This window comes from Plecotus auritus, assembly GCF_963455305.1.
Source record: "Plecotus auritus genome assembly, chromosome: 3".
Classification (NCBI taxonomy): Eukaryota; Metazoa; Chordata; class Mammalia; order Chiroptera; family Vespertilionidae; genus Plecotus; species Plecotus auritus.
Window position 1 is genome coordinate 28,305,237 of NC_137772.1, and position 121,896 is coordinate 28,427,132.

A 121,896-nucleotide genomic window follows, 5' to 3' on the forward strand; every position below is an offset into this window, starting at 1 on the left:
ACTAACCATGTTATGAAAAGGGTAGTAGAAATAAAGATTACTGAAATATAATCAAATTAAACATTTTTATTAGCCTAAATACTTATTATAATGATGATGATGAGTAACATTATTATATTGACTATGGCTCAATGCAGGTTTGAAGTTTAGTCATCTGCTCTACATTAGTAAATGTAAGGGTATGGACAAGACTGGTTATATAAGCATGTGGAATAATTATTTTAAGATTATTTGAATATTGATGTGACTTGTGTATATGTGTAGATGATGTAGGAAAAGTGATCAGACCTATTACTATTAAAGTATTCAATATATTGATACTTTTTTTTTCTTTAACTTATAATTTGGTAACATTAAAAAAAATTCTTGCCCAGCTGGTTTGGCTCAGTGGATAGAGCGTTGGCCTGTGGACTGAAGGGTCCCGGATTTGATTCCGGTCAAGGGCACATGCCTGGGCTGTGGGCTTGATCCCCAGTGAGGGGCGTGCAGGAGGCAGCCAATTAATGATTCTCTCTCATCATTGATGTTTCTGTCTCTCACTCTCCCTTCCTTTCTCTGAAATCAATCCTATAGAATAAAGAGCTAATATGCAAATGGTCATCACGCCCTCATGCTGTCACACCTTAACAGCTCAGACATTCAACATTGGGTAGAAAGGAATGGGGACCAGCCAGGTACAAATGAGCTCAAGAGAGAGGAATGGGGACCAGCCAGGCTGTGGCCTGGGAGAGGGACAAGTAGCCTGTCCCGCAGTACCGGGCACCAGCAGCTGTGCCTGTGGCCCAGAAGAGGGACAAGCCATCCACCGCATGGTCCCAGGTGCCTGTGGCTGTGGCCAAGGTGAAGCCACACCACCCATGGTTCCCTGCAGCTGCAGCCAGACTGGGTGAAGCCGACCCAGGTCCTGGGTGCCTGCGACCTGCCAGAAGAAGGAATCCTGGGTCCTGGGTGTGGGGCAAGGCAGAGGCAATTAGGGGCAATCAGGCCAGCAGGGGAGCAGTTAGGGGCAATCAGGCAGGCAGGCAGAGGTGGTTAGGAGCAATCAGGCAGGCAGGCAAGCAGTTAGGAGCCAGTGGTCCTGGATTGTGAGAGGCAGTCAGACATCCCTCGAGGGGTCCTGGATTGGAGAGGGTGCAGGCCGGGCTGAGGGGCCCCCCCCATGCACAAATTTTATGCACCGGGCCTCTAGTAAAAATATATTTTAAAAAATTTTTTACCCTACGAGATTTTATATATATATATATATATATATATATATATATATATATATATATATAAATTTTTTTTTTTAGAGAGAGGAAGGGGGTGAGAGAGAGAGCGAGAGAGAGAGAAACATTGATGTAACAGAGAAGCATTGATTGATTATCTCCCCTTCCTGTGGTTGGGATAAAGATTCTAGCATTGAAAAGGATTAAGACTTTGAATAGATATTGTGGATGTTAGGTGCTATTATTAGCAAGCTTCATCTTATAACAGCACTGTGCACTGAAAATAATAGAAAAATTAGAGCTATTAAGGTAGATATTGTCAAGTAGGTATATACTAGTGAAGGAAGTAGGGCCCCTATTAGAAATAATGGGTACAATGAAAACTATCTATGTGGTTTGTAAATTAATTGTAGCTATGTTCTGTAGGGGGTAGGGAAGCACTCTGGTTCGTGCTGTTTTCTGCCACATTCTACAAAGATGCCAACCCATTCTGCCTGGTCACTGGCCATTGCCCTCACTTCCTGCTGCATTTGCTGCTGCGGCCCACAGTCCTTCCATGGCCGCTGGCTTACAAAGCCAGTGCCACTTCTGCTGACGGTGTCCCCCCATCCTTGCTGAGAGGTTCCTCCTGGTTCTCAGAGCCTCTGCCAGTCACTGGTGTTCTTCAGGAGGGCTGAGGTACACTGGGGACTGGGCAACCCCAGTCGCCATGTCCCTGTGCCTGCTATGGGCTTGCTGACAGCAAGCAGGTCACTCGGATGTAAGCACAGACCTTCTCAGAGGCCCAAAACACCTCTGAGGCTTTTACGTTCCACCATTCCCCTGAATTGTGGTTAGGATTAATATAATAATAACTACTAATTGACATATAGATAGCAGAATGATAACCAGCATAACTTCATATAAAATTGTGCTACTGCTTATGCTGGTAGCACTGCGTGAGGCTACTTTGGCTCAAGCCTGAGTCCAATCAAAGGGCTGGGTTTAAGTGAGACAGACAGGAACCTGAAGTTTGTAGCCCCAAGTGATTACGGTGATGGACTGGTGTTCTGAACATTAAAATAAGAACCAACTGTCCTGGTTCCTTGGTTAATAATTTTAAGGGCATCTGTAGTTGGACACATAATATTTGAGCTTTTAGAATTGCATGTGATACAGGACTTTGTTCAAACTGGAAAAATTAGGATATAGAAAGAAAGTGGGATGAACTCAGATGATGCATTTTAATCACTGAGCATATTTGACTTTATTAACAGTTTACCCCCAAGAGGCTGTACACCCTATTGTCTATAACTTCTGGGTTATTTCTGGTAATCAGGTTTTGGTTACATTAAGGATATATGAACACTTTTCATAAAATTATTTATTATTTTATTTGGGAGTTTTATCATGCTTTGAGGTCATCCAACCAAAATGTGCAAATCCAGTCCTATGCATTAGTCACATCAGTGGGGTAATTTTATTTGAAAGGATTAATTACTAAAGCTTCAGCATCTTCTAATCTGACCCTACTCGACACCAGCTGGTTAATTATTCTGGTTAGGAGAAGATAGTAAAACAGTCTATTCTGTTTCCTGTTTAGAAAATAAGGAGGATGTGTCCTGGGCAGTCCCAGAGCTGTGGTTGTTGGACATGTAACCGGACAGGGAGTGCCTGTAACATATGATGTCACAGATTGTGTTTTTTCTTTTTTTTCACAGATTGTGTTTTGAGCAAACAGGCCTGATTTAAGTGTGCCAAGTTCCTTATGCTTCTTTTAATCTTCTTTACTGTATTCCTGTGGATTAACAATGATTAAAAAAACTAATTTGTAATTAATTTTATATGGTAAATTGTCAACTATCAGTGGATTATCCAGTCACACTGAGCTGCTCCATGTAATTGGTCAGGAATTGGAAGGCAGTACCAGTCACTGGACATCTGAAAAGCCTGACCTAACCCTTTGTTTAGAAATCACTCTTTCTATAATTCTACATGTGTTAGGAACACCTGTCTTTAAACCCCCTCAGTACCCCCAAAGAAGCGAGGGCACTGTGATTGGATGACACCCTGGGTCTCCAACTTCCTATGTAAGGAAAGCAACAAAATGGGTTAAGACACCGCAGTGCCGCAGACTATGTTCACAAAGGTTCAGGGACAGGTCGCCAGCCATTTGTCAGCAGTGCCCAGGGAGAGAAGCCCTTGGGTGATTGAGAATCACACAGGCAAGCAGAATAGTGTGAACTTTATCTGGACACCACTTGGCATGCATTTAACAGCAAAAGAAAGGGAGAGTGAGACACTGTCTCTACGAACCCATAGTTTCATCTTCTTGTGATCACAAGAAAATCGAGGACTCTCAGGCTCAGAGAGGAAAGGCAGCCTTTAGTTTCTCAGACTCAAGAGCCCTTACCCAGAAAAGGCCTATAAAACATAAACACTACAGAGAGCAATTTGGCAATAACTATTACAATATTTACATTCTACTTTTTGAACTCATAATTCCACTTCTAAAATTTTCTATGAAATTCTTGACATGTGTGCAAAGAGACACATAACAAAGATGTGTATTACAGCACTGCTGTCATAGCCCAGATTTGGAATAATTAAACAGGGGTCCTCAAACTACGGCCCGCGGGCCACATGCGGCCCGCCGAGGACATTTATCCGGCCGACCGGGTGCTGCTGCCTGTCCTGCTTAACAGCCGACTCGTCCCGGGCCCGCAGTGCGCATAGGAATTTGTTCATAGTTTTTTTTTAAACTATAGTCCGGCCCTCCAACGGTCTGAGGGACAGTGAACTGGCCCCCTGTTTAAAAAGTTTGAGGACCCCTGAATTAAGAAGTGAAACATCCATCCAATGAGATAGAAACTGCTATGAAAAATAAGTGGAAACATTACAGAAGAGTTTATCTCTGTGAGTGGCCTTGTGGAAGCTTTCGCTTTCCGTATTATACATTTCTGTATTATACATTTCTGTATTAGACATTTCTGTATTGCTCTGTTTTTTTCCCTCTGAGATATATTGTTTTTCATTTAAAAATGCATTAAAATAGGAAATGTATATATAATAAAAAGTATAAATGAGGATCCAAAGAGATTTACAAAGTCCCTAGCACAGATGAGGCATGGAGTGACACGAAATCTTAGCTCTGCAATACCAGTAAACATCTAGATACCTTCTTGGACTTGTTGCAGAAAACCACAGCAGCTCAGTGAGGAGAGCCAGTGGAAAAGTTCCTCAGCAGCTTTTCCGCCCTCTGACTGTCCCTACACAGCAATTTTTAGTTTCCTGTTTAGGGAAGATGAACTGTTGATGCTATCGTTTGTCTTGCTGGCCATCATGTCAGACAGCTGTCCCGTGAATGCCAGGTGCTGGGGAAGTAAGATGAAGGATGTTCTCCAGGAAGCACTGCTCTTTCCCCTACAGCCCAACCTTACTGCTCCGTTCACAGATAACTCGGGTCTTCAGGCCCCCATGCATATGTGATAGGACTCTAGTAGCGTGGGTATGCCTCTTTTTAAGAAACTCAGATACCCTCTCCAAATACGAATCATGAGTCAGGGAAGGGAAGGAGCACATTTTACAATTGCAGAAGGACTCTGCTTTACTAGTTCTCTAGGTTCCCTTCAACAGAGACTCTCTGGTTGGTTTACAAAAGAATTCACTTTATAAAAATTGGGAAACTGATAATAAAGCCAGATATGCCCAGCCTTTCAGAAACATCTATCACATAGAGCAGGAACTATTTCTACTAACTGGAATGATCTAAGATTAACGAGACTAATAAACGGCAAGCCCTTCAATTGTCTCAGGAAAACCTGGTGACTCTTCTGAGTCCTGGTAAGACATCAGGACTTCCTTAGCCCTGCTGTAAGGCCATGCATTGATGAAAGTTGAGGGAGATGGAGAGGTTGGTGCTGGTCCCAGTATTCTACTCACTCCTCTACAACCGGGTATAAGTTGCTTCACCTCTTTTCCATTTTTTTTTATTAGCAATGATGGAAAATACTTTTCTCCCTGAATTATTTTGAGGTTCAAATGAGATCATGTATCATCTTCCAGATCTTAAAACATATGATGAAACTACAATCATTAAAATGATGTTCTTTTCATGGAGAAGAAAAGAAAGCTTAATTAAACAAAATAGAATCCAGACATAAATTCAAAACAAATGAGAATAAAGTTTCTAATAAAGGTGGCATTTCAGTGCAGTGAAAAAGAAGATGAATTTTTAAATAAATGGCTTTAACAATAAGCTAGCCTGTTTGTGTATGTGTGTGTGTGTGTTGGGGGGGGGGGGCGGGAAGTGCTGAATTCTTACCTCATTACTCTTACAAAAGCAATGCTAAATGGATCATTAAACCTAAAAAAAGAAAACACATAATTACAAAGTGAAAATGTGACTGAAATTTATTTATAATCTTGTAGGGAAGGCTTGTCTAATCAGAATATAAAGCCTGAAGCCACAAAACATCAAATGAATGTTTAAATTTTTTTCACCACAATCCCGACCAGCGTGGCTTGGAGGTTGAGCATCGACCTATGGACCAGGAGTCATGATTGGATTCCCAATCTGTCAGGGCATATGCCCGGGTTTCAGGCTTGATCCCCAGTGTGGGAAGAGCAGAAGGCAGCCAATCAATGATTCTCTCTCATCATTGCTGTTTCTATCTTTCTCTCCTTCTTCCTTCCTCTCTGAAATCAATAAAAATATTTTAAAAAAATTTTATGACATAAAGCCCCACACTAAGCAGTGTCAGAAAATAAATTGGGAAGCTTTTTGTCAAAAGGCTAATTTTCTTAATTAACAAGGGAAACACACACACACACACACATACACACACATACGAATAAAGAGAATGTATGTTTATGAGAAAAATATTTGATCAGACAGTATGAAATACAAGTGTTCATAACCAACGAAAGAGATTCAACATCACTTGTAACACAAGAAATGTGTTTATAACCATAATCAAGTTGACAAGAAATTTAAAATTCTGATAGTATTTAGAGTTAGCAAGATTTGGGTTAAAAGACACTCCCATACATCCCTGATGGGAATATATGTGAATAACAACTATTTTCTAATCTTTTCAAGGGAGAATTGGAAACATCTATCACATTTTTAAATGCATAAACCTGATCCAGCACTTCACTGCTGGAAATTTGCTAGATATCATCTAAATGTTAGCTGAGATATATGTGCAAGAATATTCACAGCAGCACATTTTGTGATAACACTCCAAATGTTCACTAACTGGTGGTTATATAAATCATGTTACATACATATAATAGAATAATACTCCGTTGATAAATCAACTAGGTGAAAATGTATGTGCTTGGTTTCCAAATACCATTCTCCACTCAAAGGAACCAGGACTCCTTCACGTGCCATATGAGATAGGACTCTAGTAGTGTGGGTATGCCTCTTTTTAAGAAACTCAAGAGAGAGGAGAGAAACCAAGATGGCGGCATAGGTAAGCACCTAAACTGCTGCCTCGCACAACAATTTCAAAACTACAACTAAACGACAGAACGGACACCATCCAGAACCACAGGAAAGCTGGCTGAGTGGAAATTCTACAACTAGAAGGAAAGAGAAAATCTCACAGAGAATTGGAGGTACGGCAAAGGGGCTTTGTGTATGCAGAGAGGAAGGGCGGCTGAGAGCCTGGCTGACTTTCTCTGGAGGAAGGGGGAAGGAAGCCCCGACTGCACTGAACCCCAGTTCCGGGCGAAACCCCGTGGACCCAGGCTCATACAGGGGGAGTCTGGACTGTCAGGTAGAGAGAAAGGCACCCGGAGACTCGGAGACCTGGGGGAGCCCCGGCGGGCAGGGGTCTGGAGGCACACGGGCCAGTGTGCACAAAGACTGGGGAGGTTGCCACAGGCTTTCCCTAGCAGAAGGGAGTTGGAAGCTCCTGACTGCACTGAACCCCAGTTCTGACTGCACTGAACCCCAGTTCCAGGCGAGCCCCTGGGAACCCACGCTCTTGTGGGGAGAATCTGGACTCTCGGGAGGAGACTCGGGAGCTGGGGAAGGCAGAGGTCTGGAGGCGCGTGTGCAAGAGCAAGGCTGACAGGAAGCCAAGACTGTCTGCTCCGCCCTGAGACTCCACCCCATCCAAGCTGAGCACAGAGGCTTTTTGCAATTTGGCAAGTCTAATCCTATAAGGCTGTCTCCAGCACCAAACTTCTCCCAGCGTAGACACAGCTGATCCTCACAGCCAACTGACCTGGAGGTCAATTCCTCCCAGTGATACCAACAACAATCAAGACTTAACTACAACAAGGCTGTACACACAGTCCACAAAGGGGTGCACCAAGAGTATCCACCTCAGGTTAACTGGGGAGGCCGACCCACTGGGCCATATAGGAAACCTAGCACACAAAGCCACCCTACCAACTCAGGGAAGCAGTGAAAATGTGGCGACAAAGAAACAGATCACAAACGAAAGAAATGGAGGAAAACAAACGACTGGATATAGAATTCAAAACCACGGTTATAAGGCTTTTCAAGAATATCCTAGAAAAGGCCGATAAATATAATGAGACCCTTGAAGATATGAAAAAGGACCAACTAGCCGAAGCCGGTTTGGCTCAGTGGATAGAGCGTTGGCCTGCGGACTGAAGGGTCCCGGGTTCGATTCCGGTCAAGGGCACGTACCTTGGTTGCGGGCACATCCCCAGTAGGGGGTGTGCAGGAGGCAGCTGATCGATGTTTCTCTCTCATCGATGTTTCTAGCTCTCTGTCCCTCTCCTCTCTCTTCCTCTCTGTAAAAAATTAATAAAAAATATATTTAAAAAAAAAAAAAAGAAAAAGGACCAACTAGAAATTAAACATACATTGACTGAAATAAAAAATATTATACAGAGACCCAACAACAGACTAGAGGAACACAAGAATCAAGTCAAAGAATTGAAATACAAAGAAGCAAAAAACACTCAACCGAAAAAGCAAAAAAAAAAAAAAAAAAAAAAAAAAAATCCAAAAAGTTGAAGATAGTGTCAGAAGCCTCTGGGACAACTTCAAGCGTACCAACATCAGAATTATGGGGGTGCCAGAAGAAGAGAGAGAGCAAGATACTGAAAACCTACTTGAAGAAATAATGACTGAAAACTTCCCCCACCTGGTGAAAGAAATAGACTTACAAGTCCAGGAAGTGCACAGAACCCCAAACAAAAGGAATCCAAAGAGGACCACACCAAGACACATCATAATTAAAATGCCAGGAGCAAAAGACAAAGAGAGAATATTAAAAGCAGCAAGAGAAAAACAGTTAATTACCTACAAGGGAGCACCCATATGACTGTCAGCTGTTTTCTCAACAGAAACTATGCAGGCCAGACGGGAGTGGCAAGAAATTTTCAAAGTGATGAATAGCAAGAACCTACAACCAAGATTACTCTACCCAGCAAAGCTATTATTCAGAATTGAAGGGTAGATAAAGAGCTTCACAGATAAGAAAAAGCTAAAGGAGTTCATCACCACCAAACCAGTATTATATGAAATGCTGAAAGGTATTCTGTAAGAAGAGGAAGAAGAAGCAAAAGGTAAAGATAAAAATTATGAACAACAAATACATATCTATCAACAAGTGAACCTAAAAATCAAGTGAATTAAAAACCTGAGAACAGAATAATCTGGTGAATATAATAGAATCAGGGCATAGAAAGGGAGTGGACTGTTAATTCTCAGGGGGAAATGGGTATGGGGAGGTTTAGGAAGAGACTGGACAAAAATCATACACCTATGGATGAGGACAGTGCGGGGGAGGTAAGGGCAGAAGGTGGGTGGGAACCAGGTGGAGGGGAGCAATGGGGGGAAAAAGGAGAAACAATTGTAATAATCTGAATAAAGATTTATTTTAAAAAAAAAAAAAAGAAAGAAACTCAAGAGAAAAGTGTAAGATGATCCTGGAACATCTTGTTGTACCAGAACTTAAGGAAGTACTCAAAGAATCATGGGGACATGCCAAAAGGACTCAGGCGTGAGCTTGCAGTGACTTTCACTGAAACAATTTGAGCATCAAAATAAAAAAAATAACAGCATTGGATTTAACTCATTGAATAAAATAAGAATTAAGAGTTTATATTAATATAACAAACATATAAAATAGCAGAGAAGGGAAAGTTATTCTTTATAATTTATTTTATTGATTGATTTTAGAGAGAGAGGTTGGAGGGAGAGAGAGAGAGAGAGAGAGATTTGTTGTTCCACTTACCTATGCATTTATTGGTTGATTCCTATATGTGACCTAACCGGGGGTCAAACCTTCAACCTTGGTGTAGCAGGATGACACTCTAACCAGCTGAGCCAGGGCAGGGAAGTTATTCTTTACAGAAGAATACCAGCTGAAAAAACCACTTCTTTACAGTAAAATACCAATTATAAGAAATGATAGAGTTAGAAAATCATCAGTGGATAAAAAGTGGCTAAAAGTTTGATGAGGAACTGGTTGTTTATACAATTACAAAGGGAACATAGTTATTTTACAAGGGGAGAAATCTGGCAGACATCACCTTAACCAAGGGATCAACGTTAATGGCATCAGGAATGGGTAAGAGAAAATGAACATGTGCCTCCTGAGATGATGTGCTGAGAAAGATACAACATCCCGTCAGACAAACTGAGGTACATATTGAGGTACATTCCACAAAACAACTGGCGTGTGCTCTTTAAAAATGTCAAGGTCAAGGAAGACAAAGAAAGGCTGAGGAATTTTTCTAGATTAAAGGAGACTAAGGAGACAGGACAATTAAGTGCAGTACAGTATGTGATGCTGGATTGGGTCCTGGACTGGGGAAATAGCTATAAAGGATAGTGCTGGAACAACTTTAAGTGTGGACTGTGAGTCAGGTAATAGCTTTGTATCAATGTTAAATCTCCTGATTTTAATAATTGAAATGTAATAGAAAATCCTATTCTTAGTAAACGCACACTGTAGTAATGAGGGGTAGAGGGTACCTCTAAAGTTTCTAATGTACTCTAAAATGGTTCAGAAAAAATAATATGTAGATGGGTAGATAACAGAGAAAATGACCAAACAAAAGGGGTGAGCTAGAAATAATTAGTGAATCTGGGTCATAGGTGTACAAGAGTTCCTTATATTATTCTTGCAACTTTTCTGTAGGTTTGAAATTAATATTATCCGCTGGCATTGAAAGAGCTCCAAGATGGATTATGCAGTGACAAAGGGAAGGTGCAGAGCCATGCGCATATTATGTCACTTTAAAGCAATATCTCCTCTTTGCCCCTGCAAAGGACATACAGGAAATGGTTGACAATGTTGCCTCTGAAGGGACAGACTAGAAGAGAGACTTTTTAGTTTTCATTTTGTGTCATTCTTAACTGTTTGAATTTTTCCTCCCTTCTGGTCGAAGACATTCAATACATGTTCATTTACTTTCTACCTCCAATTAAAATTCAAATGCTCCTGCAAGGGTTCCCAGAGACAGGGGCATGAACTTGGAGACAGAGGCCCAGGAGAGAAAGGAGCTGGGTGTGATGCTCCCAGATACAGCCCCAACCCCTGAGGGCAGAAAGGGGTGGCTCAGAGATAGGGACCCAGTTTTGGTGATCTGGCAGCGCTAACAGTCACTCTGCAAAAAGGAGAAGTTGGGACTAGCAGGTAGGTGGGACAGACACTCCTGACAAGGGGAAGTGCTGAGAGCAGCCTGGGCTCAGGATGGATTTGGGTCTGACAGTTGAATTGCAACACAGCTCTGGGCCCTTAAGTGAAGTTCCCATCTCCGCTGGCTGTGTGGCCTTTCCCGCCCCTCCTCCCTCTAGACTGCGCACTGGCTTTTCCCCTTCCTCTCTGTTCCTCTTTCTTGGTATGGCCTCTGGAGGCTCATGATTAGCAGTCCTTCCCGCCTGGGCTAGCTCAGCCTCAGCCTGCGTTATTCTAGAAAAACTGACCTGGGAGGTCCCAGTCTGGTCATCTCTGGTCTCTGACTCCTCTGACGCCTCAGCATGAAAAATCCAGCCCAGCCCAGCCCAGCAGTCTGGCCACACCTTTGGCATTCTCTAGAAATGCTGGCTAAGAAGTTAAATTAGAATGAGCCAAGCTACAAAACTATAGTGACTGTGGGTCAGTGGTTGCCAGGGGCTGCAGGTTCGGGATTTGGGGGAGAAAGGAGGAAGCCGGGAAGGACTGTGTCAGAAGGTGGGGGAAGGGGGTTGATGACAAGGGGACTAACTGGAGGGCATCTTTTGGAGTGATACAACCTATATGCAATTGTAAAATAACTCATTAAACTGTACATTTGGAATTGGTAAATTTTATTTTGTGTAAGTTACACCTCTATAAACCTGATTTTTAAAAAACGACCAAAATGAAGTGGAGACATTACCTATGAATGTAAACCATCTGACATCCTCCGGGAATAAAATGAGTAGGGGTCTACAGTTTTTCCCAAAAATCTCCCCTCCCATTTTGCCATATTTTGCCCACTTTTTGGACCACCCACTCAGTCAGTGTCAACTGACTCAGATGGGCAGTTTATAGCAGTATAGAAGTAGCAGAGAAGAAAAACATAGTTATCTAGGAACAAAACTAGTCTGATGCTTTTTTCTAAAAAGGGAGGCATACATAATTCATATCAAATCGCTATGGGTCCCTTCCTACCGAGAGTGGTGGCTGGGCAGGGACAGAGGAAGAAATTAGACAGCATAGAGAGCCTGTTCAGCTCAGAGCTTGCTTACACAAAGGGGATGCCCTAAAGGGGTCACAGAGCCAGAAGGAGGTCACTCAGCCTGAGAAGAGCAGAGTAAGAGCGGTGGGAGGGGCCATCAGCAGGAAAATGGGTCTCAGCCTAAGGCACTGGGAATCAGAATGGGAGTTAGACTGCTGTGCTGGCCATCTCAGAGCCCCTGGCTGCAGGGTCCTACTGTGCAGCCATAACAATAATGATATCAATAACAATTATTATTATTATGTTGTGGCCTGCACACATGTAGGTGATGCATGGACACTGGGGGATAGAATAGGCAGACAGGAAGCTACCAGTAGTGGGAGGGGCAACTAATAAACAATAAACTAACATTATATTAAAATTAGTGAGGGCCTCTTTTCAGAGCTGCCATTAAGGTGCTCGGTAGCTTCCAAGGGAAGGTATGGCCGCTTTGGGGTGAGGCCCTCTCTTCATCCAGCAACTAGCACCAGGCCTGGTAGCCACCAGCCCAGCACTCGCCTGTATCAGGGCATTCATCTTTGAAGCAGTTTGTATCTTCTGGTCCTCAAACGGCAGGACAATGAGGTGACAGTCACAGATGGTAAGATCAATGCCCTCATTACAGCAGCTGGTGTGAATGTTGAACCTTTCTGCCCAGGGTTGTTGCAAACGCCCGCCCTGGTCATCATCAACATTGGGAGCCTCGTCTACAACTTAAGGGCTGGCGGCCCTGCCAGCACGAGACCCTGCCCCCTCCATATACTGAGGCCCCTCAGTGGGGGAGAAGAGAGTGGAAGCAAAGAAAGAAGACTCTGAGGGGTTCGATGATGACAAGGGCTTTGGTCTTTTTAACTAAATCTTTTTGGTAACATGTTCAATAAAAAACTGAACTCTTTAAAAAAAATTAGTAATAAGTGCCCTGAAGGACTAGAATAGAGTGTGGTGACAAAATAGCAGTTGTGGTGGAGAGGAGGACCTATTTAGAAAGGACGGTTAAGAAACATACCACCCACCTTTTACATCAAATTCCTGGAAACATGGAAGTTCACTGTAAGGAGGTAGGGTTTGAGCCCACTTCACTGGAGTCACAAAGGACTCAGCTGAGTTCTGTATTATTGCAATTAAAAAATAATAGCATAATAACTACTATTCAAAGAGGGCTTAATAAGTATGAGGCTCTGTACTAGGCACTTTATATATATAATCTCACTTAAACCATATAACCACGAGGAATGGGTTTTATTAGCTCCCATTCTACAGACAAAAAAACTGACACTCAGTAAGGTTCAGTAAATTGAGTTCACAAAGCCAAGAAAATGCAGAGCCGGGATTAGAACCCACATCTCTCAGACTCCAGAGACGACATATAACCAAAAGCTAAAGAGTCCAGTTATCACCAATCTTTACATTGGCCAATCCACTCAGGACATTTTTATTGAGCGCCTATGATACACCAGGCGCTGGGAGCCCAGCAGTGAACAAGAACTCTGCTACCGTGGAACAAAAGTAGCAGCTCAAAACTGAGGTGAGTGGAGAAATGTACCGGCCAGTGTATAAACATATAAACCTAGTCCATATCCACGGTCTCCCTGCCACCACCACCAAGGAAGGGTGTGTGTGTGTGTGTGTGTGTGTGTGTGTGTGTGTGTGTGTGTGGTGGGGGGGGGGCAGCTGCCCTTTAGTAACTTCTTCCTCTTTAATTTGAATTTACTGGAATAAAACCATGTGTATGTAAACACAAAGGAAGAGTTCAAGCTATCATTCCTCCCCCAATCTATCATTGCTCCAGGGAGGGTGACTCAGGGGCCCAAATCCTCAGCTTTCAGTGTTTCACCCAAGGTTTGAGGCATGATGGCCTGGCTGACCCTCTAAAAGTTTCCTGATTCCTCTAAAGTTTCACCATTGGTCCAGGTCTCCTTCACAGAGACTTTTCTCCCTTCCTCTTTTGCAGCCAGCGATGCGCTGAGCCCTGAAGGGTCTGGACCAAAGTTTATTCTCACCATAAGCCTCCGCAAGCCCACCCCCACGTCCCTAGAAGAAAGGAGGATTTCTTCAGCTCTTCCAACTTATAGGAGTTTTCCAACGTTTATGGCAGAAGGATTTTCATTTGTTGAAGGAGCAGTTTGACTTGCAAAGTCTTCTCCCTGCAGGGGTGGGATAAAGGAAACTCGGGAGGATCATGAAAAAGTTGCTGAAGTCGCTGAACCAGAGCTGACTCTGGGGGCTGGGGGATGAAGAAATCCTCCCTATCACGAGTGGTTTGTTTTATTGCCTTTCTGTCTTTTAAGCTGGCTTCTCCTATTATGACTCATTTCAGAAAACAATCCTCTCCTCCCTCCCAGGAGCTCAGTGCCGCTTTGCCTGGATGCTATCAGTGAGAGAGCAGTTTTCTCAAATGATGGCACAAACAAAGACTAAGAGGAGAGATATCTTTGACTTACTCTGGGAAGAAGATTATATTTTAAAAAGAACCGCTTAGAAACCATATCTTTATCACAAATACCATGCTGCCTCTGTGGTAGAACTAATTAGCACAGGGTTTTTATTGCCTGGTCCTTATCTGGAATTCTTTGATGGCCCTCTGTGAGTCTTATGGCCCCAGTAAGGTTCCAGGTGTCTCTGATGAGAGTTACATTGCTTGAATTCCTTGGGACGGAGGTGCCCAGGGCTGTGTGAGGCACTCTGGTGCTCAGTATTTCTTGATTATCCACTAGTCACTGCTAAATAGCATTCACTGCCTCAAAACAGGAAGAAAAAGAGGTACTATTCTGCCCACATTTCTAGAGCAGTATAGAGACCAGATATAGACAGTGGACATGTGTTATCTGGAGGGAAAACAGGGCGTAAGCTGATAAATATCTGGGACATGATGAAACCCAGAAGCACCTTCCTGGGCCGTCATTAATTAAAAAAAAAATCTAGTAATATATGACTTATCGGAGAGATTTATGTTCTGTTGAAAATCAAGTTATTTTGAGCTGAGCAATGAGAACTCCTAAATTACAGTGGTGCAGAGTACACCTTCAGCTTATCCGTTATCAGCGGATGTCTCTCTAAGTTTCAGGGACAGTGATTTTCAGAGGTGACAGGATGTCATACAGGAAGTAGACTCTATAGAGGGCCTAGCTCCTGTACATATAGGAGCTCAATAAATGTTTTATTTTTAAAAACTTATTTATTAAACAAACACTTATATTGCTTTACAACTACTTACTCATGCTCCTTTCTCTTCCTGCTTTGAGTGTTCTACGTATTTAGCAGAGACCGAAGGGCAAATTGAGAAATTCTGAGCAGCCCAGAGTGCCTGGTGTGCCTGGGCACTGCTGACCCCTCTGTTTGGGTTGACATCGTTCCTAAGAATTAACTAACTTCAGCCTCTGGACTCTGTTCAGGCCGGAGTGTCCTCTACCTTGACCTCATCTCTCCCTCACAACAACCCTGCTGGCGCCTGCTTTTCTGACTTGTGTGCCCTCCTATCTATCTTCCTGCTGCTCTTGGGCTGAAGCAGATGACACGGCTGATCTTTGTTGCTGATGTTTCAAGTGCTTTTGACTTATAAAAAGGACAACTGCATGCAATTCAACCTAATACTGCCTACATTTTAAAGAAGAGAAATGGATGCTTGCACTGGTTAAGTAATTGGTCCTGGATCCTCCAAGGTAGTCAGTCAACAGCAGTAGCTGCTGCGAAATTCAGTTGACCTTCTGAACTTCTCAGTATGGTACTACGAACCAAATATTAAGATTTTTTTTCCCACTTAAAAAAAGTTTTTTTTAAAGAGGGAAATGCGGGCTGTCACTTTTAAGGAGTAGGCTGTGATTTATCATTCTTGATAAGGAGCCAAAGAACCTCCAGACCAGGGGAGCGCAGCAGGAGCCCAGCAGGCCGGCGGCAATTCTTGTAAACTGGCCCTAAATCAATGCCGCGGGGGCGCGGGAAATTCCACCTGGTGAAAAGTCTGGGAAGCGGGGCCAAGCTCACTCAGGAGGGCAGGGGTGAGGAAATCCCCATCAACCTTGTCCTTGAAACCGCTTCAGTTCGAAGTCACTTGTCTAATGAGAACTCTGGCATTTTAGGGCTTGTGTTAGCGCCGTTCTCTCTCTCCGGGAGCACAGCCTGTACAATCTGGGTTAAAATTGTCTAGAAGCCACACGCATCTATCCCGGAGCCACCGGAGCGCGAGGCCCCTAGGGTACCGCCCGGGTGGCGCAGCCGCCTGCGGGCACCAGCGGTGGCCGGGCCAGAGCCCCCTGCGGCCCCTTTAAGGGCGGGCGGCGACCCACGTGATCCGTGACGCCAGAGCAGGAAGTGTTTGAGGAAGTGGCGCTCGGCGGGCCGATGTAAATTCCCACATTTTAATGTCTTCGGGGTGGTACCAGAGCCCCCAGTTTTTCCGCCCCAGCCCCCGCAGCCCCCGCCCCGTGTCCCCGCCGACAGGTGAGTCCTCGGGCGGGCGTGGGCCGCGGGGTGCTGGGGCCCCGTGACACCTGCCGACCCTTGGTCCCCTCTGCTCTGCTTGCACCTCCCGCCTCACTTGAGGCCCCTGAAGAAACTTGTGTGGAGTTTAAAAGTCGGGGTTCCGGGCGTGGAAGCCTGTCTCTGGTGCAGTTGGAGTTGGGAAGCCCGGAGAACAGCCCTTGCCGGGCGGTTCCAGGTGGCTGCTTCCAGGTGGGTGGCTGTGGGACTGTGTGAAGACTCACGTGACCGTGGGGAAACCCAGATTCTGCCCCTGCCACCTGGGGCCGAAGGGCAGGGCAGGGCGCCCCTCGCTGAAGTCCAGGCTGGGGATCCCTTTTGGAGGTCATCGTCTCCTTTGCATGACTTGCCTCCCTGCTTGCTGACCCCTCAGCTGAGGTGCGGGTGGGGGAAAGTGAGAAAGACAAAACTTTGTTACCCAAACCAAAATGCACACCAAACTTTCATACAGATTGAAAACCAGCTCAGTTTTTTCTTCTCTTACATTGAAAGGCTATGGTTATCTCTTACCTTCTCCATTTCCTTGAGTTCCATTTTTTTCTGAACCATAACCTTTTGTCCCCCACCCCAAATTGCTTACAGAGTTAGCACGGCATCAGTATGAGCTGGTCACCTTCCCTGCCAACCCAGACATGTGGGGCCTGGGAAATGAAAGAACGACTTGGGACAGGGGGATTTGGAAACGTCATCCGATGGCACAATCAGGTAGGGGTTCTGTGCAGCCGGGAAGGGCCATGGGCAGGCAGGGGTGGGGGCTGTGGAAGACAGGCCCCCCTCTCACTGCCTGTACCCCACAGTGTGCCAGGTGGGTGAATGCTGCTCACCTTTGCCGTGGGCTTCTTGGGAGAGAGTGAGAAAGGGGGCCTGAGAAAGGGGGTTTCAGGACCGCTAAGCTGACTCTAGGTTAGTGGTCTCCAAGCTTACTGACTATGCCACCTAAATAAATAGTAAAAAAATTTTAAGCTTTCAGCCTCAATTATGTTTTAAACTATATATCTGTGCTAACAGACTATCATGTATTAAATATATTTTGTTCTAATAAAACATACAAATAGAAAAATGTAAAAGATGAGAATAATGAAATATTTTTAAGTGTCTTATCAGTGTTTCCAGTACTTCACAGCACAGCATACGCAGAGGCTCACGAAAGTGAGAATTATTGTTAAGGATCTTGGGATGAAAATCCATATTTCAAATAATTTTTATAATTTTGAATTATTTGGACTGATTTCTTTTTAGATCTGATTAAAATTCATTGTTTTTGCTCCTTATACGTCTGACCTGAGTTTCCCACACTTAGAAGTGTTAGTTCTTTCATTTTTCTATTCGCTTGTGCAGGTGTTACACTACTGAAATTCTCTGTAGGATCCTTTTTAAGCCCCTCAACCATTTTATGAGAGTTATTAAAAATTAAAGAATACAACTCGTAATTATAACTAAGCGGAGCACATGTAACCTGCAACTTTCCCCCTTAGGCCCCTGTCCACCCCTGCCTGTGAAATGCCCTTCTCCCCAGGACGCCTCGAGTACCAGAAGTGGCAGATGACCTTTTGACAAAGGTCTGAGGAGAGTGCCAGATAGTTAATATCAGAAAAGCTTAATTTCATTTTTATTCTTTTTGGAATCCAGTTTTGGGTAACCCCTGCAGTGCATATACCCAATTTGGAGACCACTGCTCTAGGGAACTCTCACTCACCAAAAAGCTAAATTAGCTTCTTGATCCAAAATTTAGACATAGCGAAGCCCTTGAAGGCACCTGCTGTTTAGTCAAGGGCTGCTGAACACTTTTTAAAAAATCTTCACCCAAGGATATTTTTTCCAATGATTTCTAGAGAGAGAGTGGAAGGGAGGGAGGAGGGGGAGAGAGAGAGAAACATCAAGGTGAGAGAGACACATTGATTGGTTGCCTCCCGCATGCACCCCTACCTGGGCTGGGGAACCTGCAACCAAGGTTTGTGCCTTTAACCAGGAATCGAACCCTTCAGTCCACTGGCTGACGCTCCCAGGGGTGGGCAAACTTTTTGACTCGAGGGCCACAATGGGTTCTTAAACTGGACCGGAGGGCCGGAACAAAAGCATGGATGGAGTGTTTGTGTGAACTAATATAAATTCAAAGTAAAGGAGCGGAGGGGAGAGCAAGAGAACCCTCTGCTCTTTCGGCTCCGCGGGCCGGATAGAACAGCCGAACGGGCCGGATCCGGCCCGCGGGCCGTAGTTTGCCCACGGCTGCTAACCACTGAGAAAAACTGGCCAGACCATGAGCACCCTTTTGGACTGAAGGGATGGCAAATTGCATACCACTTGCCAGGAGCCTGGCTGCAGCAAGTAGGGAGAGTCGAGTCTGCTGGCTAGACAGTAACATTCTTATACCCAACTGGTAAACCAGGGTTCTAGCAAAGCTTACCCCTGGCTGAGGGGGCCTCAGTAACACCACTGGCTCAAATTTATTCTGGTCAGAGTGTAGCCAGGGGTCTAGCATTACAGCAGAAGAACCTGCTCATTCTATAGCACCGTGTACCTGGCCTGGGCTGCCTTTAGACATGCTAGGGCTTTTAGAGTCTTGACTATGGCAAACATCTTGCTGCAGCTGAACTAGAGACATCTTGGTTCCCTTCAAAAGAGTTTTGTCCAAATGTACCACTTGTCTGTTATCTCCAGCTCAAAATGCCCTCCATCTGCTCCCTGGGTTTGGAAAGCTATTGTGAGATTAAATTTTCTTTCTGGCTTCATATATATGGGCCTAAGAATGTGTGTGTGTGTGTGTGTGTGTGTGTGTGTGTGTGTGTGTATTACTCTTCTAGAATAACTATTTTCAAGTTCCTTCCCTTGTTAAAAAAACACACACCTTAACTTGTTTTTTCTTTTAAAAAGCCAACAGCCAAACTCCTCCTCATCCTGCTGTTTGAGGCCCCTCCGCAGTCTGGCCTCCCTCTGTCTTTCTAGCATTACAGGCCTTTGTTGGTTTCCAACAGGTTTGTCAGCTGAGCCCCTTCTGGGACGTCTCCCTCTCCCGGACAGCTTTATATAAATTCTACCCAATCCTCCAGGGCCAGCCCTAGACCATCTCCTCCATAAACCCATCATAGACTCCTTCATTCTGCGGGAATTTGAATTCCTTCAGCTCTACTCATTTGGCATGCTTCATATAATGCCTTTTTGTCTGTGCGTAGGAGTTTGTCTTTGAAGGCTCTAAGTTCCTGGTCAGCCAGGGCTCTTTGTGGCTTTGGGTTTCTTTCACTTCCCCATTCCAACTATCTTTATGTTATATATGTGTCAGGTACACAAAATCATTCATTCAGTCTGTCCACAGATAGTGTCTATTATGGATACAATGGTGATTAAAACCCGTTTGGTTTTTGATAAAGACCTTTTTGGAAACGAGAACAAACCATTAATCAAAAATTATAAGTGTAAGCGCCCAACTATGATAATTATATCATGGGACAGGGGCCCTGTGCAGTGAGTCCTTATACTAGGTATCAGGGAAGACTTTCCCAAGGAAGTGGCACCCAGCAGAGACCTGAGGGGTTGACGAAGTTATTTGGGTCGAGAATGTGGGAAGAGAGTTCCAGGCAGAGGGAGCAGTCTGTTCAGAGCCCCTGTGGAGGGGTGGGTCATGGCAAGTAGGTGGGACTTAAAGGCCAGCGTGACTAGAAAGAAGGATGACATAGAAACAGGTGCCGGGGAGGCTGAAGTGCAGAAGGTGAGAGTCAGACACCGCTGAGGAGGTTTTGCTGTGATTCAAAAAGCAACAGGAAGCTGTTGAAGGTGGTCCACTCTGACTGCAGGGACAGGTTGGAAGGGGCCCACGCAGTGGTGTGCTGGGAAATCAGCTGTCCAAAAAAAAGCCCTGATTTCTGCAGGGTAACTAGTCCCATCATGGCTTATTTCAAGCCACTGACAGTTTGACAACCAGTTCTCACTGAATTCCTAAATATTTAGCAATCAGCTCTGAGGAACTGGTACCAGGACCCCACTGGCTCTACTCTGTCATGTGGGGATACCAGTTATGAGGTTTTTTGAGTAGTCCAGATGAGAGATTGGACAGGGCTGATGGTGGTGGAGATGGAGAGAAGGGGGCAGATTTAAGATCTATTTTAGGAGTAAAATTGATAAGACTTGGTGGTGGAATAGAAAGTGGAGGGGCTGAGGGAGTGGGAGGTGTTGAGTGTTCACAAATTCTTAGTGATTGCTTGCTTTTGAGCCTGGCTCAGTCCAGGAACTTCTACACCATCCTCCTGGGTTCTTCCTCAGTTGGAGAAATCTGTAGAGCTGCTTTAGGTGCTTGGGGCGGGAGGAGGAGGGTGTGCGGTTCTTGAATCAATGTTTAGGATCAGAACATGAGCATGTGTTGTCTGCTGGATACCCCTCTGTTCAGGACCTCTTAAAGAATTCAGCTGGGCTAGGGTAGTGTCGATTTGCTTAACTATAGTCAAGTATAATTATTATACTTAACATAATCATGCACATTTTCCTAATACTCTGTGTGCTTTATCTTGTCTACAAAAGAGAGACTATTATTTTTTTTTTAGCACGAGACTGCATAAAAAAACTTAAGCATTGGTATCCTCAGTCAGATAAGTGATGCCTAATAATAGACCCATCATTTATTGAGAACCAACTACATGCCAGCATTGGGCAAGGTATTTTATTTTATTTTAGGTTTTTAAAATATATTTTTATTAATTTCAGAGGGGAACGGAGAGAGATAGAAACATCAACCATGAGCGAGAATCATTGATTGGCTGCCTCCTACATGCCCCCTCCTGGGGACTGAGCCCACAACCTTAGCATGTGCCCTGACCAGGAATCAAACTGACCTCCTATTTCATAGGTTGACGCTCAACCACTGAGTCACATTGGCAGGCCTGGGCTAGGTATTTTACATGCTTTATCTCCAGTCTGCACAGTAAACCTAGAAGGAAGTACTATTGTCTTTAATTCCATTTTATAGTGGAGAAAATGGAACTATAGCTGAGAGGCTAAGCCACTTACCCAAAGAGGCTAAGCTAGTAAGTGAAGGATTTGGAATCTGAACCTACAACTGTTTGAGTCCCAGCCTCATGCTTTCTCCACTGTGGCTGCTCTATGGTGGGGGAATCCAAGGTAGGGAAACCCCTAGGACATTACCAGTTCTCCACAATCAGTCTAAACCATTTCAAAGCACTAAGGGAGAAAGGGAGGACAAAATAGATGTCTTCCTCGTTTAACAAAGAACTATAAAAGATTATTTCCCAGTGAGGAAGGGCAGTGTAACAATGACCGCAGCCCTGTGTCCTTGAGGTTTTTTTTAATTCTCTTACCAAGCATGGGCCTTGACAATCCTTGCTGCCTTGGTACTCCCTTACATCTTCTGCCCAAGGGTCAGTACAGCCTAGATAGGCTGATAGTTTCAATAAGATCTTTGTTAAAAACAAAAGAAGAGGAAAAGGAGATGACCTGAGTGGCCTCAGCCTGCAGCACTGTGTGGGGAAAAAGGGGGAAAAAATACATGACTCATAGTCACACAACGTTGGGTTCAAATCCTGACTCTTACTGATAGCTTCATGACTTAGGGCCACAACTTCCTCTATGGATTTTTTTTTTTTTTAGTACATTTTATTTTCCCCATCACCATTTGTCTCCTCTATGCCCTCTTTACCCATGGATTTTGAGGATGCTAAGATATTGATCCCCTTGGCTCTGGGCCAGACATGGGCAGTTCTCTGGAAGCACCTGGAAAAGTCCTAGGATGCCATCCTATCTAATAAAAGAGTAATATACAGATTGACCATCACTCCAACACCCAAGATGGCTGCCCCCATGTGGTCAGAGATGGCTGCCCACATGTGGACACAAGATGGCCACCACAAGATGGCCAGCAGGGGAGGGCAGTTAGGAGGGACCAGGCCTGCAAGGGAGGGCAGTTGTGGGCGGTCAGGCCAGCAGGGGAGGGCAGTTGGGAGGGACCAGGCCTGCAAGGGAGGGCAGTTGGGGGCGATCAAGCCTGCAGGGGAGGGCAGTTAGGGGTGACCAGGCCAGCAGAGGAGGGAAGTTGGGGGTGACCGGGCCTGCAGGGGAGGGCAGTTGGGGGGGACCCAGGCCTGCAGGGGAGAGCAGTTGGAGGGGACCAAGCCTGCAGGGGAGGGCAGTTAGGGGTGACCAGGCCTGCAGGGGAGGGCAGTTAGGGGCAAACAGGCTGGCAGGGGAGCAGTTAGGCATCAATCAGGCTGGCAGGGGAGTGGTTAAGGGGTGATCAGGCTGGCAGGCAGAAGCGGTTAGGGGCAATCAGGAAGGCAGGCAGGCGAGCAGTTGGGAGCCAGCAGTCCTGGATTGTGAGAGGGATGTCCGACTGCCCGTTTAGGCCCGATCCTACCGGGATCGGGCCTAAACGGGCAGTCAGACATCCCTCGAGGGGTCCCAGATTGGAAAGGGTGCAGGCTGGGTTGAGGGACACCCCCCTGCCCCGTGCACGAATTTCATGCACCGAGCCTCTAGTATAAATATATTCTTTGTGTACTTTGATGTGAAAGGGTCTGTGTCTGGGGTCCCAAATGATGCTTGTGTGAGGATAAAATGAGATCATATATGCATTGCCTGTTATAAAGATAAAGATATAAAAGGTAAGTTATTATTAAATATCCCTTCTTTGAATTAGTACTGACTTTTACTTGTCCCCTCACTGGATAAGACTAAGCTCATTTCAGCTTATCTGTGTGTTTTGAAGTCTTAAAGACTTTAGTCAGTCAGTTCATTTAGAATTTATTGAGCACTGACCTCAGCTCCATCACAAATCTATCAAGGGAAAAAAGGACATGACCTTGTCCTTAATGTGCTTATGCTTTATTTGAGGAGGGAAAACGAATACTTAGGAATTTATCCAGTATATTGAAATTTAAGCACCCAGTTGTGTGGAAATGATACTGGCTACTATTGATCAAGAGTGTCGTGTGCCAGCTGGTCTAGGTGCTCCATCTATATTGTTTTCTTGAATGCTCAGAGGGGAGCTAAGGCTTCTTGAGGACATGGAACTTGAGCAGGATCTTGAAAGGAAGTAGACTGTCGATAGTCTGATGGGAGAAGACAGGGCACTTCAGATGGGTAGAGCAACATGTACAAAGGGCTAGAGAAAGGAAATGATACCAGTCATTTACTCAAGGCTCACTGTGTATCAGACACTCCATCTAATTTTAACTGCCAACACCGGAAGGGGTAGAGTCATCTCCATCTTGTGGCTTAAGATCCAGAAGCTTAAGAAATAGGCTCAATGCCACACATTTACCAGGTGAAGGATGAGGGAGTTCCACCCTGACCTACTTCACCCCTGAGCCCCGTGGGCGAGTGTGGAGGCTACTATGTCCATTGGGTGTTTACACTGAATGGAGTGGGTTGAAGTCAGAGCTCTCTCAGCATAGACTGTTCAACACTGTTGAGTCAGGGGTAAAGCTGCAGTCAGACCCTGGACCTTTTGACTGTCGGGCCTGGGTTCTGTCACTAGGATGTCTCAGGGCCCAGCTTTGCACCTCCTTTCTGAAACATTCATTTTAGAGGGCAGGGCCTGAGAAGGAATGAGAAGGTTATTACTAATTGCCCCCTTATACCATAATGGCCTGTTGGTGGCCATGGTAACAAGAGTCTGGGCTTTCTGTGCTAACTAAGGGTTGAATGTACTTTTTGGCTTCCTGTGAGTTTTCCCTGGTCATTAAAAGAAGGCTAACTTTGGGAAGCTGCGCCAGCTCCTATATAAACTTATCTTCCAGATTACTGCTGTGGCAACTTTTTTTTAAAAAAATATATTTTTTTATTGATTTCAGAGAGAGAGAGAGAGAGAGAGAGAGAAACATCATTGATGAGAGAGAATCACTGATCAGCTGCCTCCTGCACACTCCCTAGTGGGATCAAGCCTGCAATCCCGGCATGTGCCCTTTGCCGGAATCAAACCCACGACCCTAAGTCCACAGGCTGACGCTCTATCCACTGAGCCAAACCGGCTAGGGCTGCTGTGGCAACTTTTGATAGCTCTCAGAAGTCTGAGGATGTGTCTCCCCAACCTACCGCCTCCTGCCTTCTACACTTTATAATACACTCACATTTATACACACTTTTTATGTTTGCATGTACAAAAAGCAAAGAATCACAGAAACTCTTAGTGACCTTTGTAATGAACTTCATCCAACATAGATAACACTGTTGGCCCCTGTCTCCATTTCTCAAAATACAAACCAATTTTAAATTTTGTTCTAAATGAGGAGTCCACTTACTGAAAGTTGGATAGTGAGATGGTTCCGGGCCAATTCTAGGATTCCACAGAATAGAGCTGAAACTAGGGGGTTCCAGGCCAAATAAAGAAACCATCTGCAGCTGTTTGAGTTTCATGGCTGGTGAAGAACAAACTCCCCAGGCCTCAAAACTAGTATTCATAGTCTGTTTCTGTACTGTTTCATCGAATTTTGCTTTCTAGACCAGGTATATTTTAAGCAGCAGAAAGTCAGTGTTTGGGCTTGTAGTTCAAGTGAAATATTACTCAGAAAAACCGGAATGTTTTAGAATATTTCCAGAGGGCCACTGTGTAAAAATAGTTGGTGTGTCTGTAACTGTATGGGACATCCCCAGGCCTAGGAAGTTAGGATTTCCCCTGTAACCTTAGGACTAAACTGAATTGTCTACAAATAGAAAGTCAGTTTTGGTCTCTTTGCACAGTTTTCCCAGTGTTCATATTACTGTTTACTCTTTAGTTTGAGTTTGAATATTTAGGCCAATATAAAAATCTTCCATCTTTGATATTAATCTTTAAGTATCAAAATCTATTTCTGGATTCTGGGTTGGGCCAGGTGACAGGTGTGTTAGGTTCAATGTTTGTGTTGAGTAGAAGACTACAATTCTCTACAGTTATCCAATGTATAGATAGAGTACCTAAAATATTATCTAAGTCACTTAATAAATCTATCTTTTGGGATTGATTTATCATCATTTTTATGAAGGAAGCAAACTGTTTGTGGTAGGTAGAATAATGGCCTATACCAAAGATATCTATGACCTAACATACTGAACATGTGAATATATGAGGTTTCACGGCAAAGGGGAATTAAGATTGTAGATGCAATTAAAGTTGCTAAGCAGTTGACTTTAAATGGGGAGATTATCCTGGATTGGATGAGGGAGGCAGGAGAGTCAGTGTCTGAGTGATGCAATGTGACAAAGACTCAACTGGTCATGGTTGGCTTTGAGGATGGAGGGAGATGCCCTGAGCCAAGGAACACAGGCACCCTCCAGAAGCTCTAAAAGGCAAGGAAACACATTCTCCCCTAGAACCTCCAAAAAGTAACATGGCCCTGCTGACATTTTGATTTTGGTCCAGTGAGACTTGTGCTGGACTTCGGACCTCCAGAACTTTAAGGGAACAATTTGTGTTGTTTTAAGCCACTAAGTTTGTGGCAGTTTGTTATAGCAGCTATAGAAAACTAACTCTTCTGTGAATTGAAGTTAAAATAGATGCACATTTTATTTTTTAAAATATATTTTTATTGATTTCAGAGAGAAAGGGAGAGGGAGAAGGAGAAAGAGAGAGAGAAAAGAAAGAAAGAGAGAAACATCAATGATGAGAGAATCATTGTTCGGCTGCCTCCTGCATGTTCCCTACCGCAACTTGGGCATGTGCCCTGACTGGGAATTGAACCGTGACCTACTGGTTCCTAGGTCAGTGCTCAACCACTGAGCCACATTGGCCTGGAAAAATAGGTGCACATTTCAAATATCTTGGTTTAAACTCTCAGAGTCATTCTGAGGTAACAAGTCATGTGTGTCTTCTGCTAACCTGTTGCTTATAAGTCTGTCCATCAAAACGTCATATACTGGGTGGACACTCTCAGCAGTGTCACCTCATTTTACAGCTTGGTCCACCAGTCTTCTCTCACTTGTAAAACTCTGCAATTCCACAGTCTGAGATTCTGTGGTGATCCCGTCTGACTGGAAACAAGCATTTATAATGGCGTGTGAGAGCTGTTACTGATGAAGTTACCAGAGAACTGGGCAAAAGTGTGAGTCTGAATGCTGATGGGACATGAAATTTGAAACTAAATTCAAATAAGTTTGAGAACAGACAGAGGAATTCAGAAGTTCATGTTGTAGAGGGTATAACATTTTGTGAGATGTAATTAAGTCTGTACATCGATTGAAAAAATGGTATTCTTTTGACACATTTCCTAGGTGGACTTCTACTCAAGTTCACTTGTACAACTGTACTAATTGGTTCAGTAGAAACAAAATTCGCAATTTTTCAACATCTTCAGAGAGAGCCTTAGGAACTAGGCAAAGATCAGGGATCTAACACCAAAGTATGTGAATGATACTTATGGCAGACCTGGTTATCAATGCCTAGTACTACGGGCTGCACCAAGGACTGTTGTCACCAAAGTAGGCATGTGGCTACAGCATGGGTGAGCCTTAGAAACATGCTAAGTGAAAGATGTCGTCACAAAAGACCACATACTATATGATTCCATTTATATGAAATGTCCAAAACAGGCAAATGTGTAGAGCCAGAAGGTAGATTGGTAGTTGCCTAGAGCTGCAGGAGTTGCTGGTAAAATGGGGAGTGACTGCTGATGGATATGAGGTTTCTTTGGGGGATGATGAACATGTTCTAAATTTGATTGTGGTTTTGTTGCACTACTCTGAATACACCCCAAACCATTAAATTGTATATTTTCAATAGATGAGTTGTATGGTATGTGAATTATATCTCAATAGAACTGCTAAAAAAAGGGTAGGCGTGTGAGGTAACTGCATGATGGAGAGCTTAACCACAGCAATATTGGGATTTGGTTAAAGCAACTTCTGAGAGTATCTTAGAGGTGTTGTAAGTATGTTTTCTGGAATTGGAGCTGTAAGGGTCACAGATGCTGCTACCTTATTTCTGAAGCTTACAGTTTTGACTGTTAGTTTTAGGGTTTGGTTTATTGAGCAGTGATTCAGTGGTCTTACTAGACAACTTCTGCTGTGTTTGGAGACTTCCATTTTTCCTTTTCTCCCTGGGCAGGTCCTTGTTCCTGCAGGGATCATGGCTAGTTTGGTAAATGTGTGTCTGTGATGCAGTTCTGCTGCCACTAGGACAGCCACATGCACACTGGGAGGTCTTGCCACGATCCTTGGCATGTGTGTTTTTAAAGTCCCATTCAGTACCATATAATTGCTGCACTTATAAGGCTAATAATTATAAGGCTTAGGATTGTTTTCAGTGTGTATTTTCATAAAATAAGAAAATGGTATGGCAACACCTCGAGGAGGGCAGCAGTAGGATTTTGGGATGGTTTTGCAATATTTTCTTATTGAGGGGTTACTGTACCGTCCTGCACTCTGTAGCTCGTCCCGGGTGCATAATGAGCATAGGGCTATTGGGGAGGTTCTTGCTGCATGTACACAGAACACGGTATTGGTATAGCTTGCTCGCTAATGGCAGGACCATTTCCCAGGCTGGTTCCACCAAAGCCATAGCCAGGGGCAGCTGCTATCCCTCAGCAATCCTGGAGGCCCCCGTGGAGGTGGGAGCAGCATAGTGGTGACCCCCTTGTGGTGTCTGGAACAGCCAAGGCCAGAGCCGCTGTCCCTGCTACTGCCAGTGCTGCAGGTTAGTCTGTCCCCATGAGCTCCTTGGTGCTGCCTAGAGCACTAAGTCAAAGGGAGGAGTGGATCCTCAGGACCCAGGCAATCAGTTAATTATTCACAAAAATTTTATTACCTTCTCTTCCATTCACAAAACCTCAATGGAGGGCGTTGTGCTAGTTAGTAGAGTAGAGGTTAAAGTGCATGAGGATAGACAAATTTAACTAAGAAAAGAGGAAATAACCCTATGGCCCAATGGGAAATAAGTCTTTGGTAGGTATGTACAATGGAGGAGTTACCTGTTTAGAGAGGACGGTAAGAGCCCCTTGCAGTAGGAAGACTGTAGTGCCTGTGCACTTATCAGAGCATAGTCTAGAAAAACACAGGAGTGGGACAAGTGGAGTAACCTAGCTGCAGTGTCACATGCCTGGGATGGAGTCATGGGAGAATGGCTGGGAAGGCAGGTTGGAGCCAAGCTTCAGAGGACTTTAAATGCCAGGGGTACCTGCATAACATGGGTGTCCCCCAGGAGTGTTATTGGACCCCTGCGAGGGGCTCAGCTTCATCACATTCCTGAAGTTGGGCATCTGTATTCCCATTTTAGAGATGAAAAAATTGAGTCAGACCAAATGTTCTGCTCAAGATCACAGAGTTAGTAAATGGCTGAGTTGGAATTTGAATCAGTCTGTCTTCCACCTACTATGCTAGGTCTGCATTCTCTCTGGAGAGAGAAACATGAAAAAGAAGAGAAACATGAAACATGAAGAGAATGTGACATTAACTATTTGGTTGAGCCATATGGAAGTATCAGTTGTGTAGGTCAGAATGGTCAAGATCGCAATGTCATGTGGTTCAACCTGGTATGAAAGTAGTCGGGTTCGGAGGAATGAGAAATCTCTCGGGCTGAAATGGTCAGCAGAGGTCTCAAGGAGGAGGTGGGAGTGGAGCAAGGCCTCAATGTAGACTCTGGATGGATAGAAATAAGAAGAGAGAAGGGCAGGGTGAGAGGCAGGGAAGGGTGGAGACCAGCCTGATGGGCTGGCAGGTGACTTGGGGATATTTACCAGCGGATACATATATGTGCCCCAGGAGCTGGGAGGTGATCAAGATCCATGCTATGGGCTCTAGGGAGACAATTCCCGATTTGACCCATGAGTTTCTCTGTGGTTGGTCATTGGTTGTGCTGATCCTTCCTGTGTGTGCTCTCCCTGCAGGAAACAGGTGAGCAGATCGCCATCAAGCAGTGCCGGCAGGAGCTCAGCCCCCGGAATCGAGAGCGGTGGTGCCTGGAGATCCAGATTATGAGAAGGTGAGGTCGGAGCACCAGTACGCCGAGCCACTTTGACAGAGCCGCCTCTGGGGAAGATTGGGGGCGGGGGGTGGGGGTGTCAAGGGTACTGCTGGAGCTGAGGGACCATGGGACATTGAAATGAAATCAGGAGGGTGCCAGCTGAACTTTGGGATCTGGAGCAACAGCCCCACCTGCTGCATATCTCAGTCCCTCAATCAGAATACCAGCCAGACTGTCCAGGTAAATGACTTCCAGAGCAGTGGTGGTTAGTGTCCAACACTGGGCCTTGTCAGGGGCTTCTGGGCAGTTTTATTTGTTATATGAAGGACTTTAAAATAGTTATCCCAGTGAATTTTCCTTTGTCAGCAAAAATCCTTTTCCCCCTATATTTCCAATTCCAAGGTGGCATGTGACTCCACTGCTGTGAACCTATTGCAGATATTTATTCCTCCAGTGTGGAGACACGGCCTGTCAGTCCCTAGATGGATGCTGTCCTCCCAGCAGCCTCATCAGCTTGGAAGACCTCACACAGGTGCTCCCTCCACGAACCTCTTAAAAAGGGGAGGCGTCACCTTGTCTGCATGCACATACACATACCGGGCACTCACACACCATCGCCACTCCAGTGGCATGAGATTGGAAATCCCTCTACTTTCTCTGCTTTTAGAAGCAGTTTTGAAGTACAATGAGGACTTGATATGGGGCACTCAGAAGAAAATTTAATTATACTGATGCAGTCACAGAGCTCTTGAGTTCATGATGCTGAAAGTAGATCTGGGTGGATGCTACCTGACCGGGCACTGGGGTGAGTCGCCGGTTCCTGACCTCTGTCTTCCTACTTACTCCCGTGGGCACTTGGCTATTCTAGGCCTTTGTTAGAAGGCGAGCTTCAATGAGACATGGACAGAGTGGGGAATGGGTTTGAGCCAACATTTGGGTTCCTCCCTCATGGGTTTCTCCTCCTTCTTAGGCTCAACCACCCCAATGTGGTGGCTGCCCGGGATGTCCCCGAGGGGATGCAGAATTTGGCTCCCAACGACTTGCCCCTGCTGGCCATGGAGTACTGCCAAGGAGGAGATCTCCGAAAGGTGAGGCTTCCAGGGTGGCAGGCACAGCCTGTCCGCGCGGGAACAGTGGGGAGACCTTTCACCTCTTTCATCATCAGGAAGCTCAGGGAGCCCCGGTGACTTCAGCGGGATTGCTTTTCTTTCTCAAATCCCCCGTCCATGCCCAGTGTGGGGTGTGAATCAGAGGCTCTTACGAGAAAGCCAGGGAAGGGCTCACTGTACGTTCTGCACAGCGATTACTAAAATGACAAGGAAACAGTCACCAGGTCTTCAGTACGGGGAAAGACTGGACACGTTCCAAAACAAACTTTTCCTCCCTCGGCACGTCAGGGCCACTTCAGCCTCTCATGTCAGCATCACTGCTGTCCTTTTTAGGAGGGATTGCTCCCACAGATGTGGCAGCCGTGCCCTCAGGGTCCCGGAGTGGAGCAGGAAGGGGGCTGGCTCAGTAGTCAGGGAACCCAGCTCGGGTTCCAGAGCCACCACTGACTCACCTCTGGGCTCTTCTTTCTTCCTTCTCACATTAGCTTCTCTTTACTAGAACGTACACTTCAGGGTGGGTGATGGCAGCTCTCCCTCATCTCAGAGACAGTGGTGTGTGTTCACCTCCCCAGTGTTCTCTAAATCAGCATCACACAACTTGCTTTTACACATTGCCTCGCTTGATGAACAACCCTGTGACATTGGTTAAGCAGTTATGATTCCCGTGTAAAGGGTGGATATCATGGCCCAGAGAGGTTTGGTAGTTACAACCCTCACAGCTGCAGTGGCAGAGGTTGGCCACAGCCTGCGCGAACCCGAATGCAGGCCACCTCTCCACCTGTGAAGCTGAATTTTGCCATATAGCAAGAGGAGAACTGAAAGCTCGGAACAAAACACTTGTTTTGTATTGAAACGTCCCTGTTAGTGCACGTCTTCCTCAGCTCTTCACTCTAGAGCAGGGGTGGAGGACATCCGGCCCATGGGCCGTATAAGGCCCATGAAATCATTTGGGCTGGTACTGCCAGGGCATTAGGGTGAGTTAATTAAATGTTTGACCAAATATAGCAGGCTAATTAAAACAAAAAAATGTTTGTTAATCCTCACCCGAGGATATTTTTCCATTGATTTTATTTTATTTTTTTTAGAGAGAGTGGAAGGGAGGGGGAAAGACAGAGAGAGAGAAACATCACTGTGAGAGAGACACATCAATTGGCTCCTTCCCGCACGCAGGGATTGAACCTGCAACCAAGGTACATGCCACCCTTTCAGTCCACAGGCCAGTGCTCTAACCACTGAACCAACGTGCCACCCTTCAGTCCATAGAACGAAGCTCTATCCACTGAGCCAAACTGGCTAAGGCTAGCAGGCTCATTGTTAAGGTGATAATTTTGTGTGGCCCTTGAATGATGTTGTAAATATCCAAATGGCCCTGGGCAGAAAATAGGTTCTGCACCTCTGCTCTAGAAGGAGGTCCACGAGGGGGATGCCCAGGCAATTCTTCTGTCTTCACATGGCAGTTTCCCAGCATCATGTGCTGTTCTCATTACTCTTTTGGCCCCTTCCGCCTCCTTTTTTACAAGGAAACTTTCCGTGAAGGTTGATCCGCCCCAGTAGCTTTCTCCACCCCGGGAGGTGGGCGCATCCTGGGAGTGTCACAGCAGGATGTGAGCACAGTCGCTGGCAGGCAGGGCACTGATAACAGATGAGAAATGGGGAACGTGACAAAGCTTCGATTTTCCTCTTTATTTTCCTAACCTTTGACAATCATCTGATTACTAACTGCAGTTATTTGAGGAGATAAAGCTATGTTGTAGTTGAGCAGATGGTTCTTTGAGGGCAGTGTAGGAGGTAGGTGGGATGAGACCAGATTGTGGAGGACTGGGCAGAGGACTTCAGACTTGCTCTTGTTGGCAGCAGAGAGCCGGTCAGCCAGGGAAGAAGACACACACTTCAGCATGATTGGCCTGGCGTGGGTGCAGGGTGCTCTGAGGAAGCAGGAAGTGATTGCAGCCTAAGGGGCCTCTGTCCATGTTGTTACCCCACAGGGTGGCGGGGGGTGGGGGTAGAACTTGGAAGAGGGTGCTGCTGCCCAGAGTGATGGGGTTCTCTGTGTTCTCCAAATGAGGTGGCCTGTCTTTCCCTCCTCTAAAAAGTTCAAAATCTACACCCTGGTCATAGCGAGACAAGCATGGCCAGCACACGAGCAAGTGTAAAAGCCGGAACAGATTGAAAGAGCAAAGTCCATATGCCCTGCTCAGGAAACAGGCTCTTGAGTGTTCATGGTTAGAAGTGTTAGTCGAAGACTGTAAACATTAATTGGGAAGTTTTGTCTCTATTGTCTTTATTTGAGGCCAATTTCCAGCAGTATATTGGGCCCCTCAATAAGCTGAGAGGGCCAGGAGGGCAAATGGGGTTAAGTGTTTGGGCTCGAGCCTCAGATACACATGGCTTCATATGCCAGCTCTGCTTGGAATGGCTGTGTGAGCAGACAGATCGCTGACCCTCTCCAGTTTCAGGTTCCTCACCTATGAAATGGAAATTCCACCAGTACTTACCTCAGTGGCAGTGGGGAGGATGCAATGAGACATTGCAGGTAAAGCTTTACCTGGCTTATCTGTGCAGAGGTTAGCCTGGTGCCAGGCACGTAGTAAGTGCTCATTAAATATTCCCTCCTGTCATCATCACCCCACTGGCAAGGCAATGTTGGGAAGTGGTCAGAAGGTGGTTTTTAGCGAGAGCCTTCCACCCCGCCTTTTGTGGGATGGTCAGGCGCAGTGGACCAATTGTGGTTGAGCTTAGACTCTGGCCTGTCTCCCTCAAAACTGCCGCGCAGGTGAGACTGAAAATCCCTCATCTTAGAATGACTCAGAGGCGCCTCAGCTTTGCATAACTGAGCGCTTCTCAGAGTTCTCAGTCTGCTTCCTCCTTTTCCGCCTCGGGCCAGTTCCTGCCAGTCCTACTGCCCATCAGCCCAGGTCCCCAAAGCCCAGGGCCAGGGTCTGCACTCACATGACTTCAGCTGGTAAAAGCCCCTGGGGGACTTATTGGTGGTTGGTGACCAGTCAGCCTGACACTTCTTTTCATCTTCTTGACAGTACCTGAACCAGTTTGAGAACTGCTGTGGCCTACGGGAAGGAGCCATCCTCACCTTGCTGAGTGACATTGGTAAATCCCAGACCTGGAAGGCAGGTCAAGCCCTCCAGGGAGAGTGTGTGGTGCCCCTGTGAGTCCTTGTGGAGCAGAGATATTTTGGTCATTAACAGAGGGTTGAGGTGTGACAGACAGCGTGGGGAGGTCAACAAGGGGCTGCTAGTCAGACAGGCGCTGAACTCAAATAGATTTCCCTTCCTTCCGGACTAAGTCATGAAGTGAATTATGATGTATATAGAGTAACAGATTTCCTTTCCCATTACAAATCTCCCCTCCCTACTTTCCTGGAATGGCCAGCGACGGAGCAGGTTGTCATTTGAATGAATCTCATCCCTTCGCATTGACTTTTTCCACTTCCACATTGGCAGCTCTTTTGCCAAACCCAGGCATAGGAAAAACCGCCCTTTTTTAATCCTTTGGTACTGATGGTGTCCTCAGATGAGGGTATCGGTGGCACTCTCTGAGAAGACAAGGATGGCTTCGGGGAGAAGAGTGACCACTGACTGCAGAGGTCAGAAGCAATGCCAAGTTGACTGAGATCTAGAGTTATCCAGAGTTTATCACTGGGTGTTGCCCTGAGATTTGGGGAATGATATACCATTTCATCCCTTTCTCACTGAAACATTTTTATTTTATTTTTATTTTTTATTTTTTAAATGTCTTTATTGATTAAGGTATTACACATGTGTCCTTATTCCCCCATTACCCCCCACCTCCCATTCATGCCCCTACCCCCCTGTTGTCTGTGTCCATTGATTAGGATTATATGCATGCATATAAGTCCTTTGGTTGATCTCTCCCCCTTATCCCCACCATCCCCTACCTTCCGTGAGGTTTGATGTTCTGATTGATGTTTCTCTGTCTCTGGATCTATTTTTGTTCATCAGTTTATGTTGTTCATTATATTCCACAAATGAGTGAGATCATGTGATATTTATCTTTCTCTGCCTGGCTTATTTCACTGAAACATTTTTAAAGCTGTATTTTGTTTGCTCACACTTTATTTTATAGAAAAATGCCAAACATACAGAAAAGTTGAAAGAGTAGTCCAGTGAAACCCACATACCTGTCACCTAGATTCACCACTTGTTACCATTTTGCCACAAGCTGTGTTCTTCTCAGTCTTGGCCTGGAAGGATAGATGACCTCCAATCTCTAAGACACTTTGCCTTGCTGCTGTGGGTCTGCCTCTAACTTACTCTATACCACTTGATATATATACACACACACACACATACACACACACACACACACACTGAGTGGCCAGATTATTATGATCTCTGAACGCATAATAATCTGGCCACTCAGTATATATCCTATATAATAAAAGGCTAATATGCAAATTGTCCCCTCGACCAGGAGTTTGACCAGCAGGCAGGCCAAACAACCGCCCATGTCCCCTCCCCCTGGCCAGGCTGGCCGGACCCCACCCATGCACGAAATCATGCACTGGGCCTCTAATACACTCACACACACACACACACACACACACACACACACACTGAGTGGCCAGATTATTATGTGTTACACACACACACACACACACACACACACACACACACACACACACTGAGTGGCCAGATTATTATGTGTTCAGAGATCATAATAATCTGGCCACTCAGTATATAAGTGTGTGTGTGTGTGTGTGTGTGTGTGTGTGTGTGTGTGTGTATAATAAAAGCATAATATGCTAATTAGACCGGACAGCTGAACGACCTTCCAGATATCATTCTGGACATCTTTCCGGATGAAGCTGTAGTGGCGGGGGCCGAGGCTGAGGCAGTTAGGGGTGATCAGGCAGTTAGGGGTGATCATGCAGGCAGGCAGAATGGTTATGGGTGATCAGGCAGGCAGGTGAGCAGTTAGGGGCGATCAGGTAGGCAGGTGAGTGGTTAGAGGTGATCAGGCAGGCAGGCATGTGAGTGGTTAGGGGCAATCAGGCAGGCAGGCAGGCGAGTGGTTAGGAGCCAGCAGTCCCAGATTGCGAGAGGGATGATCAACTGCCAGGTTAGGCCTGATCCCTGCATAGCAAATCTGTTCATCCTATAAACTTCTGCTTGATGTCACTGCTTTTAAGGACATGTTTAGGAAATCTGACCACAAGAAGTGAGTCAAGTACTGTTCCTATGTTTTGCTATGGCATTTTCTGCTCAGCCACATTCTAGGTCCTGTCCCCACTGAAATCTGATTCACCTGTCTCCCCCACTGGACTGTAAGCTCCTCAAGGGATCGGGCCTAAACCGGCAGTCCGACATCCCCCGGGGGTCCTGGATTGTGAGAGGGTGCAGGCTGGGCTGAAGCCCCCCTTATGCATGAATTTCGTGCACTGGGCCTCTAGTATCTATATATCTTTATATCTATATAGCTTAAGATTGATTTTTAGAGAGAGAGAAAGGGAGAGAAAGAGAAACATTGATATAAGAGTGAAACATTGATTGGCCGCCTGATGCACGCCCCTACCAGGGTTCTAATCTACAACCTGGGCATGTGCCCTGATTGGGAATCAAAAAGGCAAACTTTTGGTGCATAGGATGATGCCCAACCGACTTAGCCACACTGGTTGGGCACTCTGTGCCACTTTTGATGGAAAGTGGGCAAGAAGGAAATGAAATGGGGCAAAGTTAAACAATGGCATATTTAAGATTAAGATCCAAACAGTCTGACAGAAAATTTCATCTTCTCCTCTATCCTGTGTCTTTATCTTTTGGATAGAGTTCACAGTAAGGGCAATTTGACATTGCACCAATTTGATCTGACTGGGATGGGCATCCACCACTGGCCAGACTGATTCCTTCATGCATTGGCCCCTGTGGGTCTCCTGGAAGGGTCCTGTCTGTCTACCTAGAGAGTCCAGTCTGTAGGTCGAGAATCTCACCTGTTTCTTTGACACCTTACTGCGTGGCTCGCCCATCTACATTTTGCTCAGACATTTACTTGATTGTATTTTCCCCACTGGCCAGATCATTAATTTATTCTCTGTTGAGTTGGGTTGAAAGCAGGTTAATAGGTTGGGGAATATTTTGCTCTTCATGGGCAACTTTTATTTTGTTTCTCCCTGGTTAGGACTTCAAGTCATTTACTAAAATGTTTTCCTTGCCAATATTTTTCTTTCACTCATTGTGCATTCAGCAAATAGTTATTAAGAAAGTCTTAAATTATTGGCTTAGGCACACATAACTGTTTACTTCCTCATATAACATTTTACTTCCTCAAGTGATTCTCTAGTGATATTAATAGAAATTTTTCTAGTTGTATATCCAATTCCCACTGACTTGTGGAGTAGCTTTCGTATTATTTATTACCTGTACAAGTTGTACGTGTGTGTTTAAGTTATCTGTAAATCAGAATAACCAAGAAGTAAACGTCAAATGACTTACGTTGTTGTTCAGTTCACTTACAGGTGAATGAATATTAAAATTTTTTAGGTCTCTGATTCCTTATCTTTCCTCTCCATGACCCCAAATTGGAATTAATGAGGTGTTGAAGTAGTAGTACACTAGAATTAAATTCTCAAAGGTGGAGACTGTAGTCATTGCTATGACTTCAGCATCTGGAACCATAGTACCTTATCTAGCAGCTTCTCCATAAATATTTGTCAAATGAGTGAAATAAATTCCAAGATAAATTAAAATAAGTAAGGACCTATTAAAAAGAAAGATATCCACATATATGTAACACTCCCAGGTCAAATACCAGCTCTTCTACTAATTGGCAGTGTGACCTTAGGCATGCTACTTCATTTTTAAGAACATCAGTTTTATTAGCTGTGAAATGGAACCATTACTCCCCTTGTTATAATTGTTATGAGGATAAAATGAGATAATGTACATAGGGCTTCTAGCAGAATTTCAGTCACCAAGTGTTAGTTTCTTTCTCATTTCCTTTCCCCTCTGGATTTGGATTTAGAGCATCCCTTTTGAAAATCTTTCTCACCCTAATATGGGTGTGGACCTGGGATTGGGATCCAGTGAGCCAGGTAGGAGGTTGTCTTTGAAACTTCTCTTCCTCAGACCCATTCCTATCTCAGCCAGTTTTTGTAAGCAATTACCTCTCCTGCCTTTGTTGTGGTGATTGAGGTGGCTGATAACCTTGTATTTTACTTTTTTACCCATTTCTGATTTGTGTATTCATCAAATTTATTTCTTTTGCAAGCGTTTTGTCACTGAGCCAGAGGTCAAAAGCTTTTCTTGGAGCTCATCTCACTTAACTGTTCTGTATTCTGAAACATTTCCTGAACTTATTTTGTTCTAGTTTGTTTCAAGTGCTGGCGCCACGTTCCCTTTGTTGGAGTTGCCACTTCTGTTCTCTGCCAGTTTGACTTCAGATAAGCGGCAGAGCCACACCCTTGACTGCTGGGTTGGGATTCATTGCCTTCTCTTCTGGGTTACACCTGTATAGCCCCCCCACCCCCATATCTTCTGTGCCACTCACCTCCCAGAGATGCCCATGCAGAGCAGCACCACGATAATAGACACAGGTAGGATTTTCCCAGTGAACTTTCAATCGCCCGAGAAGTACTGCAGTATACATGTGAGAAAATGAGCAGGTGCCTGGCGAGCACGTGGTGAGCCCTGTTTCCTCTGCCAGGGCAGGCCAGTTCGACCATTGTTCTCTGCCGGTAAGAGATCCGGAGACAGGTGCAGGGGCAGCTAGGGATTATTTGTCTTCCCAAGAATATGATCCTAAAATAGTTTAAGAAGGTTGTATCTGAGTGGACTCTATTGAAGCAATCTTGCTCATTATTCTTTGGAAAACATTGGCGTGTATTTCCTTCTGTCAGTAGAGGAGCAGACTCCTGGGCACTCAGGATTGAGGCACAGATTGGAGTCCCACGTCTCCGCTCTCTGAGGGGTGGAGACCTGCCACTCGGGCCAGTTGTGCATTTCCCAGGGTTTTACTCAATTTCAGATTTGACTCAGTCTTCCTCAATTCTCCAGGTAGCTGGTTTACTGTGGTGACTGACCATCCTATCCTCTGAGCCTTCAGGAACTTCACTCCCCGTTTTTGTCTGTGTTTATTTCTTTGAGTTGCCATCTCTGTCCTTATTGGAACTACTTCTAGCAGGCACCCAGTACTTCAACATTGAAGAGCAGAGAGGGTTTCAAAGAGGACATAGGGCTTTAGGGAACAGAGCTGTCATTCTGGAAATCAGAAAATTGGGCTCTCCATTTAGTGTTTCTCTAATTGTGGAATCATAACAAAAGAGGATCACCTGATCTCAGAAATGCAGATCATTTGTATATAAAGTATGTTGGAAAGCATAAATAACCAGGTTAATGAGTATCTATATATATATATAAAAGCCCAGTGACCGAACAGCGGAATGACCAGAACGACAGGTCAACTGGTTGCTATGACGTGAATATTCCTGTCTGTTCAACAGTTCAACGCAGGAGCTGCCCCCTGGTGGTCAGTGCGTTCCCACAGTGGGAGCGCCGCTTGGCTAACCTGGATGAGCAGCTGCTCCTGCAGTGGAGCAGCAGCTAGCAGGCCCAGGGTGAGGCTGAGTCTCTGCACCTATCAAATACCTGAGACAATCCAGACTCTGGCCTGACCCCACCAGCTGATGCAGCCCCTCTAAGGTGTGTTCTAGAAAGAGCGCAGGGAGCTGGCATAGGCGGATGGCAAGAGGGGATGTGACTATGGACCCCCCTTGGGAGGTTGTCCTGCTGGCTGAGGATCCTGGAGCATGGCTGCCCTGAACATCCCTGATGGTGTCACCGACCTGGCATCACACATCAAGGACATTCACCGAGTGGCTTTGGGATGCAAAGCTCTCCACCAGGTTCCTCCAGGACACAGAACATGCCTTTACCCAAGACATTACCCCGAAATAGCAGCTCAGACTAATTTTCTCATTCAGCAGCTGCTCAGAGGGCGGGTCCACAGCTGCTCAGCTGACTGGGATGAGTGGCACTCTCACAGCAGCCCGATTCCCACAGGCCATGCCCCAACCAGTGCAGGAATCCGTGCACCGGGCCTATAGTTTATACTAATAAAAGGGTAATATGCTAATTAGACCAGGTCGACCAGACATCTTCCTGTCGTCCTGCCTTCCTTCCAGACAAAGCCATAGTGGTGGGGACCGAGGCAGAGGCGGTTAGGGGCCATCAGGCCTGCAGGGGAGAGCAGTTAGGGACGATCAGGCTGGCAGGGGAGGGCAGTTAGGGGCGATCAGGCTGGCAGGGGAGGGCAGTTAGGGGCGATCAGGCCAGCAGTGGGGAGCAGGTAGGGGTGATTCAGGCCGGCAGGGGGGAGCAGTAAAGTGCAATCAGGCTGGCAGAGGGGAGCAATTAGGGGCAATCAGGCTGGCAGGGGGGAGCAGTTAGGGGCGATCAGGCCGGCAGGGGAGGGCAGTTAGGGGCGATCAGGCAGGTAGGCAGGCAGGTGAGCAGTTAGGGGCCAGTGGTCCCGGATTGCAGAAGGATGTCCCAGATTGGAGAGGGTGCAGGCCGGGCTGAGGAACCCCCCCTCCATGCACGAATTTCATGCACCAGGCCTCTAGTAATAATAATAATAAAAGAGAAGACAGTTATCTGTCAGTTCTGGCTTCTCCTCTTTCCCAGCTCTGTCTGCTTGTGCGAGGGCTTTTTTTAAGTCTACTTATATGACTATTTCCTCTTTATGGAAAACTATCTGGGCCTACAAAAAAAATTTAAATAATAAAAGAGAGATTTGGGTTAGGTGACCTTAGAGAAGGTCCATTCTAACTTTAAATATTCCATTTTCATTATTCAGGTAGCTGATGTTCAGAATGGTTACCCCAGAATGTTTTTTTTAAATTATTTTATTTTATTTAATTAATTTCTTTATTGATTAAGGTATCACATATTTGTCCTCATCCCCCCATTCCCATCCCAAACCTCTCCCCACGAATGCCCCCACCCCCCTGTTGTCCGTGACCACTGGTTAGGCTTATATGCATGCATACAAGTGCTTTGGTTGATCTCTTCTCCTTACCCCCACCCTCCCCTACCTTCCCTGAGGTTTGACAGTCTCATCGATGCTTCCCTGTCTCCAGGTCTGTTTTTGTTCATCAGTTTATGTTGTTCATTATTTCCCCTAGATGAGTGAGATCATGTGATACTAGAAATACACTTATAAGAACCAAAAATGGGACAAGCAATAAGGGTTATGCTGAGAGGCAAATGAATCAGTCCGTAGTGAGTGTCTTTCTGGGCCAACAGTTCTTTTGAGTTCCAATTTCAATGTCAAACAGTTCCTTATGTGTACATGTCAGCAATGATATTCCAGTTCTGGATGGTGGACAAATGGTGGTAATGCAGGTCCGACCCTCTCTGGTTTGGTCCTGGGCAACCTGCAGCGATGCACAGCTGCTGACTGCTAGTATGGCAAGGCATCGTCAGCGTCTTCCATCTCTGGACTGTTTTTCTTCTGTCTTCATGGCTGGAGCAGACCTGTCAATTCCTCTCTGTTGCAGGAATCCACATGGTCTTGGAGGTGCTTTATAAAAATATACAAACATTCTCGACCAAAAGTTAATAAAGGAATCTTTTCTATAAATTTGACTTGGGATCCTTTTTCATTTTTTGCCCAAACGGTTTTCCTTTGGCTTGTTTTGACACCATGTGTGTTTTTCATGGGTGTCTTGCTGTTAGCATTACAAATGAAAGTTAATTTTCTAAAGTAAAAATTTTCTAGATATAATTTACTTACAGGATATTTTTCCTTACATGATATTCTTCTACTGTCCCCCTTTTTTGATTTAAATATTAGGAGGCTTTTGGAAATTTTATAATGTAGTCTTGATAGCTTTTAAATTTTAATTTTTTGCACTAAAATATGACTGCTTTAGGTTCATTACATGTTACGCAATTATACCATGAGATGAACTACCAATAAAAATTTTAGTTAACACTTTAGGAACAGCTTTTTGTCCAATACCATTAATTTTTCTAGAATATTCACTTATTTCACTTAGCCAATTTAAATTAGTCTGAGAACTTGACTACTATTTTACTGTCAAATTTAATACTCTATCAACAATCTTATTTTACCCTGTAAATATAGGTGGAGAGGATTATTTGCCTTCTTGAGTAGGCCCTGAGCATTCCTGATGCTAGGTTGGATTTAGATATCAAAAACCCACTTCCCCATACCATGGGTACAAGACAACTCAAACAAGTCTTGTTTCAGTGAGAGGGCAGCTGCTGTCAGCCAAGTCTCTGTCTGTTACCTGGGTCCTGATTTGAGCTGGGCATGGGAAGCAAAGCAGCCATGGGGCAGGAGACCTCCCTCAGAAGGGGTGAGGGTTCAGGCCCCTGCAAAGTTGGGGGGTGAGGATCTGTGCCCCACCACCCCAGAATGTCTTTTTTTTTTTTTTTAATATATTTTATTGATATTTTACAGAGAGGAAGGGAGAGGGATAGAGAGCTAGAAACATCGATGAGAGAGAGAAACATCGATCAGCTGCCTCCTGCACATCTCCCACTGGGGATGTGCCCGCAACCAAGGTACATGCCCTTGACCGGAATCGAACCCGGGACCCTTCAGTCTGCAGGCTGACGCTCTATCCACTGAGCCAAACCGGTTTCGGCCAGAATGTCTTTATTAGGATATTCTAGGATATTCTTAAATATTTTTATTGATTTTAGAGAGAAGCATCAGTCGGCTGCCTCCTGCATGTCCCCTACTGGGGATTGAGCCTTCAACCCAGGCATGTGCTCTGACCAGAATTGAACCAGAGACCTCTCTGGGCATTGGACGACTCTCAACCAACTAAGCCACACTGGCCTGGGCACCCCAGAAAGTCTTGCTGTTCACTCCATTATTCCATCCTGACTACTTCCCACAGTTTCTCTCCCCTCTCCCTTAATGCATCATCTTTTGCCCAGAGCTTTGCTTGATGCATTCTTTTATTTCTGCTCCATCCTATTTGTCCCTGGACTGACCACCCTCTACTTCCCAGTATTCTGTCTGCCAGGTCATTCTCATGACATCTGTAGCAATTACATCTTCAAAATCTGCATGTTCAACTCTGACCTCTCTTGCAGCACTTGTCCTATCTTCCTGCCAATTTTGAATCTCCTATTTTAAAAGTGTCCAAATCCTTTCAGCCTTCCTTTGTGTTGTAAATCCCACTTTCCCTTTGTGTTCCTACTGCCTCCACTAATTGTGTCATAGGAAATTACTATAATGACCTCCTACCTCACCTCCTTATCCCCATTTTATTAATCCATCTTTCATTTGAAAGGACACTTTTTAAAAAAATTTTATGCTATTGTTTAAAGTATTACAAATAGTAGTACATATGTCTCCATTTTTTTCCCCATTGACCTTCCCTCGGCCTCCCCTAACCCCTGGCACAAACCCTCCCCATCCTCTCCCCTAGTGTCTTGCGTCCATTGGTTATGCTTATATGCATGCATACAAGTGAAAGGACACTTTCTTTTCTTTTTTTTTTTTCCTTAGGAAAGACTTTATTTTTTTTTTTTATTATTTGTTTTTTGTTTTTTTGTTTTTTTTTTCTTTTATTTATTTATTTATTTATTTTTTAAATAAATCTTTATTCAGATTATTACAATTATTTCTCCTTTTTCCCCCCATAGCTCCCCTCCACCCCTTTCCCACCCCACCTTCTGCCCTTACCTCCCCCACACTGTCCTCATCCATAGGTGTATGATTTTTGTCCATTCTCTTCATGAACCCCCATACCCCTTTCCCCCTGAGAATTATCAGTCCACTCCCTTTCTATGCCCCTGATTCTATTTTATTCACCAGATTATTCTGCTCCTCAGGTTTTTAATTCACTTGATTTTTAGGTTCGCTTGTTGATAGATATGTATTTGTTGTTCATAATTTTTATCTTTACTTTTTTCTTCTTCCTCTTCTTTAAGAATACCTTTCAGCATTTCATATAATACTGGTTTGGTGGTGATGAACTCCTTCAGCTTTTTCTTATCTGTGAAGCTCTTTATCTGCCCTTCAATTCTGAATGATAGCTTTGCTGGGTAGAGTAATCTTGGTTGTAGGTTCTTGCTATTCATCACATTGAAAATTTCTTGCCACTCCCGTCTGGCCTGCATAGTTTCTGTTGAGAAGTCAGCTGACAGTCGTATGGGTGCTCCCTTGTAGGTAATTAACTGTTTTTCTCTTGCTGCTTTTAATATTCTCTCTTTGTCTTTTGCTCTTGGCATTTTAATTATGATGTGTCTTGGTGTGGTCCTCTTTGGATTCCTTTTGTTTGGGGTTCTGTGGGCTTCCTGGACTTGTAAGTCTATTTCTTTCACCAGGTGGGGGAAGTTTTCGGTCATTATTTCTTCAAATAGGTTTTCAGTATCTTGCTCTCTCTCTTCTTCTGGCACCCCCATAATTCTGATGTTGGTACGCTTGAAGTTGTCCCAGAGTCTTCTTACATTATCTTCAACTTTTTGGATTTTTTTTTTTGCTTTTTGCTTTTTCGGTTGAGTGTTTTTTGCTTCTTTGTATTTCAATTCTTTGACTTGATTCTTGTGTTCCTCTATTCTGTTTCTGGGTCTCTGTATAATATTTTTTATTTCAGTCAGTGTATGTTTAATTTCTAGTTGGTCCTTTTTCATATCTTCGAGGGTCTCGTTATATTTATCGGCCTTTTCTAGGATATTCTTAAAAAGTCTTATAACGGTGGTTTTGAATTCTATATCCAGTCGTTTGTTTTCCTCCATTTCTTTCGTTTGTGATCTGATTCTTTGACCCCGCATTTTCACTGATTCCCTGAGTTGGTAAGGTAGATATTTGTGCTAGGTTTCCAATATGGCCCAGTGGGTCTGCTTCCCCAGTTAACCTGAGGTGGACACTCTTGGTGCACCCCTTTGTGGACTGTGTGTACAGCCTTGTTGTAATTAAGTCTTTATTGTTGTTGGTATCACTGGGAAGAATTGACCTCCAGGCCAGTTGGCTGTAAGGATCAGCTGTGTCTATGCTGGGAGAAGCCCGGTGCTGGAGACAGCCCTATAGGATTAGACTTGCCAAATTGCAATAGCCTCTGTGCTCAGCTTGGATGGGGTGGAGCCTCAGTCTTGGCTTCCTGTCAGCCCCGCCCCTGCGCGCACGTGCGCTTTCAGTCCTCCGCCTTCCCCAGCTCGAGTCTCCGCCTGAGAGTCCAGACTCCCCCCACAAGAGCGTGGGTCCCCAGGGGCTCGCCTGGAACCAGGGTTCACTGCAGTCAGAACTGGGGCACAGTGTCGTCAGGAGCCTCTGACTCCCCTCCACCAGGGAAAGCCCGCAGCAACCTCCGCAGCCCTTGTGCGCACCGGCGCGGGTGCGCGTGTGCACTTTCAGTCCTCCGCCTTCCCCGGCTCCCGAGTCTCCGCCCGAGAGTCCAGACTCCCCCCACAAGAGCGTGGGTCCCCAGGGGCTCGCCTGGAACCGGGGTTCACTGCAGTCAGAACTGGGGCTCAGTGCAGTCAGAATCCTCTGACTCCCTTCCACTAGGGAAAGCCTATGGCAACCTCCGCAGCCTTTGTGCGCACTGGCCCGCGTGCGCCTTCAGACTTCTGCCTTTCCCAGCTCGAGTCTCCGCCCGAGAGTCCAGACTCCCCCCGTAAGAGCGTGGGTCCCCAGGGGTTCGCCCAGAACTGGGGTTCAGTGCAGTCAGAACTGGGGTTCAGTGCGGTCGGAGGCTTCCTTCCCCCTTCCGCCAGAGGAAGTCAGCCAGGCTCTCAGCCGCCCTTCCTCTCTGCGCGCACAAAGCCCCTTTGCCGTACCTCCAATTCTCTGTGAGCTTTTCTCTTTCCTTCTAGTTGTAGAATTTTCACTCAGGCTGCTTTCCTGTGGTTCTGGATGGTGTCCGTTCTGTCTTTTAGTTGTAGTTTTGAAATTGCTGTGCGAGGCAGCAGTTTAGGTGTTTACCTATGCCGCCATCTTGGTTTCTCTCCCCAAGGACACTTTCTTTCTTTATAATCCATCATTAGATCAAGGCCAAACCTCTTAACCTTGCATTTCTCCCAACCCACTGTAGCCAGCTTCACATGTACATGACTCTGAAAATCCACTTTTCAATCCTGGTAGCCTTTGCACATGCTCCTCCTTTGAGAATGCTGCTCCTGCATCTCCCCAACAACCCTGTGCCTTTTTATCTTTTGCCCCTTCCATGGAGACTTCCCTGATCCGTCACTCACCGTGGTTTTTTCTCTCATGGCTTCCCTTTCCCCTTTTGCCTACTCCACTCACTTGGTACTTGTCATCTCTGCTGTCGTTACACGATCTCTGCCTGTGCTTGGCAATAAGGCTGGCTTCTGGGTTTGGGGCCTGTTGAACAGGCTTTGTGCTGTAAGTGAAGCATTCACTGGCACATTTTCCACAACACCTAGCAAACAGAAGACACTTTATAAGTTACTAGTTGAATGGATGAGAGAATTATTTTTCACTTTTCTCTTAGCACTTGGCATGACTGCCTCACCACCTTGCTGATTAGTCATAGGAACTATTTTAGCTGAGAAACCGTTAGCTGGACTGAATCTTTCTCCACATGTCCGCACTTGGCCTTTTAATGTGTTTTATTTGGAAAGTCCAGTGACACCAAAATGACTGGCACATAGTAGGAACATGGTCAATTTTTAATGAGTGAACGAACATCCTGTTGCCCTTCTTACTCATTGCGAACTTAAATCACCAATTGCTGGCTGCCTTTTCAGTCTCTTCTAATCTCTGTTAGTTTTTTGGTCCTTTTATCTTTCCATTTCTTCTCTGTGGAATGTATCCCAAACAGAAATGTTCTCAAGGGAGTTTAGTAATCCTTTTGAATTTGGAGGGTGGTAAGTAGAGACTCATGGACACAAGCTTTATAAACCTGTTTTTCTACAAGGAAGTCTAGCTGGTCCTATCTGTCCCCTAACTTGTGGTTTATAAATCTGAAAAAATATACAGGATCTGTGCTTTGGGATTCTAGTTCATCAATGAGAACTCCAGGTGTGACACACTCTTCAGTTATGTATTCGTCTACCTCATGAGCTAAGGGAAGGCTGGGGTAAATACCTGGATGCCAATCCTAACAAGGATAATAGAAGGAGGCTATCATTTTCCTGTATGCAGCATCTGTCCTAGGAATTCTTTTCTATAATTGAAACATCAGAAATGAACTTTTAGGATTTGATGCTTGTGTTGTGGTTTTCGATTTTAATACGTGTGTATTATCACTATTACTAGATGTTTAGATTTTTAAATAAACTTTCAAATGCAAAAGTATTTTTCTTAACCTCAAATTCTTGTTTTCCACCTGATTTAAATCAAATGAGGTTCTCTTGGCTTCAGACAATTTTGATTCATTTTATCATGCTCCTCAGGTACTGTTTTGTAAAATGTAGCACAGTCAGGCTGAACTAAGTTTTTTAAGCACTGATTCTGCCTACAAAAGTTTGGACCCTTTAACTCAGTCCAAGAAACTATATATAACAATACCTTTAATTTCTTTTTAAAAAATATATGTTTTATTGATTTCAGAGAGGAAGGGAGAGGGAGAGAGAGAAAGAGAAACATCAATGAGAGAGAATCATGGATCGGCTGCCTCCTGCACGCCTCCCACTGGGGATCGAGCCCGCAACCTGGGCATGTGCCCTGACCGGGAATCGAACTGTGACCTCCTGGTTCATAGGTCGATGCTCAACAACTGAGCCATGCTGGCCGAGCTACCTTTAATTTCTTTAATTTCCAACTTTAAGTTGATAAAAATATCTGAGAATAAATGACTGCCCTAAAATGAGGGTTAAAGTTTGTTATGTACAGTTGCTTAAGCATAAAAGTAGACAGCTATTAATAGTAATCAGTAGATTGAGTGACCAGTCTGCCATCTGCCCTCACTAAGGACCTGGTGATCGTTCTCAATCAGCAGGGCACAGAGAATGGGGCTTTCAGTGTAATCCGAGCTCTTCTCCTCATGAGGAGCTGCTTGGGGCATCTCACCTGCTCAGGCCCTGCTATTTGCACTGAGACATTCACATCTAGCTTCAGAGGCCTTGTCTTAGTCTGTGTGCTTGTTCCAAAAACAGTGAGTCTCAACTTTCATATCTTCTGCTTTTGAACACATCAACCCACACTTTTTTATATTACTAGGGTCCCTCAGCCTGGCCTGCGCCCTCTCGCAATCCAGGACCCCTTAGGGCAGTGGTTCTCAACTTTTCTAATGCCGCGACCCTTTAATACAGTTCCTCATGTTGTGGTAACCCCCAACCATAAAATTATTTTCGTTGCTACTTCATAACTGTAATTTTGCTACTGTTAATGAATTGTAATGTAAATACCTGTGTTTTCCGATGGTCTTAGGCTCTACAGCAGCAGTTCTCAACCTGTGGGTTGCGACCCACAGGTTGAGAACCGCTAGCAGGGTCACCTAAGACCATCGGAAAACACAGGTATTTACATTACGATTCATAAGCAGATGAGCGCTGCTCCCGCTCATCCGCTCATCCTGGCCCCGCTGTGCCTGCTGCTGCTGCCGCAGCAGCTCAGTAGCACTGCCACGGAGGTGGGAGAGGCTCCCACCGCAGCAGCTGCACTTGTCAGCCGTGAACCCAGCGTCTGGCACCCATTGGTCAGCTGAGCAGTGCTTCCGCTGTGGGAGCGCACTGACCACCAGGGGGCAGCCCCTGCATTGAGCGTTTGCCCCCTGGTGGTCAGTGCGTGTCATAGCGACTGGTCGACCGGTCGTTTGGTCACTTAGGCTTTTATATATATAGATACCTTGACACTCTTGTCATATACCTAAACAGGCCTTTTGTGAAACCATCAATAAACATTTTAAGTTATTGCACATTAGCGCTCCCTGATTAGCCACTAGTTCAGTTTCAACAGTAGCACCATCCCTGTGTGCAAGGTTGTGTTTGTGCAGTTATTACAGTGTACTCTTGTACTTTGCTTTGATTCTTTAATAAAACTTAGTAAAACAAAAATGAAAGTGCGACAAGAAGCATAAGTCTTTAAAAATTAACACAATAGAGAACAAGATGGAATAGAATTTTTTTAGGCATTGAAAGTAGCAAGTTTTTCATTTCATTTGGACAATCAGTGGATCTAAGCCAATTTAGACTGTAGTTGGTGACCTCAAGGATTCAAAGCTATGAGTTCTTTGAGTGAAAAAGTTAGATTCTTGTGGTGGTCCAAGTTCTGCTCACATAGCCAGGTCCCCTTCACTTTGTCTGAGGGGCATCTGTGTAGGCCCCATCCCTCCACCGTTTCTGTGCATTGGAAGTTAGACTGTGGGTCAGGCACACACAATACTCATTTCTCATAGCACAGGCGATTTTGAAATGAAAAGTGTTTTTGTAGGCTTAATGAAAACTCCCTCCCCTTTCTACCCTCTCAGCCTCTGCGCTTAGATACCTTCATGAAAACAGAATCATCCATCGGGACTTAAAGCCAGAAAACATCGTCCTGCAGCAAGGAGAGCAAAGAGTGAGTGACCTTCCTAGGGCTTGGAAAGTCACAGGAAAGTGGCTCTGGTGGAAGAGGAACAAGCTCTGCATGTTTGTTTATATTTGCGTTTCCTTGAGTTTAAATTTGCTTTGATTCTCTGGGACTGCTTTTTGATCTGAAACAAAATTCAGCAAAGAGCTCTGGCTTGCAGGTTGAGGCAAGTTTGAATGGATCACATTGTTAATGGCCCAAGTGGCAGGAATCTGATAAGGAAAACAATGTTTTTCTTCCCACCTCAGCCCCAACCTTTGGGACTAGCACTTCTTGGAAATAGACTTTTTGTTTCCATTTGTTTGAGAACGTCCACTTTTGATGCTAATATGGGAACCAGCTCTAAGTTGACTCTGGGTGGGGCTGAGAAGAGGCATTTGGAGCTGGCACCTGCCGGTGGAGCCTGGTCCAGCCTGCGGTTGCCACAGAGCTCTTGGTGGCCTCACCAGTGGCGCTCCTGCATGTGTGGTGGTAACCTCCCCATGGGGCTCGGTGCTGTGCTTTCTCATGGCCCTGTTTGTTTAGCTGGGGGTGATGAGCAGGGGCTCAGCTGAGAGGAATGTAGTAACACAATTGTGGGCCCCTTAATCTCTCTGATACAGCTTCCGCCAGCATTCCAGGCTGACCTGTGATATCAGTTCATTGTTTCAGTTCATACTCATACTTGTCATTGGTTCTAAGAATTGAGAACTGAAGGTATTTACTTCTGAGAAGAGACCGGCCTCATCTTTCACATCATAAAGTCCAGGTTTAGCAATGTTGAGAGCTGGTGCATGGCCTTTTAATGTTGATTTTCCTCTGGTGATTGGTCACAGACCAACAGAGAAAGTACGCCTTTTTCCAGCATTTTCCCAGCATATGTTTGCTTCCTTCTGCCCTAAATCTACCATGTGAAGGCATTCTCCTGTGTATTTGGTGTTCATAGGAGCTTAGGCTCTAATACCACCTGGAAATAATCCTCAGATTTCTCCTCTTCCCTTTATTTTTTTTTTTTCAGTTAATACACAAAATTATTGACCTAGGATATGCCAAGGAACTGGACCAGGGCAGTCTCTGTACTTCCTTTGTGGGGACCCTGCAGTACCTGGTAAGAAATGGGGTTATATGGTTGCTGATCAGTTTCTCTCTGAGGGCCACACTTGTGGGGCTCCTCTCTATCCTCGCCTCCTAGCATCTCAGTCTTGCCTGCTCCTTGGATGTCTCCTAGATGCGTAGGAATTGTTGTATGAGGTCAGAGTCATCATCTATCTGGTCAAGTCAGCACTTCTGCCAGCAGAGACCCTGTGGAAGGATGTGGTCATCTTCTCTGATGTCAAAAGGGCTGCTGATGCGCCCTCACACAGATCCAATAACCTCTGTGCTTCGGTATTTTGTCTAAAAATGAAGAATTCTTACATTGTCTGAAAATAAGAATTTAAATTAGATTCATACTGGTCTATGGACACTATAGTTTCCATGAGGTGTTTCAGGGGCCACTGAGGAAGATCTGAGCTCTGAGTCCCTACCCTTTCTTATTTGGTCTGAATATTGTGGTTTTATTTGAGTCATTCATTCATTCAAGAAATAGTGATCGAGTGTAGGCTCTGTGCCAGGCACTGTGCCAGGAGCCAGCAATGCAATGGGAAAGAAGACAAGCACCTCTCTGGCCTTTAGTAGCTCAGAGTTCAGCAAGAAAGTAGGCATTACCCTGAGACTTACACCAATAACTAAGAAATTGCAGTTGTGGTAAGTGCTGCAAAGGAAAAGGGGTAAGAATATTTATTAGGAAGACCTAACTTAGTCTGGGACCTGAAGGTTGAATTGGTGAAAAGGGGCTGGAGGTGGGGGAAGGAGAGGAAATCCCTCCAGGGATAGTACATTGGCAGACCAGAAAGTGAGACAGGAATCTAGAGAAGAAGGGAGAGTACCTCGAGTTGAAGTTGGAGAGAGAGAAGTAGAGGACAGACGATTCAGGGACATGTTAGCTGGTTTAAGATTTTAGACTTTCTCCTAAAACATTTGGAGAGACATCGAAGGATTTTAAGTTGGAGAGAGATCAGGTTTACCTTTAGAAAAGATCACTCTTGATAGGGTGGGAAGAATGAACAAGGGTAAAATCTTGAGCAAGTAGTAAGGAGGACATTGTGATAGGCAGTTCAGAGCTGATGGCAGCAGTGAGGATGTAGAAAATGACGTAAGCAGTGCTTAGCAAGAGACTTAGCAAGACTTGGTAATAGATTGCTTGTGTCGGCAAAATGTTGATCGAATAAAGGAGCCTGCAGTTTAAAAAACAAAAGCAATAAAAGATTGAACACCACTGGATTGGATGAACTTAAATATTCTTTCTAGTTCTTAAATTAAAAAAAAGAAAAGAAATTCTAAGTCTTTCTGAGTGCATTTATACTTTCTACTTATCCTACTAATTAGGGTGTGGGCTCCATCAGCTTATCACCTACACTATGGAAGAGAGGTTTCGGCGGGGGGGCGGGGGGCTATGGTAAGGCACTTGTGTCCACATAATGTAATTATGCAGGTCCTGCTAAGTGTCCTCGGGAATCCTAATTGACTCAGCAGCATTCCGGGGGAAGGGGAGGACCCCCATGCTCTGACCAGGATGCTCAGTGAAATCGTTCACTTGCAGGAGCTAAAACTGTTCATAATGAGACACAGAGATTGACCTGACCGTCCCCCAATTTTCCCCTGTGGTTTGACTCCTTGGTCCGTCCGTAAGTGTCACACATTCAGCCAGACCACACACAGTCCTGCCTCCATGCCTTTGCTTGTGATGGTCCTTTTTGGAATGTCTCCTCTCAGACACCAGGCCTGGGCCTGGTCCCACCTGTGCTTCACACTTTCCTTGGTCACCCCACAGCTCTCTCTACGTGGGCAGCAGTCATGTATCTGGCTTTTTTCTTGCCTGATTGTAAATATTCCATTTTCATTGTACACATGTCATAAAACACATCAGTTTAGGAGACGTGGCCAGCGTTTAATGCATGTGTTATGCATTTGGTATATACAGCTCAGTATCATTTTCCTTTGTTGTGTGTAGTCTACTTTCCCATTTGCCCAAGAGAAGGACATAGGATGTACTCTGATCTACCTAAAAATACCCTTTTTTAGTCAGTGAGGTACAGAAAAATCCTAGATACCACCACCTAAACACGGTCACCTGCTCACCCTGGAGCGGGCATGCCAGTACCTCCTGGATGGAGCCAGGAAAAGTGTGGGGCGTGACCGGAAGGGCTGGTTGCCCCCACTTGCAGTGGCTCAGGTGTGTTTCTGTCATGTGTTGTTGCAGGCCCCGGAACTGCTGGAGCAGCAGAAGTACACAGTGACTGTCGACTACTGGAGCTTTGGTACCTTGGCTTTCGAGTGCATCACGGGCTTCCGGCCTTTTCTCCCCAACTGGCAGCCTGTGCAGTGGTGAGTGAGAGACCACAGCCCTGGGGGTGGGGACTGGGAGAGTCTTCTGAAAGAAGGAGTATGTCCCTTTGCTTTGTCATGTTGCTTCACCTGTTCCCATCACACTGGGCGCTCCCAGGCTAGGCTTGAGCCATCTGTGATCTGACTTCCAGAGATCAAGTCCTGTTGGGACCCAACATGTAGGCAGTTCAAGCTCCAAAGACCTAGAAAGGTAGAGCAGTTGTCAAGTGTGAGCATCATTAAATATAATACTATACAAATGGCCTTTGTCCCCCCATCCAGTAGCAACAAGTCAATACATTCACAGAGCATTGTGTAAATGTGTGCACTTACCCTGACAATGCTGTGTATTAGTAAACAAAGCAAGGATATGTGTGCAAGACAAATGAGAAATATTTACATGAAAATTTATTGTTGACAATTTTTACTAAACCTGAATGTACATTTTTGTTTTAAAATTATAAGAAAGTGGCTTAAAATATGAACCAAATAAGTTACAAATAAAGATTTTCTAGTAAAAAAACCCAAAGGGTACAATTAAGTTTTTAAATGCCCTTTAACTTTTTTTATTATAAAAATGTGTTGATCATTATATATGTAAAAGTTAATCATTACTGAAATGCCTAATTTAAAAATTAACATTCCTGCCCTAACTGGTTTGGCTCAGTGGATAGAGTGTCGGCCTGCGGACTGAAAGGTCCCAGGTTCGATTCCGGTCAAGGGCATGTACCTTGGTTGTGGGCACATCCCCAGTAGGAGGTGTGCAGGAGGCAGCTGATCGATGTTTCTCTCTCATTGATGTTTCTAACTCTCTATTCTTCTCCCTTCCTCTCTGTAAAAAAATCAATAAAATATATTTTAAAAAATTAATATTCCTGCCCTAGACGGTTTAGCTCAGTGGATAGAGTGTCCACCTGCAGACTGAAGGGTCCTGGGTTCGATTCCAGTCAAGGGCATATGCCCAGGTTGCAGGCTTGATCCCCATTAAGGGGCGTGCAGGAGGCAGATGATCAATGATTCTCTCTCATCATTAATATTTATCTCTCCCTTCCTCTCTGAAATCAATAAAAATATATTTAAAAAATAAATAAAAATTAATATTCCCCTAAATTAGTTAGGTTTCATTCAGAATTGCTCCTTGAGAGGCCACACACTAATTTAAATTATGCTACTGTGGCTCAGATTTTTTGTTTTCAGTTTTTAGTTTTTGGAGTAGTAATGTTTCATGGTTCAAACTTCAAAAAGTCTAAAAGAGTATACAGTGCAAGTCACATCAGACTGGTCTCCCAGCCTGATTTCCTTCCCCACAGGCACACGATATCATTGGTTTTTGGTATGTTTCCACGGATGTTTCATACATATACAGGGAAATTTGGCTTGTATTTGTTTGTTTGTTAACGTGTTTCTCCCCTTTTTTCACCTCAATGGTAGCATAATATGAACTCTGTCTTGTATGTGCTCCTAAAGCAGTTTTACGTGGTGAGGATTTCTTTCACACGCCTCGAAAACAACCACTATGAACATTTTTGTGTGTCTCCAGGCTCTTCAGTGTGTGTGTTATATTTAAAAAAACCCCACACCACACAAATAAATTACATATTCTCATGGAACCTGCTTTTCAAACTTAGTATTGAAAATGCTTTATGTTTTTCCTTGTTGTTTGTAATGTCTGTTTGGTGTGCTACTGCGTGGCTGTTCTACAGCTTATTTAGCTTCTCCCCCATTACCAGAAGCATGGTTGGTTTATAATTTTTACTTCTGAAAATAACCCCCACCAAGATGACATCTTTGTAGGGAAATTCTTGTATATTCACAATTAACTTTCCCTAGGACAAATCTAGAAATGGAAGCAAAAGATCAAAGATTATACATGTTTTAAAGGTTTTTGATGTGTAGCAACAAAATACTCAATAGAAAGGTTATATAAGTACTGTTTCCACTAGGAACATACAAAGCTGTCCCTTTCACCACACCCTTGCCAACACTGGCTGTTGTCATTTTTCTACCTTTCTGGAAGTATTAAAAACAATGAACTTTTTCAAAAACAGGTATTTTTTATCATGAGAACACTTATTTATGAGAATAAGATGTAGCCTTTGAAATTTGTTTCAGAGCCTTTGCATGTGATGGCAGTCCAAGTCAAGCTTTGTACACCAGATGTTGGAAATGCAAACATGCATGAGGTGAAGGCCCTGCTCTTGAGGAGCCCTGTGAAATGACAAAATACGCCCTCCCTTGGTGGCTTATTTTAAAAACAAGTAATGCTTGATTTGCACAGGTTCTGAATATTGAGGAATTAGCTAATTAATTTATAGTTACAACTTATTCTGTAACCATTATGGAAAAAATTTTAAGTATCTGTACAGCTGCAGTGTCTCTAACTAACCAAAGAATTACTGCATTTCTTCAGTTCAAATGTTGACCTTTCCTAGTATTTATAACAAAATCAGTTAAAATCCATTAGAACTGGAAGAACAAGTGCTCTTTGAAAATATATTCCTAATGGCTCATCATCTTCCTAGTAAGTCTGTTGTCTGCAGAATCAGATTCCTAGAACTCTCCTCATTGGTGCTGGAAGGCCAGGTGACCACTTTCAAATGGATTTCTCAGCCCAATAAGGAGCTGTGCAGTGGACTAGTGTGTGAGAAGCGCCTGTCTCATCTGCTTTGTAAAGCCGCAAACAACTCTTAAAATTTCACTCTCATCTCAGATGGCAGGTAGATGGTAATTTCAGGACAAATGTAATTTCAGCTTTGTAATTTGATTATAAAGCTACTTTGCAATACATTTTATTTACTATGTCCTTCTATTTTTATAATTTCCCGTTTACAGACTAAGTATTCTATTAGAGGACAATCCCACTTGAATGTAATGAAGAGTCTTGGTGCACCTGACTTACAACAGTCAGTTTCAGCCAGAGCTGTAAGCCACCAGCCTCGGCCATCTGCCACCTCTTCGAGGTTTCCCTTGAGCTCCAGATAGGCGAGTTCACCCTTTACTAATGAGAAGTGTTCATGGGAATACTTTTTATTTAAATTTCCCAGGTGTTTTTGGAAAGGAAAGGTTCAGACATTCAAAAGAACACCAGACTTTGGATTTGAGTTACCAGTTCTGCCATTCTGTAGTTGTATGACCTTGGGTAAATCACCTGATCTTTATTTCCTTACCACTGAATGGGAGTCTAAAAATAGTGTCTGCCACATGCGGTTATTATGGCAAAGGAAGTGTGTGTTCAGTGTCAAAGGACTTGCTTAGCTATGAAGCATTATTCAAATTATTATCCTTATCACCAAGAAGATTTGAAACTGGTTGGATTTTAATTTTTTTCTTTCATTTCAAAAAATATTTTTATTGATTTTAGAGAGGAAGGGAGAGGGAGATAGAAACATCAGTGGTGAGAGAGAATCATTGATCCGCTGCCTCCTGCATGCCCCCCACTGGGGATCGAGCCCACAACCCAGGCATGTGCCCTTGATCGGAATCGAACCCAGGACCCTTCAGTCCGCAGGCCGGCGCTTTATCCACTGAGCAAAACCAGCTAGGGCTCATTTTTTTCCCCTTTAAAAACTATTCCAGGTGCATTGATAAGTTCTCTAAATTGGGAATTGTAAGAGTTCATTCACCCTTGTAAGTAATGTTTAGCCATACACGTTTAGAGGGAAGTGCATGTGTTGTGCATATTTCCTGTAAATGTGATATGTGCATAGTCATGGTTTGGAAGTCTCGGTTGTATCCTCCATCAAAACATGGGAGTTTTAAATCAGAGAAAATGATAAGGACGGGCCGAGGATGAAATGAGTCAGCAGCTCCAACTGCAGAACTCTGGGCACAGGAGAGTTCATGACTCTACTCATTCAGGCAATACCATCATTCTTACTAGTAAATGCTCACAGGGTCCTTCCTACCAAGATAGACGTGCACTGACCATTACCTGAAGAGATTAAATAGTGACCTGGGGGTATCCTCATGGTTGTAAAGTGACATGTTACAGGTGTCAAATGGCTCCTGGCCACGAAGTGAGTTAAGGGCTGAAGTGAGTTAAGGGCTGTGAGTAACAAGAATGCATGTCTGCAGGCATTCCAAAGTCCGGCAGAAGAGTGAGATGGACATCGTTGTTTTTGAAGACTTGAATGGAGCGGTGAAGTTTTCGAGCTCTTTACCCTACCCCAATAATCTTAACAGGTAAGGTACAGTAGCATTTTTCTTCAACAAATTTTTTCCCTCTTTTTGAAATAGATGTCTGAGGTGACATCTGATAGCTTTTAAATGGGTTATCAGGATATCATCCTATGATAAAAACTGGACATAATCCATCTCAATCTTAAACTTAGGTGGATTCCCAGCCCTAGCCCCATCTAGAAATCTTCTTTTCTAAATTCACATAACAATTCATATGTACCTTTTATTACGATTAGTAGCTTCAATCTTGTGTTACATTTGGTTTTGCATTGAGTTTATCTCCTACTCACCTGTAAGCCTTTTGAGGGTAGGGAATATTTCTCCTTGCATTGCTCATGTAACCTAGTACTGTGTAGTAGCCAACAAATAAACTTTGTAGTTTGAACAGCATTGCATTCTGGTCTTAGAGTCAGAATATGAACAATTAAACAATAATATCAGAATTGGGGAATGATACAAAAGCAAGCTAGAAGGCAGTCACATTATCCACAAGTAGCATGGATAACCATTACTGTGAGTATATAGAGGATGGGGAGATGTATTGTGTGGATGAGAGCTATCTGGAATGACTTTGGCTGAGCTAGAACTTGGTGGAAGGATCTGGAAAGATGTTCAGGACATGTATAAAGAGGAAGGAAGTTCAAAGGGGAAAAATTTGGGGAGAGCAAAGGCATGTTTAGGGAATCAATCAGTAGCAGTACTGGCTTCATGAAGGGCTTTCGTGGGGATGGTGAGAGGTCAGCTGAGACCTTACAGGGGGCAGGTTGTGGAGGGCCTGCAGTGCCAAGGGAAGGAGTGACCTTTGTCGTGTGAACCTTTGACGGGGTGATTAACAAAATAACTCCCGCAGCAAGGGTTCCAGGTTGTGTGTGGAGATCACCTGGAGGTCAGGCACGCCTATAAAGTGCATTTAAAAAGCTTAGTTCATTCTCACAGAGCCAGTGGGACATCAGCCTATTGACCCATCTGCTGAGAAATCCCTAATTTTGAGGAGGTGTTTTAGCAGACCAGGAGAGGGGATAATTAAGCACCTGAATAATTAAGTTAGTTGGAAATGTTTACTTTTTCTCTCAGATTAATTCATTTTAAGTGATTATTTCTTTGGCTGTCATCCATGTGTATAATGGTGAAATGCATGTGAGTGTGTGCTTTTCAATTCCCATGTTAAGGCCCCCTGAAATTTGCATTAGAGGTGTCTCCTCCTACATTGTGCTCCTCTTCTTCTCAGCATCCTGTTGCAGCGACTGGAGAAGTGGCTGCAGCTGATGCTAATGTGGCACCCCCGGCAAAGGGGCACTGACCCCGGGTATGGGCCCAATGGCTGCTTCAAGGCCCTGGATGACATCTTAAACTTAAAGGTGAGCATGGAGGCAACAGGTCAGATTTCCATGGGACACGCAGTTCTTATGAGAAAGAAATACTCATTAAAAAACAGGTCATGGGCCACCTGACCATTTGGGAAATTTAGGCTGCTATGAGAATATCTCTCTACATAAGTAAGAGGATAGAACCCGAGCTGACTGACGTAGGTCATAAAGTTGTAGCTACGAACAAACATGAATATTAAAGACTAGAGTATATGCCGAGAATCAATTCCAGCATGTAATAATTACAAGAGTTTTACCAAAAGGTTGGTGAAGCTTGTGGAGCTCAACAGGGTTGAGTCAAATTAATTTACCTGTTGGAAACGGCTAAAAGGCACTTCCCCCAAACCTGAATAGGATGATTGTCTGCTGCCAGACAGCTCAGGGCATTTTATTGCCTCCTGTTGGCCAAACACCTGAACAGCTGTAGGCTATTCCCCAAACTGACAATGTTTCTGTATATCCTTTGATATCGTACCCTTTAAAGTGTATATATCCACCTTGCCTTAGGATAAATCGTGTTGAAAAAAAGCACGGGTCCTTGGTCAAGGTAGAGTCTTCAGTTCCCTTCAGCTGAAGCTCTTCTGACCCCCAATGCCTTTCAAAACTACCTTTCGTCCTTGGACTCCTTTTTAATCATCTACGCGCAGCCCCTTTCTCCAGAATGCTGAACTCGTTGTAAGGCTGGGAAAAGAACCCTAGCATTATGGTGGCCCAAACAGGGACACCAATAATTATGGTGCCCTAATGAGGGGCGCCAACATTTATGACGCCCTAACGAGGGACACCAACAAGTATATATACCATGGCCCTCAAGCGAGGCCCTTGCTTTGTGTGGCTGGGAAATGTTGGGAGTAGCCAAGGATCCAGAGATGGGCATCTCTGTAAAGTTGGGATTTTTCAATAACATCTGGGTTGTGTTGCAGCTGGTTCATATCTTGAACATGGTCACAGGCACCATTCACACCTATCCAGTGTCAGAAGACGAGAGTCTGCAGAGCTTAAAGGCCAGAATTCGGCAGGACACAGGAATCCCTGAGGAGGACCAGGAGCTGCTGCAAGAAGCCGGTCTGGCATTGATCCCCGACAAGCCTGCCACTCAGTGTATTTCAGACGGGAAGGTGAGCCCTGGGCTTCTTGCAGAATGCCCTGTTTTACCCTGACATTGCCTGCAAGGAAAATAATCATGCATTCAGATTTTAGCTCTACTTAATCAGTTCTGCTCATCACAAAGACACCTGCCTGTTTTCTTTAAGTTGGAATGCAAGATCCCCTGTGTGTCCTGATAGGAGACACCAATCACTCCACACCTGTCTTGTTAGTTCCAGATCACTTAGAGTGCCTTTATTTTGCCTTCGTTGTCAACGTGATGCTTCGTTTTTCCAAGTCAACCGAAACTATTTATGATGTACCTCTTGTGTACAGAACTGTGCTGACAACCACAGCAATGCAAGACATGGTCCCTGCCCCCACAAAACTGATGAAGTTAACATGTAAGAAACAATCACTGGAGAGAAAAGGAGATAGCAAATGTTTAAATTGCACCTAAAAGACAATTACAGAATAAAATGGAAGTAATAAGTTGCAAATGAGGTGGAAAAGGAACAGGGGATAAATAAGTGGAAAAGGAACAGGAAAAGGAAGTAGAGGCCAGTTGGGTGCTTAGTACTTGCTGGCTGAAGATGATGCCGTTGGTAAACAGTGGGAAACACTCTGAAATATCTTCATTATTCCTTAGGTAAAGGAGGGGTTGGATTCATGAAATCTCATTTTGTTCTTTTCCCTTCGCAGCTCAATGAGGGCCGCACATTGGACATGGATCTCGTTTTTCTTTTTGACAACAGTAAAGTCACCTATGAGACTCAGATCTCCCCACGGCCCCAACCTGAAAGTGTCAGCTGTATCCGTAAGAACATCATTGTGGTTATTTGTTGTTGTTGTTTTAAATAATCACTTATAATGCTTGGGACAAGGCAGGACAGAGAGACATGGGCCAGCACAGGGGTCCACAACCAAGATCAGCTTACCCTGTCCTCGGGGCAGCCTTCTTTACTAGGGACATGTGAGGAGTAGCCCAGCCAAAAAAGAGGAAAGGAAGTCTTCAGTTAATGTCAGCCTCTGGGTAGAATTTGAAACAGACAGAGAACACTGCCTGCAAGCCACTGACCTTGAATCAGGTGGCCATTTCATTTATTTTTGAGTTTATTTATATTTTAATAATGAATACATCCACATACACCAAAAAAATCAAAAGATGCAAGAACATATAGAGTGGAAAATAAGCCTTCCTCTCTCCCCAGTACCCTCAGCCTCTTCCAGAGAAACTGCTACTATCAAATTCTTGAGTTAACCTTCCAGGGGTATTCTACCTATGCATTTATAAATGATTATATATTTCTTCATTTCCCCATGAAACAAATGGTAGCATACAATATGTACTGTTCTGTATCTGCCTTTTTTCACTTCACAATATATTTTGGAAAATTTTTTTCCTCTTTTGCTGCCTATTTTTAAAATGCCTATGTAGTATTATTCCATTATATGACTGTTAGATAGACATTTTAAAAATGTTTTTAATCTTCAACTGAGGATTTTAAAAATATATATATTTTTATTGATTTCAGAGAGAGGAAGGGAGAGAGAAAAAGAGATAGAAACATCAGTGATGAGAGAGAATCATTGATCGGTTGTCTCTTGCATGTCCCCTGCTGAGGATTGAGCCCACAACCCAGATATATGTCCTGACTGGGAATTGAACCGTGACCTCCTGGTTCATGGGTCAATGCTTAACAATGGAGCCACACCAGTGAAGATGAGGATGTGTGTTTATTTTTTAATTGATTTTATTTTTTATTGTTTTTATTTAGGGGTAATTTTTTAAAAATTTATCTTTATTGTTGAAAGTATTACAGATGTCCCTCTTTTTTCCCATTGACCCCCTCTACCCTGCCCCTGCACTGCCTGCCCTCCCTCCCCTGGCCTTCACCACACTATTGTCTATGTCCATGGTTTTTTATTGATTTGAGAGAGAGAGAGAGCGAGGGAGAGAGGGAGAGAGAAACATGGATGTGAGAGAGAAATATTGGTCAGTTGCCTCCTGTATGCACCCTGATGGGGAATCAAACCTGCAACCTTTTGGTGTATGGGATGACACTTCAACATACTGAGCCACCCAGCCAGGGTGATGGACATTTTAATGTATCTCCCAATCCTGTTCTCACACACACACACACACACACACACACACACACACACACACACACAGAATAAACAGATCAAGTGTCCAAAGGCTTAGAGATCTCTAGGATTATTGTTTAGTCATCTTCCAGGACTGCTGGTTGAAGCTGCATTTTTAAAAAGCTTCATATGACCTTAAATATTGTGAGCATAAAAGTTTCTATTGAAAATATATGAGCCTGTGTACATATGACTATCTCCACATGATTCACAAAGTCTTTCTTCAAATCAAATCTAAAGCTGTTTATTGACTAGTGCATGCTTGTTCTCTAATGGGGTACAAAAGTATATGAGAGACTAACCAGGCACAGCACCCCAAAAAGTTCTATAATAACATAGTAGTTATATAACTTCTTCAAATGTGAAAGTGCCAGTGATGTTGCAAGGCAGGATGTGGTTAATTGTAGGGGAGTAATTCTCTGACAATTGTATATGACTCTGTTCCAGTTCAAGAGCCCAAGAGGAACCTGCCTTTCTTCCAGCTGCGGAAAGTGTGGGGCCAGGTCTGGCACAGCATCCAAACCCTGAAGGAGGACTGTAACCGGCTGCAGCAGGGACAGCGAGCTGCCATGTACTATGCCAGGCGTTTTGGATTTGACTTATTTAAAATTGCTTGGTGGCTTTTGCCACAGGGAGGTGGCGGAGGCAGGGGCCCAGAAGCAACTGTTAGGGAGACACTGGTTTGGATGGGCAGGACGTGGTCAACTGGACTGGATGGAGGAAGACCCTTTTAGACATGACAGGGTGAGGTCAGCTCATGGAACAGGAGCATAAATGGAGGGTTGGGCTGGCTGAACTGGGGGCAGAATTTAGAACATGGAGGAGCTCATTGCAATTTGGGTCAGCAACACTCCCCTGATTGTCATACCAGGGACTGCCTGACTTTTTCCCCAGGTTATGACTAGTTTGGATTATTGGTCCTTTGTGTAGTACTCTGTCCAATTCCAATTTTGGTGCAGGACCTCATACATTGCTGAGGACTAGGAAATTGACTTGATGGTTATTAGTGGCTGCTCTTATAATAATCATAGCAGGGATCTGCCTTGGCATTTGAGGCAGTTTTGTTATTGTACAGGAAATGGTATTTGGATCCAAAGATGCCTGAAGGCTCTGTTTCTTGTGGTCCCTACAGGATGAATCTCCTCCGGAATAACAGCTGCCTCTCCAAGATGAAGAATTCCATGGCCTCCATGTCTCAGCAGCTCAAGGCCAAGTTGGATTTCTTTAAGACCAGCATCCAGATTGACCTGGAGAAGTATAGTGAGCAAACTGAGTTTGGGATCAGTGAGTGTACTCTTTGCAATGAGTTTGGAGAGACCATTTCATTCTTGTTTTCTCTTCCTGAGGTTTCTTTGATCCTTTTATAATCGAGTTGCTTGTTTCTGTTTTGGTTTTGTGGTGTCTTCATTTTGTTTTTCATTTTTTCCCCTACATTTTTTTTTCCAGCATCAGATAAACTGCTGCTGGCCTGGAGGGAAATGGAACAGGCTGTGGAGCTCTGTGGGCGGGTAGGAGACTCATTTTAGGTTTATATCCTTACTGAGGCTTTTCTCTACCATTTTCCACTTTCTCGTCAAACACTAGGCCGATCTTGTATGTGAGAACTCAAGTTTTCCTCGCCATGCTCTTTGATTTTAACTAGAACTTGCTGGAAAGAAGCTGGAAGAATAGCCATTAAAGGGGGCCTCACTGTGGCAGATCCAGGAGCTATGCATATGGACAGAGCTGGTCCAGATTTGAATAAGGAGCAAAGTGTGAAGTATCCTTGGGGGGAAGCCTAGACATCTTCCTATTAGAAAGGGCCTTGGATGAATGAATAATCAACACTCTGTCTAGTCAAAGGTTTTTGCCTCATTTTATTGGGACATTAAATCCATAGGAAAGAAAAGGTCTAGACAGAGGGTCTTAGGACAGTGTAGATCAAATGCCACTGAAGATGTTAATTGGGAAGGCAGGGGAAGTATTACTTAGTGACCCTCACACAAATTGAAGACCTTGGGCTCTGGCCTTTTTCTTGGACTTTTCCACCATTTTCCCCTGTGACCTTGGGCAAGGACCTTCACCTCTGTTTTTTAATGTTTGTTTCTGTAAATCAATACTGAATGAATGCTTAAAGGTGAATATATATATAGATAACACATTATTTAACCATAGAGATGGGCACTCATATACATAATCTGTGAAATAAAGGAATCCAGGCCCCCCACATGGGATGGCATTGGATGGACAAATTAAGAGAAAGCAGGGGGCACGCTGTGCATAGGGCATCTTCTATATGCCAGGCACCATGCCAGATACTTATCTGACCCCTAAAACAGCCCTATTAGAAGCTTATTTTATGGTGGAGGAAACTACAGATCAAGGGTTAAGTAACTTGCCCAAAGGTCACACAGAAAGTGGTAGACCCAAGATCCAAAGCCAGCTCATTCTGATTCCAAAGTCCATATTCCTTCTAGCGAGTCACTTGAGAGTCTACAATCAGTTTGAAGGGTTTCCCCCAAAAATCTTGCGTCTCAGAATACTCTTATTATGTCAGTTGACATTAGCACAGCTTTTTCATCAGGAGAATGAAGTGAAACATCTGGTGGAACGGATGATGGCACTGCAGACGGATATTGTGGACTTGCAGAGGAGCCCAATGGGTCGGAAGCAGGGGGGGACACTGGATGACCTGTGAGTACCAACTGGGCGGGGATCACACAATGTCCCTAACACATGCATGTGCCCCAACTAGAGTTTCTGTATGTGTGTTGGGAACATGTGTGGTTATTATGGAAGCTCGTGAGATTGTTCTTCTGTAGAGCATGCACCCCCGACCCCCAGTGAATCATCTCGGCAAGCTCCAGAGATGATCTGAGCCTTAGTTTCCATATCTGTTTAGTGGCCAGAAAAGTTGTCTCACCTCCCAAAGTTGTGAGGATCAGTTCAGCTAATGCAGTGGTCGGCAAACTCATTAGTCAACAGAGCCAAATATCAACAGTACAACGTTTGAAATTTCTTTTGAGAGCCAAATTTTTTAAACTTAAACTTCTTCTAACACCACTTCTTCAAAATAGACTCACCTAGGCCGTGATATTTTGTGGAAGAGCCACACTCAAGGGGCCAAAGAGCCGCGTGTGGCTCGCGAGCCGCAGTTTGCCGACCACTGAGCTAATGCATAGAGCAGTAATTTGTAAAATATAAAGGCTATACTGCAAGGAGCCTTTGTCATGGTATCAGGTGTCACTGTTCGTCAAGCTCACCCTGTCCCATGTGTAGCTTGAAAAGCAGAAACTGGCCCAGAGACAGAGACGCCTGGAAACTCTTAGAAGTTCAGATCTGGAAGCCGTTCATTTGAGTCTTTATCAGGACTTTGGCCTTGGCTCCAAGAGAGGATGAGGCACCCAAGTAGAGCAGTCCTGCCTGAAGGAAGTCTCACACAGCCCCCACGGTGCAGATGGGAAGGAGGCAGGCAGGCACATCAGCCTCTCACAAACTATCCCATTTGGGCTCAATGGTGTCCTCTGATGCTTTTACTAGGATTCTCAGGACCAGGAGCCAGAACATCAGAAATCTGATGATTTGTACCCTATATTTTCTTGAATCATTTAAACTTTTATTCTCCTCTAGTTTTCAAATGAAAATCACCTCTGAAAATATCAGCCTATCTCACTGTGTTAAGGGGAAAAAGGGATAGGAGTTTGTGTCCACCCTGGTCTTGTGTTTTCAAAAGGAAGCCTTGTTCTCCGGGCTCGGATCCAGGGATGGCACCTGGAACCACTATTGCAGAAGCCAGAAATTCCAAGGGACAAAGGGGAGACTCCTTTCCTTAAGATCCTTTCTAATTAAACCTTGGAGATAGTTGATAATGAGAGTGATCATGCCCTTATTATAGACATCACCTATAATATCACCAGGAATAATTATTTTCTCCAGTCAAGACATATTGCCAGCCTTACTTCTAGAAATCAGTAAATCTACTGGCAGGAATCAGCTTATCAATGCTTAAGATGTTCTAATGTGGCCTCAAATCTAGACAGAGCTTCTTTTTTGTATATTTCAGAGAAGAGCAAGCGAGGGAGCTTTACAGGAGACTCAGGGAAAAACCTAGAGGTAAGTGTGGTTTTATGCCTGCCTTGGGTCCCTTGGTATCTCAGGTGTGAGACATTGGTCCTCTTTGCCAGCCACCTGTAGGAACTGTGCAGTTCTTTTCCTCTTTCCAGACCAGCGAACTGAGGGTGACAGCCAGGAAATGGTGCGACTGCTACTTCAGGCAATCCAAGCCTTTGAGAAGAAAGTGCGAGTGATTTATACACAGCTCAGGTATAAGCCCCGACTTTCCTACTCGAGGTGGAATGTGAAGAAGCAGCAAGGCTGTGTCAGGCCATTTCTTCACTCCATTCTGATGCATTTATCCACGTGAAGAAAATATCCACAGCTGCTGACTGGATTCGTAATCACCAGGGATTATGTTCTCCCACTTTCTCCAACCCAAATGCCACTGGACTTTGTCTTGTTTATTCTTTACAGTAAAACTGTGGTTTGCAAGCAGAAGGCTCTGGAATTGTTGCCCAAGGTGGAAGAAGTGGTGAGTTTAATGAATGAGGATGAGAAGACTGTTGTTCGGCTTCAGGAAAAGCGACAGAAGGAGCTCTGGAATCTCCTGAAGATCGCTTGTGTGAGTGAGCCCCTGCAGCCTGGTCCACAGCCCTCAGTCTGCCATCTCCCTGGGCCTTTCCCCCTCTGTGCAGCTGTACTGCCCTACAAGGGAGACCATAAGGCCACCTCTTCGCGACTTAGAGGAGCAGGAGTGGCAGAGTTAGGGCCTAGGCCCATTGTTTTTATTTATGCATATATGTATATTCTGTGGCTACTCTAATAAATTACCACAAAATATTCTGTTTGAAGTCTGAAATCAAGGTGTTGGCAGGGCTAGGCTCCCTCTGTAAGCTCTAGGGGAGGACCCTTCCTGCCTCTTCCAGCTTCTGGTGGCTCCAGGTGTTCCTTGGCTTGTGGCCGCATCACTCCAATCTCTGCCTCTGTCTTCTGTATGTCTCTTATAAGAACACTTCTCATCGAATTCCAGTCCCACGTGAAGAGTCCAGGATGATCTCATTTCAGGATCCTTACTATATCTGCAAAGACCCTCTTTTCAAATAAGGGCACATTCCTAGGTTCCTGGAGTTAGGAATGGACAGATCTTTTGGGGATCCTCCATTTAGTCCTCTGCAGTGCATGGCAGCATGATGTGTTGGATCCTCATCTATGCCTGCTGCCTCTGTTGTAACTCATACTTTCTGTGACCACCATCTACATCATAATGTAGCTGTGACTCCACTGAATGCTGCTCAGAGAGAAAACATAACACAAAAAAGAGAGCTCAGGACAGAGAAGTGAAAAGAGACAGGTAAAAGCCATGGAAGCCACAGCTGATGGGAAGGCTGCACAAAGGCGGAAGAGGCTGAAAAGAGAGCCATGTAGTCATTGATAGTCTTTAAGAGCAAAGAGGAGAAGGGAATTCTTAAGGTGGAAAGTGGGATACAAGGATGGTGTTTTTTAAGATCATGGCAACTGGAGCATATTGTAAGCCAAGTAGAAGTAGACAGTGTTCCGGGGATTCACAGGATCAAAGTAATAGGAGACAATTTAGTCTCCAGTCTTGAGAACAACAGAGAGGTCAGAATCAGCGTAGCCTTGGGAAGTGAGGAGGAAAAGAAAAGGGGAGAGATGACGAGGCAGACAAGATTTAAGGGGGAGAGGGAAGTTGAGCTATTCACAGGCAGTGGCCTGATCTGCCATCTGTATCCATTCAACATTGAGTGCTGACTATATGCCCAGCGGGGTGCTGAATACTAGAGCTATGTGAGGAAAAATAACCATGGCCCCTGTTCCGAGCTCATGATCTGGTGAGGGGCACAGACAGGGAAATGAATGAGAACAGTTTAGGTCAGGAAGTGACATTCAGCAGCTATAGTAAGCACACGCTATAGCACAAATGCAGAGGAGGAATGCCAGCTTCAGTCTTAGAGGGGAGGGAACCACAGAATTTCACCTGAAGAATGAGTAGGAGGTAGGTAGGTGGCTAGGTGGAGATGAGGACACTCCAGGACAAAGACGATGCTTTGTCAAAGGCCTGGAGCAAGGAGGTATAAGCAGGTTGGTGTGGGGTGGGGGAAGGGTATCCCTGGGGATGGCATTGGACAGCTAGGCAAGGGCTAGCTCAGACAGGCCACACTTTATTTTGAAGAAATAAAGGAAACATTGCAGTATTTGTTTTTTCCTTTCATATTGAAGAAAGTTAAGTATGGAAATGGGATGGTCACATTAGGATTTTAGAAACTCACTCTGATGGCAGCTGGAGAACAGATTTGAGACTTTCGCAGACCTCACCATTGAGCGTGAGTGGCCACTCCATGGTGGCAGAATTGAGTACTTGCTGTGGTGCACAGGACAGGATGGTAGAAAAGTCAGGAGCCCAAAAGCACAATAGTGATCTTCTTCCTTACTGTGGACACAGGCAGAAGTAGAGGAGGTAGATGGGTCTCTCCAAGGGTGATAGTCGCCAGGGAAGGCACAGCAGAAGGACGAAGAGCAGGGCAAACTAGGGTTCTTGAATGGTTGGGTGAGGTTGGACCTTGATGTTCAGCTGGAAGGGAGAATGAGGAGCCAGTCTGTACAGCTGAAAGGGATGAAAACAATGCAGGCTGCAGTGAAGGCGAGGAGAGGGGTTAATGAGCAGTAGGTGAGGCCAACAGATGAGAGTGTGGTGGGGATGCGGGGAGGAAGAGGTGGCTTGAGGTGCTGAGAAGGTGGACTGTAGGTCATGTCTGTGGGCTGTAGGTTTGAGAAGGTGCAAGTAGCTGGAGTAGAAGCCGGTGATGGAGCATCTTGGCTTTGAAGGGGAGTGGCTGCCACAGCCTTGGAGTCAGACTGTCTCGATTTTCTTCTCAGCAGTCTCAAAGGTGGTGCGATTCACAGAAAGTCCCTGAAAACTTTTTTGTGTGTGTGTTAGTCTTCTACTTGGAAAAGAATAAAAAAAAAAATCTCACTTTTAATCTCCTTATAAGAGTTCATTAAGCAATCAAACTTAATGAAATAAAGCTTACAAATACAGGCACTCAAATCTCTCTGTACTTAGAATCTTTTATCAAAATACAGAAACATTTTCTAAATTGAAGTGTAAACTACCAGCTGTTGTCACAGATACAGGGGTTGACTGATATCCTCTAGGAATAGCATTTGTCTTGTGGCCAATTGTTTCATGAGAAAATACCATGGTGTGAATGCGAAAGTTGAATTTTCCCTTTGCTCCAAAATTCTGTTGACTTTCTTTTTGGTTTTGTCCTTTAGAGCAAGGTCCGTGGTCCTGTTAGTGGAAGCCCAGATAGCATGAATGCTTCTCGCCTTAGTCACTCGGACCAGCTGATGTCTCAGCCTCTCACTGCCCCCGACAGCTTACCTGAGTTAGTCAACAAAAGGTATGTCATAGTTAACAGTGCCAAGTGTAACATTCAAGGGCATGTCAGGAGGTCATGGGGTGGAAATGGATGTTTACCACTGATAGACCATTTAATCTATCTAATGGTTTTGTGCATGTTTTTCTTTGTGTTTGCTATATATGGTAGGCACTGCGGGGACAAATGCCTCATAGTCTCTTGGGAGTCTGAATATGTTGGTAATTAAAATTTCCTTGTCTGAGAGTTGGATTACTAATTGCTCAATGAGAATACTGAAAGTGCTGGTCAGTCACATGCTGTTATGTAGTCCATCAGTCGTTATCTGGTCTTCAAAATCAGATTCCTTATAGGGAGGGCCCGATTCAATCCACCTGAGTCATCTTGCCTCCTCCCCTCACACCACCACCACTTTTGAGTTACCAAGTTACCGGTTTCCTCACATCACCTCTCATCACCTCCCATTCATCCCTTCCTCTCCCCTCCTGTCACCTGGACCCCTGCCACAGAGGGGTGAACAGAGCACTTCAGCCCTTTCTGGCAAGGCTTTCCGCCTCCCTAGAGCAGCCATATGAAATCATTTGCCCTGGCAAGGCATTAGGGGTGAGTTAATTAAATGTTTGACCAAATATAGCAGGCTAATTTTTATTTTTTATTTTTTAAAATTTCTTTATTGATTAAGGTATCACATATTTATGCTCATCCCCCCATTCCCATCCCGAACCCTTCCTCATGCATGCCCCCACCCCCCTGTTGTCCGTGACCACTGGTTAGGCTTACATGCATGCATACAAGTCCTTTGGTTGATTTCTCCCCCTTACCTCCACCCTCCCCTACCTTCCCTGAGGTTTGACAGCCTGATCGATGCTTCCCTGTCTCCGGGTCTGTTTTTGTTCATCAGTTTATGTTGTTCATTATTTCCCCTAGATGAGTGAGATCATGTGATACTAGAAATACACTTATAAGAACCGAAAATGGGACAAGCAATAATGGTTATGCTGAGAGGCAAATGAATCAGTCTGTAGTGAGTTTCTTTCTGGGCCAACAGTTCTTTTGAGTTCCAATTTCAATGTCAAACAGTTCCTTATGTGTACATGTCAGCAATGATATTCCAGTTCTGGATGGTGGACAAATGGTGGTAATGCAGGTCCGACCCTCTCTGGTTTGGTCCTGGGCAACCTGCAGCGACACACAGCTGCTGACTGCTAGTATGGCAAGGTGTCATCAGCGTCTTCCATCTCTGGACTGTTTCTCTTCTGTCTTCATGGCTGGAGCAGTCCTGTCAATTCCTCTCTGTTGCAGGAATCCACATGGTCTTGGAGTTGTTTTCTGAAAATATACAAACATATTCTCGACCAAAAGTTAATAAAGGAATCTTTTCTATAAATTTGACTTGGGATCCTTTTTCATTTTTTGCCCAAACAATTTTCCTTTGGCTTGTTTTGACACCATGTGTGGTTTTCATGGGTGTCTTGCTGTTAGCATTACAAATGAAAGTTAATTTTCTAAAGTAAAAATTTTCTAGATGTAATTTACTTACAGGATATTTTTCTACTGTCCCCCTTTTTTGATTTAAATATTAGGAGGCTTTTGGAAATTTTATAATGTAGTCTTGATAGCTTTTAAATTTTAATTTTTGCACTAAAATATGACTGCTTTAGGTTCATTACATGTTATGCAATTATACCATGAGATGAACTACCAATAAAAATTTTAGTTAACACTTTAGGAACAGCTTTTTGTCCAGTACCATTAATTTTTCTAGAATATTTGCTTATTTCAATTAGCCAATTTAAATTAGTCTGAGAACTTGACTACTATTTTACTGTCAAATTTAATACTCTAACAACAATCTTATTTTACCCTGTAAATATTAGTGGAAAGGATTATTTGCCTTCTTAAGTAGGCCCTGAGCATTCCTGATGCTAGGTTGGATTTAGATATCAAAAACCCACTTCCCCATACCATGGGTACAAGACAACTCAAACAAGTCTTGTTTCAGTGAGAGGGCAGCTGCTGTCAGCCAAGTCTCTGTCTGTTACCTGGGTCCCGATTTGAGCTGGGCATGGGAAGCGAAGCAGCCATGGGGCAGGAGACCTCCTTCAGAAGGGGTGAGGGTTCAGGCCCCTGCAAAGTTGGAGGGGTGAGGGTCTGTGCCCCACCTCTGTTGACTCCCAAGTTCTCTCCTGATGGCCCCTCTGCGACTATGCCTGTCTTAGGTTGTTCCTTCCCTGAGGAATCTTACCTGTCTCTGGCTAACCAGCCATGCTCCGGGGCCAAGCAGGGTGATGTGAGGTTCAGTTCTGTCTCCTTGGTGGCCTATGCCCCCGTGGCCTCCATGCCCAGCACCTGCCTTGGGATCCCCTCGCCTAGCAGGCTAATTTTTAAGTTGATAATTTTTTATGGCCCATGAATGATGTTATAAATATCCAAATGGCCCTTGGCAGAAAAAGGTTCCCCACCCCTGCCCTAGAGGCGCTATTCTGAGACTTCGGGCATTCATGGCCACCTCAGAGCAGCTCTCTAGGTGGATCCACTGTTCCCGCACAAACTCCTTGCACTGGCTCAGTGATCCTTAAAAGTCTGGTCCAGACTAGCAGCATCAGCAGCATCTTGTTAGAAATGCAGATTCTGAATCAGAAACTCAGGTGCGGAGCTCACGCACACTCAAGTTCGAGAGCTTCTCTGAAATGGTCCTCCAGTCTGGAGGGCACATCTGCTTCCCACCTCCTCCAAAGCCCTGGCCACGCAAGCACATGGGGATTGCTCAATTCTTGGACCTCCTGTGAGTGTTTTTGTTTATAATTCAGTCCCACACCCATTAACTCAGCATGTCCTATGTGCCAGGCCCTAGGCAAAGAGGCATGTTTTATTTAGAAAATAGATTAATGATTGCCTAGGGCAGGTGGGGAGGGGGAATGGGAAGTGGTTGATAAATGGGTACAAGATTGCTTTTTGGGTGATGAAAATGTCCCAAGACTAGATTATTGTGATGGTTGCACAATTCTGTAAATGTACTGAAACTATCAAATTGTAGACTTTAATGGGGTGAACATTATGGTATGCCAGTTTATCTCAATAAAGCTGTTTAAAAGTCCTGTTCTAGTACTTGGGGGAGTTCATAGACTATACTGTTTTGGTACTTAATCTTATGTGTCCTTCGGTTCTTAGTTCTCTTCCCAACCTACTGTGAGTCCCTTGAGGATAGTAAAACTGGGTCTTGTGCCTCCTACATTATCCACTGGAGCTGGCCCCAAGCCTTTTACCTAGTTAGTAGCCCTGTGGATGAAGCTAAGCCAGAAAGGTGCCCTGTGTTCCTTCCATCAGTCATACTTTGCAAGGTGGGAGGACACTGCCTTCTTGGATTTGTCATATTCCCTCCAGTGAAATGCTCAAAGATCTGGAAGAGTCATCCTGGGCACAAAGGTTGCCGATTGTTTCTCCACATCATAGAGCTGAGGTTAGAAAAGGGTGGATGGGTTCCCCCTATGTCGCCATGGCCTGATATTGATAGGAATGTGCATCATTATAGAAAAGAGAGAGCACAGATTGAATGAAATCAGTTACCAGACCTACTATTTCTTGGATCTCAAGGAACTGTGGAAACCTGGTAAAATTGCTTGGTTCATATTAATTTTTTTCCATTTCAAAAATTGGAAAACAGGTGATGTGGGGATTATCTTTAGATTTTGGCAATTTGGAATCTATCCTATATAATAAAAGCGTAATATCCTAAGTGTCCAACTGTTCATTTGATCGTTCGACCAGTCGCTGTGACGCGGACTGATCACCAGCGGGCAGATGCTCCGACCGATAGGTTAGCTTGCTGCTGGGGTCTGGCTGATGGGGACTGGGCGAGACGGGCTGGACACACCCTGGAGCCCTCCCATGGTCCCTTCCCGGCTTCGATCATGCACCAGTGGGGTCCCTCGGCCTGGCCTACACCCTCTCGCAATCTGGGACCCCTCGGGGGATGTCTGCGAGCTGGTTTTGGCCCGATACCTGCAGGCCAGGCTGAGGGACCCCACCAGTACACAAATCCATGCAGTGGGCCTCTAGTATATATAAAAGCCTAAGTGACCATTCGACCATTTGACTGGTAGCTATGACGCGCACTGACCACCAGGGGCAGATGCTCAATGCAGGAGCTGCCCCTGGTGTTCAGAGCACTTCCACAGCAGGAGCGCCACTCAGCTGACCAAAAGGCGCCAGATACCGGGCTCATGACTTGCAAGCACAGCTGCAGCTATGGCAAGCCTCTCCCATGGACACTCCACCTGCGCGCCCCTCCCCCATCTGGACCAGGACTGGGATCAGGACCAGCATCTGGACTGACTGGGCGTGAGCCTGCAGCCGCTTCTTGGTCATGGGTGTGCTGGTATTGCCCTAGGATGGGCAGGCAGAGACCGCAGTGGAGTGGCAGCGAGCCTACAGAATGGTGGCAGCGGCAGGTGCAGTGGGGCTGTGATGAGCTGGAGTGGTGCAGCACCTGGCCCAGGCTCGGGCTCCCCCCCAGCTGCCTGCTGCTTCGCGAGCACCACTACATCCCTCAGGGGGAATGTAGGACTTCCAGTTTCCGCCCATCCCCGCAGGCCAGGCCAAGGGACCCCACTGGTACACAAATCCACGTACCGGGCCTCTAGTTTAATATATTCAGCTATCTAGTTAAGTCTGAAAAAGTTCTTTTTTTACTTTTAACTTTTTTATTAAGCCGAGATCTGTTTGCTTTTTCACAGTGACAGGTGCTTGTGGCTAGATTTGGGCTTCCAAAAAGTGCTTTATTAGATGAATGTGATCACTAATCAATGACATGGTGTTTTAAGATACTCAGAACCAAAATAATTCTATTAAATTTTAAAAACCTTGTCACAAGCTCTTTAGCATATTTTTAAATAATAGTATTATCTCTGAAAAAATATTACTGACACTTTCTAATAACGCAATCCTTTTTTCTAGTGAAGAACTGGTGGCCGAAGCACACAATCTCTGCACCCAGCTAGAAAGTGCAATGCAAGACACCATGAAAGAACAGGACCAGAGTTTACGGGTAATGGTCTATCCCATGTCCTTGCTACAGCAGATGAGAAAAAGAAAACAGAAAGGCAATCCAGTATACACTTGTGATTTTCTAGTACATTGACCCTTAAACAACACAGGGATTAGGGATGCCAACTCCCTGCACAGTTGAAAATATACATATAACTTTTGACTCCCCAAAAACTTAACTACGAATAGCCTACTGTTGACCGGAAGCCTTACTGATAACATAAACGGTTGATTAACACATATTTTGTATATGTATTACATACTATCCTATCTAATAAAAGAGTAATATGCAAATTAACCATCACTCTGCTACACCCACAAGCCACGCCCACTAGCCAATCAGGAGCGAATTTGCAAATAGACCCAACCAAGATGGCTACGGCCACAGAGAGCAGGAGGGAGGCTTGGGTTTCCCCGGCAATGGAGGAAGCCAAGCTTTCCACCTGCCCTTGCTGGCCCAGGCCTCCACTGAAGGCTACAAAGTTTCAATGATAGAAGATACATAAATCCAAACAGAAATGGCGGCAGCCACGGAGATGGAAAGAGCAAGAGGCGAGGGTTGCCCGCGGCGATGGAGGAAGCCAAGCTTCTGCAGCCCTGGCCGGCCCAGGCCTCCACTTAAGGCTACAAAGTTTCAATTATAGAAGATACATAAATCCCAACAGAAACGGCTGCTGCCACGGAGCAAGCAGAAGGCTTGGCTCTGCTCCAGGCTACAAAGTTTCAATTGTAGAAGATAAATAAACCCCAGATACCTGGGCCTCCGCTTGGGTTGCCAGGGGGCGTGGTCAGCCTGCAAACCACCACAGGCCCCTCGCCCAGGCCACCCCACGCCCCAAGGGAACCCCCACCCTGATCCGGGACACCCTTCAGGGCAAACCAGCTGGCCCCCACCCATGCACCAGGCCTCTATCCTATCTAATAAAAGAGTAATATGCAGATTGACCATCACTCCAATACACAAGATGGCTGCCCCCATGTGGTCAAAGATCCTGCCCCCATGTGGACACAAGATGGCCACCACAAGATGGCCAGCAGGGGAGGGCAGTTGTGGGCCATCAGGCCAGCAGGGGAGGGCAGTTGGGAGGAACCAGGCCTGCAAGGGAGGGCAGTTGGGGGCGATCAAGCCTGCAGGGGAGGGCAGTTAGGGGTGACCAAGCCAGCAGAGGAGAGAAGTTGGGGGTGACCCGGCCTGCAGGGAAAGGCAGTTGGGAGGGACCCAGGCCTGCAGGGGAGAGCAGTTGGGGGGGACCAGGCCTGCAGGGGAAGGCAGTTAGGGGTGACCAGGCCTGCAGGGGAGGGCAGTTGGGAGGGACCCAGGCCTGCAGGGGAGAGCAGTTGGAGGGGACCAGGCCTGCAGGGGAGGGCAGTTAGGGGTGACCAGGCCTGCAGGGGAGGGCAGTTGCGGGGGACCCAGGCCTGCAGGGGAGAACAGTTGGGGGGGACCAAGCCTGCAGGGGAGGGCATTTAGGGGTGACCAGGCCTGCAGGGGAGGGCAGTTAGGGGAAAACAGGCTGGCAGGGGAGCAGTTAGGCATCAATCAGGCTGGCAGGGGAGTGGTTAGGGGGTGATCAGGCTTTCAGGCAGAGGCGGTTAGGGGCAATCAGGAAGGCAGGCAGGCGAGCAGTTGGGAGCCAGTAGTCCTGGATTGTGAGAGGGATGTCCGACTGCCCGTTTAGGCCCGATCCCACCGGGATCCCTTGAGGGGTCCCAGATTGGAGAGGGTGCAGGCTGGGCTGAGGGACACCCCCCCATGCACAAATTTCCTGCACCGGGCCTCTAGTATTTTTATAATAAAGTAAGCTAGAGAAAAGAAAACATTACTAAGAAAATCATGAAGATAAAATACATTTACTGTATTTATTGGAAAAAATTCGTGTATAAGTGGACCTGTGTAGTTTAAACCATGTTATTCAAGGGTCAACTGTACATATTTATTATTATTCATCACTAGAGGCCCGTTGCACAATATTTGTGCAAGAATAGGCCTTCCTTCCCCTGGCTTCACTCCCAGCTGCCCGGGAGCCGGCAAGTCCCCGGGCCCTGGCTGTCCGGAGCCGGCAAGTCCCTGGTCCCAGGCCGCCTGGAGCTGGCAAGTCCCCGCTCCCCGGCTGCCCAGGAGCCGGCAAGTCCTCACTTCTGTCTGAAGTACCACTACAGTAGCTCCCTCCACCTCCCCTCTTCCCCTCATAGCAGGCTTCTCTCAGCTCAGCTCCATGCCTGCATATGCAAATTAACCTCCATCTTTGTTGGGTTAATTTGCATACTCACTCTGATTGGCTGTGGGCGTAGTGGAGTGATGGTTAATTTGCATGTTTCTCTTTTATTAGGTAAGATTATAATAATGCTAACAATTATTGAATGGGAACAGTACTTTATGTGCATTGTCTCATTTAAACCTTATAATACTTGATCTTTATGAAGAAGGTAACATTATTTTGAGAAGGCCTCCCCACCACTACCTCCATCAACTTTTGTCCCATTGCTGAACATTTGTGTGTTGTGCTGAACTTCAGGGATAAAGCCAGAACCTGTCATGGCCCTACTTCTCAGGGACTCAGAGCTTAGCAGTAGGTAGCGCTAGTTATAGAAAAACTAGTCAACATACAGGTACATTAAGACAAAACTAACATTGCTTCAAGGATCCTAAATCATTCCCTCAGATCTTTAAATGGCCTTTTCCTGCCAGAACAATCACCTACTAGCCTCCCTCTAACGTCTTAGTTTTCAGAATAATCAGAGGAGACACCATTAATTATAATGATCTGGTATTTATTTAAGTGTTCTCTGATTTGGGGGCTTTCTATATCTGTTGTTGCTACTGTTCCTCCTCCTGCGACTGTATATTTAATCCTTTCCCTGCTAATGTGCATGTCTGCCAGAGGAAAAGGAAGTCTTATTAGAGCCTTTCATTTGGTGAGGTTGGAAATCAATAGCTGAGATTTGCTCTCTCCGAGATTATGCTGTACTCAGCCAGTACACTCCTGTGCTATACTCCTAGGGCCTTCACATGTGCTTTTGCTCCACCTGAAATGCTCTTGGTACCACCTCCCCACCGTGGGCATAAATAAGCACTGTGAATACAAGTAATACCAAAACTGCTTTTCTACTTTCCATAGTCCAGGAATCTCAGGGACTCCTAGCCAGTCCAAAGAAAAGATTCTGTATGGTTTTGGATGTTTCTTTAGCTCAAGGGTACCCTCAATAGCTATTATTAATGAGAGGGTTTAAATTTCCTTCTAAATTGTACTGGTTGCCTCCTGGAAAAACAACCACCACCTGAGGTATATTTTTAACCTGCCTGTTGACTTTCAGTCTCTAGACTGGAGCTGGTTACAGACGGAGGAAGAAGAGCAGAATAGCTTGGAGCAGGCCTCCTGACTGCGGGTGGCCTTGACCACCTGATGGGGCTGCCTGGCCTGAGGCTCTCCCAGGAATGTGCCCTGCTATACTGATGTCCCAGCAGTGTTCGGCACCCAGATGGAGATCTTACTTCCCCAACCGTTGTGGCATTGACCATGGACCAAGGGTGTGGCCCTCCGTGGGCACTGCCAGCAACTCGTCAGGACACTGGAAATCCTCCATCACAGAGGCCCAGCAAGCATGGATGCCAGGCAGGAGCATTAGGGAGACTAAACCACAGAGGCTCCTTCCTCTGCTCTGAAAAAAGTGCTCAAGTACTGTTGCACCACAGACCACTGGACAAATGTCTGACATGAATATTTCAGGACAAAGTATGAACAGACCTTGATGCCAGCCTATCCTCTCCTGACCCCTCCTGATCTTTAGAGGCCCTGACCCACATGTCCTCACAGTTAATGTTTCACTGGATTTGGTTTCTCTTGAACAGACTTTTAAGTCATGGACTTGGCCTGGTCCCATCCTCTCCCTTCCTCTTTTCATTTCACTGCTGCTAAAGTCGTCTTTTTACCTACACTGTGGTGGTTATCCTCCCTTCGGCTCCCACGTCTGTAGTCCTTTTAGCCACTAGAGTGAGAATGGAAGAGAAACTCCTTTCTTTGGGTCCCAAAGGTTACTTGGGAGTGAGTTGTCATGGAGAAGAAGGAGCGAAGAAACGGTTACTTGTTAACCATTGGCCTGCTGAACACAATGCTCACACCTCTGTCCTTGCTCGGACACATCTGTGTGTGGTGGAGGCGGGACAGGGAGTTCCTGCCTCTCATATCATCTAGCAGTATTATTAAATTGATTTATTTAACAAATAGTTTCTATATCTTGTGAAATGACTCAACACTTATACTAGGTTCCACAATCCTCTGGTTAGAACTTATGAACTTGTAATCAACTCAATGGAATAGTACCTGGATCAAACAGTGCCATAGCAGTTTTAGCCCAAAAGTTCTGTATCCCAGTAAACTTCTCAGTCCCTGTCAACCCAGCATGATTAACCATCCTACATCATGATGTGTCCATATCCTGTGTAATTCAAAGTATTTGACACTTCAGCAAAATTGCAATTAGGACATTCAACAAGTATCTATTGAGCACCTCTATGTGGCAAACAAGAATTAGCTACTTTCATGGAGGTTACATTGGTGGGAAAAGGGGTAGAGTAAGGAGTCGATAATAGGCAGGTAACACATGTAAGTTTCAAATAGTTTCAATGCTATGAAGAAAATAAAACAGTAATGGATAGAGTGCAGAGTGTTATTCAGGAATGTGACAAGGAGGTGACTACTGGTATAAGATTTGAATGATGAGAAGAAGGCAGCCAGGCAAAGGCCTGAACAATGAGAGAAGAGCCTTGAAGCAGGTACATCTGTGTAGTAAACAAAGGGAAATGTGGGAAGTAGGAGAGATGGTAGAAGATAGATCACATTAGGCCATGGAAAGGAGTGTGGGGTTTTAAAAAAAAACTGATTGTAGAGAAGGAGATAGATGAAGAAACACTGATATGAGAGAAACATCTATCAGTTATTTCCCGCACATGCCCCAACTGGGGATCAAACCTGTAACCTGGGTATGTGCTCTGACTGCCACCTTACAGTGTACGGGATGATGCTCCAACCAACTGAGCCATACTGGCCAGGGAAGGAGTGTGGATTTTATTCTAAGTGCAATGAGAAGGTGTTTAAGAAAATGAATGATACAGTCTGATACACATTTTTTTTTAAAGAATCACTCTTGTCCTATTTGGAGGGAACAAGAACAGAAGCAAGAAGCCCATTGAGGAGGCTACGGCAATAACTGGGGATTGAGATCATAGTAGAGTGCACTAGGGTAGTGGCAGTAGAGGTGGTGAGAGGTAATCCAGTTGAGAATATATATTCTAGAGACAGATCAGACAAAACTTGCTGACAGATTGGATGTGGGGGTGGGAAAAGCACAATTAAGAATGACTCTTGTGTTTTTGCCTGATGGCAGGGTAGATTAAAGTGTCATTAACTAAAAAGGCAACCAACTGAATGGGAGATAATATTTTCAAACAATATCTCTGACAAGGGGTTAATATCCAAAATATATAAAAAAACTCATACAACTCAACAGCAAACAAACAATCCAATTAAAAAATGGGCAGACGCTGAAACCGGTTTGGCTCAGTGGATAGAGCGTCGGCCTGCAGACTGAAAGGTCCCAGGTTCGATTCCGGTCAAGGGCATGTACCTTGGTTGCGGGCATGTCCCCGGTGGGGGGTGTGCAGGAGGCAGCTGATCGATGTTTCTCTCTCATCTTCTCTCTCATCGATGTTTCTAACTCTCTATCCCTCTCCCTTCCTCTCTGTAAAAAATCAATAAAATATATTTTTTTTAAAAAATGGGCAGAGGACCTCAACAGACACTTCTCCCAAGAAGACATACAAATGCCCAAAAGATATATGAAGAGATGTTTAACTTCACTAGCTATTAGGAAAATGCAAATCAAAACTACAATGAGGTAACTACCACCTACCATCTGTTAGAACGGCTATTTTCAACAAGACAAGTAATAAGTGTTGGAGAGATTGTGGAGAAAAAAGAGCCCTCATTCACTGCTGGTGGGAATGTAAATCGATACAGCCACTATGGAAAACAGTATGGCGGTTCCTTTAAAAATTAAAAATAGAGCTACCATATGATCCAGCAATACCTTTTCTGGATTTATACTCGAAAAACTCAAAAACATTTATTTGCAGAGATGTATGCACCCCTGTGTTCATTGTAGCACTATTCACAGTGGTCAAATATGGAAACAATCGGTGTTCTTCAATAGATGACTGGATAAAGAAGATGTAGTACATATATACTATGGAATACTACTCAGCCATAAGATGAAACACTACCATTTGTGACAAGATGGAATTTTGAGGATATTATGCTAAGCAAAATGAGTTAGAAAAAGCTAAGAGCCATATGATTTCACTTATATGTGGGATATAAAACTGAAACTCATAGACAATGGTATGGTGGTTACCTGAGAGAAGGGGGTAGGCAGATATTCTAGAGCAAAGGGGCCCAAATATATAGTGTTGGAATATGATTTGACTTGGGGTGGTGGACACACAATGTAATATACAGATCATGTATCATAGAACTTCACACTTGAAATCGACATCATCTCAATAAATTTTTTTAAAAGTGTCATTAACTTGAGAAGGGGAAAAGTTGAGAAGCTAGTGGGGCAAGAATCAAGAATTCTATAGGACATTTTATCTTTGAGATGCCTATTATGGACAACTAGAGATAATCAGTAGGCAGTCTGATACATGGGAGTAGAGTTCAAGAGAGATCAGGGCTAGAAATACAAATTTAGGAATCTTCAAGCTAGCCATGGTATTTTAAAAGGTGAAACTGGACAAGGTGGGGATATAAAACTGGACAAGGTGGGGATGTAAAGGCCCAGAAGATCAAGGCCTGAGGTACTTTTCCATTTAGTTTGGAGAGTGGAGGAGCTGGGAACCAGCACTCACAAAAACCAACAAACTTGAGGAGTGGCTACTACAGAAGAATAAGGAAGAAGGAAAACGCAGAGCATGTGCTATTTTAGAAGCCAATTGAAAACTATTTCAAGAAGCAAGTGGTTAAGTGGGTCAAATGTTAATGGTTGGTCCAAGAGGATGAGGACAGAGAATTGATCATTTCCCCTGATATTCTGGCACTGATTTTCTTTAAAGTTGGCATAATACTCATATAAAAAAAAAAATGGTCCCACAATTCCCTAAAGCCCACAATTCCCTAAAGTTGTAATGCTCATTATTCAGAGGTGAATAAAAACTTTATTTAAAGAAGAATGATCATTCTTCAGAAAAAAGTAATAATATAGCCTGGAATAGAGATAGATAGGAAAAGTGAACAGAAAAAACTAATATGACTCATTCTCCCCCCCCCCAAAAAAAAATCTTTAAATATTTTATTAAAGAACAGCTACTTTAGAAACTAAAGCCACTCAAGCACTAGCCTACTCATGGAGTTTCTATACAACTAAAGTTGACATCAAATGGACAAAAAAATAGTACAGAAGACCCATGTATTTAAAAAATTCATTTCTAGAAAGTAGGTCAGATGGATTCAAAGACCTCAAGAATGTAGGAAGCAACATAAGGCCTTTTGCTGGGGCATAAAGGTAGGAACCAGTCCATACAGTCAAGAAAAAGTTCTTTCACCTCCTGGTCTAAATGCTTGCCTTTAGTCTGGGTTCAGAGAACGGTCCTAATCATTTGAACTGATTGTCAATCAAAGTCCCCTTCATTTTCGCTTTGGTGGCTTCTAGTTCAGCCAGCTCTTGCAGCCGCCTTTTGCTCATGCCTTTGCGCTCCAGCTGTTTTTCAATCACTTTGGCATTCTGTGCATACGAGTCAGCAACCTCCCTAGCCTCAATCTCCTCTTCCTCTTCATCAATAGTAGACACAGTGACAGAACTAAACTTGCCCATGTCTTTAGTTCGTTTGGTCATCATCACCTTCTTAGGAGGCTCTCGCTTCTGAGTATACATATTCATTTTCCCAAAACCCTGGCCAAACTTGACCACTGCCCCATCCACAATAAAGGTCACAGGAGCATTCTTTGGCTGGGACTGGTAGAAGAGTGGCAGTCCACACTTTGCACACTTCTTTCTGTACTGTCGTTCAATGCCTTCAGGCCTGCGAAGATACATAGTCTCCTGGTCTTCTGTGTTACAAAACTTGTGGGCGTGTTTGGCAGCATCAATCACCCGGGACTGATCCCGGGGCCTCATGGGCAATTTCTCCAACTGACAGTCCAGCACCAGAACCATCTGGCCACACAAACAGTAGTAGACATGGAGGGGCTTCTCGCCGTCCTCATATTCCTCCCGGTCTCGGGTGTAGGAGCAGACAACTGACCGGGACACAACTTTAGGCATAGTTCACAGGAGAGGTCCACAAACTCAATGCCAAAAAGAAGGGTTATGCAGAAAACAAGATGACTCACTTGTAATTGAAGGTGGGAATCAAAGTGGTAAGAAGCTTCAGGATAAAGTTAAAAGGCAAGGGATTAAGGGCAAATACAAATATTTACAAAAACCATACAAAACTGTGCAGAAGGGTTAGTAGTAATATTTTAAAAATCTAGCAAATGAACAATAGACAACTACCTACCCTATTAGAAAAATAAACAGGAAATTCACAAAAGAAGAAATACAAATGTCCAATAAGTATAACCTAAGATGTACACTGATATTGTAAAAAAAAACAACACACCTACACAACCTAATCAAGGAAATATATCTAAAGCATTTCATTATTTAAAAAATGGAATTTTTAAAGGACTGGATTAGAAGATTTGGAAACGTCACAAAATATTAATTGTAAAGATAAATGGTGAGATGTTTACTGATTTTTTTCTTTTCTCCTTTTATACTTTTTTCTGATTTTTCTACAGCAACCATTTATCATTTTGCAATAAGCTTTTAATTTTATTTACAAAGCAATTGCCTGGAATTTGGCGGTATGAACCCCAGGAGTTAACACTTGTAAAATATTGCTGATGTCACATTTTCATTTCTCAAGCAGAACTATAAATTTCTCAGATGCAGATTATCATGTTGTAATGGCAGTTTCATTGCTCATTAAGTTAAGCACTTCTCCCATTCTAGTGTTTTGTGTTTTTTTTTTTTTTTTCCACCTTAGCCCCTACTGCAAAAGGCAGGGGAATAAAAAATAAAATGTCTTTGGAATTGGTTGGCATATCTGTTAAAAAGTTTCATAAAGGAGGCTTTCCTATTATCGGCATATTTCATTCCGGGCTTCTGCTTCACCTAGTACAGGAGAACGCCATTGCAGTGTGGACTGCACTGTGTTCTCACAGAAAGTTTTGACAGTATTACCCTGGTGGTGTTGCCTCATCACATATAAAATGCGTCATGAATTCAATAACTATTATTGTGCACACATAAAATGTGCACAGAGCAGAATTCAGTATTCTGTCTCCCATCCAACCACCTTATATACCCCATCATCTTAAGTTTTGACTTCAGAGTGGATTAGGGAGAGAATTTCAGAGATACGTACTGAGAAAACAGATACGTCTTAGGTTAGGACTCCAGGTCTTCCTACAGAAACCTCATTGGGATGTAATTCTGGGGTGCCCGCTTTCCTCCGGCCAAAACCAAGTTTCAGGTCCCCGCCTCGCTACCGGTTCTCAGTCTCACACGCAGAAGTTGCGCTGTCCTTGTCCCGGCCCGGCCCCGCCCCGCAGCATGACGTCACTACGCGCGCCGTGCGCCGAGCGCCGCGCCTCCTGTCAGTGGCAGCCATTGTTCAGCCGGTCGCGCTGGCTGTACGGGGGCTGGGCTGGTCCTACCCACCTCTCCGCGTCCCTGTCCCCCTTCACGCTGGGCGAGGGGGCCAGTCCCTGGCTCAGTGCACTCAGGTTCTCAGGTGCAGGCCACCATGAGCAAACGGAAAGCGCCACAGGAGACTCTCAACGGGGGAATCACCGACATGCTCACAGGTTAGCCCGGCGCCGGGGGCCGCTGGCTTTCTTCGTTCCTCCCACCCCATTGCCTTCCCTGCTCTCTTTCCCGTCCCGACAGCCCAGGGGATGGGATCGGCCCCTCGCAGCGGGTAATCTTCGTGCGGACCTTCTTTCCGCGCCTGTGGCGGGTGGCTGATGTCAGTCAGCACTGCTGGGAACCCTGTCACCGCTGGGGCTGCTATTGGCTGGGCCCGTGGAGCAGCGGTGGGTCCCCGCCCTTGAAGATTAAAGGCTGTTACTTCCCCTTATGGGAAACTCGGTTCTCGTTTGTTTACTCCTGGTTCTTGTTCACCCGAGCCTGTTGTTGCCTTTTCAGAACTCGCAAACTTTGAGAAGAACGTGAACCAGGCGATCCACAAATACAATGCTTACAGGTGGGACGGTGCCGCGTTCTCTGGGAACTTGCCTTCCGGGATATGTGGCCATTAAAAGGGCTGAGGGGCCCGTGTATATTTGTGCCATCTGCAAGAGGAGAAAAAAAGCAAGGACTGAAGGCACTGACTGGTGGTACCTTACTGCAATATTTCTGGGAGAACTTGGGCAGAGCTCTGTAAGATCAATTCATTCCAATTCGGACTTAAACATGAATTGCTGAAGATACAGTTTGCTTTTCACGTAAATGAAAGACAGTGGATGAGGACTGTGCTGTGAAATAGATGTGGTTCAAGGAAACACATTTTCCCCTCTGGTTCGTCTGTGTCTTATCCTGTCACCTTTTTGGATCCCATCCTTGTTCATCTCACCAGGGGCCTTATCCTAGACATTATTCCACTTGCTTCTGATCCTTAGCCTATAAACATATTCTAATCCCCCAGCTCTTAAAAGCAAAAACAAAGCAATCTTCTTCACTCCCCTCTAACTAGGACCTTATCTCTCTCTTCCACTTGACAATTAACCTTCTTGAGTGATCTGTGTTCCTGGCCTGGCCTTCCGACTCCCTAGTCTTTTCTTATCTCATTGCAGTACGATTTCCGTTCTGCCGACCCTCTGAAAATGCCCTCACCTACATCTCATCGGATTCTCAGTGACATCCACTACTGGCTCATTCTATTCACGTCTTACCCTTGACTTCCGTGAGGCCGTAACCTTCTGTTCTTTCACCTCTTGTCCTCCGTGTTAAAATGGCAGTGCTTAGAGATCTGCCCTCAGAGACTCTCTCCTCTCACTTTCTTGGCAATCTTACCATTCTTGGTGGCTTTGTATACTGGTTATGTCAGTGACTCCAAATATATATCGCACTGGACTTTTCTTCAGATTTTTTACATCTATATCCCCTTTATCTTTACCTTTCCAAAAGTGAACTCAACTTCCCCCTTCCCTTCCCAGCCAGCGTAATTTAAAAAGGATTATACTCTCCCCTTTACCTCCTATGGCTTCCCATAGAAAGTAATTGTCCTATCACCCACACATTTGATGATGTAGTAGTCAAGAGATATTTTCAACCCTATAATTTGAGTCACAGCAGGCTTCAGAGAGGAAATGTTTAGTCTTGTCCTTTGATTCTAATTGATAGTTTTGCTGGGTAGAGTAGGTTCTTGCTTTTCATTACTTTGAATATTTCTTGCCACTCCCTTCTGGCCTGCAGAGTTTCTGTTGAGAAATCAGCTGACAGTCTTACAGGAGCTCCCTTGTTGGTCACTAACTGCTTTTCTCTTGCTGCTCTTATGATTCTCTCTTTAACTTCAACTTTTGGCATCTTAATTATGATGTGTCTTGTGGTGGGCATTTTTGGGTTTATCTTATTTAGGACTCTCTGTGCTTCCTGCACATATGTGTCTATTTTCTTCACCGGGTTAGGGAAGTTTTCTGTCATTTTTTTCAAATAGGTTTTCAACTTCTTGCTCTCTTCTTCCTCTGGCACCCCCATGACACAAATGTTGGTGTGCTTGAAGTTGCCCCAGAGGCTGCTTACACTATCCTCACCTTTTGGATTCTTTTTTCATTTTGCTGTTCTGATTGGGTATTTTTTGCTTCCTTATATTCCAAATCGCTGATTTGATTTTTGGCTTCATCTACTATACTTTTAATTCCCTGTAAATTATTCTTCATTTCAGTTAGTGTATCCTTTATTTCTGACTGGTTCTTTTTTATAGTTGTTCTGTAATTTAGTTGTAATTTTGAGGTCTCAATTGTCAGGATTTTCAAGCTATATCTCTAATAGAGAGGTATGTGGTTTCAGCTCACCTGTGTGTGTTTTTTTAATAAGTTTTACAGATATGGAAAACGAATTAGCTCGGTGAAAGTTTAAGCTGCATATTTGCTTGTATGTGTATTCCAGTTTAAGAAAAATTAAGACCTTACTGGATTTCTAATTTCTTTTTTTCTTACAGGAAAGCAGCATCTGTGATAGCAAAGTACCCACACAAAATAAAGAGTGGAGCAGAAGCTAAGAAACTGGTAAGTTTAGTAAGCAAGTTGATTGACGAATTCACACATATACGAATTTGGTGGGCTCCCATAAACTAAATTTGTCTCTTTGAAGCTGCCTTGGCCTACACAGGCAAATTTCACTGTGTGACTTATTGGAATAATATTTATTTTGCTTCAAGCATACTTTAAGCTCAAAGTGTTTTGATTGGGAGAGGGAAGAGTTTAAAAATTTTTAAACATGTGTAATTAAAATTTTTTTTCTCTTATTTTCTCCATTTATGCATGTACTCACTCATTTTCAATTTGAGCGTAGTCCTGAAGAAGAGTATGGAGACAGAGTGGTACCAGCATATCTGGTCCCCAGCTACCTTTTTCTGATCCCCACGTATAGGAACTTACATGAGTTAGTGTTCCCAAAGAGATATTACCTGTTAATAAGCACATGATTAAACCCCTTTGTATATTATGGCATTTAGCCCTGTCCTCTGTAATTTCCATAAAGCCCTGTATGCTAGCAGTGTCACAATTTCTAGAAGGTCGCATCCTTGATAATTTGTAATAGTAATGTTAATATCATCCCGGGAAAGTGTACCTATTGATAATCAGATTATTCTCTCTCATCTAAATCTCACTAAAAGATTCTAAGTTCTTAAAAATTAAGGACCATACCTTTTTCATTTTTTTCTTTTATTATTTTTTTTAAATCCTCACTCGAGGATATGGTTATTGATCTTAGAGGGAAGGGGGTGGGGGAGAGAAAGAGAACATCGATGTGAGAGAGAAACATTGATTGGTGGCCTCCTGTACACGCCCCAAGTGGGGATGGAACCTCCAACTTGGTTATGTGCCCTGACCCAGAATCGAACCTGCAACCTTTTGGTATATGGGATGATGCTCCAACCAACTGAGCCACACTGGCCATGGCTTATTCATTTTTTCTTAAAGATGTCAAACTGACATGGCTTTTGATTAGTCTAGATCCTGATAGTTATCACCTTCTTCTGTTGTTCTTTATCTATGTGTTTTCAAAGTCCTCTAGAATTTAGGTATTACTATTTGATTGTCCTTAATTTTCTCATGAGAGCCTTTAGAATGTAAACTATAACTGTTCTTATATTTTCATCTTTCAGAGTCTTAACATTACCATAAATCTTGTACTTTATGACTAAGTGACAGATTATCCACTTTAGTCATGTACCACATCTTCATCTTGAATTTATTACTCAATACAAATCATGCTCTGGTGTCTAGGTTTTAAATCCTTTGTGTTATAATAGTTCTCAACATCAATACATCCTCCCCAAATAGACTAGCCACGCAAGTTATCAACACATTAGACTTTAATTCTAAGTTTCTATATTGTTGAACTGACCCAGTGTTAAACCTCAGAAGCCACTTCTGCTCCCATTCTGTTCCCCTTTAATCACCACTGTATTTCCCTTTTTATGTTAATTGCAAATAGCCCAATCATTTATTAAAGGCAAACTTCTGTCAAACTTTGATGCACTTCATTCCAAATCTCAGTTATGGTATATCCCTAAAAAGAACACAGAAGTACCCAAAATTCCTTTTGCATAAGATTGGACTTAATATGAAAATGTCATTTTTATTCCATTTCACTATTATTATTTTTTCACTGTTATTTTTGAACAGACCTACTTTCTGATGCATATGAGTGCTTCTCCATAATTCTAGAAATCTGAGATTTTCAGAATAAGTATTTTGCCTTATACTCCATAATATTAGTTATAAAAAATAGCCTGGCTCTAAATTGCTTTGGGTCAGTATCTTCTGACATAGAAAATGAGAAACCTGAGCAGTTTCCCCCCTTTTTTAAAAAAAAAAAAAAAATGTTTTTATTCATTTTAGAGAGGAGGGGAGAAGGAAAGAAGATAGAAACACCCACGAGAGAGAGAGAGAGAGAGAAAGACATTGATCGGCTGCCTCCTGCACTCCCCCCCATTGGGGATCAAGTCTGCAACCCGGGCATGTACCCTGACCAGGAATTGAACCATGTTCTCCTGGTTCATAGGTCAATACTCAACCACCGAGCCACACCAGCCAGGCACAGAACTTAATTTTTAAAAAAGCAAGTCATTTAGAATTGTTTTGCTAGGGTTTCTCTTTTGTCAATCATTTAAGTATTTTATATTTTTTACTGAGGCCCAATTTCTTTGTTCTTTGTTTCAAAACTGGTCATAGGATAATCATTTATTTTTAATTTCTAATTTTGTACTTTATTTTTTAGAGATTTGGAAAATATTACATTTACATGACTTCTGTGGTTTTAATTTTTTATGTAGCCCGGCGTTGGAACAAAAATTGCTGAGAAGATAGATGAGTTTTTAGCAACTGGAAAATTGCGTAAACTGGAAAAGGTAAAATTTTAATGTATTTATTTGTTTTTTGTTTTTTTAATAAATCTTTATTTTTCAGATTATTACAGGTGTTCCTCTTTTTTCCCCCCTAGCTCCCCTCTACCTGATTCCCCACCCCACCCCATGCCCTTACCCCCCGCCAACTGTCTTCATCCATAGGTGTAAGATTTTTGTCCAATCTCTTCCCGCACCCCTCACACCCCCTTCCCCCTGAGAATTGTCAGTCCACTCCCTTTCTATGTCCCTGATTCTATTATATTCCCCAGTCCATTCTGTTCTTCAGATTTTTTATTCACTTGATTTTTAGATTCACTTGTTGGTAGGTATGTATTTGATGTCATTTTGTTGTTCATAATTTTTATCTTTACCTTTTTCTTCTTCCTCTTCTTAAAGAATACCCTTCAGCATTTCATGTAATCCTGGTTTGGTGGTGATGAACTCCTTTAGCTTTTTCTTGTCTGTGAAGCTCTTTATCTGACCTTCAACTCTGAATGATAGCTTTGCTGGGTAGAGTAATCTTGGTTGTAGGTTCTTGCTGTTCATCACTTTGAATATTTCTTGCCACTCCCTTCTGGCCTGCATAGTTTCTGCCGAGAAATCAGCTGACAGTCGTATGGGTACTCCCTTGTAGGTAACTAACCGTTTTTCTCTTGCTGCTTTCAAGATTCTCTCTTTGTCTTTTGCCCTTGGCATTTTAATTATGATGTGTCTTGGTGTGGTCCTCTTTGGATTCCTCTTGTATGGGTTCCTGTGTGCTTCCTGAACTTGTAAGTCTATTTCTTTCACCAGGTGGGGGAAGTTTTCTGTCATTATTTCTTCTAATAGGTTTTCAATATTTTGCTCTCTGTCTTCTGGCACCCCAAAAATTCGGATGTTGGTACGCTTAAAGTTGTCCCAGAGGCTCCTTACACTATCTTCATATTTTTGGATTCTTTTTTCTTTTTGTTTTTCTGGTTGGGTGTTTTTTGTTTCCTCATATTTCAGATCTTTGGTTTGATTCTTGGGGTACGTTGATCTACAGTTGAGTTTCTGTATATTCTTTATTTTAGACAGTGTATGCTTAATTTCTGACTGGTCCTTTTCCATTTTTTTGGCATTTTCATTAAGATCCTTAAAGGTCTCACTAAGTTCTTCTGAGGTTTTTAGAAGATTCTTGAATAACCTTATAAATGTGGTTCTGAACTCTATGTTGTCCAGTAGTTTGCTTTCCTCCATTTCTTTCATTCGTGACATGTTTCTTTGTCTCCACATTTTGGCTGCTTCCCTGTGTTGATGGAGTGCCTTTGTGTGGTAGGTGACCTATGGGGCCAGTAGCTCAGCCCCCTTTGTGGGTTGAGTGCAAAGTCTTGGTGTAGTTAAGCCTTGATTGCTGTTGGAACACTGGGAGGAATTGACCTCCAGGCCAATTGGCTGTGAGGACCCGCTGTGTCTATAATGGAAGAACTGCTGCGCTGGAGACACGCTTTTCTCCTCTTTGCTTGGGGTTTGGAGGTTTTGGAGCTGTCTTACCGGGGCTGCAAGTTTGCTATGTTAAGCTGCGATAGGCCATTCATATGCTAAAGTCGCTGCTTGGAGCTTGGGTGGGTTTGTAGGTTGTGCGGGGCGGGGTCTCAGGGCATCACTAGGCTAGGGCGTGGCAAACAGTGATGGCTGCCAGTTAGCCGGCTCTGCATCCCACGCCCCAGCACAGTAAACAATTATTCCTGTGCGCAGCTCTGCAAGCAAGCCACCCTCACTTTCCGACCCGCTGGCAGACAGTCCAGCTTCTCCCCATAGGAGTTTGGGTCCCCCATGTCTCCCCAGAAACTGGATTTCAGAGTAATCGGGGGCTTGTCTCCCTTCGGGTTGAAAAAAGCAACGCCTGCCGCCAGCCTGGATCGTGCGCCTCCGTACCTCAGCTTTTCAGCACTTGTGCACGTCTCAATGCTCTTTTCTCTTTCCTTCTAGTTGTAGAACTTCCACTCAGCCAGCTTTCCCGTGGTTCTGGGTGATAGACGTTTTGTCTTTTAGTTGTAGTTTTGAAATTGTTGTGTGAGGCAGCAGTTTAGGTGTTTACCTATGCCGCCATCTTGGATCCTCTGTATTTATTTGCTTATTTGATTATTGTGTCTATATTTATGGCAGCTATCATGGAGCACCATTGCAGGTGATTGATGTCACTGACTCTAGACTCAGAAGGAAAAGAGAAGAGGGGAGTTTATGGCTTTGAGTGTCCTATTTTTGAAAAATTTGAATATTCTATAGAATGTTCACTTATTTTATGTGGCAATTAAGAGACTATTAACATATATAATAGAATTATCTTCATATTTCCAGAACCATTTAGGAGGGAGATTATAAACTTTGACTAAAAGGTCTTACCTTTTAGAACTTCAATGCTTAAACTCTTCCAAGTATTGTTATGATTTTATTTATATCACTTTAATTATATCACTTCTGGTTTTTCATGAATTTCTTTTAAGAGTATTGGATAAGTTAGAGATGAGACATCTTTAGCTGCTCTGTTATCTATATATATAAAAAGCCAGGGACCAGAAAGCCAGAACCACTGGAAGGACTGGTCACTATGATGCCCACTGTGGCCAGTGAACTGGCCCCATCAGGGATGGGGCTGGCAGCCAAACTCCTACGGCCCCTCCCCCAAGCTGGCCCTGATTGGCCCAATCAGGGTGGGCCATCCTCCCGACAGGCACTGGGCCTCTAGTCACTTATAACCACCTAGGTTATATATGAATACCCCTTTAAGGGTTATCCAGACACATGTAAGTATTGGTATGTTTCCAATAAGATCATTTGAGCCCTTGAAGCATTTCTAAATCATTGTCATGCTTTTTTTTCCCCCTTACAGATTCGGCAGGATGATACAAGTTCATCTATCAATTTCCTGACTCGAGTTACTGGCATTGGGTAAGAACTATCTTTTTTTTTTTTTAATCCTCACCCAAGGATATGTTTTTATTGATTTTAGAGAGAGAGGAAGGATTTCAAACCAGCACCCATTTGGTCTACGATATTACACTCCAACCAACTGAGCCAGGGCAAGAACTATTTTTTTTTTTTTTAAATATATTTTATTGATTTTTTTACAGAGAGGAAGGGAGAGAGAGAGTTAGAAACATCGACGAGAGAGAAACATCGATCAGCTGCCTCCTGCACACTCCCCACTGGGGATGTGCCCGCAACCAAGGTACATGCCCTTGACCGGAATCGAACCTGGGACCCTTGAGTCCGCAGGCCGACGCTCTATCCACTGAGCCAAACTGGTTAGGGCCAAGAACTATTTTTTAAACAGACACAATGTGGGGTTGGTTTAATTTTTTATGTCAGCCAAACTAAAGTGCATGCTGTTTCTCTTCAAAACCTGCCTCTTTCCACGTCTGTGCCTTTGCCCTTACAATTTGCTCTTCCATATGTTACATGTCTGAGGCTGGTTCTCTAGTTGTTGCCTTTACTGTGAAAGCTTCATCCAAGGCTAGTATTACCTCCTTTATGAAGCCAGTTTGATTCCCCAGCCAGAAATGATTTCTTCTTCCTCTAAACTCCACTAACACTTGCTCTTCAAACATCTTATTGTGTTCTCCAGATTAAACCTCATTTGCCTCTTTGAGCATGATATCTTAAACATTTAAGCTTTTTTTCCCATAGCACCTAGCATAGTACCTTATGAATTTGAAACAAGCTCTCAAACATTTTTTTAATGACAGAATCTTTATCTTAAAATTTGAACTAGCATGAAAGAAGGCTTCTTTGACACTAGACAAAGTAAAGATGAACATTGAAATATTAAGGCTGTAATGCTTTACTTAACTCTCATCTTCGTGGAATGAGAATTTTTTTTAGATATAATGATGATTTTTTATATGGCAACATTTTTATGAACGTTACTCTAAAATAGATTAAATTCTTAAACTTAGTCTACTGAAAATGAGCTTGACTCCTTGGGGACCCAAGGCAATTATGCAATGTTAGTTAAAAGTTGTTTTATAGGGTATCTATTATATTGTTCTTTTTTTCCAGACAAGAAAACTGCATACAGAAAGTAAGATAAGTGTGGCAGAATCAGAATTAGAACTGTTTCCTGACTCCCTTTTCAGTTCTGTTTTTTCTGTGCTACATTGCCTTCCTGCCATGAATATCAGTTTCTGTGAATAGGCTCTTTGTCATTCCATTCTCAGTTTAAATATCTCAGAGGCCTTCCCTCACCACCCAATCTAAAGTAGTACCTAACCACTCTGCTATGTTTCTCTATTTTAATTCATCTGCCAGGTATTTTTTTTTAATTTGTTTATATATGTATTTATTCACTTTCTCTACCCACTGGAATGTAAGTAGGTAAGACCAGCACCCTTATTTGTGTTATTCCTGTTGTATTTTTAGCACCTAGCAGTGTTATCTGGTACATATTAGGCCCTCAGCAAATCTCATAAATGAATGAACAGTTTTAAGTACCTGTATGTCTTTTATGGGTAAAAGACATGGGCATAAGGCCACCTAACTGTTGAGACATCTTTTTCATGTCTAAGTTTATGGTTGTATTCCTAGATTGAGGCTTCAAGAATTCCTCTCTTTGGATGAAATTGAACATGACCCAAATTACCATGCACCATTTTAGCAAGTCTTGTTCACTTCAATAGTAACTCTTTTATGTTTGACAAGAGAAGACATAATTATTTGTTTCAAGAATCCTGAGTTTCACTTGATATGAAATAATGTGTTTCTTTCTTGTAGTCCATCTGCTGCAAGGAAGTTTGTAGATGAAGGAATTAAAACATTAGAAGGTGAGTATGTAATTCCAGATTAAATGTGGTCCTGACCGACTGTTAATGCTCTAACAAACCAGAACTTGAAAAAATCCCTTCTCGCCCTAGCTGGTTTGGCTCATTGGACAGAGCGTTGGCCTGTGGACTCAGGAGTCCTGCATTCAATTCCAGTCAAGGGCATATGCCTGGGTTGCGGGCACGATCCCCAGTGGGGGGTGTGCAAGAGGCAGCCGATCAATGATTCTCTCTCATCATTGATGTTTCTATCTCTCTCCCTCTCCCTTCCTCTCTGAAATCAATAAAAACATATTAAAAAACAAAACAAAAAAACCCTTCTCAATTAGATACAAATGATATGGATTTTTTTTAAACTTTACATTAGAGAATAGATATACAGAGTAGTTTAGATTCCCATCTTAACTCAGAAGAAAATCAAGAAGAGCAAGAAGTAGCTTTTGGTTTTAAGGCAGTGATTTCATTTGCAGATTTTAATTGATGTAAATAAACTTTGTTCGATAATAAAATTTTAAACAACAAAGTCCTACACATTCAGCTTAAAAGCCAAGTTTTGTATATTGAGAAAGATTCTATAAGAGACTTGTATTGCTTATTGAATTTTTGCTTTCAAAGAAGTGATAAAAATAGTAATTATAAAACACTTTTTTAAAATCTAATATAGCAATCATTTAAATATAATTTATTTCTTCATACATTTCAAGTGCATATACATGTATAGATTCATTACAGTATATCTGGCATTTAGGGTTTAATATTCATGGGTTCAACTACTTGTAAGCAATGAGTTCATTAGAATGAATGATTGGTGCTTCAGTTTCTCAGCTACAAAATGGTATAATTTCTGTCTCAAGTGATTTAATGAAATAATATATGTAAAGCACTTAGCACAATACTTGGTACCTACTAAAGTAATTAAAAATAGTAACCGACTCTTAAGAAGTATGGTTAATTAGTAATATTACTAAGAATTTGTGTGAGTCACATGGCTAGTTAATGACCTCTGTTACATCTGCATTACGGAGAGTTGTGCTTTTCTGCTTGTGGCATATATGGTTTATCTGAGTGAAATACTGAAAATGGGGTCAAGAATTTGTTTTTCAAAGGTATTCACTTGTACCCCTTGGGAGTGTGAAGGATCTACTCTAATTCCCCTCATTCTCTTAACTTTTGTAGGGTTTTTACATTCTCATTTCACAGATCTGTAATATAATAACTGTTGATATATCATATACATAAAACAAACTCAATATTTCTGTTTCATTTCAGTCATATACTTCATTGTTTTCTGTGTAAATACAACTATGAGAAATATTAAGTGCTCCATGTATTATAAAGTTACTTATTTTTCTCCATTTTATATTTCCAGAGAGAATTTATGTGAATATATGGGTGATTATAGGAATTGCTTGTGAAGCATACTTATCTTTAAAAGCTTACTCTTGTATTCATGCCCAATAAAGGAACATCTAAGTGGAACTAAGTCACTTTTAGATTTAAGATATGTTAGGATATGACAGTTTTTAAAATAAAAAAATAAAAATACATCTCTTTTTAACAAGATTTTTAGCACAGTTCCTACACAAACTGGTACTCATTAAATGTTAACTAAATGAAGGAGTGAATAAACAAATGAGCAATACAAATGAACTTAGTTACTCATAATACATTCAGAAGTTGTGGTTACTACTGCTGCTGTTAACCATAAATTAAGCAATATAGTTCTTATAAGGCTGCTTTGTGCTATAGTCAGTGAAATTTGGTATGATCTTGGTATGTTTTATCTACTGTTCCATGTAACTAATTGAACTTTTGATTCAGTAAATAAAAATGATCATGGGTTTTATTATGTTAATTTGAAGAGTCACTTTTATCTAATTCTTTTTAAGTAAATTTTTTTTACTGTCTTTTCAAAGTAATTTTAATGTATTTTCCATGTAGTTTTTTTGTAAATAGGATCACTAAATTTACCATTTTCCCCCAAAAATGTTTAAATCAGCACCTCAACTTTATCTTTTATACAGATCTCAGAAAAAATGAAGATAAATTGAACCATCATCAGCGAATTGGGCTGAAGTAAGGTGGCAAATTTTCTTAGACACTGGAAACGTAAAAGTAAAATTTTTTATAGCCATTCTTTCATACATCATAATAATTCTTCAAACTTAGCTAAACAACCATTTCTCTATTCAGAAATGCTAAGGTTTGTTGCAGACGCTTGTAGAGAATATGCCTGTATTCACATGTTTTGAAACTGCTTTCTAGTTCGCCTGTTTTGAGTTTTCCCTTCATTTTCTTAACTTTTGTAGGGAATTTCCTCTGAAAATGCATAGAATTGAGTGCATCAGTGAGTCAGTGGGTGTTTATTTCATGCTTTCATTATACAAAGCACTACACTAGATCTGGGGTAAGGATATAAACAGGCTTAGTGTAGCTCTTATGAAGTTTAGAGTCTACCTCAGAAGATAGGACATGAACTTGAAACACTAAATTTAAAAATAAGAAGAAAAATACCAAACACTTAAATAACAGTAATGGAATAACTAGTAGGCATGTTGTATATCAGCATTAGCTATTATTTATGTTGTGTACCAGATATAATCAGGAACCCCCTTTCTAATTATTTAAAACTAGAGGCACGGTGCATGAAAATTCATGCCTGGATGGGGGGTCCCTCAGCCCTGCCTGCCCCCTCTCACAGCCCGGGAGCCCTCAGGGGTGGGAGGCGACCCGGCCATCAGGGGAAGGCGATGCCCCCATCACACCTCTGCTGCTGCCACTGCCGGCAGCGCAAGCCTCAGCCAGCCCTGGTTACCTGAGCCTTGGGTGGCCCTGGGCAGTTGGGCAGCTGCCATCCGAGGCTTGCCTGTGCCTTGGGCCGGCCCTGGGCAGCTGCGGGGCTGAGGAGACTGGGTGACTCCAGAGGCAGGCACGCGGAGTGGGCGAGCCCGGCCTTGCCGCACACCTGCCACCCCAGTGGGGCTGAGGGGACTGGGCGCTGCCATCTTGTGGCTGTGGGTGCCTCCATCTTTGAGGGCAGGGCAGTCAATTAGTATATTCCCTTTTTATTAGATAGGGATACATAGTGCATAAGCTATGTACGTGCATAAGCGTGTTTCTTTCCTCTAGTCTTACAGTCTTGTTGGCAATTCAGTCCTAATAACTTGCACTTTTCTGTTGATGCCTTATCATACTATTACGCTGCCCTCCCAAAAATTTGAGCAAGTTAAGAGACCAGGGTGGTATAGTTCTCACTTTCCTTGCATTTACATAGTAAATAGAGATCTTCTAAAGAATTTAGTTGTTGTGAGAATTGGTTTTGAGCCGGTGCTTTATTCTTAGATGCTATTTCATACTTAGATAATATTTTTATAACAATCTTGTAAAAGTATAATTCGTATACCATACAATTCAACCATTTAAAATACAAATTCATTGGTTTTATTTTTTAATTTTTTAAATTTATCTTTATTGTTGAAATTATTACAGCTGTCTCCTTTCCCCCCTTTGACTCCCTTCTCCCCTCTTCCTCTTCTCCCCACTTCTCCCTCTACAGGCCTTTACCGAGTTACTGTCCATGGATTATGCATATATGTATATAAGTTCTTTGGTTAATCTCTTCCTACCCCCCCCCCCATCTCCTTTGAGATTTGTCAGTCTGTTGCATGCTTCCATGTCTCTGGATCTATTTTGTTCATCCGTTTACTTTTACAGGGGTTTTAGTATATTCACAGAGTTGTATAACAGTCACTAACCGAATTTTAGAGCATTTTTGTTGCTTGTACCCATTATCAGTCACTCCCATTTCTCTCCAATCCTCCACCTCTACCCCCCAGCTCCTGGCAACTACTAATCTACTTATTGTCTGTATAGATTTGCCTATTCTGAACATTTCATATAAATGAAATAATACAATATGTGGTCTTTTGGCCTCTTTCAATTAGAATAATGTCTGGGTTTGTTTATGTTGCAAGATCCTACTAAGATATTTTAAAATACAATAATTTTACATGATTTAAGGACAATAAATTATAACCCCTTGACTTGTCAATAGGGAACAGTCTAATTTGGAAATGTACTAACTTAAATTTATTTACTCTTGGTATGTGAATGTGAAGTTTATTTATAAATAAGTTTAGATGGAGTATCTGGAATAGCAGAAAGGATGGCGCTTAAGGATTTTGATCAAGTTTGAGGAATAAACCTTCTCCACCCTCAGTTTTACTGTTGTCTTAATGAATTTTAATCTTGATTTTTTAATGATCTGATGGCATAAGGACACTTGATATAGTAGGAAATTTAATTTCTAAGAAGATTTAAATGTCACACAAATCTTATCTATTTATTCTGTCTTTATAGATATTTTGAGGACTTTGAGAAAAGAATTCCTCGTGAAGAGATGTTACAAATGCAAGTAAGAGTGTGCTGAATTGTATTCTTTGATTAGAATTGACAGTGTCACTCTGAAAAGCCATTTTTAGAATACTGACTTAATTTTTCTCCTATTAGGATATTGTACTAAACGAAGTTAAAAAAGTGGATTCTGAATACATTGCTACAGTCTGTGGCAGTTTCAGAAGAGGTAATACACTTCTTAATCTCAGGTTATTCATGCCTTGATGTTAAAATTGCTTAGTGTATATAAAAAAAACAAAACATGGATTAAAAAGATGTAATTTGTGCCCTAGCCAGTTTGGCTCAGTGGATGATAGAGTGTTAGCCCACAGACTGAAGCTTCTCAGGTTCAATTCTGGTCAAGGGCACGTGCAGGCTGATTCCTGTCCCTTTTCGGGTGCATGTGGGAGACAATCAATAGATGTCTCTCTCACATCTATGTTTGTCTGTCTCTGCTCCTCCCTTTTTACTCTCTAAAAATCAATGGAAAAATATCCTCGAGTAAGGATTAACAACAACAACAACAAAGATGTAATTTGTGTTACTTAACAGATTTACTTAGATCCAGTAGTATTAGCTAAGTTTATTTATTTGTAGATGGAAATATATATGAAAAATTAGAGAAATCCATACTAGATTTATTATAGGATGATATTTTAGTGACTAATTTTAATAAAAATTTATAATAATTTTGGGTGTGTTAAAATCCTAATAGTGGTTGTCTGGCTAGATGCTAGTGAATCTGTGGGTAGTTTTTGTTTGTTTGTTTTACTTTTTGTATTTTCTAAGTTTTCTGTAATGGATCTAAGAATAATGTCTCAGAAGCACCAGGTCAAAACCAGCTCTCACAACAACCAGGTTCTGCTGATGTCCATTTACTATGTGAATACGAGCAAAGCTAGAACTATACAATTGTGGTCTCAAAAATTTGGAAGGGTAACATAAGTTTAAAAATATAAACTTTAACAATTAGAATAGAAAAATTTTATTTAAAACTTTTAGAAAGATATCTGACTGAATCTCTGGCCACTCTGGAGTTTTGCTTGGAAGTAGGTGATAGGCTATAAGCAATTCTCTGGGTAGCTGCTGTAAGACTCTAGAGTTGGGGATAGAAAAGGACTCTATAATTACTGATAAGTAGAAAGAACATTGGATTGGGGCCCAAATACCTGGGTTCTCAGGCCAAATCTGTCACTACATGATTTTAAGTGAGTTTGTCTCTCCACATCCTGTTTTCCATATTTGCAGAATGAGAAGATTAGAGTTAACAAGTTATTCAAGTCTGTGCATCAAAAACACCTAGGAAGTTTTAAAAAATATACACATTGCTGAACCCTGCTGCAAGCCTACTAAATAAGAATCTCCTTGGGTAGGGCCTTGGAATCAATATTTTCAAAACATAGACTTTGATACACAGCAAGCCACATGCTATGAGAAGTAAGGCCCTTCTATGTGTGTCATCCCCATGGTTCTGTTTGTCTCATAGGTAAATTTACGTGAAGAATTCCATACGTTTTCTCTGTTATCATAGGTGCAGAGTCCAGTGGTGACATGGATGTTCTTCTGACCCATCCAAGTTTTACCTCTGAGTCAAACAAACAGGTACTTCAATTTATAATCAATGCGATCAATCTTACGTAGCAATGAGCATCATTTTCTAAATGATAGTTGTCCATTTTCAGAATAAGTTTGTTTTTTTTTAAATATATATTTTATTGATTTCAGAGAGGGAGAAGGGGAGGGAGAGAGAGAAACATCAGTGATGGGAGAGAATCATTGATTGGCTGCCTCCTGCATGCCCCTTACTGGGGATCGAGCCCGAAACCCGGGCATGTGCCCTGACTAGGAATGGACTCGTGACCTCTTGGTTCATAGGTCAACGCTCAACCAATGAGCCATGCTGACCAGGCCTAAGTTTTGTTTTAATCTTTCTGAAAAGTCAAACTGTTTGGTACTGATTGAATATGTGAAAGGCAAAAAGTAAGTTGTTGAAAGGGGTACATACTTTTCTACAAGGTATTAGATGGACAATCTAACATTTGAAAGAGATGAAATTTAGTAAAATATTTTCAGAATTATTTATTGTCTATCATAGATATTTTAAAAATACTTCATATAATCAGATTTTCATTAAAGGAATTTTTTTTTTATTAAAAAGTATTGTATTTAGAAACTTTACCTCTATTAGAAATCCCAAGAAGGCAAAACGTTTTTTATTTTGGAATATATGCCTTTTAAAGATGAAACAGCTAACTTTTTTGTTTTAATGAAACAGATAAACACACAAATGATGTTTGTTTGGGCACATCATGATATTGGTGAAAGATGATGGTATCTAAAAGTAAATTTCATTTAATAAGATGAATTTCCTGTTAAAAGAAAAAAGTGCTTACTCAGAACATAGGAAAATAGGCATTTCTCCACAGATCATCAGAAAACTTGTGTTAAAAATGTTTTCTTGCCATAACAGAGTAATTGTTCTTTTTCTTATTCCCTAATTATGATTCTACAGCCAAAACTGTTACATCGTGTTGTGGAGCAGTTACAAAAGGTCTGTTTTATTACAGATACTCTGTCAAAAGGTGAAACAAAATTCATGGTAAGTACTCATTTGAGTGAACACATCAGAAAAAAACTTTAAAGACTGTTCAGTAATGGTTGTGAGGGTATGACCTCACTGTAGCTTAATGTTACAGTCAGTAAATATCCATGAGGCCTTAAACAAGAAGAATTAGCAGAATGCTAATCTCAGACTAGTTTAGTAAAGAATTTTGTTTTAAATTCCCCACTTCTTGTAAATATCTGTGCCATTGGAATAGATCATTAGGTATACTCTGCTATTTTCAAAATATCCATAATGACCTTGACATATAAGTTTTTCCCTAAAATAATAAATGTTTTTATATTCTCTTACTCAGAATTCTTTAAAATAAGTGAGATTAAAATTGCCTAAAGAGTGTTAATTTACTATAATACCAAAGAAAGAAAAGGAATTAAGATATGTGCTAGAACACACAGGGGAAGAAACACATGTGGAATGATAAGTAGGGAAGTTCATAGAGGGGGACACTTGCAGAGATTTTCAAAGTGAAACCCATCATGATGAACTGTCAAAATCCTGTAGTCCTAGGGATTAAATTTTAAAGATTCAAGAAAAATGGCAAATGGATCAATAACAGATTAATAAATGGCCCTGTGTAAAAATTAACAGGAAGGCAAATAGAAATCTAGGATTAAGGTATTAAAAGCTTACCTCTATTCTACTGGTCACTTATGTATACATCATTTGGATTCCCTTTTCTCGGTGCCCCCCTTTTTCCAAGTTCCATAACTGAAAGGAAAAAGACTGCTTTTGGAGAATAGACATGAGAGAATTAGCAAGTCTCATGCATAAATTTGACGATGGTTTTAACCAATAGTAGAAGAAGATGGTTGAGATAGATAATTGAAATACCATGTCATTCAGAAAGTAGAATGGTAGTTGCCAGGGTCTGGGCGGAGAGGGGTCTGGGGAATTATTGTTTAATGGGTACATAATTTAATTTGGGGCAGATGAAAATGGTTAAAATGGTAATTTTATGGTATGTATATTTAATGTGTAAAAACATTGTTATTAAATTCAGCCTGGTGATTTTTATTGGCTATGAAAGTGTATTGCTTAAGTTAATCACACTTTATCAGTGTTTTCTTTTTTAAAAAATATATTTTTTAATTGATTTTTTACAGAGAAGAAGGGAGAGGGGGAGAGAGTTAGAAACATTGATGAGAGAGAAACATCAATCAGCTGCCTCTGCACACCCTCTACCGGGGATGTGCCCACAACCAAGGTACATGCCCTTGACCAGAATCGAACCTGGGACCCTTGAGTCCACAGGCCGACGCTCTATCCACTGAGCCAAACCAGTTAGGGCTATCAATGTTTCAGAAAAACTTTGGGAAAGGTAAGAATAAAAATTCTAGTCAGTCTTTGGGAATTAAATATGTTTTCCTGAATCTGTCAGATTTTGAGCTCTTACTCTGTTTCTAAAAGTATATACACAAATGAGGTCTTATTTAAAATAGGGTTTATATATGCTCCATGAACATCTTTTTAAAATTTAGATTGATTTTAATTTACTCAAATATGCATAAATCTTACAATTAAAGTACATTCAATCAGATAAAATCCCCAAAACAATATGAGCTAGACAGGTTGGATTTTTTTTTCATAATAGGAGTGTCCTTGTATGCCTGGGCATGTTCTGGTTCCCCTTCTGGCCTCACTCTCCTCCAGTAGTCTCTCTGTGAGCGGCGCTGGGATCCCTATTTGGAAATGCACCACCTGCTTTCAGACTTAGCAATGTGGAAGGTGTTCATGCAATACAATAGCAGAAGCATTTTTTTTTTTTTTTTTAACAATCTGAACAGTATTCTGCTGGTGCTCAGAGAGATCCAGAGGAAAAACCAACAAAGGTGGTAGTAATCCAGCTAGCAAGAATACAAGGAAAAATTATAAGCTGGTGGGCTGGGTGTAACCTAAAAAGGAAAGGTGGGTAGCCAAGTATATGTGAGCATAAAGATTTACTGACAGTGTGGAAATGGGTTTCCTAATAGCTGCTCAGTAAAAAAAAAAAAAAAAAGACTTTTGCCTAGGAAGTGCATGGGCAGCCAAATTCCAGGGACTGCTACAGAGGAGGCTGGGTCAGACCTTACTGTTCATGATATGAAAGAACAAAATGGGGAGAATGAGTGTTAATAAGGTAAGAAGGTATATTCAGTCAGTTCAGCAAGTATGTATTAAGTATCTACTACATTCCAGGTTCTAGGAGTTTGGGATATATTAGTGAATTTAACTGGAACTTATATTTGGGGAGTGTGGGAAGGGACTTAATAATGGTGAACTTAATAAGTAAATAAATTGTATAGTGTGTTAGGTTAAGATAATAATTACTATTTTTTAAAAAGAAAGGGGAGAGCAGGACATGGGGAGGTGGGCGTGCAGGAGACAGTATTATACAGGGTAGTCAGAGGCAGAGAAGATGAGACTTGGGGAATTACTTGAGGTAAGGGATTTAGCCATGCAGATACCTGGGGGGAAGAGAGAGCAGTGACCCTAAGTGCATGAACATTAGCAGAGATAGCCAAAGAAGTTATGATCTCTAGGTTTCTGAAAGGAAATTGGCTGCAAAATGAATTATATATATAAAATGAAATAAACCCTTCTTATTCCATATCCACTTGATTTTAAAACCTCTTATTCCTACAACTATTGATTTAGTAGTTTTAAAGATATGACCATGTGTTTTTCAAGTTATCTTCAAAGCATTAATTCCTTTTATAGTAATCAAACCTTAGGAAAGCCAGGATTATTCCAAATCTTTTTGTAAAATCATGGTCTTTAGATAATTGAGCTATTCTTCCTGTGAATATACTATTTGAAAGAAAAATAAAACAATTTACTCTGCATTTCGATACCTGTTTGATTTATATATGAGAAGTACCATTCAAATTTTAACATTTTGTGCAAGTTTGCCCTTGGATGATTTTCTGTGAAATATCTACAGTAAGGATTCAAGAGATAATAGAATGTACCTTGACTACCCTAAGGTAGTGAGAAGGACTTTATTTCAGACACTTGCATGAAGCTACCTAATTGAAATGTCAAACAAAACTAATCCATTCTATCTAATAAATAATGTACAATAATACAGAGAAATTCTTTGACACTAGCACTTCATAAAAAGTGCAGGAAATAAAATTAGCCTTGAAGAAAGGAATAAAGCCATTAGATAAAGTCCTAGTTCTGATGTGATGAACAGTAAGATCATTGCCTGTGGCATTGAAACGTCCATATCCGAAAGGTAATACCTCATGGTAATTCCAGATAGAAGTAGTTTCTGATTCATTTGAAGGTTGAGTTGGCACTTAATGCCAAAGAAGGTAGGTTTCATATTTTGAACATAAATAGGTTTCATTAATCTTTCAGCCATAGCAACCCATTTTGGCTTTTATATTTTAACTTTTCTATGTTGCTGAGTGAAAAAGTATGGCTTTTAGTGATGGTATGTGTACCAACTCAACTACTTTTTAGAATCAGAAGCTTGACACTTGTATATTTTTCTTAGAATGTGGCATTTGAAAGTTTTACTTTGAAATTTATTTATGTCTGTAGTTCTTTTTACATATTTATGGGTTGCTGAGTAGTCCAGAATTTTTGCCTATTTTTCTGAAAAAGGAAAAGATAACAAAACAGACCTTGAAAATATCTGTTTGAAAACTAGAAGTATAATGAAAACTCAATTGTAGAGAAGGAAGAAAATAATCCCCTGGTTTTCTTATCTTAGATTCTTCTTCTCTTGGTCTTCTCATTTCTGGGAGGTTTCCACAGTTTCAAACTCTCCTACTTTTTCTCTAATAACTTTTTTATTTGTTTTCTTTTTCCTGAATAATCATTTCTTCCAAGTTGCTTTTTTTCTGTTTGTTTTGGTCTGTCTTTCATGTTTGATGCTTTCCTCAATTAGCTTGTTGTTTAGAATTCACAAAGGCCAAATCCTCATCACTCTCATCCTCGCCTGCTGTTTCATGTGGTTCTTTAATTATCAGGAAGTGTAATAAGAAGGTAGTGATAATGTACAGTGCATAGAAAAACTAAGTTAAAAGTGCTCCAAATTAGAAAACTGCCTCCATATAAATAAAACTTACCTCATATTTAACAGCATTTAATTAAAATTAAGCTTTCAGTTTAAAAATATCATTAAACATTCTTTTAAATATCCATTTTAGGGTGTTTGCCAGCTTCCCAGTAAAAATGATGGAAAGGAATATCCACACAGGAGAATTGATATCAGGTATTTGTTGCTGACCTATTAACTTCCCTTTTTTCTGTTCCCCCCCTCCCTCTATTTATCTTGGAATTCTCATAAATATCTAGAATTCCTTTTCATTCTGAGGTACCTTATGTTTCTGCTGTAGAAAATGTTTAGCCTGAAAATATCCTATCTAATACAAGAGTAATATGCAAATTGACCATCACTCCAAGACACAAGATAGCCGCCACAAGATGGCTGGCAGGGGAGGGCAGTTGTGGGCAGTTGGGGGTGACCAGGCCTGCAGGGGAAGACAGTTAGGGGTGACCAGACTGGCAGGGGAGGGCAGTTAGGGGCAATCGGGCCGGCCGGGGAGCAGTTAGGCATCGATCAAGCTGGCAGTGGAGTGGTTAGGGGGTGATCAGGCTGGCAGGCAGAAGCAGTTAGGGGCAATCAGGCAGAGGCAGGTGAGTGGTTGGGAGTCAGCAGTCCTGGATTGTGAGAGGGATGTCAGACTATCCAACAGGCAGTTGGACATCCCTCAAGGGGTCCCAGATTAGAGAGGGTGCAGGCTGGGCTGAGGGACACCCCTTTCCCTCACCCCCCCGTGCGTGAATTTCGTGCACTGGGCCTCTGGTAGAAATAATAACTGTCTACAGAATCTAATTTATTTTCTCTAGCTATCCATCTCATCAGGATGATTCCCACAGCTCAAAAGTCATTTCCTGCCTGGGGAAAGTTATTGTAATAAGTGACACTGCTTTTCATTTCTCCACACCTCTTGCAGAGCAATTTACTGAAACCTAAAGTTCAGGGTTGGGGTAGTTTGAATGGTTTACCTAATGATAGTCTCTTTTTCAGGTTATGTGGCCACATAGACTAATATTTTAGGTGCTTTGTATCTTACTGATTTTAAGAGTCTTATTTTTGCTACATTTGAAATGTGTAGTAGAAGATTTCTCCATTGCTTTTTTTTTAAAGGTTGATACCCAAGGATCAATATTACTGTGGTGTTCTCTATTTCACTGGGAGTGATATTTTCAATAAGAATATGCGAACTCATGCCTTAGAAAAGGGTTTCACAATCAATGAATACACAATCCGTCCCCTAGGAGTCACTGGTGAGTATTTGTGTTTCTTAGAGAAAACCCCAGTCATCTGAAGAGAAAGTTATTTTCAAGGTATTTTGGTTTAGCAACTTTGATTTCTCTAAAAAGCCTTTAAATAACTATGCCAGTTAATTATTTTCTTTGTATTGTTAGTTCCTCGGGCAACAAATGGGGCTTTAATCCATATATGTTACCAGGCTCTCACTTGAAGGCCTGTGATGACAGGAATTAACTCTAGCTCTATCATAGTGGATTAAATTCTTTCTACCTGTGATGGTCAGTAAAAATAAACTTTATTTGTCTAAGTGTTTTGTTTTTTAAAATGTATCTCCAAGACTTCGGAAGAATCCAGGTATCATTGCTTTCAGTGCCAAGCCAAATCTGGTAGCTTTGGCCCATGCTTTAAAGTTAAAGAGTAAGAATAGCTTAATCTCAGCTTTATTGACCTTGTTAACATTTCACAATGCACTATGTAGTTTACTGTTCTATACTAGGAAAATGGAGATTTTGTTATTTTGTCCTAAAAAGTGTAAAATCGGGCTTTCTTCCTTGGTAGACTAGGGCAGTACTTCTCACATGGCAGTGTGTATACAAACCACATGAAGACCCCATTGAATGCAGAGTCTAATTCAGTGGGCTTTGGAGTGGGGCCCAAGTGTCTGCATTAGTAGTAAGCTTCCAGGTGAGGCCAGTTGCTAGTCTAGGAACCCCATTTTGAGTTGCAAAGGAACTAACTAGAGTATTTTATATAATCCATGGAGACTCCCATGGAGATCCAGCAGAGAAGGAAATCATGAATTGGACAACTTCAGAGGCTGTGGTTGGCACACTCAGGTTCCTGTTGTAGCGCTGGTGCATATGTGATAAACCTCAACCACACGCTCATGTGGCAGGACGGGGGCGGGCAAGATCTTTTTTTAGTGGCTTGGCTACCATTTTATTTGTTTCCTACAAGTATGTCCTATACAACTGTCAGTCTGAACCCACTAAAACTTTTGATTCTTTTGTCTCTTGTAGGAGTTGCTGGAGAACCCCTGCCAGTGGATAGTGAGAAAGACATCTTTGACTACATCCAGTGGAAATACCGAGAGCCCAAGGATCGAAGTGAATGAGACCTGTCCTTCCCCCAGCACAGCCCAACAGGAGTCTTAATTTATTTCTTAACCTTTGCTATGTAAGGGTCTTTGGTGTTTTTAAATGATTGTTTCTTCTTCATGTTTTAGCTTGTACTGTAGTCAATAAAACCTCATGCACTATTATCAGATGATCTTGTTCTGATTTTATTAGAAAATATACTTAAATTTAAATTTTTAAATCACACTTTACTAAGGGTTTACTAGAGAGAATTAAGAGATGAGATGATAGCAAGTCTTCAATGCAAATTTTTATTTTCTCATTTTCTGCCCTTATGCTATAAACCAACATTACTCCTACTTTCTTTCCTCCTAATTACTGATTACAAATTAGTCAATTAAGATACACCAAAGGCTATCCTCTTGAGGATGGTTCAGTAGTTTTCCAAAACTAGTGCCTTCATAAATTTAATTTTTTTCTTTGGCCCGTATTTGATTTTGTAATATATACTTAAAACTTAAATAGAAGAACAGGTGTGTGGTCTACCTCTTAAATAAATCTGTAGCAACTGGCTGTAATCCATCAGAAAGAGCTTCCCTAAGCAAAACCACTTCCAATTGTACCCATATGTTCAAAAACATTGATGTGAGAGAGACCCATCGATAGATTGCCTCCCAATGTAACCGAACCTGCAACTGAGCTACGTGCCCTTGACCAGAATCAATCCTGGGAGCCTTCAGTCTGTGGGCCAATGCTCTATCCACTGAGCCAAACCGGCTAGGGCAAAATTAAATTTTTTTGTTAGAGAATCACATCACTTTTCTGTAGAAATAGACAAAAGCCAAAGCTAGCTTCCATTCATCACAGTTCTCTAGCCCAGTCTATTTCACTTACTACAAGATTTGATTTTAAGATGCATTTATGTGGGAAGATTTAAAAATTGATGTCTGTGATTTCTGCTTGAATACAATGAGTCATCTTTATTCCAAAATACAGCTTTTTAAAATTTTTGGCATACTTTAACCATGCATGTTCTTGATTGCCAGTCACTTCATGTCGACATAACAGTTCAGGGCCATAATCACAATGCTGGAAGATTTCTGGAGCTAACAGGACATGTTCCCTATGTGTTTCTGGGGTAGAGAGGAGTAAGTCAGTTTTAACCTATCCTTAAGATGCTTTTCTTGCCCACCCACATGGCTCAGTGGTTGAGCATCGACCTATGAACCAGGAGATCACAGTTCGATTCACATTCAGGGTGGATTTGATTATGGGAGGCAACTGATCAATGATTCTTATCATTGATGTTTCTATCTCTCCTCCCTTCCTTTCTGAAATCAATTAAAAATAAAGATGCTTTACAAAATATATTTTTAAAATTTTATTTTAGAGAGGAAGGGAGAGGGAGAGAGATAGAGACATCAATGATGAGAGAGAATCATCGATTGGCCATCTCCTGCATGCCCCACACTGGGGATTGAGCCCACAGCCCGGGCATGTGCCCTGACCAGGAACAGAACTTAGACCTCGTTAGTGGGTCGATGTTCAACCACAGAGCCACAGTGACTGAGCTGCCCTGTGATTTCTTAATAGTTGGCTTCCTTTTGGGTTTGTTTTTCTGAATCGGTTGCTCAGTTGTTCCTTTTGTATCTATGTCGTGGTCATCAATCTGCCTTTCCAATACTGGGGTTGCATCTTCCATTGTAGCATAAACATCTAAGAGACAACCATGCATAAGAAGAGTTATTAACTTCAAAGATTAGAAGAACCACAGACATGCTAGTCATCATACTATTTCATAGTTTGGCAGTACCTCTGCCTTCAGTTTATATATGACTTTCTAGATTTCTGGGACCTGTGCACTAAATATTTACATGCTTACATATGACAAAGAAGGTAGTTAAGTATTAATTCCTTAGTTAAGTATTAAATCCAAGTGAAAACAGAAGAATTTCAGATTCGAACTTGTACCTTCCTTTAAAATCATCTTCAAGTTGCTAGCAAGAGTTCTTGCAGGAAATAAACTATTTCACTGCGTCAAGAAAAGGTAGCTGCGTGAATTTACGGCAAGCATGAATTCAGGAAGCCTTTAGAGACAGCCTCTCTTCGAATATTCTAGTCTATGAGATTGAGATGCTGTCTTCAGTTTAAAAGTCCCTGGAGCAGAGCTCACTGGAGCAAAGCTGTCCTGCAGGGTTCATGATAGCTCACTATTCATGCAGAGCGTCCTGGGCAGCCTGTGGCTCACGTTGGCACCTCCTCTGTCACAGCCCACGACGTGTGGCGCCGCATGGCTTCTCGTCTAGGGGCTTGCGGCAGAGTTTTCTGGTATTGCCGTCATCGCCAGACAAGCTCTGTGAAGAGAGCCCCGTAAAGGGGAACTGTTGTCACAGGTCTAGGGACTCAAACAAGATAGAAGATGACGTTTTATTCAAGGCAGGAGGTGGAGGAAGCCAAATCACGGTGGCACTTCGTTGTTGTTTTGTTCTTAAAATATTTTTTATTGATTTCAGAGTGGAAGGGAGTGGGAGAGAGACATAGAAACATCAATGATGAGAGAGAATCACCAATCGGCTACCTCCTGCACGCTCCAAACTGGGAACTGAGCCCACAACCTAGGCATATGTCCTGACCGGGAATCAAACCATGACCTCTTGGTTCATAGGTTGATGCTTAACCACTGAGCCATGCTGGCCGGGCCAGAGTGGCACTTTGAATGCTGCGACAGACCGTAGGCAGCATCTTAACTTTTCAGTACTAGTATAATTGTTTTTCTCCCACAAAGAGGACCAGTACATTTTTCTTGTTTTCTATCAAGCTCTAACCAGATTTCTTTCTTTTTTTTTTTAAATATATTTTATTGATATTTCACAGAGAGGAAGGGAAAGGGATAGAGAGCTAGAAACATCGATGAGAGAGAAACATCGATCAGTTGCCTCTTGCACAGCTCCCACTGGGGATGTGCCCGCAACCAAGGTACATGCCCTTGACCGGAATCGAACCCGGGACCCTTCAGTCCGTAGGCCGACGCTCTATCCACTGAGCCAAACCGGTTTCGGCTAACCAGATTTCTTATATTTTAAATTTTACTCTTAAGTTCTCCCTGGAGCCTTATTTCCCCTTCACCTTTGTCACTAATCACAAATATATATATAGGAATCTCCCGAGAATTCGTTTCTGAATACATTATTTCAAGTGGAGGATGGAAGTGAAACCAGCTATTGCCCTGCTACCCAATACTACGAATCATTCAGTATTTGCCTTCAGTCCTATTGTAGTTTTCCCCAAATATGTTCAATTTTGTATCTAGCATTTCCCCACACTTAACCTGGCCTCATTACTACTTCCCAACACTAAAACCCAACTCAGCTATACTACCTGGAATGACTGTATCATATTCCACCAATGGTGGGTGGTGCCAAAAGTTACTTAACCACACAGTTGAACAATATTTTGCTATTATAAATACTTGGGGAATAGAGCTAAGAAAAGTTACTTAACCATGCAGTTGAACAATATTTTGCTATTATAAATCCTTGGGGAATAGAGCTAAGCTTTTATAGTTTGAGAATGTCCCCTGAGTCATTCTAATTCAGACTTCCTTATTTATAGCCACTGTTTTAGTTCTGTTTTTTATATAAACCATATTTTGCAAACATTTTCACACAATAATAATATAGTTCTTGAAATGTGGGACAATATTTTATGTTCAAAGGAATTCTCTCAGGAGAATTCTCTCTTTCAAGTGAAGTCATTGATGACACAGTGTGGAAGCATAACACAGCTTATGTTTCAAATGCTGGAAACAATGGCCCATGCCTGTCTACAGTTGGTTGTCCAGGTGGCACTACATCAAGCGTCATAGGTTAGTTTCCTGTTTTAGGAATGGACTTGATTATGCCCAGACAACGTAGCTCAATGGTTGAGCATTGACCTATGAACCAGGAGGTCATAGTTTGATTCCTGGTCAGGGCACATGCCTGGGTTGCAGGCTCGATCCCCAGTATGGGGCCTGCAGGAGGCAGTCAATCAATTATTCTCTCTCATCATTGATGTTTCTATCTCTCCCTTCCTCTCTGAAATCAATAAAAATACTTTAAAAATATGGACGTAAAAATCAGCAAACAAAAACCCCCCAGTTAATCCAATGTTAATTGGATCTCTACTGTATGCAGGACACCATAAACCCTAAATACACTCTCAGGAAACTGATATCTAGTTGGGGCCTGCTGATCTGGAATTGACTCTGAAGTAGACTGGAGTACGTAGAATGGAAGTACAGATACAGTGCTGTGAGATACACAAGTGCAGCCACCTTTGATTTGAGAATTTAGGTCAGGCTTTCTGGAAGACTGTGGGAATGAGGATTAAGTCGACAGAAAAGATCAAGGAAAGGGCTTTCCAGACTAAGTGAACAACATAAATAAAGACACTTGCTTTCCTTTTTATTTGTAGTGTACAACTACTTACTCATAGTATAGTATCCTCCTTTCATTTCTCTTGGGACCTGCAGAGAGAACCAGATGTAGAGGAAGGGAGCTCTATTAATGAGAAACACAGTCAAAACATATTTGTCCCGTGAATGTGTCTTCTTCCACTAGTTGTTCTTTAGATGTGCTGCAGGGCTGTCAGTTTCGCTGTAACCCAATGGAAAAAATGCCATCAACAAGAGCTACAGGAAATCAAAATTAGTTGCAGTCATAGTAGGAGAATAATAAAGTTGGCTTACATTATAGTACAGTAGCTGCCAACTTCTGTAGAAAAAGCCGGAAAATATAAAACCCACCTCGTGGTTTATATGAGGAGAATGAATTGAGAGAAACAAGTGTGTAGTAAATTATACTAAAACTTGCTTATTAATTTATTCATGTAAAATTTACTGAACATTTAGTTGAGACTTCTGGAAGCCAGCAAAGCTATTTTTATATTTTCACATTATTCTTTACAGATGTTTAGATTAACCAGATAATCTTAAATAGGTGATTTTAGATAGCTGCTGTAATATTAAGTTCTGCTTGTTTTGCATGTACACGATTTTTTTATGCACTACCTTCTCAATCTTATAAGTGTTTGACAATACAATTTCTAACACTGCTCAAAACACACACTAAGTTTTTGAATGGCAATTTGTTTCATTTAGTCCCATTTTAGTGTTCCTTTAAAAATTTTAACTGACGACTCTGGAAATTCAGCCAAGAACGTTGTATCAAAAACTTGCTTGAATTTATCTAGAAATTCATAGTCAGTGCTGAACCTGAACTTGTTTGCCCAAAGCAGCACAGTCCCTGGCTGGCAGAGGTGCGCCATGGTGGAGAGCAGCTTGTCCAGGCAGTAGTGGTGGTAGACCACATCGGAGGCCAGAACATAGTCATAATAGAAAGTCGACTTGGGGAAGTTCTGTTCCAGGCCTTCTCCCCACACCAGTTCTTTCACTTCAGGCTGATGTGCTGTGTGTGTTAGTGTGTTCTTTAAAAGGTTGTGTTGAAGGTTTCCTAGGACATCAGGCAAATCCGTGGCCGTGACTTGAGCTCCTAAGAGAGAAAGAGGAAAAATGTAGTAATTACCTGGAATCATTTGGGCATTCAGAGTGGACATATACCCTCAGGGAGAAATAAAAGAACTAGAACTGGGCTTCTCAACCTTGGCCCTATTGACATATGGGCTGGACATATTTGACATAATTCCACCGGATAATTTTTGGGGGGGCGGGACGGGGGAGGGGCTGCCGTGTACTTTGTAAGATGTTTGGGAGTGTCTCTGTTACCGATCCAACAGATGACAGTAGCACCTCCCCACCCATCCCCAAGTTATGACAATCAAAAATGTCTTCCTAGCCAAATGTCCTTCGTGGGACAAAAATCAACTTTGGTTGAGAACCATCTTTTAAGAAACTTTAAGTTAAGCAATGGTGCAATGTTAAGAGATTTCAGGACAATTAGCTAAACATATTATGGTTTTTCAGCAGCTGCTTAATATAATAATTCATAATTTTCCCTCTAAAAATACATTTATCTGATGATTTTCTTTTTCTCTTACATGAAGTATTCAGCACCCAATTTTCTTTCCACAAAAGATCGTCTATTTTGTCTGATTCTCGCCCTTATCTAAATTAATTCTTAGGCATTTTAAAGCTAGCGACGATGGTTCACAAAATAGGTCACTATATTTCCAGATTAGTTTTAAAGAAAGAACTATAATAATGCAGGCAGAAGTAGCCAGATTAGTACCGCCTCTTGCCCAGTGTCCAGGAACTCACAACCTGCATTTTGGGTGTAAATCTGTCTTCACCTTGGATTAACTCACTTTTTATTTCCTTCCACATGTTAGTGATAATATTTGCAACAAAGAGCAGGAGACAACATAACATAGTTGTTTACAACAGAGGATTTGAAAGTCATACCTCCAAATTTTCAACTTCATCCATGGTAATCGGTGGACTGGGCAAATTACTGAACTTCTCTAAGACACAATAATCTTATGTCTGGGGATAACAGTGGTAATTCTAGCTTGTGACATTTGGGGGAGATTCAATGAGTGAAATCATGGCCGAGCACCTAAACCACGGATACTCCTTATCATTGTTGTCACAATAAAGGTCTGTTGAAACAAGGTCAGGAATAAGTAAATAAACAAACCTAAAAAACTGGCCACGATGGAAACAAGGCCTGGTCCAGCACCAATTTCAAGTATTTTAGCATCTTGAAAATTCAATTCCTCTGTATGTTCCTCCAAATACTGACACAAAGCCATAGCCTGAAAAAGACTTACAGTCGTCACCTGGGCATTGCAACATTGGAAACCAGTAGCACCCCAACCCCCACCCCACATTAAATACTGTAAGACATGTCATTAATCGTTTATTGAAAGGTTCATCAGAATCAAAATATACATTTAATGATGTACTTAGACCTCTGGAATATGAAAATTATAACCTACATCAAAGGAACTAGAGAAACAGGTTTGTGAATCGCCTGTAACAGAGGACTCTTGCTCGATCTCCAGGAACTGGAAGATCAGCTCATCTCCTGCAAACCCGGGCGGTGAGGCCTGCAGAACAGCAACTTCCTCCCCTGGTTTAGTCATGCCAGGCCTCCACCTGCTTTAGGAATGTTGGATAAACTTCAAGACCCCTCTCCCAGCCTCTATCAAAATTCAGGTGGGCCAGGGCTTTGTCTTCTATGCTGGACAACTGGGCAGTTTTGTTTTGTTTTCAGTGGTTTCTCGAAGAATCAGACTGTCAGAACAATGCTTCCCACACTTTAGTGTGCATGCAGATCACCTGGGGCCTGGTTAAGATGCACGTCTGTGTGCAGTGGGCTCTGGTTGGGGTGCTCAGGACTACATTTCCCACAAGCTACCGGTGATGCCAGGGCTTCTGGTCTGTGGACCACACTATGAGTAGCAAGGAGATGTTAAAACACATATGCAAATAAATTAAGATAGCTTTTTATACAGAAAGTCAAACATCCCTTGAGAAAAGAGGATAATTATTTGTGAGGTAGGGGTTTCAATATTAGGAAGACAGTGGAGAGGACACATGCTTTGAGGTGTTTTCTGAAGAGATAGCCCTGCCCTGTGAGAGGCTGGCCCCTCTGGGGTGGCTATCTGGAAACAATGCTTTTCTCAGGAACAGCCACATCTTTTGACATTACAAACACTCCCCCACCCTTCTTAGCCCTGTTGGCGAAATCTGGAAAATGATCTCTTTCACGGAGAGCTGCACTGGACTACACACAAGACAAGCGTGTTACATGAATCCTTCTGTTGCAGTTTTCAGGAGTTTGAGGTCCCAAGAGAGGCCAGGGTTTGTGCATGAAAGGCTGAGGCCTTGATGAGCATAAAACAGCCCAGTGGACAAATCTAATCTCTGATACCCCTGCTATTGTTGTCTATTTGCCAAATATCTATATATATGAAAGCCTAGCTGACACCAGTTTGGCTCAGTGGATAGAGCGTTGGCCTGTGGACTGAAAGGTCCCAGGTTCGATTCCGGTCAAGGGCATGTACCTTGGTTGCGGGCACATCCCCAGTAGGGGGTGTGCAGGAGGCAGCTGATCGATGTTTCTTTCTCATCGATGTTTCTAACTCTCTATCCCTCTCCCTTTCTCTCTGTAAAATATCAATAAAAATATATTTTTTTAAAAAAAGCCTAAATGACTGGTCAACTAGACGACCGGACGACCGGCTGGTAGCTATGATGCACACTGACCACCAGGGAGCAGATGCTCAATGCAGGAATTGCCCCCTGGTGGTCAGGGTGCTCCCACAGCAGGCGCAGCAGGGCTGGGATGAGTGGGAGCGGCACCCGGGCCGCCTGCCGCTTCGCACACTACTACATCCCTCGCCTGTGGGGATCGGGCTAAAACCGGCAGTCCCACATCCCCCGAGGGGTCCCAGATTGCAAGAAAGCACAGGCCAGGCCGAGGGGAACCTCCAGTAAAAATATATTAAAAAAAACACACAAACAAACTCACAGACAGAGACAACAGTATGGTGATTACTAGAGGGAAAGGGGAGTAGGGGGCATAGGGGGACAAATGGTGGTGGAAGGAGACTTGACTTGGGGTGTTGAACATACAATACAATGTACAGATGATGTATTGTAGAATTGTACACCTGAAACCTATATAATTTTATTAACCATTGTCACCCCAATAAATTCAATTAAAAAAAGAGAAGAAAAGCCTTTGTTTAAAGGAAATCATACTCATGTATAAGAGATAAAAATGGACTGTCCCTGTGGGGTTGGGGAGGAGAAGGTGGAGCTCTAAGAGCGTGGGGACCCCTGGCTGTCCATTCCTCCTCCTGCCCCTTCTCACTTGCCACCAGTACCTCAGATCGCCCCGAGGGCTCTCCATGGAACCTCTAATCATGACTACTCATTGCATGTGCAGTGCCTGGACCAGCAGGTCTGTATCACCTGGGAGACTGGGAGAAATGCGGAGCACAGTGCCCCCCTCCTCCCCAAATTAGAATCTGCATTTTAAGGAGACCCCAATATGATTCACCATCCATGCCAGTGGTTGAGCTGTTGATCTGGAGACTCCTAAGCCCAGGCTGAAAACCTCTGCGGAGGAAAGAACAGCGGTGCTGCCTCTGAGGCCGCTGTCCCAGCCTGGTTGTGCACGGCGCCCCAGTGCAATAGCTTTACCAAGTCATGAGCTTTTCCTCATTAATTTAGTAATTCATTAATATTAATCATACTGCATTAACAATGACGATCTAACATGAGCTTAGGTGTATCACTTCCCTGAACCCTCACAGCTATCTCGGAACTGGACATGAACACTGCCCCATGCTTTAAATATGGAAATGAAGGCCAAAAGGCGCAGTGGCCATCCATGACCACACAGCCAGGAAACAGTAGGTTTGCTGGCTCTCGAATCAGAGCGTTTCCCCCATTCCGGCGCCATCCTCCCGGGGCTGTGGCAGGGAGAACATGAGATGCAGCCATGGTTCCTGAACATTCCTGCTGGAGTATCCACAATGCAAACAGAAAACATAAACCTGAGGGTGTGTGGGCGTGGCCCAAAGGTACATGATGCAAAGCCCAAACTCTGAGATGTGACTTTTTCCTTAACAATTCACATGAATTTTTCATCCTACTTCCGGATGTATTCAAGCTTATATTAATGTAATGGAACGTAGCATAGAGGAAAATCAAAACTTGTGGGAGAGATGCGATGTATTGTGGAGCCCACGCACCCTACCCACACCCCTGGTTGTGGGTTTCAGTTGGAGAAACCCAAAATGTTAAAGTACTTGGCGAATTGTCCAAGGCCACGCAAATGTACAAAAGTGGTATTACTGTCCTGCCATCCCAGTGTAACAGTTCTCTCACCCCTGGCCACACCACTGCTCCGTAACTCTCTATTGATTCTTGAACGACAATCTTCTTGCCTGCAAACAGATAATTCTCCTGAGTGTAGCTGGCATAATTTGTAGGAACAAACTTCTGGAGGCTATGAAGAGATGGTTCTATGTTGTTAAAATCTGTGGGGCAGAAAATAAAATAGGTTTCATGATTTGTTGATTCAGTGCAAACATACACTTAGTACAATTGGTAGGATGGGAACAGAGGGGTGATGCTATCAATGACAAAGGCTGCAAACTAGCACAAAGCAGTGATATGGAGTGACAGGGACATAACATTCAGATGTGACATCTTTATCATATGAAGAAATGCCAAAGGATATTCCCTCTATTTAGAAGAGGACGGAAGAAGTGTGGCTCCATTCCCACACTCTTGATGACAGGAGAAAGCTAAATGGCACCAGGAACATGGCACAAATGAGCTGTCTGTGTAAGGAAGACCGGGGCAAACATGGACCTGACTATTTTTAGGTCTTGAAGTAACATTCCCAGTGTTGGCTGGACTGTGTTCCTTAAATTCTTCTTACATCAGCTCCTCAAAAGGTATAGGTCACCCAAAGATGAGCCAGCCCCACAGTCCAGGGGGAGGTTGTCAGATGAGCTCTGACTATCAAGTTACTGCTGTGTTAAATGCTTCTTTGCTCTCATGACCACTCCAGCAGCTCTCAAATATCATATAAAATGAGAGGAAAAGAGCACATGCTCAGAGGAGGGGGTTCTTTGAAGAAACCTACTCAGGAGTCCACCTCTGGGAGGCAGGTAGGACAGGCTATTTCAGGTATCACTGCTTTCCAGGTGCCCTACAACAGCTCTATGCCACTGGTCTGCGACCCGTTTGTACCAGGTTTCCAGAAAGAACAGTACAGAAACTTGGAGTAAGCCTTTCGAATTTCCACAATGGGATCATGTCGGTTGAATCTAATTACATGCTTATAATTTGCATGTCTGCGTGTATGTATTTCCATTTTTGTCTTCCTAGCATTTCGTTTTTGTTGTGTTTTACCAAAAAAGTGTCAGTATGCAACAGATTGGGAAATGGCCTTTGACCACAGTGTGAGCGAAGGGACTGGTTTGTAAACCAGCATAACGATGTCCGCGGCTCTTCAGAGTGCTGCTCTTGGCCGCAGGTTCTTATTTAGTATGTTCCACCCCTGGAAGGAGAATTCTCTGCCCTGAACAAAAAGGCGAGCTTCCAGACACCAAGGGCTGCATCGAACTTGCAAAGAACCTGCTAGTAAAGAGTGGCCAAGTCAGTCCTGAGGAGTCCTTTCCTGTCATGTGCCCTGGTTAGGGTTGTGGGGAGGCTGTAGGGGAGGGAAGGAGACCTAGGGTCCTCGCCTACCTCTTATGGGAAGCTACTGACATAACCAACCCAATATTTATGAATGACCAAGGAGGCCCTAGGTTCTACCACTGATTTGTAGGGTTTGACAGTGACCATGGTGCAAACAACCTGGTGATAAAATGTCCCTGGAGAAAGATGTGCAGCATACACCATAATGGAGTACTTCTACCATCCAGATACAATGGACATCAATAGCCTCAAGAACATAGCTAATCATCAAATGAACTAAAATAACTCATGTCTGGTCCAGAGTATTTATTATCTAGGTTTTTTTCATATAACTTTGCCTTTTATATAATCGATTTCATTGTAATTTATGTAACTGAAGTTTTAATACTGGCCATGTTTAATAACCAGCTCACCAAATTCCTGAAATTCAGGAGCTGGCGCAGGCCAGCTGGTTCAAGGAGTCGGTACAGGGCTGTGCTCTTTTCCTCAAAGGCTTTCATCAGTGGAGTGTCTACCAGGAACAGCCCGACCATGGGGAACTCATGCCAGCTCCTGCCGGCTTCCTTCCCCCAGCCACCCCCGCGATGCCCCAGACCATTCATTCTTCCCTTCTTCCCACAAATCACCAACCAGGGACTCTCAAGACTGGGGGGAAAGTCAATGGGCTGATTTTGAACGGTTCATTATTTTACAGGTTAATAAGCTAATGTTTATGCTTTCCCAATCAACAGGGTAAAGAAGCGTGGGCATATAAATATACTCCCATTAGAATCTTTTATAGTCTACAGAAATATAGACATTTATGTTTACTGCACATTAAATATTCTCATTTATTGTACCCATGCTAGACTGGTAGTTTTAGAGGGACCAGATTTGAGAGACAGGTAGAGTTGCATTTTTATGTAAACAGTTTAGTAAAAATAAATAATGTCCTGGTTTAGTAGAGTTGGAACATAATTGTATCACATTAAATGATTGCACATGTTATAAATGCTGTATCATGGCTCTCATGACATTATTTGTTATGTCCATCACTTATTAACTACTAAGTCCCTGTCCAGAAATGCAACCCTAATGGTTGCATTGTCCTGGTGGGAAAATGCACTTTGCTCTACACGGATCCGTGTATGACAGAGCTGCCAGGAATACATTTTGATGAAAAGCAGAAACTAATCTAGATTGCATTTCTTTTTAAATGTTCTTGTTACAAAAATATACAGTCTTAGATTTATACACAAGATAAAATATATTTGTTGATTTTGATAAGTAAATAATGAAAAATAGGGATTACTTGTAACGCTATGCTAATGCTTGCATAAAGGCATTTTTCTACTTACTTCGTTATACGAACAATCTAGAAGGATGTTAACTAGACTTACTGTAGTGATCATTTCACAAAATATCCAAATATCAAATCATTTGTCATACACCTGAAACTAATATAATGTTACATGTCAATTATAGCTCAATAAAAATCACTTAAAAATCTAGAGTTAAAAGGAAATGGAAATTCTTGACACAGAAGTTAACTTGAAAATGCCATCACCAGGAAAAGAACTGAGAAGGTGTTGAGATCATGAAGGGGGTTACCTCCTGTGGGTTCACTGGTGCCATCTTTCCGGATAGTCTCTTTCTCTGCCTCTAGCCAGCCACCTGGGGAGCTTGGTCCTTCCCCCAGGCGCCCAGGCTGCTGCTCGGAGCTCAGACACACATCCATAGCTGGAGCTGGAGCTGACAAGGAGGAAATTGGACAAGATCCGAGTAGCTTAGCCCAGGGTGTCTGAGTCTCTCCGAAGGCTCTAAAAAGTGCAGCTTATCGCCTTTGCATCTGCTGAGTGGAAAAGAACACCTGCTTTTCAGCTTAGTTCCCTGGGTGAGCAAGACAGCCACTCAAGGAGTTGCCAAAGTGGAGGGAGACCATTAAATGAGACCGAACCTATTTGTACACGAAGAAAGGCAAAAACAGAGCAAGGGGAGCCGGGCCACAGTCTGAAGTTGCCAGGGTCCAAAATGTATTTCTGATAACTTTGGGACCTGAATCTTAAAGAAAACCTGGTCTAGCAATATGACCAGTGGGAGTACCTTGTAGATTGATATGATATCATGCATGAGAAGCCAGGATTTGGAGCAAACACTGGGCTGCTCCCTTTTCATCTGAGGCTTTCTTGCAAGATAGTAGAAAGTGCTGGGGGCTGAGAGCCAGGAGCCTGCTCTGGCTCCCCATTCTAACACTTCGCAACTCATTTCATCTGCTCCTCACTGTTGTCTCATCAGCAAGAAGGGGATAATAATATCTGCCTGCCTGTGAGGGCTGTGATGAGAAAGAGAGAGCAAAAGTGATTAGTACAGCACAGGTAAGCAAAGGAGAATTATTTTCAAATGCCAGGTGGTGCTTTTCCTTGAAAAATGAAATGACTCCCTCCCCCATCATTATAGTTGACTTGAGAAATAAATTCTTTCCCAAAGATAGCTGTGCATTGAAAAACAATCTCGAATGTAACTACAGTGATCTGTCTAGGGCTCATTATTAGTTTGGCACATGCTATGATATATAACATATATTAGTATTTCATAAAGAATTGAGAAATTTTTAAATGACCCCTTGTTAGTACCCTCAAAAGAATTTTGAACTGTTAGTTTAAATATATCTTTACCTTATGTAGCAGAAGAGATTTGAGATTTCTGTGTGCCCTTTAATCCCCCATGTTTTATATAGATCTGCACCTAAAAGGATTAGCATTTTATGAACAAAAGCCAGCCAGTGGAAGTCCAAGTTATTTAGGGTAGCATTACCCACCAGTACGCAGACACATTTCTTTGCTAGAATTTCCTCTCTCTTTCTCAACCTCTCTTTCTTGCTCTCATTCTCACTCTGTCTCTCTCTTTCAATATATCTCCTTCTCTCTCTCTCTCTCTCTCTCTCTCTCTCTCTCTCTGTCTCTCCCTGCCTCCTTGCAACATGAAATATAATCACTCTTGAAAGATCCAGAGGCTGCCCTTCATGGCATCCAGTTGCTGTGATGGAGTTTGAATGTGGACTTATATTTCACGTTTTTAAAAAGTGGGGGTTGGGTTGCTGGGGGTTTTATGGGCATGCCAACTTTGTGTGCACCAGCATACTCCTGTGGCTGAAGAAAGGGCCTGCCTGCTGTGGACTTTATCCTGGACCCAGATTCCTGTACCCAGAAACAACACAAGACTCTACCAAGGGGAAGGGAACATGTTTTCGAGGAAGATGTGAGAACCGTCTCTACATAAGAAGGGACATGAGTCAAAGGCTTAAAGTGACATAAGGGGTATTTAGTTGGGGCAGCAGTGAGTAGGAAATCAGAAAACTCCTTCAAAATAAAAAGCAATCTGTTGTAATTTATTTAATAGCAATAGGGGCAGTTAAACTAGGAAGAGCGTTTGCTCATTTTGGAAGCTTGGAAACCCTTAAAATAGAATATAGGGTATATAATTTAAAGCCTCGGGCGAATAGGAATGAAATAATCATTTACTTTTATGAGGCACTATATTTAACCATTGAGCCGAATAAATGGTGATTTAGCTTGAGTAGATATAAGAGCCTATTTTTATTTTTATCCAACATTGCTACTTTCTTCTCTGCTGTCACACTTTTTTTTTTCAATGTCCATTTCTTTTAACTCTGGATCTTTGTGTGGATATACTGTGGTCCCATGACTGTTAGGTCTTCTTTCTCACTCCCTTAAATGATGGCAGGTGGTCTGGAGTCTTTTCCAAATCCATCATTGCAATGCTTTTATTATTCCCCAAATTGTTCAGATCTATGATTGTGCCCTGCACTTCTGTAACTTATTTCCAGCAATGTCATCATCCCTACATGAAACAGCAGAAGATGGTCATCATTACAACTTTTAAAATAACTTTTAAAAACAGATCGCAATGGATGAGAATATGTGTATGTACATTCACACACACATTCATCCTACGAGCTTTGAAAATGAAGACAAGGACAAAGAAGAAATTTTTAAATATCTCCTTTAAGCCCACTCTCTGGAGAAGTAAGCCTGACTAACATTTCCTGGTGTCAACCTTTAGGACCTTTTTTTGGTATAAACTTTATATAAAGCTATTTTACTCATTATGAAACTAGATAAAAACATACCTCTTTGACCTAGTATGAAATATCCTATTATTTTAAGAGTTTCTTTGCAATGCATCTTCAAATACCATCTTTTAGGTATCTGCTTTAAGAAACAAATCAGAACTCTGTTGCCTGGGCTGGAATAAATTAGGTCTGAAGTTCCTAAATATTGGACTGTGATGGGCCACATTAGAATTACCTGGAAGCTTTAAAATGCATAGACTCCAGCCCCTGGAAATTCCTGTTCAAAGGTCTGAAAAGAGCTTAGAAGTTTGAACTCGCAGTCCGACAGCTGTTCCCTGTGTGTCTGCAGTGCTTGGCATGTAG

At 43.0% G+C, this 121,896-nt stretch overlaps 5 protein-coding genes across 15 annotated transcripts; 2 read left to right on the plus strand and 3 right to left on the minus strand.

The window, feature by feature from the left end:
- Positions 1-15,346: 15,346 nt before the first annotated feature.
- Positions 15,347-77,700, plus strand: IKBKB (inhibitor of nuclear factor kappa B kinase subunit beta). Of its 9 annotated transcripts, none has more exons than XM_080658885.1 (22): positions 15,347-15,526; positions 16,926-17,048; positions 29,138-29,232; positions 30,185-30,302; positions 33,359-33,428; positions 48,712-48,800; positions 49,810-49,899; positions 52,093-52,217; positions 56,292-56,399; positions 57,625-57,754; positions 58,687-58,881; positions 59,552-59,666; positions 61,445-61,568; positions 62,130-62,281; positions 62,444-62,505; positions 63,561-63,670; positions 65,040-65,089; positions 65,200-65,299; positions 65,507-65,654; positions 68,327-68,454; positions 73,387-73,477; positions 76,792-77,700. In XM_080658885.1, the coding sequence occupies exons 2-22, from the start codon at positions 16,944-16,946 to the stop codon at positions 76,855-76,857; spliced, it is 2,271 nt and encodes a 756-aa protein (XP_080515011.1). In that variant the 5' UTR covers positions 15,347-15,526; positions 16,926-16,943; the 3' UTR covers positions 76,858-77,700. The 9 variants fall into 9 exon arrangements, with proteins under 9 accessions (XP_080515011.1, XP_080515008.1, XP_080515009.1 ...); XM_080658882.1 differs by lacking the exon at positions 15,347-15,526 and adding an exon at positions 15,846-16,304 and having other exon boundaries at positions 63,549-63,670; XM_080658883.1 differs by lacking the exon at positions 15,347-15,526 and adding an exon at positions 15,846-16,304.
- Positions 77,701-80,671: 2,971 nt separating this feature from the next.
- LOC308243409 (STING ER exit protein-like) lies at positions 80,672-83,538 on the minus strand. The gene is made up of 2 exons (XM_080658895.1): positions 82,943-83,538; positions 80,672-81,898 (listed from the first exon to the last, which is right to left on the minus strand). The coding sequence occupies exon 2, from the start codon at positions 81,793-81,795 to the stop codon at positions 81,127-81,129; it is 669 nt and encodes a 222-aa protein (XP_080515021.1). The 5' UTR covers positions 81,796-81,898; positions 82,943-83,538; the 3' UTR covers positions 80,672-81,126.
- On the plus strand, positions 83,173-106,485 carry POLB (DNA polymerase beta). 3 transcript variants are annotated; one of them, XM_080658894.1, is made up of 14 exons: positions 83,173-83,384; positions 83,725-83,782; positions 85,739-85,805; positions 88,082-88,156; positions 91,005-91,063; positions 92,885-92,934; positions 94,956-95,007; positions 97,291-97,345; positions 97,441-97,513; positions 98,858-98,928; positions 99,839-99,925; positions 104,089-104,153; positions 105,093-105,232; positions 106,238-106,485. In XM_080658894.1, the coding sequence occupies exons 1-14, from the start codon at positions 83,324-83,326 to the stop codon at positions 106,330-106,332; spliced, it is 1,008 nt and encodes a 335-aa protein (XP_080515020.1). In that variant the 5' UTR covers positions 83,173-83,323; the 3' UTR covers positions 106,333-106,485. The 3 variants fall into 3 exon arrangements, with proteins under 3 accessions (XP_080515020.1, XP_080515019.1, XP_080515018.1); XM_080658893.1 differs by having other exon boundaries at positions 83,177-83,384; positions 83,725-83,958; XM_080658892.1 differs by having other exon boundaries at positions 83,247-83,384; positions 83,725-83,915.
- An 809-nt stretch (positions 106,486-107,294) lies between these two features.
- Positions 107,295-107,996, minus strand: DKK4 (dickkopf WNT signaling pathway inhibitor 4; the record flags this gene model as incomplete). The annotated part of the gene is given in 3 exon segments (XM_080659022.1): positions 107,295-107,320; positions 107,323-107,427; positions 107,870-107,996. Coding segments are annotated over 3 exon segments (258 nt in total).
- Positions 107,997-111,125: 3,129 nt separating this feature from the next.
- Positions 111,126-120,175, minus strand: METTL21C (methyltransferase 21C, AARS1 lysine). The gene is made up of 5 exons (XM_080662869.1): positions 120,116-120,175; positions 119,052-119,192; positions 116,136-116,287; positions 112,930-113,047; positions 111,126-111,825 (listed from the first exon to the last, which is right to left on the minus strand). The coding sequence occupies exons 2-5, from the start codon at positions 119,176-119,178 to the stop codon at positions 111,431-111,433; spliced, it is 792 nt and encodes a 263-aa protein (XP_080518995.1). The 5' UTR covers positions 119,179-119,192; positions 120,116-120,175; the 3' UTR covers positions 111,126-111,430.
- Positions 120,176-121,896: the final 1,721 nt, after the last annotated feature.

Bases quoted from the DNA above. Each gene is read 5' to 3' on its own strand.
- IKBKB (XM_080658882.1), top strand. From the start codon at position 16,944: ATGAGCTGGTCACCTTCCCTGCCAACCCAGACATGTGGGGCCTGGGAA. The intron at 33,429-48,711 runs GTAAATCCCAGA...CTACCCTCTCAG, and splicing joins CACCTTGCTGAGTGACATTG to CCTCTGCGCTTAGATACCTT. The intron at 63,671-65,039 runs GTGAGTACCAAC...TGTATATTTCAG, and splicing joins GGGGGGACACTGGATGACCT to AGAAGAGCAAGCGAGGGAGC.
- LOC308243409 (XM_080658895.1), bottom strand. From the start codon at position 81,795: ATGCCTAAAGTTGTGTCCCGGTCAGTTGTCTGCTCCTACACCCGAGAC.
- POLB (XM_080658892.1), top strand. From the start codon at position 83,773: ATGCTTACAGGTGGGACGGTGCCGCGTTCTCTGGGAACTTGCCTTCCG. The intron at 83,916-85,738 runs GTACCTTACTGC...TTTTTCTTACAG, and splicing joins ACTGAAGGCACTGACTGGTG to GAAAGCAGCATCTGTGATAG. The intron at 98,929-99,838 runs GTACTTCAATTT...ATGATTCTACAG, and splicing joins CCTCTGAGTCAAACAAACAG to CCAAAACTGTTACATCGTGT.
- METTL21C (XM_080662869.1), bottom strand. From the start codon at position 119,178: ATGGATGTGTGTCTGAGCTCCGAGCAGCAGCCTGGGCGCCTGGGGGAA. The intron at 113,048-116,135 runs GTGAGAGAACTG...AGTCTTTTTCAG, and splicing joins GAGCAGTGGTGTGGCCAGGG to GCTATGGCTTTGTGTCAGTA. The intron at 111,826-112,929 runs GTTTGTTTATTT...TTTCTCTCTTAG, and splicing joins CATCGTGGCCAGTTTTTTAG to GAGCTCAAGTCACGGCCACG.